The 130,976-nt window shown below is 43.3% G+C and overlaps 1 protein-coding gene and 1 non-coding gene across 2 annotated transcripts; one reads left to right on the forward strand and one right to left on the reverse strand.

Annotated features, from left to right (window-relative positions):
• Positions 1-1,307: 1,307 nt before the first annotated feature.
• RCL1 (RNA terminal phosphate cyclase like 1) lies at positions 1,308-107,365 on the reverse strand. The gene is made up of 9 exons (XM_030193801.1): positions 107,136-107,365; positions 91,699-91,770; positions 62,294-62,469; positions 50,209-50,283; positions 36,294-36,418; positions 26,671-26,796; positions 17,685-17,841; positions 10,659-10,762; positions 1,308-1,608 (listed from the first exon to the last, which is right to left on the reverse strand). The coding sequence occupies exons 1-9, from the start codon at positions 107,269-107,271 to the stop codon at positions 1,458-1,460; spliced, it is 1,122 nt and encodes a 373-aa protein (XP_030049661.1). The 5' UTR covers positions 107,272-107,365; the 3' UTR covers positions 1,308-1,457.
• Positions 107,366-130,611: 23,246 nt separating this feature from the next.
• Positions 130,612-130,683, forward strand: TRNAQ-CUG. Its single transcript has one exon. It is a non-coding gene; the product is annotated as a tRNA-Gln (tRNA).
• Positions 130,684-130,976: the final 293 nt, after the last annotated feature.

Raw genomic sequence — 130,976 nt, forward strand, 5'->3', positions numbered from 1 at the left:
CCTTAACAGAGACTTAAAAGGTTAAACTATTGTCTAAACTAAACGAGTAATTTAACAAAAAAAACCCAAACAAACAGACAACGAAATAACGTATTCAACCCCAAGTTTACCTTTTCCCCAAGTTTGAATGCAATTTCCAGCATGTAAGATATACTAGTGAAGTATTCTTTCTCTCAGCAGGTCCTCTCTCAGCACCCTGCCCCCCCCCCCCCCCCCGCTGCCCTTGCGCCTGTCCGAGTTTCCATGCTCTGCCATGCTGCTGCTACTACCCTTCAGCTCCAATGGCTTTAGAAGTGTTTGTTTCTCTTTTTCTTTTTCCCAAGGAGCCTACAGCAAAAAGGTAGATCTTTCCTTTTTCTTTTTTGAAAGTCTTCCTACAGAGTGACCGGGGAGTGGGGGCAGCCAAGAACAAAAAGGAATTGGATCCCCCCTGCTAACAGGAGCCCCCAGTGGGACCACTGCCAGCCTAAGCACCCAGAGCTAAACCCGTGAGCTAGGCTCTGGAGCATGGCGGGCAGTGAATCTCTAAGATCAACTGGAGGAAGATCAGTGGACCGATCCCTGTGAGCACTGGCCACAGATTGTCTCAGAATTGTAGATTCTGGCTTAGTGAGTCAGGCCTGGCTTCTGTCCTGCTGCACCAGTCCAACCACACCATCTGTTGGAGGTGGAGAATGCCGAGTTCTCCCAAGCTGCACCATTCCTTATGTTAGCGATGTCGCTGGAAAAGTACAGAATCTCTGCTACCATCTGCTGGTAAGGTGACATAACCCACTAGTCTGGACCGGTCTAGCTGGATGGTAAGGAAATAATGTTATTTGTTGTTATACCATGACTGTACTTTTAGTGGTTCTAAGCAGACTGTGCATCCGGTGGACTATAGCTCAAAACAAGCCTCAGAGATCGATAGTAGCTCAACAGTTGTACCATCATTCATCTAGTACTAGACAAAACAAAAAAAAAAAGTTACTGTCAATAGGGCACTATAGAATTAGGCTACTTTAAACTTAGGGTAAAAAGAACATCACTTTCAGACAGGAAGCAAATGTAGGTCTATTGAGTATTGCTGACAGCAAGCATGCACATTACAGTGAAATGGTGTATGAGCATCATCTTTTCCTCCCCTTTTGTTTCTATTAAAAGCACATGTTAGAAAAATACCATGAATCCTTTTTGCAATTGCAGAAATTCCCAGTTTCTTCAGTAAAGACATCCCTGCAGTACATATGTAGAAAATTTGCTGTATAACAAATTCCATCTCAGAAGCAACACAACATTCATGAATAAAATCCTGGCGTACACAAGTCTTGGTTTAAGATTTTTAATTTTTAAATATCCAAAATAAAATAGTACAGTAAAAAATATCCGGTCAGAGAAAACACTTTACAAGCATATACACCACTACTGGTGTAAAATTGAAAATACCAAGCAAATTCAGAAAGTTCATGGATGTATTTTTATTTTATTGTCTTGCCGAGGCTGGAAAACCCAGTGCCAACGCAGGTCATCAGTACCTTCTCTGCACCTCTCAGTTCTTCCTCATGTGATTTGGTTTCGATTTTAAACATGATCTGGAAAAAATTTCTTAAATGCCGAAGAAACTCAATCCTAGGTAGGGTAGGGGAAAAGTAAGGAGAAAATCTGGATTAACCCAAATTATATAAAACGTTGCTACATGATTAACAATCCAATCATCAATTTGTGTTATGAATTTGACCCGCGATGAACACTGGAACAGACTATGAGAGAGCTGCATGTTTCAGATATAGACATATACAGCAAGTGATATAACAGAGCAACACAATGAGACACTTTCAGTGACCGACTTTGATCAGTGTTCTAGAATTCTGTTTCTGTATATGCATAGGGGAAAGGGAAATGGGACTTGATATACCGCCTTTCTGAGGTTTTTTGGAACTACATTCAAAGCGGTTTACATATATTCAGGTACTTATTTTGTACCAGGGGCAATGGAGGGTTAGTGACTTGCCCAGAGTCACAAGGAGCTGCAGTGGGACCTTATACCTGAGCTGAATATGATGCAATTCTATGAAACTCTCACCACTGCAAACTCCAGTGGAAGAGGACAAGCCAGTGGCTTATAAGCTACAGCAGCCAGGGCCTAGATAGACAAAGATAATGTGTATATTTTCTTTATGGCTATAAAAGCACCATGAAACAAAACTACCACACTGTTTTAACCTTGAAAAAGGGCTTGTTTTTACCAGACTTCTGGGTAAAGGTTTATTTCAATGATTCTATTAGAATACAGTGAAAATGTTGTCTCTGATGGTCTACCAAGAGCTTGTGACAACATAGAAGCAACTGACAAGTTTCCAAGTAAAGTAGGGTAGGCCTGGGCATTTGGCGCTGACACGTCTGCCCCTCTTTCCTTTCATTAAAGCCCGTCCCTGGTTGAAAACATAACACCAGCACTGTCCTTCTATTGGAACAACTGATGCCGCCACAAGTCAAAGATGTCTGAAGCTGGCATTACCGATTATTCTTTTCCTAAGACTTGATTCACCACAAAATTCTTTTGGTCTTTAGAAGATGACCACACAGAGAACCCCAAATCGTAACTGCAATAAAAGCAGAATTTTGGAAGATATTCTGCAGACATTCTTCAGTACAGTTCTAAAACAACTATTTGCAGTGTTTAGGAGCTATTGAGACAATTAAATGTCCTTCATCACTAGGGATTGGAGTGGCCTAGTGGTTAGAGTGGTGGACTTTGGTCCTGGGGAACTGGGTTCAATTCCCACTACAGGCACAGGCAGCTCCTTGTGACTCTGGGCAAGTCACTTAACCCTCCATTGCCCCATGTAAGCCGCACTGAGCCTGCCATGAGTGGAAAAGCGCGGGGTACAAATAACAAACTAACAAACTCTGCTCACAAACACAATTCATCCCATTATAGAGGCACTTTTTATTTACCCTCAGGCAAAAATAAGGCTGATGTCTGTGTCAGAACGCTGCTGGTTTCACAGTGCCACAGAATTAAAACTTGCCCAAATATAGGAAATCTAGCTGGAACAAACCTTCATCGGGAGTAAAAATAAAACAGAACACCAAGAATCCAAGGAACCAGAGGTAACGAACAAATGTATTCAACTTGAAAACTGCAAAATTTGTACATTGAATAAACTTTGTTCAAGTTACCTCTGGGTCTTTGAATCCTTGGTGCTGTTCTATTTTGTTTTCCTGCTGGTGTTATAGCACCTGCCTCTCCTTTTGTGTGTGCAAACCTACATAAAGGTATAAGCATTTACCCTCTCCCCCAAATTTACACAAAACACACAAATGATAATCTTTGTTTAAAATCTGGCAAAAGTCTGCATATAAAAGCCACTTTTAAAAGGCTAATGCTATTTATTACACCACAGGTTGCTGAACTCGACTTTGTAAACTGCTTTGACATACTGAATCTTATACAACATTCACATACATTTTCAAAGCACTTAGACTTATAAAGTTCCATAGGTTACTATGGAACTTTGTAAGTCTAAGTGCCCTTGGCCTGGATTGGCCGCTGTCGTGGACAGGAAGCTGGGCTCGATGGACCCTTGGTCTTTTCCCAGTGTGGCATTACTTATGTACTTAAAAATATGCCGTATAATGTTTCCTAAAAACAAAATCTCTTGTTTCTTTCCAAACTTTACAGTCTCTCTCTCACAGACACTTAGGCATATACTTTTTACACGCCATCTCTTTTACATGTACATCTATGTCAAATGCTCAAACACAAATCTCTAGGATTGTGGATCCCATAACTCTACGGAGACTGAGACACGCATACATTATTGTCAAACTGAACAGCTATATTAACAGGTATGACTCAATCAAGAGTAATATTGGTTAGCACTACCCCAGAGCTATTTCTTTAAGCAGTGCATGTATACCATTCACACCTCATCTCAGAGTAGTAAAAGAGAAAAACAAAATAGCAAAGGTCACAGAGGTGTCAGTTCCAAGAAATGAATTCTGAGACCAAGAAAATATAGCAGAATACCGAAACATTTCCCATTGTTGATTGCCATAGGCCCGATTAAAAGGAGTTCTCAAACACACCTGGATAAGTTGCCCATACACGTAACATCTTATGAACGCCAAAAGAAAGCTCTCTTTGGCACACTGCAAGTACTACAGTGAGCATTAGCAGTAAATTTGAGAGACTGAGATCATACTGAGGGGAGATATGATAGAGGTCTATAAAATACTGAGTGGAATCAAGTGGGTAGATGTGAATCCAAAAATAAAAGGACTAGGGAGCACACAATGAAGCTACTAAGTAGTAAATTTAAAACAATCCGGAGAAAATATTTCTTCACTCAATGTATAATTAAACTCTGGAATTCGTTGCCAGAGAATATAGCAAAAACAGCTTAGCCATTATTAAGATGACTTGGGAAAATCATGTGGTAAAGAGCAACTAAACTCTTTCCCACTAGGGTATTACGATCTCTATGGGTCTACCAGGCCCAACTCTTTTAACAACGGAGTACAAAACGCAAGACTTGGTTGGTCTTCCTCTACATTTAGACTGACAATGGAAAAGATAACCTGCATTTTTGTCTCCACCCCCCCCCCCCCCAGACAAGCACCAGCATATACTCTGTTCTGCACTGAAACAACAAATTCCTACAGCATCTTTCCATTGACTGCAACCCCCTTAAGTCCACATTCACCACACATAAACTCACAGCCTGCACGCATTCATACCTCAACCCCATAACCCAAACAGGAACTGATAAACAAGCATTCGAACAATTCAATGTAGACAACAAGTTGATAAGTCCTTGGGGAGTGAGTGCCTCCCACTCAAAAATAAGCAATGGCCATATCTCAAAAAATGATACTTGCCTCCATTATCACATTTCTGTGAGAGTCTTATAAATCATTTCAAAGGTTAACTCGCTTCTAGACATCTGCAGCCACAGCAAAACCACTCTACTCAAATAGTTCACTGGACTGGAACCCCTTGCAGCTCCTGAATGTATTCCTGCAACTTTGTTGGCGCCTCAAAATTTCAGATCGTGTTATGAATAATCCACCTGCATCTGCATGGGGGAAAAAGTCCATATCGGGCCCCCAGCTTAAAGGGGTGTCACAAGGTCAACAACTGTTTGTGTCAGCACACTGCATATACTTTTATTTAAATTTGGCACAAAGAGGAGAGGTGTGGCCTTCAACGTAGCTCGCAGTAGTATTTGTTAAAACTCAGGGATACCTCAGAATTTGTATTACTAAAGGCCACAGATATGTACTGTGAACTCTACAGGAGGGAACGAGGTAAATTCTCTCAATTTCCAGAGGCTGCTCCAACTGAAGATCCAGAAGATATGGCAAATATATCTGCAAAAAAGGAGGTTTCATCTGCATCCTCAGATCCCTCTGGTAAGCCCAAAAGTCTTATGCTATTCCTCTGCAACTTACTGTTTAGATCTTCCAGGTTCTGTTCCAATATTGTGGAAGTTTTAATGGAGTGCATCAGGGAGGCTGAAGCCATATTCCAATTCTGTTGTCTTGGTAAAGAGTGTAGTAAACTGTATTTGTAAAGTGGCAATTTCTTGGCACATATGTTAGTGCATCACACTTTTGCTTCAGTACATTTTTCATCTAGACTAACTTTGCCAATACCATATGCTAGATCATTTCTTGTTCTCTGGGCTCACTGATTTGACTAAGGAGAGCAGATCCTGCTTGGGCCATTTAACTCCTTGTAGGCTTGATGCATTGAAGTCCAGCTTATCAGGCTTAACCGTTGTCATGCTAGCAATACATTAGCCTAAAAACTGCAAGAGAATTCAATGATCTGCTCGAGGAATACAATTTCTAGGAGATTCCATCAGGAGCTCAGACGCTAAGCAGTCATCTTGGGCAAAGCTCTTTAGCATTCCCTGAGGTACGAAGCTTTAACAATTATTAGCCTCCAAATCTTTCCTGCCACAACCATCTAATTAGCACAGGAGTCAGACATTAGAAAAGTTTAATAGTGTATGTTGCAAGAATACAGGGAGACACTGAAAATCCCCGTGATGTGAAGTCACCATGGCACTTGCTGCGTCTGCTCCCATCAAAACTAGACATGAATGTCAGAAGACTGTTTCACAAGGTGTAAAGGAGCAAAATCTCCAATTTTTGTGATGGCACCACCATTCTTCAGTTATCACAGTACTGTACCTTTCATGCACACAGCACCGGTACCATGATAACCGAAAAAGGACAGTTCATAATCTTTGTTCTGCTCAATATGCATGGTATTCTAATCCTCTATAGGACCTTATATACACAGAGTTTGCACATATAAAAAATACACAAACTGCCTCCATGAATATGGGGGCAGAACATATACTATAACCCTCCCCCCCATATACATATGAAGGGGGGTCATTTTATAATAGAACGCCTGTGTCAAAGTTGAAAAAAGTGCTTATTTTATTTAGGCTTATCAAAATAAAGAAATTGCCTCTTGTGAGGTAATTTGCTCTACAATCTACAAAATATCCTCACTACAATTCGGAAAAATTTAAATCAGATAATGGACCATCATGTATTTAGAAACTAATTCAAGATTTATACAAGAGCTTTAAAAACAATTATTTGATAGCAATCTCTACTGAAAAAACCTGGGAGAATATTTAGTTTTTAAACAAATCCAGTCTGACCAGAAAAACCTCTATGGACACAACTGATGTAGACCCTGCAGCTCTGGAAAGAATCCACTGGCATTCACTACCGAATAATTATGTTATTAAAGATAATCATAATACAAATTGTGATTCATTCTATGTTATTTATGCTACTGTAAACCAATGGACATGGACAAATGAAGGCAGAATAAGAACATTCAATCTGTCTGCGACTTAATGAGTTCAAGAGCCGTTTGAGGACAGGATTACTATTTGCTCTTTTGGTGTCTCATTGGACTGGTTGGAGGGCAAATGACCTTCTGGATTTGAAGTGAAAGTCCCTGATTTTGTCCTGCTGAATGAGATGGGAAGAAACTGGGAACATAAGAACATTAAGAGTAGCCATACTGGGTCAGACCAATGGTCCATCTAGCCCAGTATTCTGTTTCCAACAGTGGCCAGGTCACAAGTACCTGGCAGAAACCCAAATCATGACATTCCATGCTACAAATCCCAGGGCAAGCAGTTGCTTCTCCATGTCTGTCTCAATAGCAAAATATTGACTTTTCCTCCAGGAACTTGTCCAAACCTGTTTTAAACCCAGATACGCTAACCACTTTTACCACACCTTCCGGCAAAGAGTTCCGGACCTTAACTATTCATTGAGTGAAAAAATATTTGAATGTAAGAGAACATTGCTGGATCTCTACTTTGACATTCGGTTAACTCTCAGCCACTTAGAGGGTCTATTTCCAACACAGCTCAGGTCCGCCTGCACCTGTCGATTGTACTCTACACTAGCACCCTCCGCCCACCAACTGGGTCACTACTGCCTCTGGGCGAGTCTCTCGCTCTCAAATTATCCCCAGTGATTTCTAGATTACTGGGGCCACACTCCCAGCGGTCCCACAGTTCCCAGAAAGTACTCACAGACCCAACACACAAACCACCAGGATTATCAGTCCTGACAGGCAGAGGCAATAAACTGAAAATTGTTTATTGTCTTAAAAATATTGAACAATGAACAGAAAAAGTACAATCAGCAAACAATAACAGGTAACTGAAATACGGATCAATTATAACTCAAACTAAAGATTTGGTTACTTTCTAAAAAGTAACTGGGGAGATCAGGAAATATCCTGCTCACAGATTATCAAATATAACTGATTACAGGGCCTCAACAAAGAGATTTGTCTCTCTCTTCTCCCTGGCTAAGACTAGGGCAAAAGCCAGTACATTCCAAATGAAAATGAGCTCTCTGGGCCAATTAGAGCCCAGAATAATAATCTTTGAAAGTATATTGCAGACTGCCTTTCCAAAAGGCATAAACAAAGAAAACAGCCTTGGTTCTGCAGCAGCTTCAAAACATAAACATGCACCACTTGCTGGTCAAACTAGAGAAATACACTTCAGGAAATAATGAAGGCAGTGTTACAGCCTTAAAACATACTGTTCTGTCACAGGCATCTATGCAATCTCATGGACTGAATGAAGAGAATGGATCATTTTAATTTGATCAGTTTTTGCTATTGTAATTGACAGCCCAATTTTGTCTGGATGAGTTGGAGTGTTTGAAACTGATTGGAGTATGCTGTTGAGATGTTTATATTTAAACTTCCTTGTCACCATTTCTTTTTCACAATGTTGTTTAGACATGGTAAAGGACTGCAGAACATTGATTTTTGAAGCTCTATTGAGATTAATACATGAAGTGAGTGCCTGAAGCAGAGCATCAGCTCAAAACACAGTATTGTTCCAGGTATCATTTGGATATATTCAGATTTTAAGATAAGCATTATTTTTGATTTTGGGGTTTTCACTTATTGTTTTGATGGTGGAATGCACATGTGATTTATTTTCATATAGAAAAAAACCTAACATAGTAAGTGACGGCAGATAAAGATCTGAACGGTCCATCCAGTCTATCCAACAGTCACACTCACTATCAATTCATGATTAAATCAACAAAATATATGTTTTGAACAAAAGATGAAAAATTTTTTTAAAAGACTTTTCCTGTAGCCCACCTAGAATTTTTAAGGTACAGTGGGTTATATAATTTTTTAAAAAATAAAATGGCTGATGATTACCACCACCAAAGCGCATGTATAATCTTTAATGAATCTTTAGATCAGGGGTGATCAACCCAGTCCTCGGGACACACCTAGCCAGTTAGGCTTTCAGGATACCCACAATGAATATGCATGAGATAAGTTTGCATACCGTGGAGGTAGGACATGCAGATCTATCTCATGCATATTCATTGTGGGTATCCTGAAAGCCTAACTGGCTAGGTGTGTCCCGAGGACTAGGTTGAAAACCCCTGCTCTAGATATATGATGGCATATTATCTGATCTAAATGTTTCTGAATTGTAGTGTGACAAGCTGTAGATATTTTATAAAGACAACAGAGGCACCTATGTGCCTTTATAAATCTGGCACCTGGAATCAGCCCCGGTAGTGCACAAATCCTCATATACAAATTTATACTTGCTCCAAAGGTGTAAATTTCTGTAAGGACTCATCAATTGTATAAAATATATGGCCCCATGGCAGCCCCACCCCCATGAATGCCTATGCACAGTCCACATAAAAACAAGACAAAGGAGTAGCCTAGTGGCTAGTGCAGTGGACTATGAACTAAGGGACCCTGGTTCAAGTCCTACTTCAACTCGCCATTAAGATGGATTTGGGGAAAATGCACTGTTTTATTTCTAGGATAAGCAGCATAAAATGTAATGCACTATTTTGGGATCTTGCCAGGTACTTGTAACCTGGATTGGCCACTTTTGGAAACAGGATACTGGGCTTGATGGAACCTTCGGTCTGTCCCAGTATGACAAAGCTTATATTCCTAAGTTTATCTTCAGGTGCATCTACTTTTACATGTATATACCCAGGTGCACTTTTTTAACAGCCCATTTCCCAGCACGTAACATGTGCTTTACATGCAGAAAATGCTTTATAAAAAAAAAGAAAAAGAAAAATCACCCTACCCTCCCCCAAGAGCCTTCTTTAACTTTGGTGAAAAATTAACTTGCACCAAGATTATTCCAGGATGTAATTTTAACTAGTTACGGCTAAGAGCAACCTTTGGTGAATGGATTAGATCTATGCCCTTTGTCCTGCTGTCAAGGCAGCTTGGAGCAACATTATTCTCATATTAAATGAAAAAATAAAATGTGCATATGTACTGAAGGGTTGACAATGTGATAGTGAATGTGTCTATGTGTATTTATTTTTTAAACTTTGCACCTTTACTAGGTGATATCTATTGTATTGCATATAGTTCAGGGTAAAGTGACTATGACTAGGATATTCTCTCGTCCCGCTCATGATTAACTGCACTATCAGCATACAACAATGCCATTAAGGCTTGCCACACAGCAATGGGCAAAAATTATTGGCTGTGCTTCACGATGAGCTCATTACACTGGTGACAGTTACTATCGTGTTATGCTCATTTTTCTAAATATTTTTCATACAAACAACTGAACATCATTTTCCAATTTAGTAAACAAAAAACCCCAAAACACTAATTTCTCAATTAGGTGGTGGACAGGAGCCACAGCTATTAAGAAAACTGAAGGAAAAAAAGTTACATTTGTTGATCAATTTCTTAAACAAATTTCCGATCTGAGGAAGAAGGGCAACCTTCGAAAGCTAATCAAGAAATGTATTAAGTTATGTTCAATAAAAAAGGTATCATCTTATTTTCTTTTCCATGTTTTATTTTGTTTGATTTCTATTGATAACCTTAAACAAATTTACAATTTGTACCTTTTACTTCACTATAAAATGTAAGTATGTAATGTAATGGGAACATTATTGTGTTGTTAGGTAACACATTTATTGTCCAACAGTCAAATCAAACTTCATCACATTTGGTGAGCGACAACTCATGCCAAATAAACATTCAAGTACAATCTCTCTTACACACTCAATGTCCATTCAACCATTTCTTTTCCAGTTTTTACTTGAACACAAATGCAGGAAGATGTTTATACTTTAAGAAAATCACTTACGTGTATGGAGACAACGGTCCAAGCAGGACTTTAGAAACATCCTGCTGTCCAAGGGTCATGAGGAGCAGAACTAAGCTCTGATTTACTGAATCCACACAACCTCCCTGTAAAACACACATTTTTTTTCAATCATTAATCCTTGTACAAACCAGATGAAAAAGAAAATAAAGGAAAAAAAAAAAAAGAGAGAGGTGGTGCAGGCTACCAACAGCAGAAATCACACAACATGCACATTTCAAGGGTCAAAAGATAATGAAAGATTTTGTAATTGTACAAATGTTGTTGTAAGCTGGACTGTTTGAGAAACCTGAAAAATTCAGCAGGGTGGACGAGGTGATGCCCCTGCACACTACCCCCTGGAAATTAACTCTGTTATTCAATTAATAACAATAGGAAAAAAAATTGCTGATCACTGAACTCAATGCTGGAATCCCTCCCCCCTTCTCCCTAGAAAAGTGGTTTAACCCTCACATAAAAATTAACCTCTGTTGACCAAATAACCCCTATCTTGTGTAGTTTAGGATACATTCTTTCCCCCTTTTGGTGCTCATTAGGAGAGATGGCCATTAGTACAGATTCATTTTAACAGACAGTTAATGCAGCTATCGTGCTATGTACTACCAGCAGTGAATATTGAAAATCTCATTTGGTCTTTCTCTGCCTCCTTCTCCCTTCCCACCCTCATAGGAATGCTGCCTGGACAACAAAACGTCTAAGCTAGTGGGGACTAGACAGTGATCCCCAACCCAGTCCCCATGGCAGTGCCTAGCCAGCCTACCCTTCATGATATCCACAATGAATAACCATGAGCTAGGTCTGTATATGGTGGAAACAGTGGACAGAGATCTATTTAAACAAATTCATTATGGCTATCCTGAAAAATGGTGTGCTGGAGATCACTGGGCCAGAACAGCATGGCTTTTTATACCTGTAATGAATCCAACTACAGCAGCAACCACCAAGTTTTTTCTCACCCCACCTTCCAGCTAAGGGTCCTGAAGAATCTCTTCTTGCCGAACCCCAAACTTCACTTGCATATGGGAACCCTGAACATACTAGTCTGTGCTACAGTTATAGCCATTGTATGAATATATCTAATGTAAGTCAATGGTTCCCCTAGTCCTGGAGGCACCCCATGACAGTCAGGTTTTCAGGATATCCATAATGAATATTCATAAGAGAGATCTGCATGCATTGTGGATAAACTGAAAACCTGACTAGTTGGGTTGCCTCCAGGGCCAGGTTTAGGAACCACTGACATAAGTGCTATTTTATTGTACTACATTGATGTGATCTTATGGAAGGTGGAGTATCAAGTTTATTGAAGATTTTTTTTTTAAATGAAGACTGATATTCACACAATCGAACAACTTCACAAGAGATTACAACATATTGCACAAAAAGAAGCTAAAATACATGTTTAAACAGTGACAACGCTGTATTTTTGTTTAGAAGCATTTAACCCTGCCCTCCCCCCCCCCCCCCCCCAAATCAAGTAACTCTGTTCAATTTTCTTGAACAATATTGCAAACATACTTTACATGACACTTCCATCCCACAGATACTGTCAAGGTTCAGTATGCCTCAGATTAAGAAAATCTGGAACAACTCCAGGAATTATACAAAGTAATGAAAAACCATATACATTATACAAACCAATCACTATGTATTTAAACACTTTCTAAATAAGAATGTTTTCAATATCTTTCAAAAAACCTTATAATCAGATTGTCTTCTAATATTGATTAGTAAATTATTCTAATGGTTAGCTGCCAAATATGCAAATGTACTAAGCGAAAACCTTTTTATACACCATCCTTTTTGGATCCAGATATTGTAAGATTAGAAAACACCTGGAAAGACATTCCTAGAAGATAATCTAATTAAGCCTACCATATATGCAGGCACTTCACCATTATCAAAAATACAAAGCTGAAAAGCTTAAAAACAATTCATGCCTGTACTGGCAACCAAAGTAACTGCACCAAATAAGATAAAACTAGCTAAACTATCCTATATAATAATTCTCACCACCAACGTTCTAAAGAAGCTGCCTGTGTCCGTGGCTCCTGGAGTTGCTGAGCTAGGCTCCGTAGCCAGGCTGACGTCACTTACAGCTGATTCTCAGGCAGGGGGAGGAGTAAGGAAACACGCGGAGCAACTTGCCTGGGAATCAGCTGTGAGTGCGCCGCTCAAACACCCCCTCAGCGCATCATCCAAGCCCCCTCCTGGCACATCAAACCCCCCCCCCCCCCCCCCCCCAAGAACATCAACCCCCTCACCACCCGTAGCTGCCACTGGTAACGCTGTCCGGCTGCTGCTGCTTCTCCTGTTTAGCAGCAGCGGCCGCTACAAAAAGAAAAAAAGCAATAAATGTTTTTAAACCTGAAACGCGGCACCGTAGTCCGCTATCAGGCTTTGGCTGTCGGCTCTGCAGCCGCTCCTCCTCTCGCCTCCACGTCACTGCCCCTGGAGTAAGACCCCGGAGGAGCGCAGCGACGTGAGAGGAGGAGCGGCTGCAGAGCCGACAGCCAATGCCTGATGGCTTTCTACGGTGCCGCGTTTCAGGTTTAAAAACATTTACTGCTTTTTTTCTTTTTGTAGCGGCCACTGCTGCTCAACAGGAGAAGCAGCAGCCAGCCGGACAGCGTTACCAGTGGCAGCTGCGGGTGGCGAGGGGATTTGATGCGTGTGGGGGGGGGGGGGGGGTATTGCTGGACATGGGTGGCTGGAGGGGGGCAGGGGGAGTGGAGGGTTGCTGGACATGAGTGGTTGTAGGGGGGGCAGGGGTAGAGGAGGGTCGCTGGACGTGGATGGCTGGAGGGGGGGCAGGGGAGAGGGAGGGCACACTCACTGTCTCTCATATACACTCTCTCTGACACACTGTCTATCACACTCTATCTCTCTGTCACACACACACAGTCTCACACACACAGACACTCTGTCTCTCACACAAACACACACACACTCCATCTCACACACACACTCTCTCTCTCAAACATACACAATCAGAGGAAAACGTTGCTAGCGCCCATTTCATTTCTGTCAGAAACGGGCCTTTTTTACAAGTTAGTAATATTTAACCCCCCTCCCCCACCCAAACCCACTCCTCAACCTTTCCCATCCCGCTATTACCTGGAGTATCAAGTGGTGATGGTAGATTCTGGTGAGCAACATGGTATCTAACTAGGCCTACCCACTTTACACTCCATCTAACCAATCCCACCAGGTTCAGGGTGAGGCAGGGGATGTGTCACCCCAGCAGTGGCAAACAGAGGCTTCAAATGAGGTCTGGCAAAATTAAAAATGCCAAGGGTAAAGGGTAATGGGATTTCATACAGCGCCTTTCTATGGCACAATCAAAGCTGTTCACATTTATTATATGCAGGTACTTTCTCTGTCCCTAGTGGGCTCACTTTCTGTGTCCCTAGTGGGCTCAAAGTCTAAGTTTATGCACCTGAAGCAACGGAGGGTTAAGTGACTCACCCAGAGTCACAAGGAGCTGCAGTGGGATTCATATCCAGTTCCCCAGGTTCTCAGTCCACTGCACTAACTACTCCATGATCTTAGGCAGCAGAACTAATAATACAGAATATACCAGAATACCAAAGAATGTATACTACTAAACATTTTATCCAAAACCAACAGTCTTCATTCCTTCATTTAAAAGAGCAACACCTCTTGGTGGAATCTTTCCTAGAAGCCAGCAAGACCCAGGAGACACCCTCAGAAAGACCTAAGGAAGCAAATTCTAGGCTCTCAACATCCAGGCTGTGAAAGCCAGAGACTGGAATATAGAAGCGACCCCTCGTTTTGAGTGATGAGGGTCAGGAAACACTCCAATCTCCATAATTCTTCGGAGGACAATTCTAGAAGAAGAGGGAACCATATCTGACGCGGCCAGTAGGGCGCAATCAGAATCATGGTTCTGCGGTCTTGCTTGAGTTTCAACAAAGTCTTTCTCACCAGAGGTATCAGAGGATATGCATGCAGAAGGCCTGTTCCCCAATGTAGGAGAAAGGCATCTGACGCTAGTCTGTCATGGGCCTGAAGCCCTGAACAGAATTGAGGGACCTTGTGATTGATTTGAGTGGCAAATAGATCCACCGAGGGGGTGCCTCACGCTCGGAAGATCTTGCGGGCTACGCCCATATTCAGGGACCACTCGTGAGGTTGCATTATTCTGTTCAGTCTGTCGGCCAGACTGCTGCTTATGCCTGCCAGATAAGTGGCTTGTAGAAACATGACGTGACGGCGTGCCCAGAGCCACATCTGGACAGCTTTCTGACACAGAGGGCGAGATCTGGTGCCCCCCTGCTTGTTGGTGTAATACATCGCAACCTATTTGAATTAAAATAATTTGGTTGTACAGCCTTTAGAGCATTCCAGATTGCTCGGAGCTCCAAGAGGTTGATCTAAAGATCTGTTTCCTGGGGGGACCAGGCTCTCTGAGTGTGAAGCCTATCTACATGAGCCCCCCACCCCAGGAGAGATGCATCCGTTGTCAGCATTTTTGTGGCTGAGGAATTTGAAATGGAAGTCCCAAAGTCAGATTGGATCAAATTGTACACCACTGAAGAGAGCGTATCAGCTCGGGGGACTCTCGGATGACATCTTCTAGGCTCCCCTTGCCTTGATACCACTGAGAAGCCAGGGGTCCATTGAGCAGATCTCATGTGAAGACATGCCATGGGTGTAACATATACTGTGGAAGCCATGTGGCCCAACAACCTCAACATCTGCCGAGCTGTGACTTGCTGCGATGTCTGAACCTTGGACACGAGAGACAGAAGGTTGTCCACACGAGTCTCCGGGAGATAGGCTCGAACAGTCCGTGTATCGAGCAGGGCTCCTATGAACTCCAATTGCTGGATAGGGGAGAGATGACACTTGGGGTAGTTTATTACGAACCCTAGAAGCTCGAGCACCTGAATACTCTTCACCAGCCAATCATCCAGAAAAGGGAATACATGCACTCCCAGTATGCATAGCGATGCTGCAACTACTGCTAGACATTTGGTAAACACCCTGGGAGCTGACGTGAGGCCAAAAGGCAACGTGCGGTACTGAACGTGATGTGTTCCCAGCCGAAAACGAAGATACTTCTTGTGAGCTTCCTTCAAGTCCAGAGAGCATAGCCAATCATTTGTCTGAATCATGGGAAGAAGGATGACCAGGAATACCATCCTGAACTTTTCTCGGACCAGGAATTTGTTCAGGGCCCTCAGGTCTAGGATGGGACACATGCCCCCTGTCTTTTTCTGCACAAGTACCTGGAATAGAATCCCTGCCCTTCTTGCCCTGGTGGAACGGGTTTGACCGCATGGGCCTTTAGAAGGGTGAAGAGTTACTCTGCAAGTACCTGCTTGTGTTGAGAGATGAATATATGAGCCCTCGGTGGACAATTTGGAGGTTTGGACGTCAGATTGAGCATGTATCCTAACCAGACTATCTGAAGAACCCACTGGTCGGAGGTTATGAGAGGCCACCTTTGGTGAAAAAATTGTAACCTCCCCCCAACCGGTAAGTCGTCCGGAATGGACACTCTTATGGTGGCTATGCTCTGTTGGAGCCAGTCAAAAGCTCGTCCCTTGCTTTTGCTGGACAGCAGCAGGGGCCTTAGGTGCACGCTATAGACAAGAACGAGCACCCTGGGGTGTAGCCTGAGCAGGCTGGCGAGCCAACGGAGCATACCTACGCCTAGAATAGATGTAAGTAGTACTCTGGGACCCACCAAAACACCTCCTGGATGAGGAGGTGGTAGCAGAAGGTGCTCGGCAGGAGAAGGACGACATAGTATCGGTATGCTTCTTGATCTGGTCAACTAGTTCTACCTTCTCTCCAAAAAGATTATACCCCCCCCCCCCCACACACTGGGCATTCGCCATCTTCTGCTGAACCGAATGGCCCAGGTCAGAAAAGCACAGCCATGAGAGTCTGTGCATTGCTATACCATGGGCAGAGATTCTGGGTGCCATGTCAAAAGTGTCGTAATTGCCCCTGGCCAAGAACTTGCGACACACCTTCTGCTGCTTGACCAGGTGGCGAAAAGGCTCAGCGTGCTCCGGAGGGAGTGCATCAACCAAGCCAGACAGCTGCCTCACCGAGTTACGCAAGTAGACCCCCATGAACAGCTGGTATGATTGAATATGGGTGATGAGCATCGCAGCCTGATACATTTTCCTCCCAAAAGAGTCCAAGGTTCTAGCTTCTCTGCCTGGGAGAGCCAAAGCATAATCCCTAGTACTCTTGGCTCTCTTGAGAGCGGCATCCACCACCATGGACCTGCTTCCGTTCCTGCGGGAACCCCGCAGAACTGCTTCCATCCCTGCGAGAACCCCGCAGGACCTGCTTCCATCCCTGTAGGAATCCCGTTCCCGTGCAGCTCTCTAGCACACACACACACACAAAGCTGATTCTCTCTTATCCCCTGCCCAGCCAATCCTAACTCTCCAGGCTCCTTAACCAATCCACTTACACCATCACCACTGATTTTCTCATTTACTCTTTCACTCCCCTCCCATGTCTCCTCCTACTGCCTACCACCTGTGTCCTTTGCAATTCCCAGAGCACCTGCCACAAAGCATGCAGTACACTGGCTGCAATCTCACACTGCCCTTGAAATACACAGACAGTACTGTGGCCACCCTACTGCTGCATATGCTATGAGACCGATATACACGTGTGGTTATAGTCTGTTTTGAATCTGCAAATGGATGCGCTGGAAGGTGACAATCCTACTGCCTGACTACAGGGTACCCCCCATGTGATATGAGGAGTTAGAAAATTACCCCTCTCTCTTCTGGATCATACTGAATACTGTACAACAAGAGCCTGACTTTGATTTACATTTTCAAATCATTTCATTTTGTGTCAGGTCCTACAATCCTGCTGGGAAAAAATGGGGGGCACAGGGCACTCTCTCTCTTTCCCTGAAAATCACACATGGGAAGCCGTCAGTAACTATGTCTTGCAGGGCAGAAAAGACAAAAGTGGGAGCCAAACATGAATTCTTACATTGCTCACCCTATAGATTTCTTCAAGGAGAAGCTTTGCACAGTTCTTGCCCAGATCCTCTGGGAGCACAGCGGTGCCTTGGCCTTGTGGATTAGATGCAAGTTCGGCACCGAGGAAACTGCCTTCAGTGGTCTCTGCTACAAGTGACAATCCAAACCCTGGAGATCTAAGCATGAGAGGAGAGGGCAAGGTAAAGAAACACTACTTGATCCAGAAGCAAATGGGAAAAGAAACACACTTGGCTATCTGAATATTTCTTTTTAATAACATTCTACCTCTGTCTTGTATTTCTTAGGCTTTAAAAATGTTAGAGCACTGGGTTTTCTGTTATTTGAGGAGATGAGAAAGCTTCACTTACATAAGTACATAAGTACATAAGTAGTGCCATACTGGGAAAGACCAAAGGTCCATCTAGCCCAGCATCCTGTCACCGACAGTGGCCAATCCAGGTCAAGGGCACCTGGCACGCTCCCTAAACGTAAAAACATTCCAGACAAGTTATACCTAAAAATGCGGAATTTTTCCAAGTCCATTTAATAGCGGTCTATGGACTTGTCCTTTAGGAATCTATCTAACCCCTTTTTAAACTCCGTCAAGCTAACCGCCCGTACCACGTTCTCCGGCAACGAATTCCAGAGTCTAATTACACGTTGGGTGAAGAAAAATTTTCTCCGATTCGTTTTAAATTTACCACACTGTAGCTTCAACTCATGCCCTCTAGTCCTAGTATTTTTGGATAGCGTGAACAGTCGCTTCACATCCACCCGATCCATTCCACTCATTATTTTATACACTTCTATCATATCTCCCCTCAGCCGTCTCTTCTCCAAGCTGAAAAGCCCTAGCCTTCTCAGCCTCTCTTCATAGGAAAGTCGTCCCATCCCCACTATCATTTTCGTCGCCCTTCGCTGTACCTTTTCCAATTCTACTATATCTTTTTTGAGATACGGAGACCAGTACTGAACACAATACTCCAGGTGCGGTCGCACCATGGACCGATACAACGGCATTATAACATCCGCACACCTGGACTCCATACCCTTCCATACACCACAGAGATAAACAAAAGCACACAAGCTGGAATAGTAAACCAATTAATACAAAATATGAACTACAATTTACAGTTCTGCACATGTCCTCAGGACAGTTTTATCATTTCATACCTTTCTCTACATCTCATTTGCTTCCATGATTCTGCAGCATGGGCTCCACCTTAACCGGGATGGGACCGGGCTGCTGACATCAACATTTAAAAAAGAGATAGAGCAGCTTTAAAACTAGGAACGGGGGGAAGGCTGACAGTCACACAGAAGCGTACGGTTCGGAATAAGGTATCTTGCAAGGATATCGCCCAGACAGGGAAGACAGGGTTTACTGATAGTGAGTATGAAAAAGAGACTGTAGTAGATTCAATTTCCATAAATAAAAATAATAAAAACCAGGCAAAAAAATAGCAAATTAGTACCGAGTCCCTCATGAAAGACTACAGAGGAAATTAAAGGGACATGGGATCGGAGGTAGTGTCTTACTGTGGATTAAACACTGGTTGAAAGATAGGAAACAGAGAGTAGGATTAAAAGGTCAATATTCGCAATGGAGAAGGGTAGTTAGTGGGAAGGGAAGGGGAAAGTTGGACAAAAGAATACGGGAACAGGGGCTCAAGCCGGTAGGAGGTTGAAGAAAGAGAAAGTTTCATTATCAAGTTCCCAGTACACTGAGGGTTCGCCCCCTAGTGGCTGAGAGACCAGCCCAAGTATTGAGGAGGGTGAGGAACTACCAGTCCCAAGAATCCTCTCTTCCTAGGCAAGTCACACAGGAGCTGGGAGGCGGGGATTGGGAAATGATTTCTGATGACCGTGATGAGGAACAGGTGGGAGAGCCAGGGGAGGAGGTGACTAGGGATTATGATAAAATGGAGATACCTGAGGAGCTGGAGGAGGAAAGGTATGGAGATTGCAGCCCTGGCGCAAACTGAGGAGAATGTAAAGAGAGGTTTCCTAGTGGCCACGCTGAGTCAGTTGTGGAAGACTGAAGAAAGCAGGTTGAGGCGATGGAGGAAATCCCTGTGGGAAAGATGTGCAGGTAATCTGCCTCAGAGAATAGAAAGGAGTGTTGCAGAGATTAAGCACCAGAGTAGAAGAAATGCAAGAGATTGGCTGGTTTGATGAACTGTGACTATGTGAAGAAATATACTGACATTGTAAAGGTTTAGAAGCACATTAACTGCTGAGAGTTTTGAAACAGTGCCTGAAAAGTAAAGGCACAGTAAAACTTCTGCCAGCTGTGTGTGGGACTGAGGGGAGAAAGAAGTTCCACTGTGAAGTTGTAAGCAGTACTGCTATGAATTGCTCAAATAAACTTTCATTTATAAGAAGTTTTGCCGTTGGTGTGCTTTTGTGGATAGAAAGAGCAGCAATACAGGCAGTAAGGACTGAAGCTGAATAAAGAGTTAAGTGAAGACCAGAGTGTGGCGGACCCGTCCAGTTGGCAGTGCGTCTGAGGAAGCTAAGCAGGGCTGACCAAGGCCAGACCTTGGATGAGGGACCAGCTGACAGGTCCCTCAGGGATCTATGCTGGGACCTCTGCTTTTTAAAATATTTATAAATGACCTAGAGATGGGGGTAACTAATGAGGTAATCAAATTTGCCAATGACACAAAGTTATTCAAAGTCGTCAAATCGCGGGAAGATTGTGAAAAAGTACAAGAGGACCTTACGAGACTGGGAGACTGGGCATCTAAGTGGCAGATGACGTTTAATGTGAACAAGTGCAAAGTGTTGCATGTGGGAAAGAGGAACCCAAACTATAACTACGTCATGCAAGGTTCAGCATTGGGAGTCATGGACCAAGAAAGGGATCTAGGTGTCATCACTGATGATATGTTGAAAACTTCTGTTCAATGTGCTGCTGTGGCTAGGAAAGCAAATAGAATGTTGGGTATCATTAGGAAAGTGATTGAAAACAAAAATAAGGATATTATTCTGCCATTGTATCACTCCATGGTGCGACCGCACCTCGAGTATTGTGTTCAATTCTGGTTGCCGCACCTCAAAAAAGATAGTGGAATTGGAAAAGGTGCAGAGAAGGGCGACAAAGATGATACACGGGATGGAAAGGCTGAAGAGGCTGGGGCTTTTCAGCTTGCAGAAAAGGCGGCTGAGGGGAGATATGATTGAGGTCTATAGGATAATGAGTGGAATGGAACGGGTCGATGTGGAGCGTCTGTTTACGCTTTCCAAAAATACTAGGACAAGGGGGCATTCGATGAAGCTGCAGTGTGGTAAATTTAAAACGAATCGGAGAAAATTTTTCTTTACTCAACGTATAGTTAAACTCTGGAATTCGCTGCCGGAAAAAGTGGTTAAGGCAGTTAACTTAGTGGACGTCAAAAAAGGGTTTGGACGGCTTCCTGGAGGAAAAGGCCATAGAATTTTATTGAATGGACGAGGGAATAATACACTATTTCTAGGATGCGCGGGACAAATTGCTTGTTCTTTTGGCCAATGTCGGTGACAGGGTATTGGGCTCGATGGACCCTTGGTCTGTCCCAGCATGTCGATGCTTATGTACTTAAATATATGTAAACTGAAGCAAGCTGATTGGCCATTTCCCCTTCCGAGCCTCTCTCTGGTGCTTCAGTCTCTATAACCTTTGTTGTTCTGCCCCACAAGGTCATGGATCGCCTCTCTCCCAACTAACTCCTTCCCCTCAGCCCTCTGGCAGGATGAAGGCGCACTATTTAGTTTAACTTAATTTGGAATTTATTTAATTTCTGCTTAAGTGAAATATAAAACAGGCTCCACAAGTGAAAACGTATCAGTAAATTATATTACAAAGCAAGCTTTAAAAAAAGTACATATCCTAAAAACATCCTGAATTTATTGTTAACCCCTCTCCTGTCTCCATGCTTTTCCCTCTCTCACCCATCCACCTCCACCCCACCCTGTCAGATTGTCACTGAAATGCTTTGATGTCTCACTTATATATACTGTCATCTACCAAGATTTGCTTATTTCCGATCTGACGAAGAAGGGCAACCTTCGAAAGCTAATCAAGAAAAGTACTAAGTTATGTCCAATAAAAAAGGTATCTTATTTTCTTTTTCATGTTTTATTTCTATTGATTACCTTGTTAACCCCTGAAATCTGAAATTTTCTTCCAGAATTGTTAAGGCAAGAGAAAGATTTTGTCATTTTGTAGAGCATCCCAATAGAAAGGTTGCAGTAGAGACCACAGTAGCCCAGGTGTCTTTAAATAAAGGGCAGAAAGATTTTCAAGACTACAAATTATCATTGTCAACTGCTGAGCAAGAAGTAAATAGGCGCAGCAAACACTGGAATTATTAGGAAAGGGATTGTGAATAAGACCGAAAATACTATAATGCCTTTGTATCGCTCCATGGTGCGTCCACACCTTGAGTAATGCGTTCAGTTCTGGTTGCCGTATCTCAAAAAAGATATAGCGGAATTAGAAAAGGTTCAAAGAAGAGTGACCAAAATGATAAAAGGGATGAACTCCTCTCATATGAGGAAAGGCTAAAGAGGTTAGGGCTCTTCAGCTTGGAAAAGACACAGATGAGGAGAGATATGATTAAGGTCTACAAAATCCTGAGTGGTGTAGAATGAGTAGAAGTAAATCGATTTTTAACTCGTTCCAAAAGTACAAAGACTAGGGGACACTCGAGGAAGTTACACTGAAATACTTTTAAAACAAATAGAAGGAAATATTTTTTCACTCAACTGATAGTTAAGCTCTGGAACTCTTTGCCGGAGGATGTGGTAACATCAGTTAGTATATCTGGGTTTTAAAAAGGTTTGGACAAATTCCTGGAGAAAATGTCCATAGTCTGCTATTGAGACAGATGTGGGAAGCAACTGCTTGCCTGGGATTTGTAGTACGGAGTGTTGCCACGATTTGGGTTTCTGACAGGTACTTGTGACCTGGCTTGGCCACTGTTTGGAAAACAGGATACTGGGCTAGATGGACCATTGATTGGTCTGACCCAGTATGGCTACTCTTATCCTATATAATAATTTGCACCTCCAACGTTCTACGTCTCGATGCCTGGGTTCGTAACACAATTCCCATTGGAACGTGATGACGTCAGAGGGTGGATCAATGAGAGGAAAGCGAAACCAGCACCAGCCACCAAAAGAAGGTTGGAGGTGAGGATTCAATCAATGGAGAATCGCCCCCTCACCCCTCTCCTCCGAGTTCCAGGCCCCCCTCCCTCCCTCCCCCCATGCCCCCCCTATCTTCGGAGATCCAGATCCCCGCGCCTCCCTCCCTCTCTCTATCAGTGGCAGCCTGACCTGCATTGGCCGCTCTCTTCTCGCAGTCCTGCGCCTGCCCCTCGCCCTCCTGCGTGCCGGCTGTAATTTAAAAGTTCTTACCTCGGTGTACGCCGGCAGCAGGCTCACATTTGAAATCAAATAAAGTGGGAGAGTGGCCTAATCGTTAGTGCAGCGGGCTTTGATCCTGGCAACCTAGGTTCGATTCCCACTGCAGCTCCTTGTGACCCTGGGCAAGTCACTTAACCCTCCATTGCCCCAGGTACAAAACTTAGAGTGTGAAACCTCTAGGGACAGAGAAAGTACCTGCATATAATGTGTACAGCACTGCATACGTCTAGTAGCACTATAGAAATGATTAGTAGTATTCTGAAGAGCACAAAACACATATTGGAATCCCTATGGATAGAAATTCCATGTGTAAAGGGGTAAAAGATAGCGATAGGAGTGTACTACCATCCTCCTGGCTAGGATGAACAGACAGATGCAGAAATGTTATCAGAAATCAGGGAGGCTAAAAAACTGGGGTAAAATTCCTTGATGAATCAAGGACTGCTTTACAGATCAGCTGGTTCAGGAACCAACAAAGAGGGGGAAAAATTCTAGACCTAGTCCGTATTTGGAGAGAATGATCTAGTGCAGGAGGTAATGGTGCTGGGGCCTCTTGACAACAGTGATCATAACAGACCAGTTATATTCCATGTATTAAAAAAGGAGGAAGGAAGGCCTAATGACTGACAGCATGGTTAAAAAATGAAGTGAATGAATCTATTAGAGCTAAAAGAAAATCCTTCCGAAAATGGAAGATGGATCTGACTGAATATAATAGGGAATAGCATAAGGAATGGCAAGTCAAATGCAAAGTGCTGATAAGGCAAGCAATGAGAGACTTTGAAAAGAAGATTGCGTTGGAGGCAAAATTATTTTTTTTTTAGGTATACTAGGAGAAGCCGGTAAAAGAAACAGTTGGACTGCTAGATGACCGAGGGGTAAAAGGAGAACTCAGGGAAGACAAGGCAATAGCGGAGATATTTAATGAATTATTTGCTTTGGCTTTCACTGAGGAGGATGTGGTAAGCAGTATAAAATGTTTTGCACATTTTTAGGATCTTGCCGGGTATTTGTGACCTGGATTGGCCACTGTTGGAAACAGCATGCTGAGTTCGATGGACCTTTGGTCTTTCCCAGTATGGCAATACTTATGTACTTACCGTATTTTTCAGACTATAAGACGCACCGGACCATAAGACACACCTAGGTTTTAGAGGAGGGAAATAGGAAAATTTTTTTTTTCCTTTTTCCCTCCTCTAAAACCTAGGTGCTCCGGTGCGTCTTGTCCGAATCCCTCCCTCCGAGTTAGGGATCGCCCTCCCCCCGGCCCTGTCACCACTTCTCCCTACTCACGTCACGCGATCTTCCCTGGTGGTCTAGTGACGTCGGGGCAGGAAAGAGCCCCCTCTTTCCTGCCCAGCGCGCTGCTCTCCGTCCTCCTGTATGCTGCCTGACGGTCTCGGCGAGATTCAAAATGGCCGCCGAGAAGTGAAGTCTCGGCGGCCATTTTGAATCTCGCCGAGACCGTCAGGTTGCATACAGGAGGACGGAGAGCAGCGCGCTGGGCAGGAAAGAGGGGGCTCTTTCCTGCCCCGACGTCACTAGACCACCAGGGAAGATCGCGTGAGTAGGGAGAAGTGGTGACAGGGCCATCCCGAACTCGGAGGGCGGGCGGGCGATCGATCCCGAACTCGGAGGGAGGGAGGGAAATCTCTACCTTCGGACTATAAGACGCACCCCCCATTTTCCTCCCAAATTTGGGGGGAAAAAAGTGCGTCTTATAGTCCGAAAAATACGGTATAAGATTACATCTAATTTAAGCATCAGTTTAACTTTTATCAGGACCATCCTAGTTCAAGCTGGATCACAATCGTAAGTCATTACACACAGCACATGCATAATGCTTTTGTAAACTTTTCCTTAAGGGATTAACACACAGATGAAATCTTGCATATTCAATACATTTGTAAGTGTACAAAGGTATCACCTGTAACTACTTTTACCAAATGTTATTCTAAAACTAAACATAGTACTTCCTTTCTACTTTTGCACAGAACATCAAAACTATAAGGGACAGATTTATTTTGGGTTTTTCTACAGGCAAGGAGTGGGCTAAGACATGACAGTTCAAGCAGCTGGTTTGCTACGTGGACCAACTTTGAACAAAAGGAACGCAGTGGCTTAGTCATCCTCAAGATTTCTATCTGCATCCAGTCATTGCTGAAAACATTCCACCATTATTTGAATATTTTATTAACCTTAGAAAGCTGTATCCCAAACTTTTATCAAATATTACTACATTTTAAACACTTAAATTCATATGGCTGCCAGATGATGATGAAAAAAAAAAAGCTGAACAGCTACTATCTACCCATCTCCCATCCACATCCTCCTTTCCTCACTTATTCAAAGCAAGAAGTCGACAGAAGGCATCAACACAGGGCTCAGTATGTCAATTTGGATTTGTAAATTTACTTATACAGAAATTCAGTTCATATATTTCCCAACAATTTTTACAACGCAGATCACAACATATAAAATAAAACATCAAATTAGAACAATTTCTCATACATTATAAAACACAAATCAAGACAAAAACCTTAAATAAAGCATATTATAGGGAGAATGTTACATTGTATTTTATTGTGCTCTGTATATTTTTATATGTAAATCTCTGTATGCTTTGTGCTAGCAGCATCTGCTAAATTTACAGGTGCATCTTTATAGAACACCATGTAGTAAGATATGTATGTAAATCCAAATTGTTGCCAATTAACGCCAATGATTGTTAGCGCCCTATTGACGCTGACTAGTTAACTCAATTAAATTATGTGTGCAATTTTGTACACCATTTAGAGAATTTGGGGGAAACTGTGAAAATCTCTATATATAAAAGGCACAACGTTCTATGAAGCCTCCAGCCGGAAGTGTGAAGCGCCAGAGATATCCGGTTTCCCCATGAGTGAAGGAAAACAGCACAGCACGAAATCCCTCTCTCTGTAACAGTGAAGGACTCAGAGGGGGGAGGGGACAGAGACGCCCTCACTCTCTGTAACACAAACACAGCACAGCAGGAAACAACACTGAAGGACTGGACTCTGAGGGGGGAGGGGGAGGGGACAGACAACACAGGGGAAGGGAGAGAGGGCAGAGGCCAGGGACACACACACTCCCACATGCACACTCTGAAGAAAACCTTGCTAGCCCCCGTTTCATTTGCATCAGAAACGGGGCTTTTTTACTAGTCAGCAATAATCCATCTTAAGAACGAGGTCCTGAATACTATACCTAGAAACCTGTCAAATTGTTACATTTTGAAATAATTTAAAGACAGATACAAGTCCATTAGAAATCTGTCAGATTGGAGTAGCAGGTGATGGCAATGTAGTACCATCCGCAAAAGGCAAGGGGACATCAGAAATTGTATGTCTGTAAAACAGCTATGCTAATAAGTTATCTATTTAGATCACTACAGAAAATGACGATTACAAATGTCAAACGAGAGGTGGGTGCTGGGATGAACAAAACAGAGGATCTTGTACACTCTTCTATCCGAGACAGTGAAATATACAGGAAGATGGTAAACACGATCCTGGATAAGGATAGAAATCTTATAGGGTCATCTTAAAGTCAGTTCCCTTTGTCCTACTTACTTTCCTGAATTGACTCCCTTCAAGTGATCAGTATAAATGTATATATCTGGAATGAACTTGTTAAGGATGCTCCTTGCAGAATCCACAATTCTGTTGGTGATCTGCGGTGACACACGGACTGAATATCTGCAACCTTCTAGTCAAGGAGCCTCTCACACTGCTGAACATTTTGAGCATTGCAAAGTTTAAAAACAAGAGAGAAAAAAAAAATCAAACAACAAAGAAACAGTCCTACCTTGCAGTTTCAAAAACATCTTAAAGCTTTTCAGTTTAATATGGCTTTCCAATGATTTTCAATGTGATAATTGCCTATTAATCAGGTTGCTTGCCGGTGTGTGTGTGTGTGTGTCATGTTTTACCGTAATCATTGAGTTTGTTATGCTTTTATTGTTGTTTTACGATATTATGTATTTTTTTTGTTACACGTGTAGAATTACAGAATGGTGTGGGCTATACATTTTTAAATAAAACAGACAGATAGAGAGGAACGTTATACTTAGCATAACAAATTTTGTCCTACGTGATATACTCATAAACCAGAAAAATGTGACCAAGACAAAAATATTGGAACAAAAACTACATCAAGAGAGAGCAGATAGAAATGATCCGATGTCAGATCAAGTGAAGAGGACTCTAATGGGACTGAACCTGAGATGAATACTACTGAATATTTTCATTATGATCAGAGCAGTGGCGTAGCCACGGACTCAGGCCCACCCAAAATTCTAGTGCCCTTGTTATAGCTATGTGGGGATCTTCAAGCCCCACCAGCTGCAGAGATCCTACAATGGCTAGAACAGCTCCCTTTCCTACTTGCTCCAGTCTGTGGCACTGTGTATGTGCTGCTGTCATGTTGACTCCCCCTGCCACACATGCTCAGTTTTTGCACGTGCATGAAACCCGAATACGCATGAGGTGGCAGGGCAGGGCAGCATGTACACAGTGCCACCAGCTGAAGCAAAAAGGAGAGGGAGCCCACCCAGTTTGCCCAGTGGCCCATCCAGAATTTGAGGATTGGCTATGCCTCTGGATCAGAGATCAGTCTGTTGGTGATGTATCTGCATTTACATAAATAACAGGAATAAAATATATACTCACCTATAGATTGCACCCCCCCCCCCCCCCATGTACGGCTACATCCCCATTATCCCTCCTTTAATTTCTATGTCCATGTCCTTGCTCTGTCTATCCACAGGTCCAGCATTTCCCCTCTACCTACTCAAGCCAGTTCCAGCATCTCCCCTTCCCCTCCCTATTCCCCCCAGAGTTTTCTCCAGTCCTGTAGACAGCAACTACAAGCATAGTGCCCCCCACTTTCTTCATGCCTCTTCCTGGCACTCCAAAGTGGTTTCTGTGCTGGCAAGGGCCTTCCTATACAGGCTAAGGTGTGTTGCCGTGTCCCACCCTCTACCCAACAGGAAATGCATCACTGAACTCCCATGATGCATTTCCTCAAAATGCATGCAGTGTGAAATCCCATTCCCAAGGACACCTCCTCCCTATAGTGGTAGGAGGGTCAAAATTAAACTATTTAATATACCAAGAATCAGTAAAAATCTAAGCTGTTTACAAAACTAAATACAAATTATGGGCTAGATTCTATACATTACACCTAAAAAAAAGAAAACTGAAAAAAACACGCCTAGGCATGTTCCATAAACTACACCTAAATTTAGGCGCAGTTTACAGAATACACCTAGCACCCATCTGTGTAACTAAATTTAGCTGCAGGCAGTTACGTAAAGTAAAACTTGGTATAAATGCCTATGACTAAATTAGGCACGGACCTGGTGTATTCAATAACAATTTGAATAGCTTTTACAAATGCCCATGATCCCCACCCATGGCCATGCCCCCCTTTTCAACTATGCACCTTAGAATTTACGTGCATTATAGAATACGAATTCTAATTAATGCCAATTAGTGTCCATAACAGCTTAATTGGCAATTATTGGCACCGATTGGCCTGTTAGTTAAGTTGTGCATGTAAATCCAGAATACGACCGGATTTGCGTGCACAACTTAAGTCGCACTATACAGAATCCAAGGGTATATGTCAGAAAAAGGCATAAACGTAGACATACATAAGGGAACCAAGTTACAAATGTGTGAAATGGCTCTGTCTGCATATTTTTACCTGCCGTATGGAGTCAGCAGCTTCAGCAAAGCCCGTTTCCACAGCTGGTAAAGATATGATTTAAAAAGTGCCCTTCTCGATAATATTTTCGCTTTTTATCTCACCTTTCTCAATGCTCAAGAGTTTTCAAACTTTTCCACCAACAGAAAATAATTCAACAATGGCATAGTCATTACTCAAATTAAGAAATAACAAACAAATTTCCATAAACAGCCATCTAGCCCACATCTAGACAGCAGAAAGCACCAGTATCAAAGGAAAAACAATAATTTAGAAATCAAGGTTATACTCCCTTATATATTGGCATTGTAATATCTAATTAACTCCTGATGTAGCTGTTTTATAGTCTTATTAGAATTCAGGTCCAAGTATCTACCTGAAAGAACTCTGCATCTAAGTGGGTACTTGGGGCAATGGGAAGTAAAATGAACTGTCAGAGGGGGCAAGGGTATCCAAACCCTGGTTTTCCTAGTTCTTACCCCATTGCCCTGTCCAGTAGAATTATTTTTGATTTACTGCCATCTCATTCTTTGGCCCTTTTACCAAATAACCAGTAGAGAACGGCTGTACAGCCCCCCTGAAAGGTATGCAGGACACTCAGGGCCAAATGCAATATACTCTGCTTCCATTATAATGGCTGTCTAAGAAAAGTACATATTTACATACATAAACAAGAAAATGGATAAAGCCAATGAGATGCTGTGGCAAAAGGATCAGGGATTCTCTTTGCCCCATACAAGGCACAGCAAGTACGTCAAACTCACAACTAATGATGGGCTGCTATATGTCAATTGATCAACAGGCTGCACTAAAATATTTGTCCTTCCTAACATAAGAACATAAAATTGCCTTCACGTCTACCTGTTCCACTCCACTATTTTATAGACCTCTATACTGTATCTCCCCTCAGCCATCTCTTCTCCAAGCAGAAGAGCTCTAGCCGCTTTAGCCTTTCCTCATAGGGAAGTCAACCCATCCCCTTTATCATTTTCATCACCCTTCTCTGTACCTTTCCTAATTCTGTAATATCTTTTTGAGATGTGGTGACCAGAATTGCACACATTATTTGAGCAGCGGTCGCACTATGGAGCAATACAAAAAGGCAACATTATTATTTTTGTTTTTCATTCCTATTCTCCCCATTAAAATTTAACTAGATATTAAATGTATAATGTAGATACAACAACGAGGGCCTGCATGTTTGACCTGCCTGAGGTACAGCAAAGACAACAGATCTGATGGGGGCTTCTGGAAGAAATGGAAGGCAGATGTCACTGTAGGGATCTATAAGACATCAGGATATCTTCCACTTCTGAGATGTGAATTACATTATGAATTCTTACTGTTCATATGCTACTACCAGTACATGACTATGGTGTCTCTATTTGTAGGTTTCTCTGCTGCTATTCTGAATTCCTGCAGTACTGCAAGGCAATAGGTACGGATCACATGACCACTAGCATGATACTGATGCAACCTGAAAGTGACTATTTATATTCTATTGCTTGTGGTGGTTGCGCCACGGTGGCCCACACTCCAAACACTGTATTTGTGGGTTGTTTAAAAACGTTAGTGAATAGAATTCAATTGCTGCCAAATATTGTAACATGATTGATTGATATTTTTGGTTTCTTGGTTTGAGTCAGCAGCTCCACTTTTGACGCAGCTACTAAATTCTCTATCTACTTGTATTAGGAGATTTCAACACCCATGTTGATATTTCAACTCACCCTCGGACCAAACATTTTTCTACTTTGTCAGATATAGGGCTTCAACAAAACATCCGCACTCAGACACATAGTTGGTTACATTTTAGACCTTGTTATGCCTCCCACCTTAGCACTGCCAACCTATAATAATTTTCAAACAAAACCACTGTCTTGGACAGACCATTACTTGGTTCTCCTTTCTCTTCTCAACGATTTCAATTCCTCCCTGTCGCCTGACCTGGTAAACAGGTTAGAAAAATTCACACTATTGGTCCATCTAGTTACCGTAATTTTCCTCTTTTTCTCCCTCCGACCTTGTGACTCATCCACTTGATGAGCAACTAAAATTGTGGAATACTCTCCTTCAAAATAAATTCAACAAGACTGCTCCCTTCAGCTATGGTGTGGTAATCAGGGTCGCAGTCAGACCTCGACCGAGGGGGAGGGGGGCAGAATCCAAAGTGGAAGGGAACATTTTGGCCCACCTCACCGCTGCCACCCCCCCTCAGCCGCCAACGCATGATGGTACCTTGTCCCTCTCTGGTCTCACATTGCCTGCCCTGCTCTCAGTCACACCCGTGCACACTCGTTTTAATGAAACTGAGCATGTGCGAAGTGTCGTGCATGCTCAGTTTCACTAAAACGAGCGTGCATGGCACGACTGAGAAGAGCAGGGTAGGCAATGATGCGAGACCAGCACGGGACAAACGCTTGGTGCAGAGGTTGGGGATCCCCGCCAGCCAAACCAGGGGCCCAGGTCACCGTAGCTACACCACCGGTGGTAATACTTGGGAGTGGGAATAGTAGAAAACAGGGAGAGGCAGTTTGAATGGAGAAATTAACTGTTTTTGTGATACAGAAGCTTAAACTCCTTTTCCCACAGAAATGCATTGGGCCATATTTTTTGGAGGGCTTGTATCTCTGGAGCTCCTGGTGTGATCTGGCCAATTTTGGAATTCAATGTGTCTTTTCACCAGCTTTTCCAGCACACTAAGTTTCATCACACTGTCACCATTGCTGGGGTATGCCGCAGATCAGCTTGGAGTTAATTTGCCGCCAGCCAGATAGACAATCGACCCCTTCGTTATAATTCCAACTTCCGTTGTGTTAGAAAGAATAAACACAAAAAAAATGTAAAGACTTCTCAGTCTTATTAGCCTGCGAAACCCAGTTCCAAGATGGTACCCTGTCAGCTTGACTGGGAATGAAGACAGCTTTGCTGCTGAGACACTAAGCTTGTTTGGGAGTTCTTTAGCTGTAAACGATGTATTAAGGGGAAACCATACTCTTTCATATGTCCTTCCATCCAAGCAAGCATTAAGGGGGAGATTCCATATATGATTCCTAAAAAAATAGGCATGGAAATCAATGCCGACTAAGCGTATTCTATAAGTGGCGACTAGATTTAGGCGCGGTATATGGAATACACTTAGTTGATATTTCAACGTCTAAAACTGTGTGTCTCCATTTACACCAACGAAAACATGATGTAAATCCTGGTGCATAGATTTAGGCACACTGGGCCATATTCTAAAACTATACACACAAATTTCAGAACGCCCATGAAACGCCCATTTCCCCGCCCATAACCATGCCCCTTTTTGGCTGTGCATGTTAGAAGTTAGGCACACTGCGTTACAGAATACGCTTAGTGAGTTCTGCATGTAAATTCTAATTATTGCCAATTAGTGCTCATTATTGCTTGTTAAGAGCTGTTATCAGCACTGATTAGCTTAAGACAATTAAGTTACATGTGTTATTATAGAATATGCTTGGATTTCAGCGTGGATCGCTATGTGAGCTATATAGAATCCGGGGGCAAGTGCCTATAATAGCATGAAAAATTCCCAGCACAGTGAAGGAACAGTACCGAGAGGCATAAGTCCATCCTCATGCCTGAACTAAGGTGTCAATATCCGCCTGGGTGAAGAATGCTGCTCTACTTTTGTGTACACCAAATAAAAAGGGGAGTATACTTTTCTAAAAATATTTGTTTTACAGCCTAGAAGCAGATTTGCACAAAAGCTACTGCACGTCAAAATAAACAAAAAAAAAACCCCAAACGAACCAAAAACAGTCATTGCAGGAGACAAGAGAGGACATGTTAATTACAACTTTCAATCAACACTGCTAGTATCAATTACACTCCCCAAAAGTTAGGCAATATTTCTTTTAACGCAAATTTTTTTTCAGCAAAACAGCATCAAAGTTAAAGGAGCCCTATGTGGATATGGTGGCCAGGAAGGTCTTTTATAATATAAAAATGATATTAAGAATTAAGTCATTTTTGGAACATAAAGACTGATTGTCCAGGCTATGTCTTTGTCTCACCCGGATTATTGTTAATATTGTTTTTATTTTTAAGTATACCAGAAAGACATATGTATAGACTACAGATTGCAAAATATTACAGCCAAAGTGGTGCTGCGGGGAGGTTGGGTTGATAGGGCTACACCACTTTACACTGGCACCCAAATAGAGAAAGGGAATTTTAAATTAATGCTTTTTGTTTAAGATTTTGTATGGTCTGGCTCCAGGCTATGTTTAAAAAAAACAACAAAAAAAAAACAAGCGGAAGAAATCCACAAAGACCAGACTGAAATCACAGATGGTAAGAGCACCAGAAAGTTTTATTGGGACCCTACATGGTCTGTGTTTCGGCCAAAAAGGCCTTCCTCAGGGATCTTCAAATTGACATATACGGATGTTCTTCCAAAAGTTCTCACAAAATGAGACGATCTGGACGCTGGTGCTGTCCTTTTAGAGGAACATCCGTATATGTCAATTTGAAGACCCCTGAGGAAGGCCTTTTTGGCCGAAACTCGGACCGTGTAGGGTCCCAATAAAACTTTTTGGTGCTCTTACCATCTGTGGTTTCAGCCTGGTCTTTCTGGATTTCTTCCGCTTGTTTTGTTGTTTTTGTGTTTTTTGCGGGAGATTCGGACTCTTTTTGTTGTTCTTTTCCAGGCTATGTAAATCATTTTGTAGAATGTTCTATTCCTGCCCAATTAAGACCAGAAACTGAAATTCTATTAATGCTGCCTAATGTGTCTCATACTAAATTACAGAATACTAGAAAACAGGATTATTATAGGCAGTGGACCCTTATTGTGAATTTCTTTGCTATGTGTAGTAAGGGAGAAAACTGGAAGGGGAATTTAGGAATGTTTTATTCCTAATGTTGTATTGATGATTACTGATGTACTTCTTAACTGATTTTGTTAACTTCTTTTTTGTAATCTGCCTTGAATCCCTAAGAAAATCAGGTGGAATATAAATCTCAGAACAGAATAGAATGTTTTAGAGACTTGGCTTTTTTGTTTACATTTTATAGAACAACTAGTAAAAAAGGCCCGTTTCTGACACAAATGAAACGGGCGCTAGCAAGGTTTTCCTCGGAGTGTGTATGTTTGGGAGAGTGTATGTGAGAGTGTCTGTTTGTGAGTCAGAGTGAAAGTGTGATTGTGTGAGAGAGAGCGTGAGTCTGGGTGTGAGTGTGTTTGTGAGAGAGTGTGTGTGTGAGAATGAGAGTGTGTGCAAGTGTGTATGTGAGACACAGTGTGAGTGAGAGTGTGTGTGTGTGGGCGAGAGAGAGAGTGTGTGTGAGACACAGATTCTCTGTTTGAGTGAGTGTATGAGACCAAGCGAGTGTGTGAGTGACTGTGTGGCACATAGAGAGTGAATGTGATACAGTGTGAGACAGAGTGTGTGAGAGTGAGAGTCAGAAAGACATTGTATATGAGAGAGAGAGTGTGAGCCGTGCCCTCCCAATCCATGGCCATCTGTCCCCTGCCCCCTCCATTCATCCTTTTCCAGCAATTCCCCTCTGTCCCTGAGCCCTGCCCTCCCAATCCATGGCCATCCATGTTTGTCTGTCACCTGCCCCCTCCATTCATCCCTATCCTGCATTTCCCCTCTCTGCCTGAGGCCTGCTCTGCAATCCATATCCATCCATGCCCATCTGTCCCCTCCATTCATCCCTATCCAGCAATTCCCCTCTCCCTGAGTCCTGCCCTTCCAATCCATGCCCATCCGTGCTCATCTGTCACCTGGCCCCTCCATTTTTCCCTATCCAGCATTTCCCCTCTCTGCCTGAGGCCTGCTCTGCAATCCATATCCATCCATGCCCATCTGTCCCCTCCATTCATCCCTATCCAGCAATTCCCCTCTCCCTGAGTCCTGCCCTTCCAATCCATGCCCATCCATGCTCCTCTGTCACCTGGTCCCTCCATTTTCCCTATCCAGCATTTCCCCTCTCTGCCTGAGGCCTGCTCTGCAATCCATATCCATCCATGCCCATCTGTCCCCTCCATTCATCCCTATCCAGCAATTCCCCTCTCCCTGAGTCCTGCCCTCCCAATCCATGCCCATCCATGCTCATCTGTCACCTGGCCCCTCCATTTTTCCCTATCCAGCATTTCCCCTCTCTGCCTGAGGCCTGCTCTGCAATCCATATCCATCCATGCCCATCTGTCCCCTCCATTCATCCCTATCCAGCAATTCCCCTCTCCCTGAGTCCTGCCCTTCCAATCCATGCCCATCCATGCTCCTCTGTCACCTGGTCCCTCCATTTTTCCCTATCCAGCAATTTCCCTCTCTCCCTGAGCCCTGCCCTCCCAATCCATGCCCATCCATGCTCCTCTGTCCCCTGCCGCCTCCATTCATCCTTTTCCAGCAAGTCCCCTCTCGCCCTTCCATGTTCCCCCCCCCTTCGCATCCATGCTACGCTCTCTCCCATGTCCCAGCCTGGCCCGCCCTCTTCTCCCCCCCCCCCTTCGCATCCATCCCCCCCCTTCGCATCCCTGCCCCCCCCCCCCCTTCGCATCCATGCATCCTGTTTTTTTTTTTATTCTTTTTAACTTTACCTCCGTGGCGGTTCGTGCAGCGAAGCGTCAGGGAAGGAGGCGGCGCTCCCGACGTCTAGCTTTCCCTTCGCTGTGTTCCGCCTTGTTTTGAAGGCGGAACACAGCGAAGGGAAGGCTAGACGTCGGGAGCGCCGCCTCCTTCCCTGACGTTTCGCTTCCGGATTTGTTTGTTTTCTCGCGAGGGCGGGGCAGAGACGGCAGGCTGAACCCTTCAGCCTCAGCCTGGGAGTGACGTCAGATGGCTTCAAGGCTTCAGGCTTCAAGGCTTCAGGCTTCCGGCTTCAAGTTTCCGGCTTCACAGAACTGAGGCTTCCGGCTTCAAGTTTCTGGCTTCACAGAACGTGGTTTCAGAACGTTGAGGGTGCGTTTTATTATATTAGATTTTACTGATTAAACTGTAATTTACATTTATAATTGGACTATGATGTCAAGTGGAAATCATGTGGGATGACTGCAACTTGACCCAAACTGGTAAACCAGAATATAAATGCTTATATTAAATATACTTTTGCATACAGTAGCAGTGTGAACCCCAGTGTCCTGGATTCCTATCACTGGTTCAAACTATTAAATGTTTGCAATCAGGTGGAAACACTGCACCAGCTCTACTGTATCTTCTGCTTATTCCTTCTTGTAATTCCTATATCAGGGAGCCCTATTACTCTCAATTTACTGAAAGCGAGTATGTGCAGTCTCATTAGATGAGAAGTGGCAATGTGAAATCTATGCCAGTATTAAAAATGATTTCATCCTTTCATGCTGTGCTAGCATAGACTGACACACTAATGCAGATCTCAAGCGATTACTTCAACATGCTATGTATTGGCATTCGATTCATTTTTACAGCTTTACAATTTCATTCATGACTCTCTCTCTCTCTCTCCCTCCACACCACAGTACAGAAAAGGATACGCCACCCCTCGAATTCGTTTGATTTTACCAGGGACCGTGAACTGAATGGGTCTCAAACACCTCTTGATAGGGCAGGAGAAGACCACTTCACCTCCTCCTCCGGGAGGCATTCCTCTCCTGATAATCTGACAATACAAAAAAAACAAAACAAAAAGAAAAACAACCCACAAACACAGTTAGTGCAAACCTGGTTAAAAACAAAGAAATCTACAGGAGGTAAAGCAGAACTTCCCAAATTTGTCCTGGGTATCTCCACAATGAATGTGAATTTGTATTAACTGGAAACTCAGCATATAGTACAGATTAGTAATTTATTTATTTATTTGTAACATTTACACCCCGCACTTTCCCCCTCACTAGCAGGTTCAATGCAGCTTACATAGTAAGTCATGTTAACAAAGTGTTATAAAATGGATGCAGCTATAGTATTGTAAGTAGAGAGCAGTGGCGTAGCTACGTGGGGCCTGAGGGGGCCGGGGCCCCCGCAGATTCACCCCAGGACCCCCCTCCCGGCGAACCCGCCCCCGCCGCCGCCTACCTTTACTTTTGCTGGCGGGGGATCCCACTCCCCGCCAGCCGACGTCTTCTCAGTCCTTCCTGCACTTCAATTTGTTTGCTGACGTCCTGCACGTAATTATACGTGCAGGACGTCAGACTCAGAGAACAGTTCTGTTCTCTGAGTCTGACGTCCTGCACGTACAACGTGCAGGACGTCAGCAAACAAATTGAAGAGCGGGAAGCGACTAAGAAGAAGACGTCGGCTGGCGGGGAGTGGGATCCCCCGCCAGTAAAGGTAGGCTGCAGCGGCGGCGGGTTCGCGGCGGGAGGGGGGGCGGCAATGTCGGCGGTGGGGGGGGGGCGGCGCCGGGGGGAGGGCTAAAATGTGCCCCCTCCCCCCGGGCTCGGACCCCTCTCCCACGGAAGGCTGGCTACGCCCCTGGTAGAGAGGTAATCATTTATGTGTGGATAGGTAAGATGGGCATAAAGGAGGAAGGAAGAGTTAGGAATTAACATGTAGTTCAGTAAGTGAAAATGTAGGGAGGGATAGGGAGGTGGAGTATTAAATTGTGTAGGAAGGGGTAAGGAGAGGGATATTATAGAGGAAAAAAATGGGGAGCATATTCTAGATTCTCTTTATAATCTGGTCCGGTAGTAAATAAGATCTTGTAAATTTAAGTTAGGTTATTTGTGTAGGCTTGCTTGAAGAGGTAAGTTTTTAGTAGTTTTCGGAAAGGTAAAAAGTCATTGACTAATCGAATGGATCTAGGTAAGGCATTCCAAAGTTGACTGCCTATGACAGAAAAGTTGGATGCGTAATATGTCTTGTACTTAAGTCCTTTGCAATTAGGAAGATGCACGTTGAGGTACGTTCGGGAAGATTTTGAGCCGTTTCTTGCTGGGAGGTCAATCAGATTGTACATGTAAACCAGGGCTTCTTTGTAGATAATCTTGTGAACTAGTGTATAGACCTTGAAGGATATACGTTCAGTAATAGGAAGCCAATGGAGTTTTTCACGGAGAGGAGTTGCGCTCACAAATCGTGACTTACCAAAAATAAGTCTGGCAGCCATATTTTGGGCGGTCTGGAGTTTTTTCAGGATTTGAACCTTGGATCCAATGAAAATACTGTTACAATAATCAACATGGGTGAGTACAGTGGATTGAACCAAATTACGGAAGGTATTTAAGGGAAGATAGGATTTCACACGTTTCAACATCAACATCATATTGAACATTTTCTTTGTTATGGCACTTGCGTGATTATCCAGAGTTACATGGTTGTCTAATATTATTCCCAAAGTTTTTAGGTTGTCGGATATGGGAATGCTGACGTCTGGGGTGATGAGTGTGGTTGGGATGAATGTAGAGTGCTGGGATGAGAGGATCAGACTTTGTGTTTTTTCCTTATTCAATTTCATCTTAAATGCGTTGGCCCAGGAGGCATTCCATTAGTTATTTTATCGGAAATTTCTGCTAAGTTGGATTTGAAGGGGATAAATATAGTGATGTCATCAGAATAAATGAAGGGATTAAGGCCAGCTTTAGATAGGGACTTGGCTAGAGGGATCACCATAAGGTTAAAGAGGATTGGTGATAGAGGTGAACCTTGGGGTACCCCGCATATTGGTGACCAAGGAGATGAGACTGATGAAGATGATTTAACTCGATAGGATCTAGTAGTGATGAAGCCTTATCCTTTTAATGATGTTCCTGCCAATCCCTAATTTATCCAGTAATCTGGTGAGAATGTCATGGTTTACCATGTCGAATGCGCTAGATAAATCGAACTGTAAGAGGAGAATGTTGTTTCCAAATGAAATTTCGAGCATGAATTTGGATATTAAGGTTAGTAATACAGTTTCTGTGCTGTGACCAGGTCGAAAGCCCGATTGTGACTCGTGTAGAATGGAGAATTTTTGTATGAATTTGTTGAATCGGTAGGTAACTCTGTTTTCCATCAATTTAGTCAACAGCGGGATGGAGGCCACAGGGCGGTAATTGGTGATGTCATCTGCTGGTTTCTTGATGTTCTTTGGTAATGGTGTAAGTAGTATGTCAGCTTGTTCGATGGGGAAGGATCCTTGTTGAAGAAGGAAGTTTAAGTGAATGGTGAGGTCTGTAATAAAACGTGATGGTGCGTTTTCCATTAGGTAATTAGGGCATGGGTCAAGGTGACAATGGGATTTAGAGAGTTTGGATATTGTTGCGGAAATTTCCTCGGTGGTAAGAAGGGTAAAGTTTGTTCAGGAGTGATCAGCTGGAATCTCGTCCTTGACTGGGCCTAGTTCATCAAGAAAGTTGTCGATACTGACATTGTCTCATGGGATTATGTTGCATAGTTTGATGATTTTATCTTTAAAGTATTTGGCTAGTTGTTCAGCTGATGGACAGTTTAAGGATGATGTTGTGACTGGGTCGGTATTGAAAAGATTTCTTATAAGTTGATACTGTTTTCTTATGTCTGTACCAGTGTTAGTAATCTTCTTTGTGTAGTATGTTCTTTTGGCTTGTTTGATGGCCTTCTTGTATATTTTATGTAATTGTTTCCATGCGTTAAAGGTGAGGTTATTTTTTGATTTACTCCAGATTTTTTCAATTGGTATGGATGGGCAGACTGGATAGGCCTTATGGTCTTTATCTGCAAATTTATGCCATGTATATTCCCCATGACAGGTTTGGGAAGCTCTGTAGTAAACGCTGGAAGTAGTACACAATTGAGAGGCAGGAAAGAGGTAAAAACAGAACCATAAATACTGTATATATATTGGGTGGGGGGGGGGGCATTAGTTTTCTAGCTGTCAAAAGAACTAATACACATGGCATTTGGCTCTTGGATGCCAAAAGAATTGAAATATACAGTGTTCATAGTTCTGCTTTTGTCTCTGCATAAACACTGAAAACAAAACTGACCTTGTAAGGGAATTAATTAAATAGAGGAGCATAAAAACATTAGCTACAGGGACCACGACCCAAGGTTCATATTAACAAAACAAGATCTGGTGGTTGTAGTGTTAAGCCATCTAAGCTGGATGACAAAAATCACAATCCTTCCAAACGCATTTTGAAACCAAAGAGAAAAGCTTTCATAAGAAAGGCAAGCTTTGCATAGTCCTGCTTGAAAAATGCAAACGGATATCAATGTCAGATCATCTGGCAGAACCTCAAAGTGCTAAAATCATTAACTCACTGCCACCAGTGCTGAGGTACGCAGCAGATCAACTTGGCCAAACACGTAGCAATATGTACATCTTCTGTGGGAGGAAAAAGCTTTTAAAAGCACAAATTTGGAAAAGGTAGCTTGGCAGTTCATGCTCAGCAGTGCCACGCTGGAGACATCTCAGGCTCAGGTTGCAGATCACAAATACATTTCTTACAGAGTTATATAGGGGTAGTGTTAAAAACTTCACTTGTACTTGCCTTTCTGCAAATTGCCATGGGGAAAAAAGTATCCACAGAATAGGTGCAGTTTGCCTGCTAGTTGGCAGAACTACCACTCATCACTTTGGAGAGGCATCACATCCCTCCACCCCATATCCTTCCAATTACAAAGATTTGCACTTTTTTCTGACACATGCTTTCCCCCTGCCATTTCTCTTCCAGCTTCCATTTATTAAAATGGATCTACCAGAATATGTCACAATTGTATCCTATACCATCTACATAACATATAATAAATCATTAAAACAAGATTAAAATACAATCATTCCCTTTCCATACTAAGTCCATTTATCCTTATACCAAAACAAGTCACAGCCAGCCACTAATCTTCCAAACTAACCAAAAACATTCCTAATAAGATGGCTTTTTAAGGATTTCTGAAATTCTTAAATTGATAAATTCACAAGATAGCCCATTAGGTAAAGCATTCCATGAACCTTGCTAGAAGCTCATGCATGCACATGCTCCACTGAATGAAATCACAGCCATGGTAGGAATGTAATTACCCTGTCCAGGATGAATGTAAAATGAATGATATCAAATACAATTTAAGCCATTACCTCAAATAATCAATGCCGTTATTTATTTATTTACTTACTTGTATACTGCCTGCAAGCCTGAAAGCTATCAAAGCTGTGTACATTCAAGGACTGTAGGTATTTTTCTTTCCTTGGAGGCTCACAATCTGAGTTTGTACCTGAAGCAATGCAGCATTACGTGACTTACCTAAGATCACAAGGAGATGCAATGGGATTTCCCCCTAGTTCTCAGCCCACTGCTACTACTACTACTACTACTACTACTATTTAGCATTTCTATAGCCTTATAAGGCATACGCAGCGCTGCACAAACATAGAAGAAAGACAGTCCCTGCTCAAAGAGCTTACAATCTAATAGACAAAAAATAAATAAAGTAAAGTAAGCAAATCAAATCAATTAATGTGAACGGGAAGGAAGAGAGGAGGGTAGGTGGAGGCGAGTGGTTACAAGTGGTTACGAGTCAAAAGCAATGTTAAAGAGGTGGGCTTTCAGTCTAGATTTAAAGGTGGCCAAGGATGGGGCAAGACGTAGGGGCTCAGGAAGTTTATTCCAGGCGTAGGGTGCAGCGAGACAGAAGGCGCGAAGTCTGGAGTTGGCAGTAGTGGAGAAGGGAACAGATAAGAAGGATTTATCCATGGAGCGGAGTGCACGGGAAGGGGTGTAGGGAAGGACGAGTGTGGAGAGATACTGGGGAGCAGCAGAGTGAATACATTTATAGGTTAGTAGAAGTTTGAACAGGATGCGAAAACGGATAGGGAGCCAGTGAAGGGTCTTGAGGAGAGGGGTAGTATGAGTAAAGCGACCCTGGCGGAAGATGAGACAGGCAGCAGAGTTTTGAACCGACTGGAGAGGGGAGAGGTGACTAAGTGGGAGGCCAGCAAGAAGCAGATTGCAGTAGTCTAAACGAGAGGTGACAAGGGTGTGGACGAGGGTTTTGGTAGAGTGCTCGGAAAGAAAGGGGCGGATTTTACGGATGTTGTAAAGAAAGAAACGACAGGTCTTGGCGGTCTGCTGGATATGAGCAGAGAAGGAGAGAGAAGTGTCAAAGATGACCCCAAGGTTTCGAGCTGAGGAGACAGGGAGAATGAGAGAGCCATCAACAGAAATAGAAAACGGGGGGAGCGGGGAGGTGGAAATGAGAAGCTCGGTTTTGGTCATATTTAATTTCAGGTGGCGTTGAGACATCCAGACAGCAATGTCAGACAAGCACGCTGAAACTTTGGTTTGCATGCAAGGTGAGATATCAGGGGTAGAAAGGTAGATTTGGGAGTCATCAGCATAGAGATGGTAGGAAAAGCCATGGGATGAGATTAATGAACCAAGGGAAGAAGTGTAGATAGAAAAGAGGAGGGGACCAAGAACAGAACCCTGAGGTACGCCGACAGGCAGAGGGATAGAAGTAGAAGAGGATCCACCAGAGTGAACACTAAAGGTGCGGAGGGAGAGGTAGGAAGAGAACCAGGAAAGGACAGAGCCCTGGAATCCAAGTGAGGACAGGGTATCGAGAAGTATGCTGTGATCGACAGTGTCAAAAGCAGCGGAAAGATCAAGAAGAATGAGGATGGAATATTGACCTCTGGATTTAGCCAGTAATAGGTCATTGGAGACTTTAGTAAGCGCAGTTTCGGTTGAGTGGAGAGGGCGAAAACCAGATTGTAATGGGTCAAGAATAGCATGTGAGGAGAGAAAATCAATGCTCTAACCATTGTGCTGCTTATTAATTAAAATTACCAATTTAAACTTGATATTCAGGTAGGGGTTACCATATTTGTGGAGACAAAAAAAAGAGGACACAAAAAATAAAATGCCGCCCCACCCCGGCCACCGCCCCCTGACACACAGTCACCTGCCCCACCCCCAAAGAAAGCCAGATTCTATAGTGAAAATACTGGTAAAAGTAACAGAAATGAATTTTCTTCCATATTCTAAATAGAAAATTAGAAAAGATGTATATTTCCAAAAAAGCAAATATCCATGAGCAGCATGTTCCCCTCTCCTCTCCAGCCCCATCTATCTATGTGCTGTATTTCCCCCTTTTCCCTCCTTCCTCCATGTATGTATCCCTCACCAATCTTTTTCCAGCCCCCCTCCCTTCCTCCCTCTACAGAAGTCTTGCGAGGCTGCCGCTTGAAGTCTTGGCCGCCATTTTGAAGAAGTGGTGGCAGCGAGCAGGAAAGAGGCCCAGAAGAGGCCACTAGACCATTAAATAAAGTAGGTTCAGGGCGGGCACTCTGAAGCTCGGATGAAGGCGAGGTGAGCCAGCCCAGAAACCTGGACGGGCTTGAAAAAACTGCCTGGACTCCCCCAACAGTCCTCTGAAAAGGACATGTCTGAGGAAATCCAGACATATGATAACCCTATGTATGGGGCCACTAATAACCGGTGCAGCTGTGCCAAATAAGTGGTAACATAATCTAAAACAGGGCACTTGATCGTAAGTCTTGCAGCATCTGCAGTTTTGAACATCCCAAACCATGGGTCTTCTATAGCAAAGATTTTCCCCACAGAACATATGAAAACCTTAGTAAACTAGGCCCTATATGTGTTGTTGCATTCCCCAGCCCATCTAACCCCATCTCAACTTAATGCAAGTAAACATGGAAGAACGAATGTAATCGAGAGGCAGGGTGGACAATTTTCAATAAACTCTTCTACGCACAAATTGTATTCACAAGAATCAGATTCACTCCTTGAAAAACCCTGCATCACTTGACTTTAGTAGTTTGGGTTAAAGAATGCCCTGGTTACCATTACCACAGATATATCATGGCAACATTAACCAGAACTACCACGGATGAAGGAACAAAACTTTTTAGCGCCCCGTGGGAAAGGTAAAAAGTCTTGTTCCTGCAGTATACTAAAAACAAAAATCTTTTCCTCCCCCCCCACAGTTGTCACATTTCCCAGAGATGGAAGTGATTCACACAGGCTGGCTCCATGGCCTTCCTCCTGCCACGTTCCGTCCTCTCTACTGCAACTTCCCGTTCCTCCTGCCGGTTCCAGGAAAATGTAGATGACAGGCCCGTGAGGAGGAGGATGGGAGGAGAAGGGGGGCTGTAAGGAAAGGAGAGAGGTGCTGGAATGGAAGGACTCATGGGAGAAGGAGGAGGACTGGAGGGAAAGGAGCGAGGTGCTGGAAAAACCCATGTGCGAAGGAGGGGGGCTGGAGGGAAAGGAGCAAGGTGCTGGTGGCAGGACCCATGGGGTGAGGAGGGGAGCTGAAAGGAAAGGAGCAAGGTGCTGGTGGCAGGACCCATGGGGGGGGGGGGAAGGGGGCTGAAGGGAAAGGAGCAAGCTGCTAGTGGCAGGACCCATGGGGGGGAGGAGGGAGCTGGAGGGAAAGGAGCAAGGTGCTGGTGTCAAGACCGATGAGAGGAGAAGGGGAGCTGCAGGGAAAGGAGCAAGCTGTTGGCAGGACCCATGGGAGGAGGAGGAGGGATCTGGAAGGAGAGAGGTGCTGGCTGGACTCATGGGAGAAGGGGGGCTAGAGATGACAGACCAAGCAGATGAAGGAAGGGGGGGGGGGTGGGGGGATATGCAGGAAGCACCATGCAAGTACCATAACGGGAAGGAGAAACAAAGAGGGCAGGCAGGTGAGCCAGATGCTGGTAAGGATGGGGGAACAGAGGGAGGGAAGTTGGGCTGAGAAGAGAGAGACACATTGGTGTGGAAGAGGAAGAGAGGGGAGAAGCTGAACACAGGAAGGTAACAGAAACAGAGCAGAAATTATGTGCAGGGTGGGGGAGAGGGACAAAAAGGGGAGATGCTGAGTGGGGATGGTATATGGATACAGAAAGGCAATGCCAGACACAGAAGGGAGATGTGGTTCGACACAGGGGGAGAGGATAGGGAAATAGAGAAGTTATAATGGATGCAGGGATATGAACACTGGCGAGATACTGGATAGGAAAGTACAGGGACACAGGGAAGGGAGATTCTGAACGTGGGGAACGACAGGGACACAGAAATGGAAGATGGATGGTGAATATGGAGAGAGAAGGGATGTCAAATGGCAGGAGAACCTGGTGAGTGAGTTAAGAGAAGACTGAGGGAAGCAGAAACAGGAGCCTGAGATCACATGATTTTAAAAATAAAATGACCAGATAACAAAAGGTAGAAAAAATCATTTTATTTTCTATTTTGTGATTAGAGAATGTCAGATTTGAAATGTACATCTTGCCAGAGCTAGTGTTAGATATGCTGGGGCCTAGAACAGAAATTTGGGAGGGGACCCCAAAGCCCACTACCAGGCTGAACTTTCTTCAGCTTCCCAGCAGATTTGGGGCTCTCCCTGGTCAGGGGCCAAGGGCAATTGCCCTAGTCACACTCCCCTAAATACCATCCCTGGCATGTACCATCTTTATATATTGCACAGTACAGGAGTAAATGCATCCCTTTCTATACCTCTTGTGTTGGACTACATAACTGTTTGAGGCTGGTACAGATGGGGTCAGAGCTTGCGGTGATGGGTATAGGGACAGAGGTCAAGGGGACAAACTTTGTTCCTGTGTCATTCTCTAGTTTGGGTGAGCAGGAGGAGTCTAGAGGCAATGTATGAGGAGCAGTCAGCTTAGAATGAGTAAAGAGAACATGACCCTCCATTAGTGGTAATACAGGATTTATTTCTTTATGTCCAGAACTATCAGCAGGGTAGAATTCCTCAGACCTTGGCTACTTTAAAAAATGTGTGTGGCCAATCAAAGGGAAGAAACACAAGTCTGACATGTGCCATATTAACTGTAGTCTACTACAATACAAGGCCTAACAGTGGACAGAATTTTTGGAGGTAATTTTAGAGAGTACTTCCTGTGCATATGTGACCACATACAAATGTAAATAACCTCTTATAAAATACCGACTGGTGTAAAAGTATGAGCTGTGACATGATATGTACTCTGCTAGTGGGCGCTCACAGGGGCAGAGCTTGGGCGTGAACAACTGCGCCTACACTCAAGCCATGTTCTGACATATATGCTAGTATTTTATAAAGTAGGTGCCTACCTGTCTTATAAAATAGCACCTATGTAGGCACTCACTCCCTTTGTATGAGTAAACCTTACCCTATACAGTTACAAAATTTCATCACAAATTTTTAAATGTGCAGCACCAATGCTGGCAAATTAACAACCACCAGACATACATGACCTTTGCACCATGCGGCCTAATCTCTCCATTGTACACAGGGGCCAGCCAGTGCAGCAACTCATTCCACAGAGACGGCCAATTCAGCATTTCCTAGCATCTCTCTCCCACCATACAGGATCAGGGTCGCGGGGGGGGGGGGGGGGGGGGACAAAATTCCCCAGGCCTGGGCCTCCAAGGGGGGCCCGGCGCCGGGGTCTCTCTCCTTCTCCTGCTCCCAGGCCAGCTGCTCCCAGGCCGCTGGCGCTGCAGTCCCTGGTCTCACCTGCCTGCGGCTCTGTCGACAGCCCCCTTCTGTCTGCCACCATGACCAGGTCCCCTGCATTCAAATTGGCAGTGCCTCACCTCCGTGTGAAAGCGGCAGATCGCCTCCAGTCGGGCCCTCCTTCACTGTGCCCCGCCCTCGCGGAAACAGGAAGTTATATCAGACAAGGGCGGGACACAGTGAGGGAAGGCCCGAAGGGAGGCGATCTGCCACTTTCACGAAGTGAGGTGCTGCCGATTTGAATGCAGGGGTCCTGGTCACGGTGGTGGACAGAGGGGGGCTGTCGACAGGGCTGGGGGGGGTGGAGATTGGGGACTGTGGCGCCGGCGGCCTGAGAGCAGGAGAGGGAGGTGACAGTGGTAGGGATTGGGCGGTCCCGGGGGGCCTTGTCCCGGGCCCGGCTCAGTCGCTCGGCGGCCCTGTACAGGATACATTTGTGGAGGAGCTACCTAACGGTTAGCAGAGTGGGCTGAGAACCAGGTTTAATTCTCACTGTGGCTTTTTGTGACCCTTGGCAAGTCACTTAACCCTCCATTGACCTAGGAACAAAAACTTAAGACTGTGAGCCCATATGTCTATCAACCAGCAGGTGGAGATAGAGAACTGAAAACTGAGCTGAGACATCTCTCTCTTGGCATCCAGTCCAGCTCCTCAGTATTTACGTAGACAAGAAGGAAGGATAAACTCAGAATAAATACATCATCATTAAATAACTCACTAACCAGATGAGCAAAAATGTGTGGAACTCTCTCGTCTCTGGACAACTTATACAGAACAAGAGATATGCAGGAAGAACCATGAAAGGTGACAATCGTCATTTAACCCATTAATTTGCACCGAATAATAATTTGTCCGATTTGTGAAACTTGTTTGTGACTTCCAGATAACTAATGAGGACTCTACCCACGCTGAGAAGAATATATTGAGCCTCTTTATCCTCTCTGCTCCACAGATTGGTTGAGATGAAAATCTGATACCACTTTCAGAAGAAAGGAAGGAACCATGCACAGGGAGACCCCAGCCTCTGAAAAGCGGAGAAAGGGATCCAGACAAGAGAGCCACCAAGAATGCGTTTTTTAGCAGAAGATCTTAAAATGAGGCCTTTCAGAGTGGCTCAAAAGGAGGCTCCTGAAAAGCACGAAGGACTTAATTAAGGTTCCACTCTGGACACGGCATATGAAAGGGAGATCGCAAGTGGCCCACTTCCTATAAGAATCGAATAATATCCAGGTGAGCCACATGACTAGAGAGTTGAACGGGGACAGAAATCTCACCCGTCCCTGCTGGAATCTAACCTATCTCCTGTACTAAAATAACCTGACTTGTGGTAAAATAACCCAACCTATGCCATCATTCTGGACATGAAAGATATCAGAAATGCACATTTTCCATACTTGACTGGTCCAGTTGATAAATAAAAATTATATATTTTTGTACCTTTGTAGTTTGAGTGTTTTATTTTTCCATTTGATTTTGTCTGTGTCTTCTGATTTTCTCTGTTTTTTTCCTGCCTTTCCAAGGTCTTCTATTTGCATTTCTTCGTTCTCCATGTCTGCTATCCATCTTCTCTGTGTTCCTGTCAGATTATGTAGTTCCTTTCTTTTTCTAATTTGTTTTGGACCATTGTAAACCGCCGAGAACTGCTAGTTAATCACAGCGGTATAGCAAATCTTAAACTATAAACTACCTGTGTGCACCATCAAAAGGTTTGATAAGAAACATTAAAAAATATACTCCTACCAAAATATTTGGTTCCTGATAAGACTGGCGGCTGTTCAATATTATTGATTGTCCTCTTACAGAAGACAAAAAAAAACCCTTTTCTTAGGGCTTCCAGAATTTCTCAGGGTTTTCCTAGTCTTGCTTAGATACTGAGAGAAGAAAATCTATATTTGATGTTATCTCATAGTAGCTGGGTCAATGATTTCTTAATCTGTATTTTTTCTCTAACATTTGAATTTTATTGCCTGGTACTACAGCTTTCACTTGTTACATTGCCTTCTAACAATAGTACATAGACAGATATACTAACATAACCAAAGTTTAAGTATTTTGCCAAGATAAGAAGCTATTACAGTATTTACAATCATGCTGTTGGAGGTAAACAGTTGAAGAGGCACATCTAAAGGGTCTGTTTGCCTAATTCACCAATTCATTTGTCATTTCTTACGTCACTTGATAGCATGGCTAATATGGAAGTTCAAGCACAATACTGTTTTTGATTGTTAAATCACTGTGATACATTCTAACACACAAATTTATTTTAAATAGATCATGTAAGACAGACAGAAATTAATGTAGTGAGCCTAGGCCTATAACTGTGATTATAGGAAAGATGTCACAGCTGTGACCCGCACCCCGAATCACCAGCCTGGCGGTCAGGCTCAGTGGCTCCTGCGGTCCTCCAGCAGTCTTTCCGCAGAGCCACATGTATGTCCATGTATGCTCTGGGATTTCCTATTGCCCCGTCTTCCTGCTCAAGCTGTGCCGGTGGATGCTGGCTCTGGTAGGCGAACGTGCGCGCCTGTCTGGAACTTAAAGGGCCTTTGGCAGGAGCCTGGACCGATGTCATGAGGTGGGGGGCTTCTTAATGGAACTCAGGACGCTCAATCCTTCTGTTGCCTTCGCAACAGGTCTATTGAGCCTTGTTCTGCCTCTACCGTTGCCTTGTCTGTCCTGTCTCCAGCCCCACCTGACTCCAGTCTTGCGTAGCCTGTCTTTTGCCTTGCTTGCCTCTCTCCAATTCTAGCTGTGTCTGCGTCATCGCCAGCTCCTGCCTTATCTCCACTCTCCAGCTCCTGCCTCATCTCCAGCTTCGGCCTGTTTTCCAGTTCCTGTTGAGCCTGGGCCTTGCCCGGTGACTTGTCTGCTGCCAGTTGGGGCCCGGCTAACTGTTGGGTTGATCAGTCAGCACTAAACCGGCTGTGGCCCAAGGTCTCACCTTCCCTGAGTTGCAACAGATTGCAAAGGCCATGAGCTCAGACGAGTCACCCACCTTGCAGATCCTCCAGCAATTGGCTCTTCTTGTCTAATTCTGTCCAGGTCCTAGCTTCTCGCATGGACCAGTTCCAACAACTTGCAGAGATTATTCAGATTTTGTCCAATTGCTTGGACCACCTGATGACTGTAGCACCCCAGGCCTCAGTCTCTTCTTCTCCAGACCCTGTTCTGGTAGTTGCGTCTAAGACTCCAGGTATTTGCCTCGTAGCTCCTCCTGAGGTATGAAAGGAACCCCAAAGACTGCAGAGGAATAACCAGAGCCGGATAATTTTTGAACTCCATGCTAGATACTTCTCCTCTGACAGGGCCCAGGTGGCGTGCATTATTTCCTTGCTCTCTGGTCAAGCCCTGGCATGGGCATCCCCACTCTGGGGACAGAACAACCTGGTGCTCAATGACCTCCATAGTTTCTTGGGAGAGTTCAAGAGGGTCTTTAAAGAGCCTGGGAAGGTCACGTTGGCAGCTTCTTAGATTGAAGAAGCGGACATGGACATTGGGCAATTATAATATATAGTTCCACACCTTGGCTTTTGAACTAAGTTGGTTTAATGGGCTCAAACGCGTAGTTCACTGCAGTTGGTATACCCATTGTTGGAACTTGAGATAGCAAGATCTTTATGGATGCAAGGCTAAGGACTACTCTACAATTAGCAACAGGATTGATCATGTTTCATAATAGGACCATTAAGGCTGGTGTGTAATGTAAAACGTTTTGGAAAGAAATTAAAATTTGGTTACTTATAAATTATTAAACTGTCCCTTCGAACTGAGTAGATGCATTTGTCATACTCCTGTGCAGCCTAGCCTTCTCCCACTAGAAAATATCCATGACCTTCTTGTTTAGTGTGAACAAGATTATATGAACTGCACCAAGTATACAATGTCATACATCACAGAAAAAGATGCTTACCATCACTATTAATAGCTATCAGGCCATTCAGTCATGATGGAGGAGGCAGAGAAGGGTCTGTTATGTTAAAGATATATTCTTGTAATGGAAACACCTGTCATATCTCTTCACACTCTTACCTTCAAGTCAAAGTGTTCCCCATCTATACCAAATTTCTTCAACAGAGGAATGGCCGTTGCTTTGAGAGTATCCACCTAAGAAGAAACAAACAGAGGAATAACTAAAAGACTCTTTAGCAGCAATACCATGTCATCATACTGAGATAAAACAAAGGGCTAAAGTCCAGGGTGTCAGATGATTCGTCTGTGGAGGATGCATGAATGCTACCAATTTTTGCTGTATCAGGAAACTGGTTAAGACATAACAAATTAGCCTTGAATGTGAGACAGAAATTATGCTTATTAGAGAGGTTTATGGGGAACAAATAATAGATACAATCAAGATGTGTGATAATGAAGTTCGTTTGGCTCAACAGGTCATAAGTTAGGCATCATTTTAGATGTTCATTTAAATTTTGAAATCACATATTAGGAAGGTAGTTCAGAGCTCATTTTTAAAATTAAAAATGCCAAGTAGACTGAAGGGTACTAGCCCGGTAGATTTCAAATAGATGGTTCAGAGTTTGGTTAAGAGTGGCTTGGATTACTGCAACACCTTATATCTGGATCTACCAAAAAACACTATTAGGATGTTACAGATTGTTCAGAGTACAGCAGCACGACTTATCTCCGACAACTCTTGTTTTCAGCATATTACGCCAGTATTTAAGGATTTTCATTGGCTGCCTGTGAAAAAGAGAATTAATTTCAAGATTTTCATTTAATTTATAAGGCCTTGAAACAAGATTCTGACTTTTATTTGGGGACAGTTCTTAAGATCTATCAGCCTAATAGGATCCTGAGAAAAATTCATTTTGAAGACACCTGCCAAAGAACTTTTTCTATAGCGGGCCCAATTTTGTGGAGTAATTTTCCTGTACAAATAAGAGCAATGATACCATGTATGTTTGGGAAGCTTGCCAGGTGCCCTTGGCCTAGACTGGCCGCTGTCGTGGACAGGATGCTGGGCTCGATGGACCCTTGGTCTTTTCCCAGTGTGGCATTACTTATGTACTTAACTCAATTTAAAAAAAACTGTTGAAGGCATTTATTTTGTGAATCATTTTAGAATTGATTTTTGTAAAGTCTTCTCAGTTTCCTGAGCAGATGAGTCAAATGGCAGAAGTTCTTTTAAGAAATGCTTTATTTTATATGTAAAATGAATGTTTTTTATTATTTTTGTTGTAGTTGTATAGGATGTGATTTATGATTAAGTATGATTTTGTTTTCTGCATAGATAATTATGCAGAATATAAACTATGTATAAAGAAAATACAAATTAATTATATAATAGCCTTTATCAATATTATTAAAACCTAAAATTAATAAGAGACCAAGCATGGGGGTAAAGGGTAATGAATTTGATATATCGCTTTTGACATGTTTTGGCAACTTGCCTGCATTAGGAGTCATAAAATCTTTAAAAATTATACCAACCAAAATACCTAGTCTCACTATAAGGGTTTGGGATATCAGATTAAAACACTGTCGCTCCACTCTGAATCAATATACTCTGACAGAAACTATAGTATGGTGCCGAACATGTTGGGCCTTTTATGAATTTTATATTCTAATAATATTAACAAAGGTTATTATTTAGACAAATACATACATAAATTCATTTAAATTCCTAGATCTTGGCCTTTCACTCAAGGTTAATCTCTAATATACCACAAAATCATAATACATTTAAGGGATTTACAAGAAACAAAATCAAAACCAGAATGATAATAATGAAGTGTACACAAAAAGGGGGGGGGGGGGGGGGGGGGGGCAGGTCAAGAAGGTAAGAAGTGGGTAAGAAAGAGAGGAAAAGAACTGAACACTGAACAATGCATAAAGGCCCAAACATTAGACATCCTTCTCCTATTCATAGTAGTGACCTGCAGAGGAGATTCTTTCTTGCTGTGTTGATCATACTGGGACAGCCAAAGTTCAACTTACCCAGAAAATGTAAGGGAGATCCTGTCTATATTGTGGTGGATGAGGGATAGTGAGAAATGGCTAAGGCCAATGAAAACACTTCCAATATTCAAAGTTATTTAACCAAACACCGCCGCTGACCGGTTAAATAGCACATCAGTGTCTTAATGGCTAATATTCAGTAGGAGAAATCCAGTTATCTCCACTGAATATTGCTGGTTAGCACCTAGCACATAACCGGCTGTATTGCTCAACTTATCTGATTAGGCGCTGATATTCAGCACCTTACCAGATAAGTTTAGTGGTCAAATACGAGAGCTATTTATGCGGCCCTATCTTTAATCATTAACAAGTTAACTGGTTAGCACTGAATATCGGGATAGCTGGTTAACTTTTTAGCAGTTAAAAAAACTCGGATATTCAATGCCTGTCGCTAGAAACAGCCCGGCATTGAATATCTGGGTTTAACACTGGCAGTGGACAGCAAAAATGCTGCCCACCGCCAGCTAAATGAGAGGGTATGTGTCTAGAATGTTATCACCAAAGTTGTGCTCTCCCTTCTTTCTCCATCTCTAACATTGTCAAAAGAGTTGCATCCCAGCAGCCATACTACCACTGCATTAGGGCACCGAAAAGATAGGGTGAAAGCAACACCCCCTGTCACATCACCTTGGGATTGTCAATGACGTGGTAGGGGTTATTCAAAGCATAACCATCATTCCATAACAAGATCTTAGCACTGCTTTCTCACTTGCGGGAGAGGGAAGTGAGCATCCATAGTTACAGAACATACAGTGGGGGAAATAAGTATTTGATCCCTTGCTGATTTTGTAAGTTTGCCCACTGACAAAGACATGAGCAGCCCATAATTGAAGGGTAGGTTATTGGTAACAGTGAGAGATAGCACATCACAAATTAAATCCGGAAAATCACATTGTGGAAAGTATATGAATTTATTTGCATTCTGCAGAGGGAAATAAGTATTTGATCCCCCACCAACCAGTAAGAGATCTGGCCCCTACAGACCAGGTAGATGCTCCAAATCAACTCGTTACCTGCATGACAGACAGCTGTCGGCAATGGTCACCTGTATGAAAGACACCTGTCCACAGACTCAGTGAATCAGTCAGACTCTAACCTCTACAAAATGGCCAAGAGCAAGGAGCTGTCTAAGGATGTCAGGGACAAGATCATACACCTGCACAAGGCTGGAATGGGCTACAAAACCATCAGTAAGACGCTGGGCGAGAAGGAGACAACTGTTGGTGCCATAGTAAGAAAATGGAAGAAGTACAAAATGACTGTCAATCGACAAAGATCTGGGGCTCCACGCAAAATCTCACCTCGTGGGGTATCCTTGATCATGAGGAAGGTTAGAAATCAGCCTACAACTACAAGGGGGGAACTTGTCAATGATCTCAAGGCAGCTGGGACCACTGTCACCACGAAAACCATTGGTAACATATTACGACATAACGGATTGCAATCCTGCAGTGCCCGCAAGGTCCCCCTGCTCCGGAAGGCACATGTGACGGCCCGTCTGAAGTTTGCCAGTGAACACCTGGATGATGCCGCGAGTGATTGGGAGAAGGTGCTGTGGTCAGATGAGACAAAAATTGAGCTCTTTGGCATGAACTCAACTCGCCATGTTTGGAGGAAGAGAAATGCTGCCTATGACCCAAAGAACACCGTCCCCACTGTCAAGCATGGAGGTGGAAATGTTATGTTTTGGGGGTGTTTCTCTGCTAAGGGCACAGGACTACTTCATCGCATCAATGGGAGAATGGATGGGGCCATGTACCGTACAATTCTGAGTGACAACCTCCTTCCCTCCGCCAGGGCCTTAAAAATGGGTCGTGGCTGGGTCTTCCAGCACGACAATGACCCAAAACATACAGCCAAGGCAACAAAGGAGTGGCTCAGGAAGAAGCACATTAGGGTCATGGAGTGGCCTAGCCAGTCACCAGACCTTAATCCCATTGAAAACTTATGGAGGGAGCTGAAGCTGCGAGTTGCCAAGCGACAGCCCAGAACTCTTAATGATTTAGAGATGATCTGCAAAGAGGAGTGGACCAAAATTCCTCCTGACATGTGTGCAAACCTCATCATCAACTACAGAAGACGTCTGACCGCTGTGCTTGCCAACAAGGGTTTTGCCACCAAGTATTAGGTCTTGTTTGCCAGAGGGATTAAATACTTATTTCCCTCTGCAGAATGCAAATAAATTCATATACTTTCCACAATGTGATTTTCCGGATTTAATTTGTGATGTGCTATCTCTCACTGTTACCAATAACCTACCCTTCAATTATGGGCTGCTCATGTCTTTGTCAGTGGGCAAACTTACAAAATCAGCAAGGGATCAAATACTTATTTCCCCCACTGTAAGTGTGCTGAACTCTCCATCTAGCTGACCTTGAGTATTTTAACAGTCAGGAAGTGGTCTCTGGACTATCAAGGAGGCTAATTTGCTTTCCTTTAAGTCCCTCCGGACTGGCCCAGAATGTGACAGATGGGTTGTGCACGCCTTCCAGCAGGTGAAGACTGACTCTAGAGAGAGCCAATAAGAGCCCTGGCTAAATAGAACCAGACTCAGTATTATCATAACAAAGCAGAAGAAGAAAAAGAACCATATTCTGTGCAACTGGAAAACTTGAGCAGCCACCAAGGACATACTATCAATGAGCATGTGCCTCTTGCCTAATGTGCTTCATGCTATAGCAAACATTAATTGCTGCACATTTTTTTTTTTAACAACAAAACAGCAAACACACAAAGTAGCTCTATCCGAAATCCACGAACCAAAATCAATCTACATCACTTCAAATACTGGGGTGGGGGGGTGGGGGGGGGAGGGGGGGGGGAGATCTGGGCCGGTCCAAAGGGACTAAAGGAAACAAATTAGCAGGTAAGAACTAATTTCTCCTTCCTTAGTTCCTCCGGACCGGCCCACAATATGACTGATAGGAAGTAACCCTCGTAATCCTACCGTGAGACTGTTCACAAAACGAATGCAAGGAGGACATATTGCTGCCTTACAAATTCCTAAAGGAGGCACCACAAAGCGCTCCGCCCATGACACAGCCTGGCCTCTAGTAGAATGGGCCTGTACTCCTTCTGGAATAGGTTTCCTGGAGAGAAGCGGAAGCAATCATCTCTTTAAGCCACCTAGAAATGGAGAGTTTAGACACTACCAACCCTTTCCGGGACCCTCCAACCAGCAGGAACAGTTGATCTGTTCATCTAAATTCCTCTGTAGTCTTCAAATAGTGCTTCAGAACTCTCCTGACATCTAGGTATCGTAAACGTCGCTGATTCTCTGAACCGAAAAAGAACCATGACAAGACCTTAGGGAGAAAGGAAGGGACGGGGCATAAAACTACCTGCTCCTTAGAGAATTTAAAAAGTGGAGATCGACAAGAAAATGCCTGCAACTCCGATACTCTCCTAGCCAAGGCAATGGCTACCAAAAATACTGTCTTGAGCATCAAATTCATCAGAAGAAAGGATGAGAACCATTGCCTTAGAAGGTACGCTGAACTCCTCCTAACACTTTGGAAACTCACTATAATTTTCTATATTTTCATATTTTTCCTCACAATATTACTAATGACAATATGTGAAACCCCAAAGGCCATAATCCAAGATTATCATGGGACCTTCCAAACCAATGTGAAATACTAAGGAAGTGAGTCAGTCTTGAAAATGTTATTTTCCTTTAATCTTGCACTCACACAAAAAAAAATTTCTGCAGACCATAATCTGAGTGTAGAATTCTGATGTTCCTGAAGAAACTAATAAAAACAAAACGTGCCCCCCCCCCAAAACAAAAAATAATACATTTCAGCTTTACAAATACAGAGTACTCCACCCAATGTGCATTCAGGCTGGAACTTGTGGTCAGGGACATCAAAATGCTAGACACCAGGTTGCTACGGCACTGAAAACATAGCAGGAGACACACGTCTAGGTTTGCCAGAGTCTGGGAAAGAGAAAAGCAAGGCCTAGGTGGGTCCTGTGAGTGGCCAACCAGGACTCATTAGCTGATGTCTGTGATTTGAAGAGCAGCGTCTGACGGTGACTGTAGCTGAGTCAGTGTAGGCAAGGAGCTGCTGCTGGTCAGTATGAGAGGGAAGCTAGAGGAGATGAAAGGGAAGGGAAGGAGGTGAGGAGAAAGGTTGGAAGGAAAATGAATCTGCAACGGAAAAGAGTTTTAAAGAAACGCAAAATGGGAAAAAAAGACAAAATTCATTTTTTAAGTAAAAACTTAAAAAATTTGTATGGCCAATATTTAGCTAAGCAACACCTGTTTAAAAAAAGGTGGATAACTTCCTTGCTTATCTTTAAGTCATAAGTCCCAGCTCTATAGGTGCAGCAAATGCTTGAGCACCACCAATACTGCAAATTCCATCCCAGTAGCGAAGGAGGGGAAATTTTTTGTTATTTGTACCTCCAATTGTTTTGAAATGCTGGCTCCTATGCTTCATGTGATTTTCATCCAACTTATGGTGTTAAGTAGGACCACTGAATATACATTCTAGAGTTAGCTGGCTAAAATATGTGGTTAACTCTTTGACAACTATATATTAGCCCATAAACATTAACAGCACAGTGCTGAATATCAGTGCTTTCTTGCAGTGTTCCCTCTAAGCTGTGCGGGAGTCCTCCACCTATGCTCCTGCCAGTGGAAGGTGCTGTTTCAGGATCACATTTTCAATAGCAAGGCACAGGCAAGCTCTGCAGGACTTCAAGGAACCCTGCCTGTCCTTTGCAATCGATAATGTGATCCTGAAACAGCACCTTCCACTGGCAGAAACATAGGTGGACTCCCACATAGCTTAGAGGAAACAATGCTCTCTTGTTAGCTTTAGGGTCTGGCATGCCCATCATACCTCCCAGATTTAAGCAATTAAATTTTTCACCAGAAAAATTTAGGCACTTACCAGTACCAAAGTTTTAAAAGGAGGAGTTTTGTGGGTAACTGCCACTTAACTGCAAAACTCTTGAATAACAATCTCTGCGTTTCTCTAGCTCCAGGTGCCCAAAAACATTTCTCAAGCCTGTAAGGGTTATTAAAAACCTCTCTCAATATACTGTCCTCAAGGATTAATTTTTTAGGTCAGTGGCTACCTCCAGCAAACCACCACCACACACATACACACAATGAAGTTTCACTTATTTTAGATCTTGTCCTTCAGCATTAACAGAAGTACTTGTCCTGTGTGCCTGCAGTCAGACTCCTGCTGGGAAAAGTAATTACTGCTTATGTATTACTCACCAGAGGAGAGGGATAGCAGCTGAGATGAGATGGAAGCTAGAAATCTGGCAACTGAGATCAAGGCACCAGATGATCTGACTTGTCACCAGAGTTCAAGAAAATAAATTATCACATCATCATTTGTTTTTAGAAAGCTGATTAGGTTTAGTAATTGCTCTGGATTTTGTTTTAGTGTCCACTGAACTGCCCACACTGGCTTTGTAAATGCTCAAAAGTTCAGCAAGAACAAAGTTGGTTTTAAAATTTTCAATTACATTTCCTGGTACATAGACACACATATATGAGAGAAAGAGAACCAACTGAAAAAAAATGAATCCTCTCTCATAATAGGAAGTATAATATAACTGAACACTTTCTACCTTTGTCAACTGCAGTCTTCTGGCAAAAAATCTAGGAGGACTGAGGAGCATGCCAAGGCTTAAAGCTAACAAGAGAGCACCGATATTCAATGTTAATTTTTACGTGGTTAATTGGGCTAACTAAATAGTTGTCCCAGAGTTAACCAAGTATTTTATCTGGTTAACTTTAGAATGTATATTCAGGGGGGGTCACATGATGTCGTGCTAGAAAACAGGCACAAGTGGGAAGCGCTCCCAGGCCCCGGTCTCCCAAACTCACCTTCCAAAAATATGCTTCTGGAGCTGAAGTCGGAAACTTGAGTTTTACAGGATACTGCCGCTTGCAGCAAAGTTCGCAGGAATCATGGAAACCTATGGCTGTGAGGACACCGCACCCAGAGGAGAAACTGCACCAGAGCAAATCCAAAATGGCGGCTGAAGGTGATGCCAGGACATCATCTATAAGCTCCGCTTGAGTGGATGATAGTCACAGAAGTGAAGCAAGCTATTGACGCTTCACTGGATAAGCGATGGCAATCTGTTACTGACAAACCTGATATTGTAGATAGGAGATTGGAATCATTAAAAGGGGAATTTTCAACACAAAGCCAGCTCATGTCTGACTTGGAGGATGGTGTGCAGTAACTCTCCACATCAAATGCAGACCTTCAGGCCAAGATTCAGGCGATGGAGAAGGTGGATGCTATTGAGAATCGCTCATGAAGGGAAAGCTATGTTTTGGTGGCCTTCCTGAAAAAAAGTACTGATGCAGAGCTTCGGAAGTTATTGGAATCCTGGCTGGTCACCGCATTGCAGTTACAGTCTGAGGTGGGTACCCTCCGCACTGAATGGGCTCATCGGCTGGGACCCAGAGAACCGTCAGAGGCTCACCCCCGAGTAGTTATATTCAAAGTTCTCAACTATGCACACAAAGCTGAAATCTTGCAGGCTAGTCAAGCTAAAGAGCCTCTTACCTATGAGAGCAAACAGGTACCGTGTTTTCAGGATTTTTCTTCCAGAGTTTAGAATGAGGAGAGCATATACTCCTATTTGTGCAGAGCTGCACCGGCGCCATATTCAATTCGCTATCCTCTACTCAGCTCGCCTTAAGTGTTCACGGAGGGCAAACAACAATTTTTTTGAGTTGCCTGAAACAGTTCAGACTTTCCTCCAAGGTGCAGCTACATCGAGCACCTCAGCTTAACGTACAGTGGAGAGACTTTCCCAGGTACGGATATCGGTTCGGTGACCCATGGAGTTCTGTGTATTGACTTCGATACACGATGGGCACTGCATAGTGAGATGTATCTCCTTCTGCTGAGTGGCGTGTGCTTGGGAGGATCATCGTGGCTGCTTCTAAACTTTGGGTACATGCCCGCTATGGACCACAGTATAATGTTGAGCTGACAAAGACTATTTCTGGATCTTGATATATTTTTATGTATGTTATTATTTTTATTTTATGTTATTCCTTTTATTGTGAGTGGCAGATTTACTGGATGTGGCCAGAGGCCTCAGCCTGCAGTGATTAGTAAGATATTTTAAAGGGCAGATTACTAAAATGGACCATGATGGACTTCAAGCTCTATTAAATTCTACCGTTTCTATTTACTCATGTCTCTATGTTGATACTTGTTATTTGCAGAACCTTTGTATTGCCACGTTATTACTTATAGTTTAAAACTCTGGTTGAGGGAGGGGAGAGAGAAAGGAGGAGGAAAGTCACATATTCAAGGGCACAGGACAGTTTTGTGAGTTATGCTTATATCAGGATGTTAGGTGTGGTTTTCTTATTGTTATTGTCTTACATCCCTAATTATATGATCTGCATATGTTATAATATGTTATATCTCCCCCTTCCTCTTTGCAGAGGATAGTGGCCCAGTTGATGATGACCACAGTTGATTTTTTTTAAATGATTTATAACAATCTCTTGTAGGTAAGTGCTGCAATAGGCTATGATAGACATCAAAATTTGTTCAGCCACACCTTTCCTAGTTACTGCTGTTACTGAGTACTATGAGATGTTTATAGATCCCTTTATAGTGCTCTGTTATTGCTTTTGATTTGTGACACGGGTCCAGGAGGGAAGAGGGAGAAATGGAAGTCATATATTCATGGATAAAGAAAAGTTCTGTGTTTTTGTTCCTCAGAGTTCAGCTGTTTGGTTGCCAGACATATTAATTTCATCATTTTTCTAGGTCTATGGTGTTTTGGAGGAGGGTGGTACTGGAGTATTTGGGGGGGGGGGGGGGGGGGGGGAATTTCCACACTTACCTTTGTCCTTTTGACGGACATTGTGTGATGAAGGGGATTGGAAAGGAACAGATAATTTGGGGTAAGGGGAGTAAGTTATTTTATAAGAAGGGGTGGAATTTTGTAGCGATTTTTCTTCTTTTTTTTTTTTTAGTTGTTTGTTGTTTTACTGTTTTTTATGTTTATTTTCCTTTTGTTGGATTTTTTGTTGTGACTGTGATGTGTGTGCAGTAGGGGTTTGGGAAACCAGTTTGCTTTTCGTACTATATTTGGTTGGACTTCTGGCTGGGACAGTCCTATGACCTTTAACATATCGGCCTATTAGTTTTTCTAATTTTTTTATACCACGTGATGTTGGTTAAGTTGGTTTCCTGGAATACTAATGGGGTGTCATCTGCCATTAAGAGGCAAAAAAGTTTGCAGACCATGAATCATCAGAAAGCAGACTTAGTATTTCTGCAGGAGACGCATTTGCCAACAATACAACACGAAGTTCCAGTGGTGGTGGGTTGGACAACTTGTAGAAACTCCAGCTGTGCATCGTAAAGCTTGACTCAATCCTTTTTAAGGAGGAGTAGGATGTGGTGATAAACCAGAACAGGAAGGACCCTAAGGGTAGATTCCTTTTTGTTAAAGTCGCTATTAATAAATAACAATTGTTACTTTGTAATGTGTATGGCTCCAATGTGTATGATCATATTCTAGTGAGGACAATAATTCAAAGGGTAACTGGGATGGCAGATATACCCGTTGTTATGGGGGGAAGATTTCAATATGATACATGAGCCAGCTTTAGACAGATCCCAGGTTTCTTTGCGGGATAGCACGGATCCCACTAAGGGTATACTGTTGCTCTGTTTAAGTTTAGATCTTTTGGATGTTTGGAGAACTTTACACCGCATGGTGCGGGATTTTACACATTTGTCTAGAGCAAATAGGTCACAATCTAGAATTGATTATTGACTCCTTTCTACAGTGCTTTTCTCTTCTGTGTTGAATACTGTGATAGGACCATATGGTGTTGTCTGACCATGCCTTCGTGTGATATTCTCTGGATTTCAGAGTGTCAGGAGATAAAACATATCAGTGGCAATTTCCGCCACATCTTTACTGGAACCCCGAATTTTGGGAATACATATTGCACAACTGGGCAGATTATCAGCTCAATAATACTGATCATGTACATTAACCAGTCACTTTTTGGGAGGCTGCGAAAGCAGTGCTCAGAGGGGAGATTCTGGCCTATACTGCCTTTAAGCGGAGGACAAGAGACTGGGAAAATTTGAGGTTAGAGAAACAATTGGTTAAAACTCGTATTCCGTATGGCGACCATCCTGCCCCACAACTGCTAAGCTCTCTATTAGCTTTTCAGACCTTTCTTAACGAACTCCTTCATGAGACAGCAGGTGAAATCTTTTACAAGTATCAACAGCATCTTCAGGGTAATAAATCGGGCTAAGTTGGTTAAACAGTCAGGAGAGTCTCAAACTATTTCTCAAGTAGACAGGGGAAATGGGGTATTGGTCAGAACGGATCAGGGAATAGTAGCTGTCTTCCAGCGATATTACCAACAACTTTATGACTGTCTACCTGAGATGAATCTGGAGGGAGAAATGTATTTAAATAGTTTAGCCCTACCTCACCTTGCTGAGAGCACTAAAACAAACTTAATGCCCCTATATCTGAAGAGGAAGTAGATTTGGTCATTCAGCAAAGTATCTTATATAAGGCACTAGGATCAGACGGATTCCGAGCAGAATTTTACCAACTCCTTTGTGCTTTGGTCATTCTTACACTGAAATCCTTTTTCACACAATTTGTAATGGATGGGGACCTATCACATTCATTTCAGTTGGCACAGATTATCTTGCTTTTGAAGCCAGGTAAAGATCCAGTGTAACCTTTATCTTATAGACCCTACATCTTTTCTAAATATGGAGACTAAATTATTTGCAAAGATTTTGGCCAATTGTTTGGCTCAAGCCTCAGCAACTGTGCTCTGAATATCATCCCAGAAGGATACGCATTAAAAGGGATAGACCTGAGTTTGGGAAAAAAAAACACCATGTTTTCTCAAATTCACAGAGACAATGATACATAACAAAAACAAATTGCTTCCTATCCTGTTCTGTCTGTTGCTCTGTCCTCTTTAGTGCACCAGAAGCTGGAAAAAAAGGATGAGCGAACAGAAAAAAAATTAAAATAAAGGTTTTTGGGAGTGAGACACCCCCGGTTCACCACACTGCACAAGTCTTGCCCCATGGACGTGAAATCTTCAGCGCCTTTTCATAGTTGGGCATTGGGAACTCACCGAAGGGTCTGTTTGATCATTTGTCACTCCTCGAAGGACTATCTTTAGCGGATGCTTCATAAAAGGAGCCAGGCAGAGCAAACTCTCCAAGTAATAGCCAATTGCACGCTGTGGACTGCAGTCATGTTCCAATGAGCCACCAGACAACAGGCCAGGCTGGTAATATAAGGTGGTACCTTAAAAACATTTTTAAAAACACGAATTAAAAAAAAATAAAAAGCAACCATAAACATCACATTATATTAACAGAGAACAATGGGAGAAAAACTGTTTTATACGCAGAAGTGTCTCATGTAGATGTAATGAAAAAATAAAACTAAGCCTACTTCTAACTCTCCCTTGACAACAAGCAGGTACATTTTTTTTTTAAATATTTATTTATAATTTTAACATTTTGAAACACAGTACACAACTGTATATTAATTATGTAGATACATGGCTTCAAAAAACAGCATAAAGATTTCAAACATCATCTAAAAACATCAGCTGAACTATTATACACCTCTGCTTAGATTAACCATGTCCCCCTCCTTTTAAACCCTCCCACCCCCCGTCATATTGGGTGTGCAACAGGTCTTATATTTCAGTAGTTGCTTTCCATTTAATATATGGATCCCATATTTTATGGTAATGTGTGATTCGACCGTTTCTCATGGCTGTAAGTTTTGACATCAGTTGTATTCTATCCAATCTTTCCCGGACTGTGTGTACCCCCGGAATCGTGGGCTTCCTCCAAGCTGAGGCAATGACCAATTTGCCTGCCACAAAAAGCTGAGTGGCAAAGCTGTGCGTAAGTTTTTTGATCCCTGGAGGTTTAAAGTGAAGCAGACAGCTCTCCACCCCCATGGGATATATCTGATTCGTCACTTCACACAGGAAACCCACCACCTCGATCCAAAACTTTTGAGCATGTCTACAGGCCCACCACACGTGAAACATATCCCCTTTTATCTCACATTGCCTCCAACAGTTACCAGAGCCCTTTTTATACATTGTGGCTAGCCGATGAGGGGTGTAGTACCACCAATATAGCATCTTATGCCCGTTTTCTATCAGAGCACTAGAGATTGATACCCTTAATAGTGATCGAAAAGCCTGCGCCCACTGAGAGGGGTCATAGGTGGAACCCATTGCTGTCTCCCATTTTGTAGTGTAATGTTCTATCGGATTATCCCTAGATAGAAGGGCCCCATAAATTCTAGTTATCCCCCCTTTACTACCCCCCTTTGTCAGACTTTGTTCCAGTAGTGTCTCCGTTAGACTAAGCTCTTCTGCCACTCTCTTCTTTATAAAGTCACGAACCTGGTAAAATTGAAAAGCTTGCAGGGGGGAGAGTCCATGCTCTTGGCATAGCTCTGTGTATGAGGCCACTACCCCTTGTTCCCACATTTGTCCCAACTCACACAAGCCTCGCTCTTCCCATTCTAAGTATGCCCCGTCTAGTTGACCCGGCCCAAATTGTGGAGCGAACCTGAGGAACATGTGTGTAAAGTATGTCCTTTCTGGGAAGTGCTGTTTCCGTATCTTTCTCCAGGTCATAAGAGGCCACCGCAGCACGGGGGGGGCTTCTCTTAATTACTTCATCTAATTGATGTGCTGGCAGCCACGGCACCGCTCTCAAGGGTATGGGATCTGCCCATCTCTGTTCCATTTTAATGCCTATCTTTACCGGGTTCTGCTGCCATGCGGCTAATATTTTTAAATGCGCCGCCTGATAATATGTCTTAAAAGAGGGGACCCCCATCCCGCCCCGTTTACGCGATTGATATAACACCTCTCTCCGCACTCTCGGGGGCTTCTTCTTCCAGATGAACGCAAATGCCTTCCTCTGCAAATTTCGCAGAAAGCCCTCTGGGAGAGCAATTGGCAGCGCCATGAAAAGATATAGAAGTTTGGGGAGAACTATCATTTTTATTGCACTGATTCTTCCCATCCATGACAGAGTCAGGCCCTCCCATCATTCCATCTCCAAAAAAAGATCTCGCACCTTATCCGGGAAGTTGTATTTGAAAATTTCTTCTATTCTACGCGGAATATTGACCCCTAGGTAGCGAATGTATTTGGTCGCCCACCTATACTGGAATTGCTGTTGGAGCTGTGTCAGCTGTACTCCAGGGATCCCCACCTCTAATGCTTCAGATTTGTCAAAATTGATTTTAAACCCGGACACCTCCCCATATCTTTGTATAACCTCATTTATTTTTGGGAAGGAGACCAAGGGCTCCACTAGTGTGAGTAATATGTCATCAGCAAACATGAGAACTTTGGTCTCTGTTCCCCCCCATCTCGGGCCCCTGATCTCTCTCTGGGCTCTAATTTGAATAGCCAACGGTTCCATTACTAGGGCGAATAATAGCGGGGATAGCGCGCAGCCCTGCCTGGTGCCCCTGTACAGCTGGAATGTTTGAGAGAGATGGCCATTAACCCGCACAGCCGCCTTTGGGGATTTGTATATCGTATGTAGCCAGGACCCAAACCGCCCTCCAATGCCTACCTGCCTTAATACTTCAAATAAAAAGGGCCAGCTCACCCTGTCAAACGCTTTTGCGGCGTCCAGGGATAAGATACATAAGGTGGTGTTATGAAGTTGTGCGTTCTGAACCATAAAAATGGCTCTCCTGACATTGTCAAAAGTCTGTCGACCTTCTACAAACCCAGCCTGATCTTCATGGACCAATTTCGGGAGATACTTTTGTAATCTGGTTGCCAGTATTTTAGTAAATATTTTGTAGTCCACACCTAGTAGAGAGATGGGCCTGGATGAACCACATTTCTGTGGGTCCTTGCCTGCTTTGGGGATCACAGTTATCGTAGCAAGATCCCAAGTCGGCAGCAACCCCGTGGTCGTATCTATGGAGTTGAAGACCCTCACCAGAATGGGGGCCAACAACCCTCCAAAGATTTTATAAAATCGATTTGTATATCCATCGGGGCCCGGCGCCTTGTGGGGAGCCAGCGCTTTAATGGTGCATTGGACCTCCTCTAACGTGATGGGCTTTGATAGCATTTGCTGAGCATCCTCAGACAGTTGTGGCAGCTCAACTCCCGCTAAAAACTCCGCTATATTTTCTAGGTTTGGGGTCGTCTCTGGAGTGTATAGTTGTTGATAAAAGGATCTAAAAATGGACTTTACTGACTCCAAATCTGAGTGAAGCTCACCCTGTTCATCAATTAAACTTCCTACTCCATTCCTAGCGGCTCTTTGCTTTAATTTATATGCTAATAACCGACTGGGCTTATTACCAAATTCAAAATGCGTTTGACCCACCCTCTGCAGTTGTACCGACAAGTCTGCTAATTCCAGGTCTAGGATCTGGTTTCTTATCTCCTGTGCCTGTTTCAGCAATGTTGAACTGGGCTGTGCACCCCCCTGCTGCACCTCCCCCTCCACCCGCAGAAATTCCTCCCGCAATTTCTGTTCCTCCGCAGATCTCTTTTTCCAGCAGTGTGAGCGTAACGCTATCAGCTGGCCTCGTAGCACTGCCTTAAGCCCCTCCCAGAGTGTAGCCGGGGATACCTCCCCATTGTCATTGTAAGTGACATACTCTTTAATATATTGTTCAATTGAGAGTAGATTATCTGGGCTCACTAATAATGTGTCATCTAGGCACCATATGCGCTCTTTCCGTGGCATCCCCACGTTAGAGAGGCGCAGCAGCACTGGGGAGTGATCCGACCATGTACGCGGCAGTATCTGAGATGTGGCCCCCATACTCAATATCGTTACGTCTCCCAGCCACATGTCTATTCGGGAAAAGCTGTGATGAACTGAGGAGAAAAATGTATAGCTGCGTGCTGAGGGGTTATCCCTACGCCACAAATCTATTAACTGCCACCTTGTGAGTAGCTCTCTAAATTGGCGTCTACCCTGTTGGCCATATGTGACTCCCATTGTGGAATTATCTAAATGTGGATGCAAGGTGATGTTGAAGTCTCCTCCTATTAATAGGGATCCCTCAATATGTTGTGTGATTTGTCGGTCTAATTCTAGAAAAAATTGCTCCTGATTGGCATTGGGCCCATAAATGTTTAAAACCGTGTAAGCCTTTCCAGCTAGCTGCAAGTTCACAATCAGATATCGCCCATCTTTGTCCCGTATTACTTTCCGCACCACCCAGGGCTTGGAATTACTAAGTGCTATCAAAACCCCTTTGCTTTTTGTGTTCGCATTGGAAGAGGCGAAATATATATGAGGGTATTGTCTATGCGTGCAGTCTCTCTCGTATCTGGGCTTAAGGTGGGTTTCCTGGATTAAAGCCACATCCACCTGCAGGCAGCAAAGCTCCCTGAATAACAATTGCCGCTTTCTGGGTATGTTTAGCCTCTTTACATTTAATGATAGCCATGTTATGTCAGCCATAATTACCCCGGGGTGTCATTCCTCGCCTCTTCACTTCATCTTTACCCTGATGCACACCATGCGCCTCTCTTACTGTGTCGTCTTCGTTCCCCTCCCTTCTCCCCTCTCCCTCCCACTTCCCACCCTTCCCCCCACCTCTGCAAGTTGGGTGTCTCTCAATATCGACAGGCACCCAAGCAAAGAGAAAGTGACTCACCAATCATTTACCGCATACCCCTTAAACAGCAATTAACTTAACATGAGCAAACTAACAGTGCTTAAACATGTCTTTCGTCTTGGTCCCGAGCCGCTACTCTAGCATCCAGTGGCTTTTCACCTTCTATTGGTTCTGGATCGTCTCGTCCCATGGTCTCATGTGATTTTAGCAGCAGATTGTTGTCGCTGCAGTCTCCGAGGGCCTTTTCCCACTCTCTTTCATTTTCTTGGTGCAGACTGCGTTCCATTTCTCTTATCCCCGCTGGGAGCAGCCAAGTCCGCTTCCACTTCCATTTCCAGGCAGGTCATTCTGGCCTCCTCTAGCGACCTCACTTGGTGCAGCTTGCCATCCTTGTAAAATGCCAAGGCAAAGGGATATCGCCATCTATACTGTATGTTTAGGTCACGCAGCCTTCTTGTAAAAGGTTTCAGTTCATTTCTTCTCTTTAACGTCGCTGCTGCCACGTCTTGGTAAATTTCGATTCTATATGAGTCCCATTTAAAATCTGAGGCTTGACGTGCTGCTTTTAGGACTTGTTCTTTAAACTTAAAGCTCGTGAAGCAGGCTATTATATCTTTTGATGTGTTATTGCGGCTCGGGCCCAGCGCTCTATGGGCCCTTTCTATCTGGACTGCCTCTGCCTCAATAGCCGTATTGTTCGCTGCCAGCAGCTCGGCCACCATCTTTTGGATCACCGCTATGCTGTCTTGATACATGGGCGTCTCCGGTAGCCCACAAAAACGCAGGTTGTTCCGTCGGCCTCTATTTTCTAAGTCCTCAACTTTGGACCATAGTTGCTGCTGCTCTTTGTGCAGGCCTGCAAATTGTTGTTCCATCTGACCCAGGGCTTCACTGTGGCCTTCCACCTGGTTTTCTGTTTCCTCCAGGCGCGCCCCCAGCTCCCGAATTTCACCTCTAAGGTCAGCTCCAAGCGTGGCCACTTCTGCTCGTAGTGCTTTCAAGTTTGAGCTAATTTCTTGCAGCCAGTTTTTTAGCGCTGGAGCGATCTCTCCGTCTGCCTCCTCCAAAACGGGGCGCTCGGGCGATCCCTCGCCTCGGCGCTGGTGCTTCTCCTCCCATTTCTTTTGCTCTCCGCGGGCCGTCGCCATCTTGGAGCTTGGCGCGCCGTCTCCGCTCGGGTAGGCAAAGCGAGCTAGATCCAACCCCGTCGTTTTCTGACTCATAGTAGCAAGATTGCTAATTGAAGGGGAGGGTATCCAGACCCACTGAGCTTCGTTTGCAGCTGCTCGCTCGGTTTTATTAGCAAAATTCTTGCGGGGTAGCGGGAGCTCCGCTCTCAGACGTCCATATTATCTGGTGACGTCACTTCCCTCAAAGCAGGTACATTTTCTCTCTGACTTGTTCTCAGATTACCATCAAAACTCTGGAGTCTGATAAGCTCACAGAGAGCGTTTAAAAGTATCAATAAGATGAAAATTTCTCTTTGGGTCTAATTCATCAATAGTCAGAAAGCAATAAACATCAGACTGTACATAGTGCTCTAGGCACTGTAGGCACAGTTCAGCTTCGACACTGTTTAAAAAAGAAAAAGTTAAGTGAGAGTAAAGTAGTCCAAAGCAGAGTCTTTTCCTTGCCCAGGCTTCTTTATACCTAGCATCTCACTTCTCATTGTCAACAAAAAAGGTCTGTGGCTTGGGAGATGGGACACTGCACAGCCTTCCAAAGCTGTGTCCTTTGTGACAGATGTTGTCCTGCAAGCATTACATCTTCTATGCTCAATCTCTACCAGTACTCACCATCCTGGGCAGACCACAAGGTTTCAATCAGAAAGTTCCCATATTATAGTGTGCACGACTATCGTAGAGTCTTAAATGGTCCTCCTAAAGCGAGCCCATAGCAGAACCACATTAACGATTATCTCATAAAAGAGGATTGTTTGGGGGGGGGGGGGGGAAGAAGGACACTCAGGTTTAGTAGTAGATGCTAAGAAGCTGAATAGTAATCTATATTAGGTGCACTGATCTAAATTCCACATTTTGGAGGAAATCTCTCCTGTGACATTTATTACTGGTTGACTTGAAAGGTACCAGGAAAAAGAAAAAAAAGCCAGGACCCAGGAGATATGAGAGATGTAAAGTGCACAGTTATTCAGGTCTTCCTGTAGTTACTGCTGTAGATACATTCACACAAAAGGTGGTTCCTTTTATTCTTTCCAACCCAACCAAAGCTGGAAAGAATTCTACAAACTGGATCGAGAATGTCTGTCTTTTCATCTCTGTCCACCTACGGTCAAAATAATTTTCCAAAAATGTAACAAGATGAAACTTGGCAAATGGGGAAAACCAGTAAAAAGACTCAAGATGGGACTGTAGATTCCAGAGAAATAAGTCACCCCCCCCCCCCCCCCCGATGCATTTCTGAGTGAAGAGGAGGAAGAGTTACATCTTCTATAGCATGGAAGATTAACATATGGTGAAAACATAGCAGTTAGGGAACTCCCTCTTTCAAACTCACTTTCCCAACCACCCCCAAAATTGTCCCCACCCTAAAAAACTACCCCCCCTCCCACCCACAAAAACTATCCCCAGCAATTGCCTCACTGTTCTGCAAACTTCCCCCAACTCACCTAGTTATAAATACACACAAAGGGGTTGGAAAGAAATCCATGAGCCATGCTCTGAATGCTTTCCCCACTTGCTCAGGTTTTTTTTCTTTTTAGTGCTACTCCTAACAATTTAGAAGCTGTGTATATTTAGTAGACTAGTATGCTGAAGCAAAAGTCAAAATGCATGTGGTTTTATTTATTTTAGCCTGGGTAATACAAATTATTGGAGAGGACAAGCATGTGACTGGTTTTGCAAACAGACTGAAATAATTTGTTTTGAATGCAGATAGTACTGCATGATGTACACATTTTGATTTAGCAAAGAAAAAAATGTGTTTTTTCATTTTTGAAGCTTTTGTTTTTATAAATTGCTACTTAAGATATTAGCATTTGCAAGTTCATAAACCCTACTATATAAAAGAATTTGATCATGTAGCATCTGTTGATTCCACTGTATATGAATGTGAGCTGACAGAGTGTGGCTTATCAATAGGCTGAGCCACATTGAAGGGTAGGGCTGGACATTACCTGCAATCAATGGTATGGCTGGCAGAGTTCCAAAGTCCAAATCTAGAGAGGAATGCAAACACTGCAATGGGGTGAATTTATTTATTTTTTTATGGGGGTGGGGGGGGGGGGGGAGGAGAGGAACAAGCATGGTGTGAAATGGGGGATAGCCCAGGACCCACCTGCTGAAAGGCACGCTCAGTTGGTGGGATAGAGTGTTATTCAGCTGACAGTGCTAAGTAGAGCTCCCAAGAGCTGAGGAGGGGACCAAGACAGAACAAAAGAAAAATGCATGAAAGGATAGAAGAACAAGAGTGAATGGAGAAAGGGTTTTAAAAAAAATAAAGCTTGGGAATAGGGAAGGAGAAAACATGGAAACACTGCACCTCTCCACTCAGGTCCAACCCTCATGCCCAGACATATAGGGCTAGATTCTACATATGGCACCTAAAAATCCCAAGCTGGAAAAAAAACCTCAGTGTATGTGGTATTGGAGTGCAGGAGTAGCCTAGTGGTTAGTGCAGTGGACTTTGATCCTGGGGAACTGGGTTTGATTTCCACTGCAGCTCTTTGTGACTCTGGGCAAGTCACTTAACCCTCCATTGCCCCAGATACAAATAAGCACCTGTGTATATACTTTTTAAACTGCTTTGAATGCAGTTGCAAAAAAACACAGAAAGGCAGTATATCAAGTCCCATTCTCTTTTCCCTATAAGCCACACCTAAAATTGGCAGGGTTTATAGAATTAACGCTTTAAACGGAGTGGTTGTGTATAAATTTAGGCACGGACATTTGCACCACCAAAAATGTGGTGCAAATCCCCACGCCTAAATTTACGTGCGGAGCACAGTTAGTTATTCTACAATTACGTATGTAACTCAAAATCATGCCCCTAATCTGCCACAAAATGCCCATGACCCTCCTATTTCCGCGCCCCCTTGCCAACAATTGCTTGTTAAAAAGCCACTAATTGGCTCATTCTATTAAATTGCACACGCAAATCAGGAACATGCCTAAATTTGCGTATGCAATTTTTGGCAACCTTTATAGAATCAGGAGATAAGGTCTGGCAGTCTGACCCCTACTTGTAATATCTTAAGACTATTACTATGAGTAGGCAGATGCTATTTTGAACCTGGAGCCAGAAGGGTTAGGAGCAACTGGGGATCGAACCTGCCCCATATCACTAAACATCAGGGATTACCAAGGTAGGCCCAGGAAATTGGTGGGGGAGGGGAGCACTTTGCTTCTATTGCACAGGCCCATTTAAGATGGCACTTGGAAACATCAAGCCATGGAAATCCAACACAAGCTGTATTATTTGATTTACATAATAAGGTGCTTTGCACGCACTTGCATGCTTCATATCTCGAGTCATTCCGTGTCAAGTGGACCAATTTTAAAGGTTGTCCCCACCTCACCATCTCAGATTTTGATGAAATTTGGTACATAGTTTCTTTATGATAAAAAACTAAGCTGTGCAAAATTTTAGTTCAAAAGACTAAAATTGGAGGTTCTAGGGGACCTCAAGTAAAGGGTTGCAAAATGTCGCCTGAGCAAAAATGACATTTTGGGCCAACTTCCAGAAGCTGTAAAACTGGAAGTTTTAGTAGTACAAGGGGGATATTTGGAGAACCTGCACTACTTTTAGGGCTTAATGAACTGGCAAAACCCCATGTTCCTAGTCCTCTTACGTTTTGAATGGTTTAGGCTCAAACTTTGCCAAAAAAACGGCAAAAATCAATTTACAGCGATGTTGAGGTTGCTGTAGTTTCTAAACTAGTTGGCCTTTCAGGTTGATTTTTGGTAGGTGTACTAAATGCATGGCTGTAATGAGGCATTCCAATTTGCAGCACTTTCCTTCAAGTGGCTGAAAAATTATAAGCGTTCAAAGTTGGTATAAAAAGCATTTTTGCCCATTTTGGGCTATCTTTGATGCCCTTGATCTCCAGTGGGACAGCTTCAATATTCTTTCTTTTAGCACCATTAGAAAGAGCAGATTTCCTTCTATCAGAATATGTAGTTTTCATTTTGGAGTCTCTTCATATAAGGATTGCAAAAATGCCCTCAAATGTTTGCGGGCAGCAGCCTGTGATTTCTTCACTACACCCTTGATACAAGTGTAGTAAAAGTGATTCTTCTTTCAAAAAGCACCAATTTTTTAAAATAAAGAACACATTATGTTATAAAACTGTATTAAAGAAAACTAAAAAACAGGAATGTTTTTTAGGATGTGGAAGGATGAGGCCAGGTTTCATAACAGGTTTAAAGAAAACTGCAGTCAGTTAGGATGACCAACTTGGCCAATTATGATTGGTGGACCCTGTTGCAAGGCGTCTGAGTGTCTGTTGCTGGTGTTTCTTCACCCTTGCTACAGTTTGACCTCTTAGAGAACTGTAGGCATCAAAGTAAGCCTAGCAACAGACACTCAGGAGCCAGGAGGTACCAGAAACATACAACTGGGCAATGAAACAAACAATTCTGCCTTGCAACAGGGTTCACCAATCATAATTGGCTACGTCTAACTGGCTAAAGACGTTTTCTTTAAACATTATGTTATAAAACTGTGTTCAAGTAAACTAAAAAACAGGGTGGAAACCATTGTATACATACTTCTTGTTAAAGAAACTCGCACCTGCACCGACAGGCTCATTTGTATTGAATTAAATGCCACAAATGAAGATATTAATCACTTTAGACTGAAGTAAAATTTTACCCATTGAAACCTGATTGCAAGAATAAATGCGTTTGTTGAACTGATGCTAATGGTCATCAATGGATCCAGACAGATCAGATGAATTTCCACTTTGCTCAGTTGGCTGTTCAAGTACATCAGAGTGTCATTTACTGACATTCAATAAAAATAAAGGTTTGAAATTAATTGAAGAGCTTCTGCCTGATCAACAGAAGTCAAAGACGTCCAAATCTATGGACGTTCTTGGTATTTTCGAAACAAAAGATGGATGTCCATCTTTTTTTGAAAATATACTTCTCCCCATCTCCGGATTTGGACGTTTTACAAAGACGTCTCTTTCAAAAATGCCCCTCATTGTTTCAGTAGTCATCATGCCTTAGAGTCATTCCGTGTCAAGTGGACCAGGGGTCCCCACCTCACCATCTCAGATTTTGATGAAATTTGGTACATAGTTTCTTTATGATAAAAAACTAAGCTGTGCAAAATTTTAGTTCAAAAGACTAAACATTGGAGGTTCTAGGGGACCTCAAGGTTGCAAAATGTCGCCTGAGCAAAAATGACATTTTGGGCCAACTTCCAGAAGCTGGTAAAACGTCTAAGTTAGGATTTGGACGTCTTTGTAAAACGTCCAAATCCGGAGATGGGGAGAAGTATATTTTCGAAAAAAGATGGACATCCATCTTTTGTTTCGAAAATACCAAGAACGTCCATAGATTTGGACGTCTTTGACTTTCAGCGATTTTCAAAACCAAAGACGTCCAAGTCAAAAAAGTCCAAATGCAAGCCAGCATTTCTAGTGCACTGGTCCCCCTGACATGCCAGGACATCAACTGGGAGATGCAGTGAACTTCATAAAATGCTCCAAGGTACATAGCTCCCTTACCTTGTGTACTGAGCCCCCCAAAACCCACCACTGTACTCCATTACCATAGCCCTTACGGGTGAAGGCAGGCATATGTGGGTACAGTGGGTTTCTGGTGGGTTTTGGAGGGCTCACTGTTACCGCCACAAATGTAACAGGTAGGGGGAGGGGTATGGGCCTGGGTCCGCCTGTTTGAAGTGCACTGCACCCACTAAAACCGCTCCAGGGACCTGCATGCGCTGTCATGGACCTGAGTATGACATCTGAGGCTGGCATAGAGGCTGGCATGTAATATTTTTAATGCTGTTTTTGAGGGTGGGAGGGGGTTAGTGACCACTGGGGGAGTAACGGGAGGTCATCCCCGATTCCCTCCAGTGGTCATCTAGTCATTTCAGGCACCTTTCTGCACCTTATTTGTAATAAAAACACGTCCAGGTAAAAACGTCCAAGTGTTAGTCATGGACGTCTCTGCTTTTTTCCATTATGGTTCAAAGACGTCCAAGTCTTAGGAACGCCCAAGTCCTGCCTTCACCATGCCTCCAATAAGCCACCTTGAGATTTGGACGTCCTTGCGACGGACTTTTGCCAGAGACGTCCAAAAGCGGGTTTCGATTATACCGATTTGGACATCTCTGAGAGACGGACGTCCAAGTACCGATTTATGTTGGAAGATGGTTGTCCATCTCTTTCGAAAATGAGCCTGAATGTGATTTTGCTGTTTAAGAAGCTTTAACAGAATAATGCACAAATATTTTCCTCCTAAAATATGTTACTAACTACACACCTTAATTGGATATCAAAGTAACACTGTCACATATAAAAAGAAATGTTTTCCCACAAAAGTGTGTAGATCTAATCATGTCAGGAAACATTTGTACTTAAGATACTGCTGGAACTGAATATTAACAAGTGGGGAAAGCATACACAGCACGGCTCATGGAATTCTTTTCAAACTGTATGTGTTTTTTGAATGTTTATCTGTTGTGTGTGTGTGTGTTTTTTTCTAAATGTTTATCTGGTGTTTGTGGTTTATTTGTTTTTTTTTCTTTTTATCTGTATATGTGTGTGTGCATTTATGTTCAAGACTCAGGTTTGGACAATGTTCATGAAGGAAAAGTCCATAATTTGTTATGGACATGGGGGAAGCCACTGCTTGCTCTGGGATTGGAAACATGGATTGGCCACTGTTGGAAGCAGGATACTGAGCTAGACTGAACACTGGTCTGACCAAGTATGGCTATTCTTAATGTTCTTATATTTGTATGCGTGTCTGTGTATGGGCATGTCAGTATGTCTGTACATAAGTATTGCAATACTGGGACAGACCGAAGGTCCATCAAGCCCAGCACCCTGTTTCCAACAGCGACCAATCCATGTCACAAGTACCTTGCAAGATCCAAAAAAAATGCAATACATTTTATGCTGCTTATCCTAGAAATAAGCAGTGGATTTTCCCCAATTCCATTTTAATAACGGTCTATGGACTTTTCCTTTAGGAAGCTAGCCAAACCTTTTTTTAAACCCCACTAAGCTAACTGCTTTTACTACATTCTCTGGCAACAAATTCCAAAGTTTAATTACACATTGAGTGAAGAAACATTTTTTCCAATTAGTTTTAAATTTACTACTTTGTAGCTTTATTGCGTGCCCCCTAGTCCTAATATTTTTGGAAAGAGTAAACAATCGATTTACGTCTACTCATTCCACTCCACTCATTATTTTATAGACGTCTACCATATCTCCCCTCAGCCGTCTTTTCTCCAAGCTGAAGAGCCCTAACCGCTTTAGCCTTTCCTCATAGGGAAGTCGTCCCATTCCCTTTATCCAGCTGCTCCATAAACCAAGAGGAAGAGTGAAAAGTATTTCACAATGTGAAGATTATGGTTTTTCCATAATCAAAGTGTGGGAAATGTGTCTCCCATACCATCTACTTGGTAAGTAAAGTACAGAGCCATTAACATTAAAGAAGCAACTGCATACAGATTCAGACGATCTACACGTGTTCAAACTCTACTGAGTAAGATCATTGTGATAATATTTAAGCTGTACGTTCATCACTTTGCTTCCATTGCCAACTCCAATATCTCAACACTGTCCGAGGAGGGTGCTTCAATCACAGAACTGAGATCTGCTAGAAGTGCCAACAAAAAAGGCTGCATGTAAAGTGAGCATTTATGCATATGCCTTCTCAATAGCAGGTGCTAGGAGCTGGATTGTGCTGCGAGACTGGAGTCAACTTGATTAGCTTTCAGAAAGCTTTCCTACTCAGCAAAGCTTTCTCAGGTTTGAATACTTGACTGAAGATAAACCTAAATGGAAAATGTTTTGAATGCCAATAAAACATTAAAAAACAAACAAAAATGAAGGCAAATAAAGATGATATGGCCTATCTAGTTTGCCCATCCATGCCATCTACTCTCCCTATCATTCCCTTAGAGATCCTATGTACATGTTGCTAGCTTTCTTGAATTCAGATATTATTTTCGTCTCCACCACTTCCCACTGGGAGGTCATTCCACAAATTCACAAAATTCTAACAAAACTAAAATTCTTTGGTTTTGTAGTTCTGAATCTAGTGGGCCTAAAGAGGTTGTTTTAGCACAAGATAAGACATTTTCGGTTGATAAAGCAAGAGTTCTGGGGTAATTCTGGATTCTTCTATAACTCTTGAGCCCCATGTTATCCATCTTCGGAGAAAAACAAACAAACAATCTCTATACTGAGGCAACTGAGACTGATAAGATCATATTTTGACCAATCTGTCCATGTCTTACTGATCCAGAGATGATGGTTCTTCTTCATCTGGATTACCGTAATGCCCTTTATTTAGGCTCATCAGTCAAACTGTTAGGAAATTACAGTTCATTCAAAACACACCTATTAAGTTAATTGTTGGCCTTAGGAAGTTTGAGAATACTTTATCTTATAGATTAGCTTTACACTGGCTTCCAGAGCAGCAGAAAATTCTGTTTAAATCAGTTTGTTTAATATTTCAGGCTATTTATGGCTTTTCCTCATCATTAGTAACCAATTTAGTTTGTTTTCCTTTAGGCAGGTTTTCCATGCAGTTGCATAATTTGCTGATATTACGTGAAGCAAGCTCAGATTTTTTTTTTTTTTAATACCTAAGACATCTTTTCCAATTTTATGATTCCTTACTGGAATTTACTCCTTACTGAACTTAGAACTGACTCAAACTGTCTTTTCGTAAAAGACTTGAAACCTTTTTGTTTGCTTAAATTTTATACTATATGTTCACTCTTAATTAACTGATGAGTTTTTATCTTTTCTATTGTATCTTATTTGGGGTTTACTAAATTTTTTATGTTTTATTTGATGTAAACCAAACTGGACCTTTTGGGGGAGTGTAGTGGTATATAAGAAATATATTGACCTTGACACCCTTTTTGTGAAGAAGTATTTTTTTCAGGTTACTTCCGAGTCTATCCACTTTCACCTTCATCCTATGCCCCCTCGTTCCAGAGCTTCCTTTCAATGAAAAGACTCACCTTCTATGTATTTACGCTGCGCTGCTATTTAAATGTCTCTCTCGCCTTTCTTCCAAAGTATACATATTGAGATCTTTAAGTCTGTCTCCATAAGCTTTATGATGAAGACCACTGACCATTTTAGTAGATGTTCTCTGGACCAACTCCATCCTGTTCGTATCTTTTGAAGGTGTGGTCTCCAGAATTGTAAACAATATTCTAAATGAGGTCTCACCAGAGTCTTATACAGGGGCACCATCATCTCCGTTTTCCTACTGGCCATTCCTCTCCTTATGTACCCAAGCATCCTTCTAGCTTTCGCTATTGCCTTTTCTACCTGTTTGGCCACCTTAAGATCATACATACCATCACACCAAAGTCCCTCTCCTCTTTTGTGGACAAACGTTCTTCACCTCCTAAACTATATCGCTCCCTTGGGTTTTTGCAGCCCAAATACATGAACCTGCATTTTTTAAAAATTAAATCTTAACTGCCAAATTCCAGGCCATTCCTCTAGCTTCGCTAAGTCCTTCCTCAAGTTAACCACACCATCAGGGGTGACTACCCTATTCAGATTTTGGTATCATCTGCAAAGAGGCAAAACCTTACCAGACAGCCCTTCAGCAATATCACTTATTAAAATATTAAAAAGAACCAGCCCAAGAACTGAACCTTGCGGCACATCACTGCTAACCTCCTTTTCCTCAGAATGATCTCCATTTACCACTACCCTCTGTCATCTCACTCAATCAGTTCCTAACCCAGTCGGTCACCTTAGGGCCCAAACTGAGGGCACTCAATTTATTAGTCGTTTATTTGGAACCGTGTCAAAGGCTTTGCTATAATCTAAAATAAATCTAAAAGAGGAAGTACTGTATGTGAATATTAGTAACAGGCTGTCAGTTACTGTTTGTCCTGTGTGTATGTTGAAAATATAAGTTGTCAGTGTGACAATTATGATCCACTAAGAATACTGAGATAAATATCTTGAATTTTAAAAAAAGGCTCTGGCTTTGGTCTTTTTGTGGGAGCAAATTTTTTGTTTTTCACTATTTTTTTTTTTTGTTCTCTCCCTCCAGTTACTTCATCCCTGTGCCTCAATCTGTTTCTTTCATTTTCTCTCTCCTCTTGATCCTTCCCGCTCACCAATCCAGAATGCCTGCTTCTCCTCTGCCTGAACTGCAGTGACCCCTGATGGCTGGATTGTGCCCCAGGTAACAACAGCAGGCATCAACAGTCAAATCTTAGGCACCTAGGAATTTTTCAACCCTACTATACAACACAACACACACGCACTCTAAATGTGTCTTTCTGAAATGTTAATCTATGCGACAGTGACCTCTCTGAAGGAACGCCAGAGGAAACTATGAGTAATCTAGGGAGTTCCAGGGTGAGTCACAGAATTGCTTTGGTTTAATCTTTCATTCTTTCTTTTTTTTTTTTTTTGGAAAGGGTTTGTTTACTGCAGATGGGACCCGAACATCTGGTACAACAGTTCAGAGAGAGGTGATGATAAAGTTATGGGACTGCTTCTATTGAAGTTGCAGAGAAACCAAATTGCTACTTGAGACCTGAGACATAAGGGACTTATACTTTTTGCCTCTTTATAATAAGCTAAGGCCACAGCCTTTTACTGTTTCTTCTGCATTTAATTACATTAGTCTGTCCTGCAGTATTTAAAAAAAAAAAAAAAATCCTTTCTATCCCACTCTGCAGATAGCAGCTTTCAAGGAACTATGAATTTGAATTGTAGCAGAAAAACAGGGACTTCAGTATAGCCCTATTTTATTATTTTTTTGTAATTTTCAAAAAGCACAACATGCAAAATACACACTAAAAATTATCCTAACTGCACGTAGTGTAAGCTCATCTAATAACATAATATCCATTTATAAAGCCATGGTACAAAGTGGCCTGCGGTAGTGTGGGCGCGTCTTTTAGGCACGCGCTGGGCCTTTTTTTTTTTACAACAGCTGGGAAAAAGGCTATTTTTTAATGGGCCTGCACTAATATTAAAACTAACCTGCGCCTATTTACGGCATGAGCCCTTAGCGTGACCCAGGGGCGTAGCTACGGGTGGGCCCAGGCCCACCCAATCTCGGCTCAGGCCCACCCAGATTTAAGTGCCGAAAAGTGCCCAACCGCTGAGCAGCCACAGCCTTAGTTTCTGCTATTGCGGCGGCCCGCTCAGCTGACCTCCCAATCGCAGTCGGCACTCACTCACTGACAGTTCTCCGACTTCTGGTCCTCCTCCTCCTAACCTCGGCCAGCGCTGCCTGCATTTCCACCCCACGCCGTGTGCTCTTGCTGCTGCAAGCACCACGCTGCACTGCCTGCTCCCTCCCCGAGCAGCAGTGCACACAGCATGAGGGCACTGCACGCAGTGCCTCAAGGGAAAAGCTGCTGCTGGCCTGGCTGTATTGTGGGTGCGGCTCCCTTCCACTCCACACTGTGCCTGCCTGTGCCTGGTGCCCTGCCGGACGGATCTAGATGATTTTCACTAGGTGTTGGTTCGGGTTGTCATCTCGAGTCAATCAATCAAAGAACAGCAGCAGCAGTAGCACTCCCCTGTGGCCATACAACACAGTTACAGGAGCCAGACTGCAAGCAGCTGCCCGGCAGGTAAGAAAATTTAAATACGTATATATTTTTTAAACGTGCCATGTAATTTTTATACTCAAAATGCTGGCTGGTGTTGGTGGGCTTCCGGGAGGAGTAAGCACTTCACTGCCTAGGGCAAAAAAAAAAAAAGGTATATTTTAAACATGTACTCTTATAATCAAAACGATGGCTCTGGTGGTGGGAGTTGGACTCTTCACTTCTTAGGGCAAAAAAAAAAAAGAAGGTACATTTAATCATTAAACATATCTCTTTTGCCCAAGGCAATGAGGAGCCCACCCCCACCCAGAAATTCACCATCAATAAATTTTAATAGTGCCCAACTTAATATTTTAAAAAAGTCTTTTTCTCTCATTTTGGTGGGTTTTTGGGTGGGGATGGTCTCTGCAGTGCCTAGGTAAAACTAAAAAAAAAAAAGTGTAGGTGGTTTTCTCTAGGTGGACCAGTGCGAAGGTGGGCGCTGCATCGCCCAGGACATTAAAAAAAATGTCTTTTATATTTAATGCCATGGGGGTGGTAAGATAGGGCTCATGCTTAGCTACGGGATGGATGGTGGGGAAGGGGAAGATTGATAATGGGCTACAGGGATGGATTTTGAGGGGGGGGGGGTAAGATAGAGAAGGGAAGGGCTGATGCCAGGGAAGAGAAAAGCTGATGCCAGGCTGCTGGGATGGATTTTTTTTTTTTGGGGGGGTGGGGGGGGAGAGAAGGGAAGGGCAGACGATGAGCTACGGGAATTGATTGAGAGTATGGAAGGGAAAACCTGATGCCAGGCTGCTGGGATTGATTGAGGGTGGGGGGAGGGAAGGTCTTTATGTTTTTGTAATATGTTTTTAAATTGTATGTGTTGAATTGTGATCTGCTTAGAATTGCATAGGTAGTGTGGCATAGATATTTAGAAATTAAAATCAATACATTTCTAATTTTTGGTTCTTTATTCTGTAATTGATGAGGGTTGGTCTGTGGCCTGCATGTGACCGAGCAGGTGAGAGTTTCTGCTGGCATGTGGTTTGTATGGGGATCTATGAGTCTGACTTGTCTGGCTTTTCCAATGGGATGCGTATTGCTGTTATGTATATTCACTGCTGCCTTTTTAAAGGTACCGTTATTGGAACTGGTGTTACGGTTTGCAATATAGGCTCTAAGAAGCCTCTTTGCAGGATTTAGTGTTACTTCCCAAAGTACCTGGCAGTCATGGGATTTTATTGCTATTATTGAGGTGCTACCAGAATTTGAATACATTATTATATGTCATTGCTGTAATTATAATGCAGGATCCTGTCATGTGCATTGAGATGTTTGCCATTATAGTAGACTTATGTCTGGTCAAGTTTGATATGGCATAATGTAACTATATTTACAAATATCGGTTTCTCCATTAAGTATGCATGTGGCTTATATTGATGCAGGGCAGCTGTTGGACAGCATTCTAAGGCATTATTTTGTAGTATCTGAAGAAACACTACTCACATCTGTATACATAGTGCCCAACCACGTTAGCTCTGGGCCCACCCAAAACGTCAGGTCTCGCTACGCCACTGCCGTGACCCACTGACCTAGTGATAAGGGCTCACACACTACCCACGTGGTAACCATGCAGCACGCGCCAATGCAGGGGGCACAGCCGGTTACCGCCGGAACACCCCCCGCAGTAGAAAATTATTTTCTACTGCAGGATTCAGTGCGCACCAAAATTGGAATTACCACCATATGCACACGCTACCCTAGCAGTAGTGCAGACTGGACACGCACTACTCACGCATTAGCCCTACCGCACCTTTATAAAATGGCCCCATAGTACATTATAGCTAGTAAGATCAAAATATTGTATCCAAGTCTGCCTAACAGTCATTTCTCCACTTTGGGTAGATGCATATACATATTTCCAACAACCAAATCTCCCCAAACCCAAATTGTCCATCATTTTTCCTATTAAAGCAGTACCACTGCCTTTAAGAGTTGCAACTTCCACTCAATGCAGACTGCCCCCCACTGTGCTATATTGTAGTTCTGTGACATAACTGTTGCTCTATACAGATTATTCCAATATTTTATTCTATCCTATTGCCACCAGGGATCCTCCAAGCATAACCCATGCATTTTATTTATTTAAGAATTTCACTACTAGTTTTGTCTCTACCACCTCTTCTGGAAGGAAGTTCCAGACATCCATCACTTTTCCTAAGAAACATTTTCTAACACTCCCCTCTAGTTCTAGAATTTATTTTCCATTGAAAATAATGCTTATGAAAACCCAGTACTTGTTAGAGATTTAAACATCTCTATCATGTTTTCCCATCTCGCCTCTCAGGGCATACATGAAATGAGACTCATAGACCTCAAATTTGACCTCCAATGTCATTTTGGATGACCCACTGGACTACCTCTAACCTCTCTCTGCTCTGTCATTGCCTCCAGAACTGAACACAGTAGTCTTAGTAAGGCCTCATCGATGACCTGTACAGAGGCATGACCGTTTCCTTTTTTCTACTAGTTAAGCCTCTTTCTATGTGTCTCAACATCCCTCTGGCTCTAACTACTAACTGTATAACTATATAATCCTCATAAAAAAGTCACGTCTCTATTTCAGCTTTTAATATTTAACTGAATACTCCATACTCTTATCCAGCATGGAGAAATGAAAACATGGAGGAAAAAGCCTCAAAAAGAGAGCTCCTTCTTAGTTTGGCAACCAGCCTTTCGTATCAAGGAGCATACATTCTCATCATAGGCAAAAAACCTCCAGCTGCCATTAACTGATCAATGGGAAAATTAGGTTCTTACCTTGGTAATTTTCTTTCCTTTAGTCACAGCAGATGAATCCCATTAACTGATGTGTTATGTCCGCCTACCAGCAGGTGGAGATAGAGAACACTAAAAAACCATAGTGCTCTAAGGACGGCTAGCTCCATCTGCCTTCAGTATTCGAAACTTCCAAAGCAGAGTGTATCCTCAAAGTAGAATAACATGAACTTTCCTCACAGCGAACGAATGCCCCACAACAGGAGCAATAATCATACAAAGGAGGGACGATCTCAACCTCCTGTAACAGAACAGAAATCCTGACAACTGTTTTCCAACTTCTCCCAATGAGGGAACATGTCTGCAGGAAACAACTGAACAAATAAACAGACAGGGAGGGATCATGGATTCATCCGCTGTGACTAAAGGAAAGAAAATTACCACGGTAAGAACCTAATTTTCCCTTCCTTGTCATCAGCAGCAGACGAATCCATTAACTGATGGGATGTACAAAAGCACTCCCTAGTTAGGGCGGGAATCTGTCACTCCCCTAGCAAGTACTTGCACTCCAAACTGCGCATCCCACTTGGCTGCAACATCCAGCCTGTAATGCCGGACGAAGGAGAGCTTAGAAGCCCAAGTAGCCGCACTACAGATCTCCTGAAGAGAGAGTGCTCCTGTTTCGGCCCACGAAGAGGAAATCGCTTTCGTGGAATGCACTTTAAATGCGTCAGGCGGAGACTGCCCTGACAGCAGATACGCAGAAAAAATTACTTCCTGAAGAGAGAGTGCTTCTGTTTTGGCCCACGAAGAGGAAATCGCTCTCGTGGAATGCACTTTAAATGCGTCAGGCGGAGACTGCCCTGACAGCAGATACGCAGAAAAAATTACATCCTTGAGCCAATGGGCTATAGTGGCCTTAGACGCCGGAGACCCTCTTCGAGGACCTGACAACAAGACAAAAAGGTGATCAGAGGTCCTGAAGTCATTTGACATTTGTAGATACTGCAATAGAGCCCTGCGAACATCCAGAAGATGTAACTGCCCAAAAGATTCCGGAAACTCCTCCCTAGTAAAGGAGGGCAGATAAATAGGCTGGTTTAGGTGAAACGCTGAAACCACCTTAGGCAGGAAGGAAGGCACTGTATGTACCGTTACTCCGGACTCTAATTGCAGAAAGGGGTTTCGACAGGACAGAGCCTGGAGCTCAGACACACGTTTCGCCGAAGTTATGGTCACCAAAAAGACTGTCTTTAGAGTAACATCCTTCTCTGACGCTCGCCTCAGCGGCTCGAAGGGCGAACACTGGAGCGCCTTCAACACCAGCCCCGGGTTCCAAGCCGGACACGGCAGCCACACTGGAGGGCGAAGCCGGAACGCCCCTCTTAGAAATTGGGCAACATCCGGATGAGTGGCCAGGGAAAGGCCAGAGACCTTCCCTCAAAAGCATGCCAATGCTGCCACTTGCACTCGCAGGGAATTGTAGGCCAAGCCTTTTTGTAGACCATCCTGCAAAAACTCCAGTATTGGCGAGATTGTAGCCCGCGTGGGTGTGATCGCCTTTGAAACACACCACACCTCAAACTGGCGCCAGATCCGAGCATAACCAACGGAAGTGGACCGCTTGCGGGCCTGCAAGAGAGTGGAGATGATTTTGTTAGAATAGCCTTTATCTCTCAATTGCGTCCTCTCAAAAGCCATGCCATAAGACCAAAGCGGCAGGGATCCTCCATGGTCACCGGTCCCTGCATCAACAGGTTCGGTACCAGAGGCAAAGGAAGAGGGGCCTCCACCAGCATCCGCCAGAGGTCCGCATACCACGGCCGCCTGGGCCAATCCGGGGCAATGAGAATCACCACTCCTTGATGTAGCCGAATTCGCAGGAGGACTCGGCGTATCAAGGGCCAAGGAGGGAACACATACAGGAGGCCCGGAGGCCAGGGTTGAGCCAAGGCATCCAACCCAGCCGAGCGAGGATCTCTCCGTCTGCTGAAAAAGCATGGGACTTTGGCATTTGCGCTTGACGCCATTAGATCTGCTACAGGCGTTCCCCATTTGGCACAGATCTGAAGAAACACTTCGTCTGCCAGTTCCCACTCCGCTGGGTCGATTTGATGCCTGCTTAGAAAATCGGCTTGCACGTTGCTCTGACCTGTAATGTGAGCTGCTGACAGAAGCTGCAGGTGGAGCTCGGCCCAGTGGCAAATCTGAGCGGCCTCTACGGCCAGTGCTCTGTCGATTTATGTAGGCCACAGCTGTCATGTTGTCCGACAGAACTCTGACAGCCAGCCCCTCCAGAGTCTTGTGAAAGGCCAGAAGAGCCTGGAATATCGCTCTCAGTTCCAAGCGATTGATGGACCACCCCGATTCCGCGGGTGTCCACAGACCCTGGGCATAGATTCCCTTGCAATGTGCTCCCCAGCCGACCAGGCTGGCATCGGTTATCACCAGGCACCAAGAGGGAAGGGCCAGCAGCATTCCTCGCCGCAGCATGCTGTCGGAGAGCCACCACTCCATACTGAGCCGGGCCGCAGGGACCCAAACGTGCTCATGCGAGTGATTTAAAAACTCATTAGTAGTCCATTCCTACTCTTCATTCTCCCTCCAGAGTAGGAATGGACTACTAATGAGTTTTTAAATCACTCGCACGAGCACGTTTGGGTCCCCAAGGGAAGTGACTATATATATATATAATTTTTATTGTTTAGGTTTCTATATTAGTGACAGTGGTATGTGAGATCACAATAGTCATAGCAACTGCCTCTAATTACTATCAGATATTGTTATGAATGTACTGTGCATGCATTTATAAGCAAATGTGGTGGCATATGAACTGAGCATGGGCTCTACAAGTGTTTATATATATATATATATCGTGGGTTCAATTGTGATCTGTGCCACATGGTATTGATGTATTGCCGTTTGTGTTTTGCATTATAATTAGCAGATGCAGGTGTGTGCGCATACAATTTAAAAGGAAGTGGAACATAGAATGTGCTATGATGGTTCCATCTGTGACACTATCACATGTTCCCCTTGGGGACGCAATGGGTGTAATGGGTACGGACTGAGCACATCTCAAAAATGTATATAACATTGTTACACTGATTAAATATATAGGAGGTATTTAGTGATTGGATTTGTCCTAAGGAATATTATTGGTACTGGTAGTGTTGGTTCGCTTCTACTCTGTGACAAAGAACCAATGCCCCTCCTCCATTCTGCCCAAACAACCCCACAGCCAAGGGACTCACACTGGTGTTCACTACCACCCAGATCAGTAGGTTCAGTGGGTTCTAAGGACAGTCCCACCAGGCCCGGCTAAATTCAGACTTCAGAAGAACAGCAGATAGTTGTTGAAGTTCTGTGAGACGGGTGCCTACCGAGACAAAAGGGCTGCTTAGAGAGAATGCATACGGGCTCAAGTCCAAAGTCCCATTTCCAGGGTTGCCGCCATGGAGCCCAAGAGCTCAAGATATATCTCAGACCCCTAGGGCTTCCAAACTGCACAGGTTGCACTTCTGGGCCTGCAACTTGCCCATGCGCTCCTCTGTGAGACTGTGCCCGATGCAACACCCAGCCTAAGCATTGGAAAAAGTGCTGAAATTTAAAGGAAGTAGAGATGTCTCATGCTGCAGATATGGCCTAGCAAATAAGAGCATCTGCTGGTGAATAGGCCAGGTCTGAGAGCAGAAAAACAACCAGATATCAACTATGTGGATACATTCTCTCTTCTCTACACCTTCTTCCAGTATTGCTAAAAATACAGGCAGATCACTCACTGAAGGAAAGTCTACTGTTATATTTGGCCTAGTTAAATGTTGTGGAGAATGAAACTGCACAACCAATTTGAAATAGCCATGACTGCATAGGAGCTCCTGAGAAGCAAGACCAAAACACTAGGGCTCTGTCTTGAACCAGCCCTGACCAGGCAACATGGAGGATCCAAGGAAAGGAGTGCCTAAAATCATATACTGCCATTATACAAGACTCCCCAGCAGCTAAATTGTCCAGGAGCCGTTAGAGGTAATGGACATCCCTACATACCCCCACCAAGAGATGCTGGACCCTGCCAGGACTCTGTTTGGAGCCACGGCATACAGCTGCCTGGAACAAGAGAGACAGAGAGACTCTTCTACCACGAAGATCCCTGAATGTTATACTTTCTTCTAATTGTGGTTTTAAGAACATAAGAATAACCATACTGGGTCAGACATTGGTCCATCTAGCCCAGTATCCTGTTTCCAACAATGGCCAATTCAGATCAAAAGCACCAAGCAGAAACCAAATAGTAGCAACATTCCATGATACCAGTCCCAGGGTAAGCAGTGGTTTCCCCCATGTCTATCTCAATAGCAGACTATGGGCTTTTCCTCCAGGAACTTGTCCAAACATTTTTTTTAACTCAGATATGCTAACTGCTGTTACCACATCCTCTGGCAAGGAGTTCCAGAGCTTAACTATTCATTGAATGAAAAATATTTCCTCCTATCTAATTTTAAAGTATTTTCATGTAACTTCATTGAGAATCCCTAGTCTCTGTACTTTTGAAAGAGTAAAAAAATAATCGATTCAGTTTTACCTGTTCTACACCACTCAGGATTTTGTAGACCTCAATCATATCTCCCCCTTTGCTGTCTCTTTTCCTAGCTGAAGAGCCCTAACCTCTTTAGCCTTTCCTCATATGAGAGGAAGCTCTATCCCCTTATCATTTTGGTCACTCTTCTTCAACCTTTTCTAATTCCGCTTAACTTTTTTGATATGGTGACCAGAATTGAACATAGTACTCAAGGTGAGGTCGCACCATGGAGCGACACAGAGGCATTATAGTATTCTTGGTTGTTATTTATCATCCGTTTCCTAATAATTCCTAGCATCCCGTTTGCTTTTTTGGCCCTCCTATATACAAAGAAGTTATGAAATGGTCCGAGGACTGTAAGACTATGTGTAGGAGTACAAACTCTTTCTTACCACTAGAATGCTGATTCAGCTGAAACAACCATCCCATAACACTACAGCAACATCAACACAAGCTTATTTATACAACTTTTTAAATATGCTATTAAACATGGATATCAGCACAGCTGTAGCTATGCTGTTATCAGGATCCATAGGAATCTGCCATAGGTTTAATTACAATATTAAACACACAAAATGTTTGAAAATACCAAATAAGTGAGTCTCCCTCTGTGCAAGGAATTTAAAAATGCAATTCCTGTTATTTTTTAAACTTATCAAAGGACCTCAAATCTCCTACTGGGGAAAACATTAATCTGCAAGTACAAATCTTAACCCCATTTTTGTAAGGAGTCCATTACTATCACAGGTCCTAGTGGAAGAGGAACAGGAGAAAAACAGACCAGACGTAAAAAAAACTCACCTTAACGTAAGAAAACCGAATGATCTAAAAACCTCACTGTCTTCTACACCACTATAACTATACAGCACAGTGAGACCACCCACACAGACTAAATCGCGAATTTGTAATAATGAACCCAGACCTGACCCTCGTAGTTGTAAATCAGAAAATCAGTCCAAGGCACCCCCCCCCCCCCCCTAAACTCAAGAGCATTTTCAAAATCCTTCAGCTGTTAAACATCCATAAAGAACATACAAAACACTTTTACTTATCCTAAATGTCCAGCTCCTGACAGGATAATTTAGCACTCCAACTGTAGAAAAATCCCTCGCCGTCCATAGGGTTGTGCTGGAGGGGCCGTTCCCAGTGCCCTTGGCAAAAAACAATCCTTACGGTCTGAAACAGTCTCAGTTCATTCTTAAATCAATCTCAATTTTCCCTTTCTTGTATCTCCCTTCAACAAGTGCGCCTCGTTTCGCCAAATTACTGGCTGCCTCAGGAAGGGGACAATCAAAAGTCCCACACCGGACTAAACTGTCCAAATGTCCAAATCGCTCTCCACAAAGATGGCGTAGTTGAAATGTCACAGCATCTCTGCTTTTAAATTGAGCCACGTACCTGCTCTTTATCTTGGTCACTCCCCCTCTGTCTCGTTCACCCTATAGGAAACCAGCTATTCAATTAAGGGGAGGAACCATTAAAATTTTAATAAAAGGCATTCCATTCGATGTTACGATTCAACCCTTGCGGTTCTACTGTCTGTAGCAAATATATCCAGCGCTGTTCTTTATGCCACAGAATATTTTTAATATCCCCCCCTCTCTTACCCAATACTACTTGGTCAATAATCATACACACCAAATGATCAAATTGGTGTTGTTTTTGGACACAATGTCATACCATAGGTGCCTCTGTTTTGCAATGAGTGATACAGTGGCGATGTTCAATAACCCTCGTTTTGAATTGACGTGTAGTGTGCCCGACATATAGTAAATCACATGGGCACCTAAATATGTAAATTACGTTTTGAGTCACACGTGGTATTGGATCTTAACTCGAACTCTTTGCCTCTAGAGGAAATAAAAGAAGATCCCTCCTGAGATATCGAGCAGATGGAACAATGACCACATCTTTGGTGACGTTCTGTCGTATGCCACTTACTTGACCACACATCCGCATAGCTCAACTGATCTTGCAAGTTACGGTTCCAAGAAAAAGACAACATCAAATGATGGTCTCGAAAGGCTTGCTGAGTAAGCATTACCTGCCAATGCTTTCTCATAATCGCAGCTATTTGAGGAGACCTACTCGAATACTTCAAAACACAAGAAGTCACTTGGGGATCACCTTCACGTTTTTCTTTCTCCTGCTGTAACAAACACTCACGATGATTCTAAAGGGCTCTTTTGTACGATTGTTTAATCAATTTATCCGGATATCCTCTTTCCTTAAACTTGCTTTTCAATTGAGCAACAGATTCCTGGTATTGTTCAGTGGTATCACAAATTCTACGATATCGGAGGAACTGAGAGTACGGCAAACTGCACTTGAGATGATAAGGATGCATGTCAAATTTTAATAAAGAGTTTCTATCAGTACTTTTAGTGAAAACCTTCGTCCTAAACCTACCATGCTCTTTGTATATTAACACATCAAGAAAGTTAATGCATGTCAAATGAAAATTAGCTTCAAATTTAATATTTGCATGACATCGATTCAACCATTGTACAAAATCAGTCAGTTCCTCTTCCGTCCCTTGCCATAACAGGAAAACGTCATCTATGTAACGTCCCCAGTATGTCACTTTGGAATACCCAGATGAAGTGTAAATAAACTGCCTCTCAAACTGCCCCATAAAAATGTTTGCTATAGAAGGGGCAAACGAAGCCCCCATGGCAATACCCGAAATTTGAAGAAAAAAATTGTCATCAAAAATAAAATGATTATTATATAATGCTAATTCCACCAATTTGATCAGAAAATCAGTAGGCACTGTATGGGGGCATGGACGCTTCTCCAACGTTTTTTCTACTGCCTCAACAGCTTTTCTCTGGGGAATAGAGGTGTACAAAGAATGTACGTCTAAAGTGACAAGCAGAGTGTTATCCCTGCTTTGCAATTTAGACAGTATTTTGAGGAAATGCGATGTATCTTTGATATAAGATGGTATTTCCTGTACCAAAGGACGCAAGAAACAGTCAGTGTATTTGCACAATCCTTCCACTAGGACCTGTGATAGTAATGGACTCCTTACAAAAATGGGGTTAAGATTTGTACTTGCAGATTAATGTTTGCAGCAATTTCCCCAGTAGGAGATTTGAGGTCCTTTGATAAGTTTAAAAAATAACAGAAATTGCATTTTTAAACTCCTTGCACAGAGGGAGACTCACTTATTTGGTATTTTCAAACATTTTGTGTGTTTAATATTGTTATAGAAGTTTGAAAAATTCCTAATTTAGTTTAGATAGGTTTACTTACAATAATGAATATGTACAGACAAGTAGATAAATGCTGTACTAGAAAAATCAATGTTTACCTCATACAGTATTTTTAGTGTTGGTTTTACGTAGGCCACACCTTAATTCTCATAGCAGCATGACAGCTCCCTAGGCAATATGAGATTTATCTGTATGTTTTCCACACTCTTTTCTCCACTAATACAGCTTGGGTGGAGATTTGTAAGATTGTAATGCTTGGCAATTCAAACAATGGTTACATAAGCTCCTACATAAAAATTACATCAGCAACATATTTCTACCTCTTTCTAGCAGTTAACTTCCTTACTATCTACAGCAGGGATGAGCAACCTTAATACACAGGGGCTGCATGCTTGTCAGTACTATCCTTAGCAGGCCACAATATTATGTAATGTCAGAACTGGAAACACACAGAGCTCCATAGACCTTCTGTGATAAATACATAAAAATGTAACTAAAAAGATGGCAAACTACTAGAGTGGCTCTTGTGAAAATATTTACAAAATACAGTATTTAAAATCACCAAAACTCTGGTTAATGACATTTTCTGTGTATCCTTCCCATGGTCTCACAGGACATACAAAATTCTAGTGGGCCACATTCAGCCCACAGGTTGCCCACTTTTAATCTATGGCATTAATTGAAAATGCTACTTACCCTTCACATGCTGAATAAATCTTATTTTATTCGACCATGGTGCATTTTATTGACAATTTTCCAATCCAACATTCCAAATTTTTCAGTGAATATTATATTTACTATCAATGCCTGTAAAATGTTTTGAGATTTTCTTTGGCTCAGCACATGAGCTAGCTACCTTGAGTTACTATTATGTCCTCCCCATCCTTTGATCCTTGCTACATCGTGTTCAAATCACTGCAATAACAATTCTTAGCCATTTAAAGAAGGCCATTTGGGCCGCAGCTCACTGGAGACCTCATTGCCCAGGCAGCCTGAGTCTACCCACTCGGTTTTAGCGGTGCACAACAGAGAGGACTTCTATCCACTAATAGGGAGCAGCAGTGAAAGCTGTCAGCTCAACAGCATTCCCAAGTCCCTGCCTGGACCAAGAAAATGAAGCAAAGCTTAGGAACTGAATCCAGATCTACATGGTAGTACACAGCAACAATTAATTTGTGTACAAAGGGAAAAGAAAACAAATGTGAGTAAACGGCCTATTATAAAATTATGACCAATTTAAAACAACGTACGCTAACTTGATGGTGCATACTTGGCCAGTAGGTATGTACAGGACAAAGTACAGGCAAAGCGTGCAAGTACGTGCGCAGATTATAAAAAAAATATATTAATTTACACGTGTACGTAAATAACCTAAGCATGAATAGTTACATCTGCACAAGAGCAGGTTAACTCTCTGCATCGGCAACGCAGGCAAAATTTCTGACCCCTACACTAAGACACACAGGTGCCTATTTGTTTTTATAAAATATGGCAGTATCTAAGTAGATACTCTTAAACTGGGTGCCCCCTTACAAAACTACCCTCAAACTATAGAAAACACAAGACCCTTACCTGTTTCATTTATTTCAATTCGGGAGCCATTTGTTATTTTGTCCATTAGTCTTATAAAACTTGCTTCGAAATCTGAAAAGTATAAAACATGATGTTTGTCAAATTTATGGCACGCTTTTAAGTTGAATAAGTCAGTAAAAGAACATGCAAATCAGGATGTTCAAAACTTGCAGTGTATTTTACAAAAGACTTGCTGAACACAGAGCCTTTGCAAAATGTGTGTAAAGCCATGGGAATGGGGAGAAATCAGGACCAGCCAAAACTTAGAAAAAAAATTACTCTCTCTCAGCACTTTGTATATGTAAATACCAGATTTTACCAAATTTCAAGGGACGCTAATTAAGGAGCCAAGCTCCAAAACCAAATTTTCTTACCTTTTCATGTATTTTAAACACCAGTAAATCAGAATTCCTCCCCTCAATCACTCCCCCAAACTCCAGGACCAAACAGTTGACTGGGTTGATAATCACTGAGCTAAGTTTTCAGGATAACCATAATGATTATGCATGAGATAGATTTGTATACCAAAAAGGCAGTGCATGCGTATCTCTCATACATAGTCATTGTGGATATCCAGAAAACACGACTGGCTTGGGTGTGTCCCGAAGACTGGGGTAAGAAGCACTGAGTTTGCTGATAGTTATGAATGCTCTGGAGGTGTTGTATGCTGACATTTTTTTGAAGTACACATGTATTGCCACTGCAAAATAGGAAATATATGTATGCTTTTAAGGTTCCCTTCAAATTTGTCTCTGCTGCCTGCATTCATGTATAAGTAGCACCTCTTCTAAAACTGCTTATATGTGTATGCTGATTTCCACTTGTAAGGTGAAATTTAGTCATACCTGTTAATTTCCTTTCCTCAAATCCTGCTAGAACAGTCCAGATTAATAGGTCGAGTTCCCCTCCCTCCCCCACCAGCAGATGAAAGTAAAAATACTGAACTATTCCAGTAACATCACTGGTACAGCCTGGTCCACATTACCACACCCCAAATTTGAAACCCCGTAGTAAACGACTGTAGCATACATCATGAAATCACAATTTCTTAAGCAACTATATAAAAAAGGCCAGGGCGAGAGGCGGCTAAATCCAAAAGATGATCCTTACACTGCAGTCCTCCAGGGCAAGCCCTGGTCTAACTGTGCTCTAAACTGATGTTATATTAAACTCTAAACAGGACTTATTTTAATTGCTAGCTGTGCTCTAAACTGAGTATCCAATGTATGCAAATATATTCACTGTGGACACCCTGAAAAGCCTAGTTGTAGGGTCACCAGGATAGGTCTGAGGAGCTCTGCACTAAGAAATGCTTCATGATAGGTAAAGGCCATTTCTTCTACCAGAGCAGAAAGAATGTTTATCTATTAATGCATCAACTCCTGATGGGCCAAGGGCGACAACAGTTCAAGGGCCACAACCCAGTTGGTTTACTAAGATTTTCACAATAAATATGCCCGAGATTGATTTTCATGTACTGCTTCCCTTGTATGCATATAGATCTCATGCGTATTCATAGTGGAAATCTTGGAAACCAGACTGGGTTGTGGCAATCAAGGACCATGGTTGCCCACCCCTGTGACAGTATGACAGTTCACTGGACTCACCCTGAATAGCCTACACTACATACCAAAATCTCAGTCCAACCAAGTCATACAGAACAAGTGTTAAGTACAAGACAGAAATATGCAAACTGACTGACTAGATATAGCATACTTTATACACCAATGAAAAATAAAACATGAAATAAACAGCTGTATCATATGACATCATAAGATGAATACAGCACACAAGCTTTAAGGAGAAGGAATATATATTTTATTTTCTATTTCCACTGGAGAAGGAATATATATTTTATTTTCTATTTCCACTGTTCACATAACTTAAGCTTGAGGAGTCAGAAGTAGCCCTGGAACTAAGCCCATCTGAACCCACAGTACGAGTGGCCTGGTATTTGGAAGCAATATAAAATCATACCATCTTACATGGCAATCTGTGGCATTTGGCCGACCCCAACCGTATTATCGAAACAAGGTTCCGGCGCCGCCAAAATAGATCGCCGGCGCCGTTTGATTACGCCCCTCTATGTATGTTATGTTTTCAAGGGGAGAGGCATTCTTTAGCATACATGGTCACCACCTTCATGTCTCTATAAACAAAAAAAAGTTACTTAAGGGAAATTGATAACACTTGTGAATATTTTTTTAGATAGGCAGGGTAAAATGTCTGACAGCAAGTTCCAGCATTCTGTGTACTGCCAGTTAATCCTGAACTGAATAGGCCTGGGCTTCTTCCCTTGGACTAATTCTTCATCCAGATCTTCCACCTTCCGAGACTAAGTAACAGAAAAAGGCTTTTGGTCCTGAACTTTGAGAAGTCCGATGAAAATGCAGCAAAAATAGAACAAACAAGTAGAGTACATCCAGCACATGGCCTTGATCCAATTCTCTGGTGACTCAGTCAAAGAAATCAGATTCCTCTGGCACAGCCTTCACATCTACTCTCTCTCTCTCTACTCTGTAATCTGGGATGGGCAGAAAGAGCATGGATTGCAAGATCTGACATGTGACCGCCTGAATTTGATTGGATTATTGGATAATTCAAGAGATGCTGTGCCTAAGCAGACTACACGTTTTGTTTCATTTGGGTTTGCCCGGGACAAAACTCTGTGATGTGCTTCTGTTTCATGAACGGCAAACACAGAAGAAAGCGGACCTCCGCGATGGAGAAACCAAGAAAAGAACACAGCGAAGGTGACAAGATGGATGGCGCCAAACAAGCTTCTACTGGACTCAGAAAAAAGTTCACAGCAAGAGTTTGTTCTTAAAAAACTGGACTCGGCACGAGTCGTGTTTCGGCCGTTCAGGCCTGCCTCAGGAGTCCCTGTATGGCAAAGTGCTATTGGTTCTCATAAGGAGAGTCTTGTGCAAACACTGGACTTCTTTAACACCTTAGGAAAATGGAGAAAGAAAACTTCTGAGCTTCTTGATGAGAGTGTGAGCGTCACTGTTTTCTGAGTCCAGTAGAAGTTTGTTTGGCGTCATCAATTTTGTCACCTTCGCTGTGTTCTTTTCTTGTTTTATTCTTCTTCTTCTGTTTCATGATCCATATTCAGTGGGCCTGATATTCAGCAATAGCAGCCACCAGCACTTTACTTAATTTGAATATTCAGTGGTGTTGTGCTATGCTTTTATGTGTTCAAGTGGCACTGCTGAAAGATGGGTCAACATAAAGCGACTCAATTCCTCCATGGATAACTTTGTTGCCAGGCCCTGGCCCCACCCCCTGGTTAACACAATGTTATGAGTTTAAGCTTCAGCTATGGTTTAACACATATAAACCCCCAACTCCCAAGTCAGAAAAAAAAACACGTACGTAATGTAGTTGGCATTGGTGTCACTGCATAAAAGTCTCCTTAAATATCAGGTTCAGTATTTTCAAGGGATCGTGCTATAATTTTTATTGATGTCTTTAAAACAACCCAAGAGAGTGGCCAAGTGGCAAGTGGTGTTCTCTCTGGGCATGATGTGTTGTATGATATCCTTTCAAATGTGTCAGTAGGATTGAAAATAAGGCCTACATTTCCCTTTAACCCTAAATAATATAAGCACTGCCGTACTGGGACAGACCCAAGGTCCATCAGGTCCAGTATCCTGTTTCCAACAGTGGCCAATCCATGTCACAATTACCTGGCAAGATCCCAAAAGAGTAAAACAGATTTTATGCTGCTTATCCTAGAAATAAGCAGTGGATTTTCCCAAGTCAATCCTAATAATGGTTTAAGGACTTTTCTTTTAGGAAATTACTCAAACCTTTTTAAACCCTGCTATGCTAATTGCTTTTACTACATTCTCTATCAACAAATTCCAGAGCTGAACAACACATTGAGTGAAGAAATATTTTCTCCAATTTGTTTTAAATTTACTACTTAGTAGCTTCACTGCGTGTCCCCTAGTCGTTTTTGAAAAGAGTAAACAAGTTCCGCTCCACTCAGTATTTTTTTTAGACCTCTTATCATATCTCCCCTCAGCTGAAGAGCCTTAGCCGCTTTAGCCTGTTCTCACAGGGAAGTCATCCTATCCCCTTCATCATTTTTGTCAACCTTCTCTGTACCTTTTGTAATTCCGTTATATCTTTTTTTTTTAGATACAGTGACTAGAAACTGCACATAGTATTCAAAGTGCAGTTGCACCATGGAGCGATACAAAGGCATTAAAATAGTCTCAGTTTTGTTTTTCATTCCTTTCCTATTGATTCCTAACATTTTATTTGTTTTCTTAGCCACCACTGCACACTGAGCAGAGAGTTTCAATGTATCAATGAGGACACCTAGATCCTGTTTCTAGGCAGCGACTCCTAATGTGGAACCTTACATCATGTAGCTATAGTTTGAGTTCCTCTTTCCCACATGCATCATTTTGCATTTGCTCACATTAAATACTATCTGCCATTTGGACACCCAGTCTCATAAGGTCCTCTTGCAATTTTTCACAATCTTCCATTTAATTACCTCATTAGTTATTCCCATCTCTAGATCATTTATAAATGTTAAAAAGCAGCGATCCCAGCACAGACCCTTGGAGAACCCCACTATCTACCCTTCTCCTTTGCAAATACTGTCCATTTAACCCTACTCTGTTTTCTATGTTTTAACCAGTTCTTAATATAGAGGACACTACCCCCCCCCCCCCCCCATCTCATGACTTTCTAACTTCCTCAGGAATTGTTCATAAAGTACTTTGTCAAATGCCTTTTGAAAATGCAGATATATAATATTGACCAGTTCACCTTTATCCACGTTTACTCACTCCTTCAAAGAAATGTAGTAGATTGGCAAGATAAGATTTCCTTTGACTAAATTCATGTTGGCTTTCTCTCATTAATCCATGCCTATGTATATGCTCTGTAATTTTGTTCTTTATGTCTCTATCATTTTGCTCAGCACCAACATCGGGCTCACCAGTCTATAATTTCCCAGATTACCTCTGGAACCCTTTTAAAAAACTGTTGTTACATTGGCCTCCCTTCACTGTTCCAGTACCATGCTTGATTTTAAAGATAAATTGCATATTTCAAACTATAGCTCTGCCAGTTCATTTTTCTGTTCTAGCAGTACTTTGAGATGTATATCATCCAGTTCAGGTGACTGCTGCTCTTTCATTTATCAAATTGCCCCATTTCATCTTCCAGCTTTACAGAGATTTGTTTCGGTTTCTCTGACTTGTCAACATTAAATACACTGGCACTGGTATCTCTCATACATCTTCCTCAGTGAAGACCGAAGCAAAGAATTAATTTAGTCTCTGCGCTATGGTCTTGTCTTTCCAGAGTGCCCCTTTTACCCGTCACCTAGCGATCCAGCTGATTCTTTTGCTTCCTGTTTCTAATATTAATTTAAAATGTTTTATTATGTGTTTTTGTCTCCATAGCTTTTTTCAAAGTCTTTCTTTGCCTTCCTTATCAGCGCTTTGCAGTTGACTTGCCATTTCTTAGCATTTAACTTGTCCACTCAGTTGAGCTTTTTTATAAACGAGATGGTGAATGCTAGGGCTCTCCAATGTAATCCAGTAGTTTAGAGGCTAGCTCTTTGTTTTGTCTGTTTCTTGTTATTCCACCTTGCTTTTGATTTCATTTCTTGTGTTCTTTATTGTAATTTACCTGGCTGTACCTATTAGCATGGGTACAGCTGGGATTTTTCACATATTAAATTATATCAAGAAGAATATGAATATGTAGAAAAAAAGTATGTGCCTTCCACCATTGTTACAGAACTATGAGGAATAAACTGACCTTCAAACACCCTCCTTCATGTCTATTTATTAACATATCACTGCATTGACTATGGATGGACTTATGTCATTTAGATTTTGATTGTATTTTTGGTTTTTTGTTTGTTTTATTGATACCCACTTTGGGTTGAGGTGGGATATAAATGTAAAAATAGATAGGCAACTAGTGGAGGAGTGGCCTAGTGGTTAGGGTGGTGGACTTTGGTCCTGAGGAACTGAGTTCAATTCCCACTTCAGGCACAGGCAGCTCCTTGTGACTATGGGCAAGTCACTTAACCCTCCATTGCCCCAGGTACAAATAAGTACCTGTATATAGTATGTAAGCTGCATTGAGCCTGCCATGAGTGGGAAAGCGCGGGGTACAAATGTAACAAAAAAACACAACTGAGCTACACCGAGATAAGATGGATACTAGAGTGAATAAGGAGAGAGGTCTAAACCAGCTTTTTTTTTTTTTTTTAAAAAGGAGAAAATAATGCCTTTCTACAGGTAGTTGTCTAATTCTGAAGGCCACTCCTATGAATCTCTACAAAAAAAGATGGAGGCCATTCAGAGAAAAACTACCACAACGGTTCTGGGTCTGCACCAAAAGCCCTATGAAATGAGAACTAAGAACCTAAACTGCATAATCTTGAAGAGAACAAAATGTGAGAGAATCAAATACCTCAAAGTACAAATAATGGACAAGAAACAGTTTTCAAAAGAAAGAATGTCCGGGAATGATGAGCGTATAGAATAGCTTCTCTGCGACATTGGACACAAACAGTAATTGAACTAATGAAAACCTGGAATAAGATCATGTTTCAGCAAAAAGGTGAAAACTGTGGGATTGATAGCAGAAAATACTCACCTAATAAATATTGAGTGCTGGAGCTTAACTCTGTCTATGTTCATCCACATAAGTTAGGCCTGCTTTGTTGCTGGCCTAATGCTGACTTATAATACACAAAAGAGCTGAATTTTATACACTTGTGCAAGACTCCCAGCCTGCCCGACCTTTCCCCCTGGTATACACAAGCTTTACGCAAATAGCGTATAACAGCACACTCTATCCACAAAATTATGTAAATAATCAGGACAAATATTTTTGAAAAGAGTTGTGTGGTTAGTACTGGTACAAACTGCTGCATTTTTAAAGGAAGTCTTCATGTAAAGAGATGAACTTCTCAAAATGGTAGACACAAAGAACAAAATTACAAGTGAACTTGTAATATTAGGGACTGCATGTTTTTAATATATTGTAAGTGGTTTGCATTGTGCTTTTCCTGTGAGCCACTATGAAATTACTGATAGACTGGCAACTTTATAAATTTTGTAGAACAAACAGGAGGATTGGAAAACAGCGACATTGGATCGACATTGGACAGAGGAGCGAGGAGATGGTCACAAATCAACTGAAATCTACTGGGCAAAATCTACACATTTTACAGTACATATTCTGTGATTTTTGCATCTTCCAAAGACCCAGTGTGGTCTCTGTCAACAACAGAACACAGCGCTGGCTAGGCCAGTCACATGCAGCACTAGCTCTAGGGTCTCATCTCAAACAGTATGCTTATTGGAGCAGAGATGCGCGAGAGTATCTCCCATAGAGCAGCATACCAGTCTCAGAGGCTGTCTACACAGGTGGCATACGACTTTGAAGGCAATATTAAGGCTCTCATCCTATAACAATTTAAATCACTCTTGGCTATTACTAGGAGCTTAATGAACCAGATTTAGACAGCTAAAAAAAGCCTTAAGCTATAACTCTGAAAGCAAAAAAATACAATAAAATAAAATACACACATCCCCTACCCCCCTTCCCTTTGGATAATGTTACAACAGAATTATCCAACAGACTTTGTCTTTGTGAAAGCTGCTGAGTTACCCTAACAGTTATAAAGCTACCTGACAATAATACCACCTGCAAGAGGCATATTTGCAGTACATGTTGTGCCAAGATGTTTGTATAGAGCACTGAGTACATAGTACATAAAAACATAAGCACTGTCATACTCCACATGCCCTGATTTAGAAATGAGGCTCATTACTGTCATGGACGAAGTAAAAAATCCAGAATTCAAGAGTGCATGATAAACATAAAGGAATACTATATAGACAAAGGATGGAAGTAAAGTAAAACTTAAATGACCTCTTAACTGGAGTGAGCTTTGACAGTAGCTTCAGAGGTTATAAGTTAAGATCAATACCAGGCAGACTTCTACAGTCTGTGTCCCATAAATGGCAAAAACAGATCAGCATCAAGTCTGGAGTGGGCTTAGATGGCAATTCCAGTAGTTGGAAAGTAGGACCGGTGTAGGCCAGACTACTATGGTCTGTGCCCAAAACTGGCTGGGAGAGACAGAGATTAAATATACCAGTGTTAAATCATGAAAAAAAAAAATGGACCTGAGCAGAGTGCCAGATTCTAATTTGGTCAACTCGCTGTGAAGACTGGATGGACCGTGGCAGGTCTTTATCTAACGACCTTTATTATGCTATGTAAAAATAACCCATTTGGAAAAACTGCCCCCAGGACAGACCGAAGGCCCATCAAACCCAATATTCTGTATCCAACTGTGGCCAATTCAGGTCCAAGTACTTGGTAAGATCCCAAAAGAGTAAAACAGATTTTATGATGCTTATCCTAGAAATAAGTGCTCTTCAACCTTCCGTGACTACTTCACCTTTACAAGAATTTGCGTAATCTTTCATAACCCTGCAGGGTCCAAGAATTCATAATTCCACCCAATTCACATTACTCACATCGGGGAGATGGAGAAGGGGTATTAAAGTGGATATTGCCCTGCCTACCTCATTATCGCAACCTCAAAACCACCAAAACAGTATATGGTATATTTTATTTTTTTGGGGGGGTGGGGAGCAGAAAACAAAAAGGACACAATCCACAACACAATGTCAAGCAAGCCAATAAAAGAATGAGGTAGGCCCAAAGGTGGACCAAGGAAGCGTTTTTGGGTCTTTTGAGATGTCATGTTATATTTTAGACATACATACAGTGATTTGAAAAACTATGACCCCCTCCTGATTTCCCCTATTATTGAATATACACCATAATTACCCTGAATGGTTTCTGATCTTTAAACAAAATGTTAGACAGAGGGAACCCGAGTAAACTCATAACACAGTTTTTAAATTATTACTTCATCCAGCACCCTTACCAGCTGCATAGACCCTTTTTACACAGAGCAAGGCATGAGACAGGGGTGTCCATTGTCGCCCCTATTGTTTGTCTTGTCCATTGAGCCTTTTGAGGAGTATATTAGAGCTAATCCAGATGTGTAGGGTATACAGGTGAGGCATGTGGGACACAAAATAGCACTGTTTGCCAATGATGCATTGTTATATGTCCGGCACCTGGGGTTGACACTTACTATAATTCTCAATGAAGTGGAGGGGTACAGGAGGGTGGCTGGCTTTAAAGGTCAACATGGACAAGTCTGAATTTTTAGGCTTAAATATTTCAGATAAAAATGGAGATGCTGAGGAATTATTTTCCTTTTAAAATAGCTTCCAATGCAGTTCAATACTTGGGTATTATGCTTCCACGGGACCCATCTGCTCTATTCCATCTTAATTATGCCCATATTGTTCATCAGAGTCAAAGAGATCTCTCTAGCTGGAGGGAGTTATGGCTCTCTTGGTGGGGACGTACATCAGTGTTGATGAATGTGTTGCCAGTTATTTTTTCTATTTCAGGTGCTACCTATTAGGTGTTGCAGAAACTACAGAAGGCTTTTTTCTTTATTTGGGAGCAACTCTGGAGTAGGCATATCCAGAGAAAGAGTTTGGGCATGCTAAGTGTCAGCACTTTCAATTTAGATGCTATTTATGTAAGATTTATGTCTTTGCAATTACTCTCTCAGTGTCTTGATGCGCGATTGTCATGCCTCTCACCTGTTTTCCGTGGTCTCCAGCAACATTCTGTGCCAAGAAAAACCCTGCGTTTCCTTTATAGCCCTGCAAAAGGGCACTGGGTGATGTCATCATTTCCTGTCTGGTAGTATATAAAGAAGTTCCTGACTCCTAGCCAGTGCCTTTACAATGGGTCGTTTAGCCTACAGTGGGGGAAATAAGTATTTGATCCCTTGCTGATTTTGTAAGTTTGCCCACTGACAAAGACATGAGCAGCCCATAATTGAAGGGTAGGTTATTGGTAACAGTGAGAGATAGCACATCACAAATTAAATCCGGAAAATCACATTGTGGAAAGTATATGAATTTATTTGCATTCTGCAGAGGGAAATAAGTATTTAATCCCTCTGGCAAACAAGACCTAATACTTGGTGGCAAAACCCTTGTTGGCAAGCACAGCGGTCAGACGTCTTCTGTAGTTGATGATGAGGTTTGCACACATGTCAGGAGGAATTTTGGTCCACTCCTCTTTGCAGATCATCTCTAAATCATTAAGAGTTCTGGGCTGTCGCTTGGCAACTCGCAGCTTCAGCTCCCTCCATAAGTTTTCAATGGGATTAAGGTCTGGTGACTGGCTAGGCCACTCCATGACCCTAATGTGCTTCTTCCTGAGCCACTCCTTTGTTGCCTTGGCTGTATGTTTTGGGTCATTGTCGTGCTGGAAGACCCAGCCACGACCCATTTTTAAGGCCCTGGCAGAGGGAAGGAGGTTGTCACTCAGAATTGTACGGTACATGGCCCCATCCATTCTCCCATTGATGCGGTGAAGTAGTCCTGTGCCCTTAGCAGAGAAACACCCCCAAAACATAACATTTCCACCTCCATGCTTGACAGTGGGGACGGTGTTCTTTGGGTCATAGGCAGCATTTCTCTTCCTCCAAACACGGCGAGTTGAGTTCATGCCAAAGAGCTCAATTTTTGTCTCATCTGACCACAGCACCTTCTCCCAATCACTCTCGGCATCATCCAGGTGTTCACTGGCAAACTTCAGACGGGCCGTCACATGTGCCTTCCGGAGCAGGGGGACCTTGCGGGCACTGCAGGATTGCAATCCGTTATGTCGTAATGTGTTACCAATGGTTTCGTGGTGACAGTGGTCCCAGCTGCCTTGAGATCATTGACAAGTTCCCCCCTTGTAGTTGTAGGCTGATTTCTAACCTTCCTCATGATCAAGGATACCCCACGAGGTGAGATTTTGCGTGGAGCCCCAGATCTTTGTCGATTGACAGTCATTTTGTACTTCTTCCATTTTCTTACTATGGCACCAACAGTTGTCTCCTTCTCGCCCAGCGTCTTACTGATGGTTTTGTAGCCCATTCCAGCCTTGTGCAGGTGTATGATCTTGTCCCTGACATCCTTAGACAGCTCCTTGCTCTTGGCCATTTTGTAGAGGTTAGAGTCTGACTGATTCACTGAGTCTGTGGACAGGTGTCTTTCATACAGGTGACCATTGCCGACAGCTGTCTGTCATGCAGGTAACGAGTTGATTTGGAGCATCTACCTGGTCTGTAGGGGCCAGATCTCTTACTGGTTGGTGGGGGATCAAATACTTATTTCCCTCTGCAGAATGCAAATAAATTCATATACTTTCCACAATGTGATTTTCCGGATTTAATTTGTGATGTGCTATCTCTCACTGTTACCAATAACCTACCCTTCAATTATGGGCTGCTCATGTCTTTGTCAGTGGGCAAACTTACAAAATCAGCAAGGGATCAAATACTTATTTCCCCCACTGTATATAGGTGTGTGTTGCAGCCTTCCTTTAGTCTTTGGATCCAGTCCTGTTCCAATTGCCCCCAGCCGTGTCCCTGTGGTCCATCTCCAGTCCTGTTCCTGTCCACTTCAGCTTGTGTCTCCCACTTTACCTTTTGCCTTGTTCGAGCCCCAGTCCAGTCTGTGTCCATCATCTTGTTCTTGAGTCTTCTGCTGTCCCTGGTCTCCAGGCCTTCTGGTTCCTGCTTCTCCCTGGCTCTGTCGGGTCAGCCTCCAAAGACCTTCTTAAGGGCCAACACCTGGTACTGACTGTCAGAAGAGCCCTTCAGGGCTGGCCTAAGAGCCACCCTCTGGTCTCGTCTCCGCCAGGGCAAGACCCGCCTACCACCATTTGGGGCCTGCCTAGCCTTCAGGCCAGGTGGGTAGAGTAAACTCGACTGTGGCCTAAAGGTTCAACTACCTCAAGCATGACAGTGATAGGGCCTAAAAACAAAAATCACCGGATCCAAGAAAAAGAAGGGAGGTAACTTGTACAGAGCAGTAAAATGCTCCAATTGCAAACATTTTAAAAATTCTAAACTTCTATTTGCGAGGAGCACCTTGTCTTCATTTGAAACTCACCTGAAGGCTCAGGGCATGCAGCTAGCATAGTAATTCTCAACTAAGTCCTCAGGACACACCTAGCTAGTCCAATTTTCAGGATATCCACAATATGCTTAAAATATATTTGCACAGAATGAAGATCTGCATGAAACTCTCTCATATAATTTCACCCATAGGTATCCTGAAAACCCAACTGGCTGGGTGTATCCTGAGGACTATGGTGAGAACGCCTGACCTAGGTGTAAAACATGTAAGGACTAAGACCTACTGTATAGATGTGCCTGCTCAGAATACAGTATTACTGGATTCTGGTTACTGAACTAGCAGTACATTAAATAGTAATATTTGAAAACTATAGATACATAGATTGACAATTTCTTGAATATATTAACCTTTTTATAATCTAAATACATACGTAGAATAAGAAGGGCTGGGTGAGACCTTGAGAGGCAGTATAAGCAAATCTCTCCCATGCATATTCATTGTAGATATCCTGAAAACTGATTGGCCATGCAGTTCCCCAGGATAGGTTTGGGAATCAGCGATTAATCCATCCCTCTGTTTCCAAATAAGAACTACTGTTAGAACTGTCCTCAAGGCGGAGCAATGTATAAGCAGGAGATTTTCAGCACATACCCCTGCCTGCCCCAACCCCTTCTTCAGCAACTTATTCCCCAACCCCTTCAGGTGTTCACCTACTTGAAACTTATTACTCTTATTACTCCAATTTGACATGTCCAGCGCGTTCGACATGGTGGATCACGAGCTTTTATTGTATCTGCTGGACACATTCGGAATAAGTGGGAACGTGCTAAACAGGATCAAGGGTTTCCTATCCTCCCGTACCTACCAAGTCAAAGATAATTCCAACATTTCTGCGCCATGGAAAGCCAATTGTGGGGTACCTCAGGGCTCACCCCTTTCACCAATCCTTTTCAATGTCATACTGATTCCGCTAGCAAAGGCACTATCTAAACTAGGCCTTAACCCATTCATTTATGTAGATGATGTGACCATCTACATCCCTTTCCGGTGAACACCAGCCGAAATCTCTGATCAAATAGGCGCCAGTTTTTCCATCATGGATTCCTGGGCTAAGGCGTTTCTGTTTAAGCTTAATCAAGACCCTTTCATCCCAGTACAATAAAGTTGCCCACAGTACACTCACCGTTAAGGACTGCCAACTTCCAATCTCCACTAGCCTGAGAATCCTTGGAGTTGTGTTGGATAACCACTTACGTCTGGACAATCAAGTGCACATCATCACAAAACGAATGTTCTATGCAATGTGGAGTCTGAAGCGTATCAGGCATTTCTTAACACAGGAGCTATTCCGTACCCTTGTTCACTGGCTGGTCCTGTCCCACATAGACTACTGCAGCGGGATCTATGCCGATTGCCGGGACTATATTCTGAAACGGCTTGAGACTGCTCAAAACATGGCTGCAAGACTTATCCTGGGAAAATCTCGCTTTGTTCCTGCTCAGCCACTCCGTATTCAACTACACTGGCTCCCCGTCAAAGACCATATTACATTTAAAATCAGTTCACTTACACACAAGATAATTTATTGTGAAGCCCCTGAATACATGCTTACTCTAATCGATCTGCCCTCTACTACTACTACTATTTAGCATTTCTATAGCGCTACAAGGCGTACGCAGCGCTGCACAATGCCCTGAGATCTGCAAGGACCTATCTCAATCTTCATTACCCTACCTGCAGGCATGTAAAATATAAGACTCTTTATGCTTCGTCTTTCCCCTACTTCAGTCCACAATCCTGGAATGTTCTGCCGCGACAGCTTAAGGAGCTCGTCGACCATCATCAGTTCAAGAAGACCTTAAAAACCTTCTTATTCGCCAAGGCTTATCCCCCTGGCTACTCCTCTGTTTAACCTCTCTTGTTGGCTCTTCACCCCTGTCATTTACCCGTGTCCTCCCATGTACCTTCCCCTCCTGTCACATTCTGTTTCTGTGCCATCTCTGTATTGAACTGTATCCTCTTGACTTAATGTAAGCCACATTGCGCCTGCTTATGTGGGAAAATGTGGGGTAAAAATGCACCAAATATAAATAAAATAAAGCCACCTCCCTGCAGTAGCTAAGCCTATCCCAGCACAGTCTATGCTCCATTTTCTCTCTGGCAATATCTCTACTAACTTTAGATCTTGCAGGTCAATGCCTCCTACTACAGATCTTAGATCTTTTGGTTGTGCCTGCAAAAAGGAAATGCTCCAGCATTCTTTTGCTCTGCCTCCCAAATTCCCTATATTAATGGCAGTATCCAGCTCGTGCTTGAGGGGTGGACTCCAGAAGCAGAAGACTCTTTATCCAATACAGAAGAGTTGGCAGGTCTGCAATGTATTAAACTATCTCAGACAGATGTTCACCTATTAAACAAAATTATTTTATCCTTAATGCTACATTTACAAAATAAGGTACAATTCAGAATATAACTGACAAGTCATAAGCACAATCTAATGAACTGCAATAGTCTAAACCAGTTAATCTACAGCAAATATACAGCTGAGTTATACACAAGCGTTTGATGCCAAATACTGTCACATGCTGCATGAGGGTCCTGTGACAGAACACTTAGTCTGGTCCCCATGTACTTCTACAGTACTAGAGAGAAACAAAACATCACGGGATTGGCTCAAATCAAGAAAAATATAAATGCTAACACACTACAGTAGAAGAAGCTGGCAAAATGGAAGTGTTCAGTCCGTGGCTGAAATTTTACTTCCAAGGTTTATATATGGTGGTAAAAAGAGTATTATTTATGATTTAGGAAACAGGCCAAATTGGCTGCTGATTCATCAAGTTACATAAATCCCACACATTTTTTATTAAATTGTAATGTCTGCATATTTGGACTGCAAAGCAGCCTTTTTTACCTGACAGCAATTATACCAACTACTTGCTGAACAAGCTCATTGTATAAGCTCTGAACACTTACAGGTTTGTTAAAAATCGTAAACACATTGCACTGTGATGAGGCAGCATCAGTTGGTGCCAAAGGCGCCTGCTGATGAACTGTAAACAGATTCCAAACATGGCTGGTCTGGGGAACAGTCGCAGCAAGTTTGAAATGGGCCCGCCGATTACCGAACCCTAGTGACTCACTGTCGTGACAATGATCACATCACGGCGTTTGAAAACCCACAACCCTTATCAAACACCAACAATACCTCTACACAATTTCCATGCCTGGGCGGCGGGCGCCTTAAAACTATGCAAACGGCAACAACGTTAAGAGCAAAAAGAGAATGCAACCCTCAACGTGGTAAAAATATTGACAGGCGTTAGTCCACCTCTATATACGCTAGCTTAGCACATTTCCCAATACATCCACTCTCCGGCCCAGACCCGACCAGCCACCATCACCACCTGCCAAATGGAGACTCACCTCTGATCCCGGGGTTCTCATCGCGGGCCCGGATCCTACGGATCTTCACCGACCGACCACTCAGTGTGGCGAGAACGAGCCGCTGGCGTAGGAAGTTACAGCCCTCATAGGAAAGGCAATGCCCTGGACTCGCCATGCAGAGTCCAGCGCAGGAACAACAGCGCAGCAGCAAGGAAGGAACGCACGTGGTTCGGAAGCGAGAGAAGGAACCTGGAGAGTAGAGACGTGACGGAAGGATAGAACGTCAGAAAAATGGGGGAAGAATGCATCCCTACTGCCTCGGCTGTAAAACTTTATTGACAAATTTGGTCACGATGCGTATACAGAGGGAACTTCATTCATAGTATGAACAAAACTAACCCATTTGGACACATTGTCACAGAGAGAACAAACAAAAAAGGGGAAGAAGGAAGCGAGTGCCTCCCCTTTTCTTTCAGATTCTAATTCAAGAAACTTTATTGAAATATAACCTCTACATGTGCTAGGCTCTCTTTTTCCTGCAAATGTGTCTGTTTCTTGGGGGTGGGAGTTGATCAAAAGCAAACACGGGCGCTAGAGGCCATTAGCTCTGGACTAGCGCCTGCAGAGCCAACCAGCGCGTGTAACAATGCGCTCGCTGGCTCTGAATGCTAATAGCATGCAAATGCATGCAAAACAGGGACATCTGTATTTCTCCCCAATGCTCAACGGGCAGCACACCAAACTAGGGCACTGCAACTTCTGTAAACAGACCTGCCATCTCCCATATTGGCGGGTCATCTCCCGCCAAAGCGGGAAAATCTCCCGCTGAGATCATAGGCGCCTCCGAGTACCAGGGTCCCCCCCCCCCTCTGAGTACCAGGGTCGTTGTCCCTCCCTTCGAGTTCTAGGCCCCGGCCTCCAAATTTTAAGTCATCTTGACTTACCTCATCGGTAAAAAGTGTGCAGGCTCGGCCCTTCGTTTGTTTTTCCCATCTCTCTCAGCTCTGGTCCCGCCCTCATTTCCTGTTTCCACAAGGGCGGGACCAGAGCTAAGAGAGAGAGAAGGGAAAAACGAACGAAGGGCCGAGCCTGCATGCTTTTTACCGCTGCTGCCGGCCGCCGTAACCCCGACGAGGTAAATCAAGATGGCTTTTAAAATTCGGAGGGAGGGGGCCTGGAACTCGAAGGGAGGGAGGGAGTGAGGGAGGGGGGACCCCCTGTGGAACTCGGAGGGGGATCCTGTGGAACTCGGAGGGAGGGAGGGGACCCTGGGACTCAGAGGGAGGGAGGGGCACTGTGGAACTCAGAAGGAGGGAGGGAACCCTGAACTCGGAGGTAGGCAGGGAGGGAGGGGGACCCTGGAACTTGGAGGGAGGGGGAGGGAAAGGAGAGAGAGAGGGGAGGGAGGGGGGCCTTGAACTCGAAGGAAGGGAGGGAGGGAGGGGGTGAGGGGAGAGGGAGGGGGGATGGTGGAGGGGGGATGAGGAGAGGGAGGGGGACGGAGAGAGGGAGGGGGGACTGCACCACCTGTAAAAAAAAAAAATTCAGCACCCCCAATCATTTTGAAAAGTTGGCTCCTATGGCTGAGATGATCCTCCGCTGCATCTCTGTGAGCAGCCTCAGCAAAAGAAGAAAATGAAGCATGGGGCCGCAGCAGCCTTCAGGCATGCGCTGTCGGCTCTGCCGTCCTTTGCCCCCACTGATGTCAATTTCCTGTTCCGGGGGCAGAGGACCGGCAGACCGACAGCGCATGCCTGAAGGCTGCTGCAGCCCCGCACTTCATTTTCTTCTTTTGCTGAGGCTGCTCACAGTGGCAGCGTGTAGAAGGGATGCAGCTGAGCTCCCTGGCTGATCCCAGGACATAGCAGCCATTTGGGTGCCTGGGGAACTAAGGTACGGGGAAACAAAAAGTGCTGGGGTGGAGGAGAATAGAAAAAAAGATTTTGTTTAGAAAGGAAGGAGCAAGAAAGAGTGTGTCGGTGTGTATGTTGCATGGAGGGGGGGGGGAGAGATCAAAGATATTGGATGGGGACAGAAAAAGGGGAGACACTGGATGAAAGGAGGAAGGGAGAGGAGATGGATGAAAGGAGGGAGACACTGGACAGAATGTGGAGAGCGAGGGGAGATGTTGGATGGGAGAGAGAAAGAGAAAGGGGACATGCTGGATGGAGGTGAAAGGGGAGAAGCTGGATGGAAAGAAAGAAATAAGAGTGGGGATTCTGGATAGAAGAGGGGTACAAAGAAAGAGAGATCAATGGACAGATAGTGGGAGAAAGGGGACATGGAAAAGGGCAGGGGAGAGACAAGCTGTTGAGGAGCAGGAAGGGGAGCAAGGGGGAGACCCTGGCTGGTCAGATGGAGAGAGAAAGAGGAGAAATGCTGGATGAAAGGAGGGAGAGAAAGAGAAAAAATGCTAGAAGTAGGGGACAGAAAGAGGGAAAACGCTGGATGGAAGAGTAGGAGAGAATGAGGGAAGGTGCTGGATGGAAGGATAGGGAGAGAAAGAGGTGGGGAGACACTGGAAGAATGGGAAGAGAAAGAGGAGAGATGCTGGATGGAAAGGGGAAGAGGATAGAGTTAGTGAAAGACTGGAGAATAATTGTAAGGGGCATGGGGAGAACAAAAGTGAAGAAAAGATGAAAAGCCATAAAGTAAAAAAAGGGAAATTAAAGAATGGATAGTACAAATGAATGAAATCTTGACAGAGAGTGGGGCAGAAAAATAAATTGAAGAAAACATAGAAAAAGGAGAGAAAAATGACAAATGGACAGGAAACACTGGCAAGACAGTTAAGAGAAGACGAAGGAAAGCAGAATCAAGAGACTGGGACCAACACAATTAGAAAAAATAAATGCCCAGACAGCAAAGGTACAGAAAATAATTTTATTTTTAATTTAGGATAAAGTAACGTGGTAGTTGTGTTAGTTAAGGTTAATAAATGCAAATAAAACACAAAATAGAAAATAAGGTGATACCGTCATTGATTTTAAAACATTTTTGATTAGCCTTCAGAGACCAGCACTTCCTTCCTCAGGTCAGGAGAGGATACGATAACAGCATTCTACTGTCCTGACCTGAGGCAGGAGGTTCTGGCCTCTTAAAGCTAATTGAAAAGGGTATTAGGTTATTAAATAAAATATTTTCTGAAATGACTGTGGGATTGAGATGTGTCAGGGGGGGGCGGAGCCATGTATAGTGGGTGGAGCCAATGCACAGCGGGGCTGGGGGCGTGTACTAAAATCTCTCTCTCAAAAATTGGGACCCCTTGGCAGCTCTGTGTAAACCCTATACCAGTTCGGAGCTGGCTTTAGGATTTACAGAGCATTGGGGAGGAATGGGAAGCACTGTCCAGCATGCATGTGCCTGCTATCAAGCCCCCCATCCCCCCCGTAAGAAGATAACCCGATTCCCCTGCCCAAAGACCCCCCGCCAATAAATGACCCACCCCCTGCCAGAAGAGCCCAGCCGCCCACCCCCCTGACAGAATAGAGGGCTGGATCTCCAGCCCTCCCCTGGTGGTCTATTGCCCCCTCCTTGTGGTCTAGGGACTCCTGAACCCCTCCTATACCTTCAAATGAGGGAGGAGGGAAGCCCCGCTCAGCGCATCCTAGTATGCACTGGTCAGGACGCTGCTACTTTGGAGGCAGCGCTGGAAGGAGGAGAGTGTTACTCCCTCATTTCAAGGTAAGGGGGGTCGCTAGACCACAAGGGGAGGGCTGGAGGTCCAGCCCTCTATTCTGTCGGGGGGGGGGGGGGTTAGGCTCTTGGGGCAGGGGGGTTGGGTCATCTTCGTCTGGGGTGGGGACAGAGCCTGTGGGGATGGGGAGAAAGTCCTCGGGGACTGGCTGGTATGGGAAAAAATTTTGTCCCTACGTCATTCTCTAGTTTTTACTAGTGTTACTTGAAGGCTTGTAAGGATTATATGATAGGTCATGCAAGCACTAAAATTTACTCCATGCACATTAATTAAAAATTTGCTTATAGACAAGCAAGTTCTAAACAAGTATGAGTAATAATGGATTGAAAACTCTGCTAAAGATCAAACTGAGCTTTCAGATTGTCTTCTGTAGATACAATGAAACAAATTATTTGGTCTTCAAAACCAAACTAAACATTTTTAGCATTCACATTCTTATGTTTAACCACAGTATGGTAAAAAAAAAAATAAAGCACCAATATTCAGCCCATGGCACTATAAAGTTTCTAAGACACTCATAGTCATGGGATGAATTAACTCTAGATATTCAATGCCAGGGCATGGCTGGCCTCTGGCATTAAATATCAGGGTTAGTACAGCAAACTGAAAGTTAAGCGAGCACTGGCTGATATTCAGGTCAGTACCTGGTTAACTCGGTGGATAAAGTTAGGGCAGCGTTTTGTTGAACATTCCTGCTAACTGGTTTATGTTATGGCTTGTCCCACACTCTGCTCCCGGAATCAGCCAGTTAGGGAATGGCTATTAGAGCCGATATTCTGTGGTACTACCTGGTTAACTACCGCTGAATACTGGCAGCTAGACAGTTCAACTGGATGTAACTGGGGAGGAGCCCTTTGAATATTGACCCTAATAATAATAATAACAACTATAAAACAATTTACTTGTGAGCTTATAAACCTTCTCTGATTTAGCTCAAAATCTTGGATGTTAAAATGAAGCTAATTGCAATCAAATTCTTGAAGGGCATTTACAAATGTTGAGCCCTCTGCTTTAGAAGAACGCACTTTTCAAAGCTTGAGATGTTTAACACAGAAAGTGAGTCTTCTGTTCTCTGGACAATAAACCATGTAGTTTAAATAACATAAAACTTTCTCTCTAGAAAGTTGAAAATATTTTTTTAAAAAACTAAGGCGCTTTTAAAAATTAAATAACACTCACATGTTATTGTTTTTATAGGACTGATTACAGTGTTAGGCTGAGTTAAAATTGTCTGGTTCTTGATTCATTTAGCCCACATACCGGTAAACAACCTTTGTCACTAAAAGAAAAAGCACAGTGTAATACAGCTTGCCAAATATGCAGAATATTTAACCAAGCAGTCAATAATCATAGAGTGAAATACTTAAACAAAATCAAGGGGAAAGTGGAGATTTACATCACAAAAAAGGGAGAATTTGGGGAAAATACTACTACTACTTAACATTTCTAGAGCGCTACTAGGGTTATGCAGCGCTGTACAGTTTAACAAAGAAGGACAGACCCTGCTCAAAAGAGCTTACAATCTAAAGGACGAAATGTCAAGTTGGGGCAGTCTAGATTTCCTGCGTAGAGGTATAGTGGTTAGGTGCCGCAGGCGACATTGAAGAGGTGGGCTTTGAGTAAGGATTTGAAGATGGGCAGGGAGTGGGCCTGGCGTATGGGCTCAGGGAGTTTATTCCAAGCATGGGGTGAGGCGAGGCAGAAAGGGCGGAGCCTGGAGTTGGCGGTGGTGGAGAAGGGTACTGAAAGGAGGGATTTGTCTTGAGAGCGAAGGTTACGGGTAGGAACATAAGGGGAGATGAGGGTAGAGAGATAAGGAGGGGCTGCAGAACGAGTGCATTTGTAGGTTAGTAGGAGAAGCTTGAAATGATAGATTATTAATTCAGATATCTGTAGGGAAAATTCTGCTTGAATTTTTTTATGTTTTCTACAAAAATTATCTACTGAAGCAAATGCTGTTCAAGCTTTTGTAGCTATAAGTGGAATAGAAATGAAAAAGGATCTGGGGGGGGGGGGGGGCAGAAAAGGCTGATATGATTGGATGAATATAAAAGAGGGAGACTTTCTAAGAACCAGGCAGAGAGAAAGGGAGGTTGAGGGAACAGTTAGGAGCTGGTATTCAAATTTGAATATTTTCAGTAATTCAGATTAGAGAGCAGTACATTTACAGATCAAGGTCAGAACAGAAGTGGTATTGCAAGAGTGACACCCCCCCCCCCCTTCAGAAGAATGTCTCTGTTGCCAAGCAGGAGATGGGAGGATCTCCTGGGGATCACTGTGGTATTGGGGACTAGTAAAGTTGGCCCGGTGGGTGGAGATGGGGGGAGTCCAGCCTTTAGAGGCAGGAGGCGATAGATCAATAAAAGAGACTGTGATAAGTGGATATGGGTCTCCTTCTCTGCGCATATCCAGCAGACAGCCAAGACCTGTTGCTTCTTCCTTTTTAACATCAGCAAAATTCGCCCCTTCCTCTCTGAGCACACCACCCGAACTCTCATCCACGCTCTCATTACCTCTCGCCTTGACTACTGCAACCTACTCCTCACTGGCCTCCCACTTAACCATCTATCCCCCCTTCAATCCGTTCAGAACTCTGCTGCACGTCTTATATTCCGCCTGAACCGATATACTCATATCACCCCTCTCCTCAGGTCACTTCACTGGCTTCCGATCAAATACCGCATACAGTTCAAGCTTCTCCTTCTTACCTACAAATGCACTCAGTCTACAGCCCCTCATTACCTCTCTACCCTCATTTCCCCTTACATTCCCGCCCGAAACCTCCGCTCACAGGACAAATCCCTCCTCTCAGTACCCTTCTCCACCACCGCCAACTCCAGGCTCCACCCATTCCGCCTCGCCTCACCCTATGCTTGGAATAAACTTCCTGAGCCTTTACGCCAAGCCCCCTCCCTACCCATCTTCAAATACTTGCTCAAAGCCCACCTCTTCAATGTTGCTTTGGGCACCTAACCTTTATACCTTTCAGGAAATCTAGACTGCCCCAATTTGACTGCCCCTACTTGACTGACTGTACATTTGTCCTTTAGATTGTAAGCTTTTTGAGCAGGGACTGTCCTTCTATGTTAAACTGTACAGCGCTGCGTAACCCTAGTAGCGCTTTAGAAATGTTAAATAGTAGTAGTAGTAGTAGTTGTCCGACCCCCAACGAGACCCGAAGAACTGAGGGGGAGTCCCAGAGCTGAAAAGGGAAATCCCAGGAGGACTGGCTGTTAAAACCTCTGCAGGGGGCAGAGGGGAGTCACTTTGCATTCCTAAGCACAAGGGATCTAAGAGCAAAGAGAAGTGCCTGGTGGAAAAAGACATCCCAGGAGGGAGGGAAGAGGTGTGAAGAAACCTCCCTTCCCGACAGGACTGTTTGCCAGTTGCCCGGGAAGGATCCTTGATCTGGGATGGGCCAAACTTGCAGTGGAATTTGACTGGATGAGACTTATATAGTAACATAGTAGATGACGGCAGAAAAAGACCTGCACGGTCCATCTAGTCTGCCCAACAAGATAAAATCATGTGTGTTACTTTTTGTGTATACCTTACCTTGATTTGTATCTGTCATTTTCAGGGCACAGACCATAGAAGTCTGCTCAGCACTAGCCCCGCCTCCCACCACCAACCCTTCCTCCCCCCACCGGCTCCGCCACCCAATTTCGGCTAAGCTTCTGAGGATCCATTCCTTCTGTACAGGATTCCTTTATGTATATCCCACGCATGTTTGAATTCCATTACCGTTTTCATCTCCACCATCTCCCTCGGGAGGGCATGCCAAGTATCCACCACTCTCTCCGTGAAAAAATACTTCCTGACATTTTTCTTGAGTTTGCCCCCCTTCAATCTCCTCTTATGTACCTAAATACAATGGATGTTCTATGAACTGTTGGTTTGGCTGAAGTTGCTACAGTAAAAGAAGAGTTTGAAGTTTATATACTATGACTACTGTTTCATTGTTTCTGATCAAACATTTACACACCTCAGAGCGGGATACCCCTTTGGCCTACCAGAGATTTTCTTTGACCCTAGCCTGCGCCCAGCTCATGTGAAGGAAAATCTGTTTTGTGAATCGTGGTCCCAGGTACCGGACCCAGGAAGCTTAGGCGGTTACCTTGATTGGGGGGGGGGGGGGTAAACCAGGGTTAAATAAGGATGCTGAAATTGGTATTGTGTCAAATATTTGTGCATTGTGTTGTTGCTGGTTGAATTCCCAACAGAGCTGAGTACTGCTGAGAACTGTGAAGAAGAGGAAGCTTTTACTGAGTTGATGGCAAGTGTCTGTAATTATGAGCCCCACATTTCCTGTGGTGAAAACAGCAAAAGAAGCGGTAAGTGCAAACTCCATGTTGAAAGGTACCAAGATAGCAAAATGTGTCTTTTTAAAAATTATTTATTATTCGGTGGCAAAGGGACTGTGGTATTAGGAGGTTCATGAGATTCATCCTAAAGAAGGATTCAGGAGTAGGGTTCTGCTGTTTACTTTAGGTATAGGATATGGGGGGCTTCTTCGGTGAGGAGGGGAGGGGATAATATAGATAACAGATAGATAAAATGTGTTTGATATACTTGTCATTATGTAGTGTGTACTGGTTTGACAGTTATGTAGCTATGGTACATGGTTAGCTAAAGTTGGAGTACCTCAATGTAAATGGTATAGGGTTATCCCTAATGTTAGAGGGGTGGGGTGGGGATAAAATGTGAAAAGTTTGATGAAGAACTGTAGTAAGTTAATTTTCCTGAGAACATTTTCATCTTTGAGTTTTTGTATAATTAGACAGTGGAATGTCTTTAATTGAATTGTCATCAATAAAAACATTGAATTATAAAAATTATTTATTATTCAAAATTGCAAAAGTAGAAAAATAAGTAACAAACAGCAAATAAATAATCAGAAAGAATGCAATAAATACAATATACATGTGAGCAATCATTGATAGAGAAAAAAAATCATAATTACAAATTGAGTCTTAACCAACTATTTTAGGAAAAATCTCAGCCTCAACTAAACCAGGTAGATATAATTGTATTAAGATGTTTTAATGTGCATTGGGCTGACATTGTAAGTAGGATAACTCTAATTACTTATTAATGTTTTATAATGCTATAATGTGATCTGTTTGAATAGTTTACTATTGTAATTGTACATTGCCTATGTCCATGTTATACTTGCTGTAAACAGCCTTGAGTGAATTTCTTCAAAAAGATGGTAAATACAGCCTAATAAATAAATAAAACAAAATAATCCAGCTATAGGTGAACCTAGACTTCACTAAAGAAAAAAGAATGGTGAAAAAGAAACTTAGAGGAGCAGCTGGAAGCTGAGGCCAGTTATATTCCATGTATTAAAGAAGGAGGAAGGAAGGCTAAACAACAGCTGACATGGTTAAAAAGTGAGGTGAAGGAAGCTATTAGACCTAAAAGAAAATTCTTTACAAAATGGAAGAAGGATCTGACAGAAAATAATAAGAAACAGCAAGTCTAATGCAAAGTGCTGATATGGAAGACAAAGAGGGACTTTGAAAAAAGATTGAGTTGGAGGCAGAAGCACGTAGTAAAAATGTTTTAAAGTATATTAAAAGCAAGAAGCTGGCAAAAGAATCAGTTGGACCACTAGATAACTGAGGGAGGAGTGGCCTAGTGGTTAGGGTGGTGGACTTTTGTCTTAGGGAACTGAGGAACTGAGTTTGATTCCCACTTCAGGCATAGGCAGCTCCTCGTGACCCTGGGCAAGTCACTTAACTCTCCATTGCCACATTGAGCCTGCCATTAATGGGAAAGCGTGGGTTACAAATGTAACAAAAATAAATAAAAGGGGCAGGGGGAAGACAAATCCATAGTGGAAAGATTAAATGAATTCTTTGCCTCTGTCTTCACTGAGGAAGGTTTGGGAGAGATACCTGTCCCAGAAATAGTATTCAAAGCTGAAGAGTCATAGAAACTAAGCAGTCCTTTTACTAAGGTGCACTGAAAAATGACCTGTGCTGGTATTGTCACACCCCTGAGAGTGGTCCAGAGTAGTGAGCCCTTGGGCTGCTACCAGAGACCGGCAACAGCAGGAAAACCACCCAAACTGCTGGAACAGACTTGGCTTGGCTGGAGTGGAGCCAAATGCTGGAACGGACTTGACTTGGTTGAACTGGAACCAGATGCTGGAACAAACTTGGTTTGGCTGGACTGGAACCAAAACCTAGAACAAACTTGGCTTGGCTGAGCTGGAACCAGATGCTGGAACAGACTTGGCTTGGCTTGACTGGAACCAAAAGCTGGAACGGACTTGGCTGGACTGGACTGGAACCAAAAGCTGGAACGGACTTGGCTTGGCTGTGCTGGAACCAGATGCTGGAACAGACTTGGCTTGGCCAGACTGGAACCAAACACTGGAACAAACTTGGCTGGACTGGACTGGAACCAAAAGCTGGAACAGACTTGGCTTGGCTGAGCTGAACCAGATGCTGGAACAGACTTTGCTTGGCCAGACTGGAACCAAACACTGGAACAAACTTGGCTTGGCTGGACTGGATTCAGGCCTTTCAAGCAAGGCAGACACAAGAAGGGTAGGGCAGAAGCTAAGGACAAGTAGGATGCACAAGCAGGAAGGGAGCTAAAGCTAGAGACAGACAGGGCAGAGACACGCAGTAAGGAATAGAAGTTAAAGATGCACAGGGATGATACAACAGTAAGGAGCAAAAGCTAAAGACACACAGAGTAATTACAACCAGTAAGGAAACAGAGCTGAAAACAAACAAGGCAAATACAACCAGTAAGGAACAGAAGCTAAAGGCACACAGAGTAACTACAACTGGGAAGAAAACAGAGCTGAAAACAAACAAGGCAAATTCAAACAGTAAGGAACAGAAGCTAACGACACACAGAGTAACTACAACCAGGAAGGAAACAGAGCTGAAAACAAACAAGGCAAATACAAACAGTAAGGAACAGAAGCTAAAGACAAACAAGAAAGGGACTAGCAGAGCTAGAACTGCAACAAGAACTTACAGATGAAAGCATATCTGAAGACCTCTGTTGCAAAGGCAAGTCTGACAATTCCCAGGAGCTTAATAAAGGCAATTACAGATGAGGTCACAGGGCAGCAGAAACATCGGGGCAAGTCTGGAGTGCTGGAACATCAGGACCGGAATGGTAACTGGAAGATGTCTGAGAGACAGGGAAAAAACAGTCCACAGCAACCACAGAGTGCCCGATCACCCGGGGGCAAGGTGACTGTAGGGAAGGAATACAGTCACAATCGTGACAGGTGTAGACGCATGTATTTCACGCGTGCAGGTCCATTTATCAGTGCACCTGCAAAAAGGGCCTTTTTTGCTGAAAATGGATATACGGCAAAATAAAAATCAGCGTGTGTTCATTTTGGGCCTGAAACCTTACCGCTACCCATTGACTTAGCAGTAAGGCTTCACGTGGTAACTGGGCAATAGTCGTCAGCATGCGTACACTGCCGATTATTGCCCGGTTAGCACCACAAGGTAGAAAATAGAAATTATTTTCTGCTACACGTATTAGACACGCATAGAAATGAGAATTATCGCCAAGGGCATGCGGTAGCCAGGTGATAGTTCTAAGTTGATGCACGTTGTATACGCGTAGGCACCTACGCGTCTTAGTAAAAGGGCCCCTTCATGAAATCGCTATAAACCTGGAAAATGTAATGGCGCAATCTGACAAATTGAAGAGTAGCAGATCACCTGGACTGGATTGTATTCATCCCAGAGTACTGATAGAATTGAATAATGAACTTGCAGAACTATTGTTAGTAATATTTAATTTATCTTTAAAATCAAGCATGCTGAGGCAAGATTTCCCTTCACTAAATCCATGTTGGCTTTGTCTCAATAATCCATGCTTTTTAATATGCTCTGTAATTTTGTTCTTTATAATAGCCTCTACCATTTTGCCCTGCACCGATGTCAGGCTCACTGGTCTATAATTTCCCAGATCTCCTCTGGAACTTTTTTAAAAAATTGGCGTTACATTGGCCATCCTCCAATCTTCTGGTACCATGCTCAATTTTATCTAGTAACTAGTGAGGTAATTAAATTTGCTGACGACACAAAGTTATTCAAGGTTGTTAAATCGCGAGAGGTTCCACATTAGGAGTCACTGACCAGGAAAGGAATCTAGGCGTCATCGTTGATGATACATTGAAACCCTCTGCTCAGTGTGTGGCGGCTGCTAAGAAAGCAAATAGAATGTTAGGTATTATTAGGAAAGGAATGGAAAGCAAAAATGAGGATGTTATGGTGCCTTTGTATCGCTCCATGGTGCGACTGCACCTTGAATATTGTGTTCAATTCTGGTCACCGCATCTCAAAAAAGATATAGTGGATATAGGTACAGGAAAGGGCGACGAAAATGATAAAGGGGATGAGACGACTTCCCTATGAGGAAAGGCTAAAGTGGCTAGGACTCTTCCTTGGAGAAAAGGTGTCTGAAGGGAGATATGATATAGGTCTATAAAATAATGAGTGGAGTGGAACGGGTAAACGTAAAGCATCTGTATACTCTTTCCAAAAATACTAGGACTAGGGGGCACGTAATGAAGCTAGAAAATAGTAAATTTAAAACAAATTGGAGAAAGTATTCTTCACTCAACGTGTAATTAAACTCTGGAATTCGTTACTAGAGAATGTGGTGAAAAAGGTTAGCTTAGCAGGGTTTAAAAAAGGTTTGGACGGCTTCCTAAAGGAAAAGTCCATAGACCATTATTAAAATGGACTTGGGGAAAATCCACTGCTTATTTCTAGGATAAGCAGCATAAAATATATTGTACTTTTTTTGGGATCTTGTCAGGTACTTGTGACCTGGATTGACCACTGTTGGAAACAGGATGCTGGGCTTGATGGACCTTTGGTCTGTCCCGGTATTGCAATACTTATGCACTTATGGGAAAGACGCCCACCTATGTCTATGTATAAGGAGTGAACCTTGCCCCCGTCATTGTGAGGACTGTGAAGAGGGAGAAGCTCTTGAGGAAGCAGAAAACAGCTTCTTGCCTCCTCAAAAGGAAAAGTGAGTCTGAGGAAAGCGAGGTTTTTGAGCGGAAGCACTAGCCTTCCCCAGTCTATACCTCCATGCTTCTCAAAAATTAGACTTAGCCACCTGCAGATGAGGCTTAGGCTTGTCCTCAAGTAAGCACTGGACCTTGAAATCTCCCACGTCTTTAACAATCTTCTTCAAATCCGCACCAAAGAGTAGTTTCCCCCGAAAGGGCAACTTCACCAGATGAGATTTGGATGTCACATCAATGGCCCAATGCCTCAACCATAGATACCGTCGTGCCAAAACAGCCAAGGCCATACCCTTAGCTGTCACTCGGAGAATATCATAAAGAGCATCTGACAAATAGGACAACCCCACCTCTAGGGTAGGAAGAAAGTCTGGAGGTGAGTCCAACATGGACAATTGTGAATCCATTATAAAGAAGCCTTGGCTACAAAAGAAGAAGAAATTGCTGCCTGAGAATTTAATGCACCTAGTTAAAAGGCAAATTTCAAGGAAGCCTCAAGGTTGCAGTCATTCATGTCCTTTAATGCAGTGCTGCCTTCAACAGGGATAGTGGTACATTTAGTAAAAGCCTTAATAAGAGCATTCATCTTAGGCAGAGGAAACTGCTCTAAATCAGAAGGCAGAAGAGCATATAATTTGGAGGTTAGAATCAGGGGTCTCCCACTGAGCTGCAATAGGCTCCTGCATAGCGTCATGAATATGGAAAGTTACAGGAGGTGTCTTAGTACCTGACATAATAGGTGGAGCCAGACCAGAGGACTAAGAACCAGGGGAAGAAATATTTAAAGCCTCCATAGATTCTGTGATCAAGAGAGGCAAATCTGCTCTGAAAAACAGCATAGCTACAGTAGGATCATCACCCCCGTCTGCCTCTGAAATGTCCAAGTCAGGACCATCAGCAGAACTAAGACAGTCAGAATAGACAGATAAAACTTCCTCTGAGTCCTGAGGAGGAACATTCTCCAAATCCTGGGAAATGGAAAGTTTTCGTTTCTTAGGAAACTGCTCTTCAAAAGCAACGTGAGGGGAAGAAGAAGAGGCAGCTTGAGCTGACTTTAATAAAAAAAGGCCTGATATAATAAAAGAACAAATTCAGGCGAAAATGACAGGGCAGAGACTTCTACCCCCGCAAGACCAACATCCCGGGACACAGAAACAGGCGAGGAACCCGCTGACAAAATGGCCGCTGAAACCTCTCAGAGCACAGGAGCTGTTGGTGCTGAGCCCGCCAAAACTGCCATTGGAGTGGAACTGGACTGAACTCCTGGAGATGGAGTACTGAATGCCAAAGTAAGCAAAAGCGGCATGTTCACAGAAGAAAAGCAGCTGGTAGCTGAGAGCTTATCCCCACAATGTGCACAATATTCAATAGGCTCAGATAAATGTACTCACAGAAAACAGCCAGTCTCATGAGCTCCAAGGCACTGAAGCCCCACAATCTTCCCACAGCACAAGCAGTCTCAAAAAGAACCGTAGTGGCTGCTTGGTTTTTTTTTTTTTTTTTTTTTAGATAGAGGCAGGAGAAAAAGAGAAGGGGAGATAAAGAAGTAGAAAGTAGTAATGGGGAACCAGGGAGGGACCTAGATCACTAGGTTTACACCTGAGGCACAGGATACTGTCAACCAAACTCAACTGAAACTGCAAGCAGGACAGGAGGCCACACAGAAGTCACCACAGCACACAGGAGCTGCTATCCTGCCTGCTGGAGATAGAGAATACTGACTTGGTTGCTAAGCGCAGGAGCTTATGAGGCACAACTCATTAGAGTTCTCTATCTCCGCCTGCTGGTGGATGATCAGGGACATAATGGAAATTAGGTGTTTTATTTTTCCATAAAAATGTAGATATTATAATATCTACATTTTTGTATAAAGAAGATGAGAAAGGTATGGGATTCATAGTAAATATGTAGTTGAGTTTTGGGGTAAGAACCATCTCAACAGAACCCCACCAAGAAAGGTAAAGTAGGGACCATTTCATTAAGAAATCTCTGACCAATTGTAATATAAAGTTTTGATTTACGAGTTGGATCAATGGTCTTGCCATACCAAATTCCCAAATATTTTAATTTTTGGGGTTCCCAGACAGCTATTGTGCTAAATGATATTTAAAAACATAGGGGGGTGAGAGGAATTACAGCCAATTTGTTCCAGTTGATATGATGACCAGAAAGCAAGGAAAAAGATTCTATACATTAAAGTAGTTGTTTAGCAGAGTGAATATTCAAGTACAACAGAATATAATCAGCCTATATAGAAAGGTTATAGGATTCATTTTGACATGAGATATCTTGTATATCTAGGTTTCTCAGATTGCTAGAGCAAGGACCCCTCCCCCCCTGACCACCAATGATTTTTACAGGTAGCCCCTTTAGAGGGTGGGCAGACCTTGTGCCCCTTGAGGGCTTAAGTAGGGTGGGGGCTCTGAAGTCTGGAGAGACCCAAATATGCAGGTATTGGAGCATCAGGCCATGGCTTTGTGGCCAGATGTTCCTGGATGATAAAATAACCCCAGCAAATAGCTGGAGTCAAAGTTTTGGATTTTTCTCCTATTCTGAGGATGTGGCCTGAATCCTGCCTTTATCTGCAACAGTTTCCACAGGAACAAAAGTAAAAACAACAAAGAGAACAAAACCATTTCACTCTCATTGTGTTGGTTGTTTTTGATGATAAACAACATCAGAGACAATGAGAAGTGAAAAACCTCTTTCAAAACAGGAGATTTTATTTTCGCATCAGTTCAGCAGAGTGGAAAAAACAAAACTGAGGGTCTAAGGAAACCCCTGCACAAGAGAATGGACATGCATATTCAAAATTTTATTCTACAAATGCACTCGATCTGCAGCCCCTCCTTACCTCTCTACCCTCATCTCCCCTTACGTCCCTGCCCGTAACCTCCGCTCTCAAGACAAATCCCTCCTTTCAGTACCGTTCTCCACCACCGCCAACTCTAGGCTCCGCCCTTTCTGCCTCGCCTCACCCCATGCTTGGAACAAACTCCCTGAGCCCATACGCCAGGCCCCCTCCCTACCCATCTTCAAATCACTGCTCAAAGCCCACCTCTTCAATGTCGCTTTTGGCACCTAATTACAACACCTCTACTCAGGAAATCTAGACTACCCCAACTTGACATTTCGTCCTTTAGATTGTAAGCTCTTCTGAGCAGGGACCGTCCTTAGTTATTAATTTGTACAGCGCTGCGTAACCCTAGTAGCTCTCTTGAAATGTTAAGTAGTAGTAGTACTTCTACAGGAACATAACAAGCACTATGAAGCACTATATACAGCACTGTATGTTCCTATATAACAAAAATATGCGGGCTGGGCCGATGCTCCCGGTCATTTTCGGCGGCTGTAGTGGCACCAATGTGCCACTATGGGGTCCTGGAACGCTGGCCATGTTGGCAGCGCCGGCGTTCCAAGGGGGATCATCTTCTGGGCGCGGAGCCTGGGGAACCTTGGCCCCGCCTTGCTTTCCCTGGATTGGCCCGTCACGGCTAGACACCGCCTCCTTCCGTCAGTTGGCTAATCTGGGGTTTCCTGTTGGCTACGACACCTCCTGACCTACCTGCCCCCTGCCAGCTGTTCCCTGTCTCCCTGATGGTGGGGGCTATTTAAGGAGCAGCTCTCCCTACACACTTTTCTTCGGCTTCTACTTTGGTAGACTAACTTGAGCTACTGCATGGTTTTCTACTGTTCATCCTCTGACCTGACCTGATCTTGACCACTGCCTGACCTCGGACCCTTCTCTGCTTGCCGCCTGCCTCGACCACTGCCTGACCTCAGACCCTTCTTTGCTTGCCGCCTGCCTCGACCACTGCCTGACCTCGGACCCTTCTCTGCTTGCTGCCTGCCTCGACCACTGCCTGACTTTGGACCCTTCTCTGCTTGCTGCTAGCCTCGACCACCGCCAGTCTCCTGCCCACTCCTTGCTCGCTGCCCGACTCCGATTCCTGCCACATCTGCAAGTCCTGACGGCCGCCTGCACCTGGGGCTCAACCCTCAGGGAACGGTGGTTGCCACAGGTGAAGTTTTGGGAATTGTTCGGCTGCCAGCTGAGCATGGGTTTCCACGCCGGTGTGTAGCACGGCACAATAACTCACTGACCGTAACATCCTGCATTAACAACCTGACTTTAAAAATGCAGACTCAAACTTATTTCATCTTTCACCTCTAAAGCCTGCTGTTTAATGAGCCTCGACCTTCCATATAGACAAAAGAATGCTGCCAAGGGTACCAATGTACCAGAATAACAGCATTGTTAACAGCACTGACATCATTGCCAGACCAACCAAGGACTCTTGGAATCTCCCTTGTAGTTGGAGAGGTGCTGTGGCTAACAAAACTGTACATTGTTTATGAAACCCCAGCTCATTGTCAAGGTGATCCCCTTCAATATGGTGCCAGAGAGACAATCTAGTGGCCCTTGATGCCACAACATCAGGGATAAACAAAGTTATGTCACTGACAAGGCAAGAATTCATGTCATTAGCCCAGCTGTAGCTCATGATTACTATATAAAAAGGGGCTCATATCTGATGAATAAGGCTGCTGTGTTGACATTCCATCTGAAGAGCAGCCCTGTGTCGCGTTTGACTGTCCATCTGAGGAACACTCTGCCATCTGCTGGACATCTACATCAGGCTCTGTATAGTTGTCATGTATAGATGTTTGTAAGTGCTGTGGGTGTAGAGTAGCAGACTAAATTATAAGTCTGTCTAGGGTAATGTATGTTTATTCTGAGCTGTTTCTATGATAAGACTTTCATTGTCTTTATTCTTGCCTTCTTTTCATATCATTTTTCCAGCTATTGTAAATAAATAAGCACTCTGTTTTCATAATACTTGGTTTGGAGTTAGTTCTGTTATTTGGGCATTGGGAATTCAGATCTAAAGATAAAAGGGAACACATTTGCTTCTGGCACTACATTGTTTAATGCTGGAACTTGACATCCTGTTCTTTTTGTAATCTATACTATCAGGTTCCCCAATAACACCCCAAAAGATAGTTATCTGAGTATGCTCCACACTTCTAAGTTCCAGGACAGCTATTCTGACCTGGTACTGTTGGCTGGCATCACCCACTTATCTGCCACTTGTCTGCCTGACTTAGTCCTGCTTGCTGACAGAAAATTGGCCGATCTATATGTACAGACTTCTAATGGTAAATGAGTTTGCATTGTCTAAAACAAGAACTTTCCAAGGCTGGAAAGGTTATGTAGTAACATAGAGTTAAAGAAGTCCTTGCCAACAAAAAAAAGAAGCAAATTATAATGTTCTAAATAATACAGCCTAGGATAAGATCTTCACTCTTTGCTAACTATGCCACTGTACTACAGAGTTTTTGTGTCTTTGCCTGACTTAGCTACCTCCCTATGCGTGAGGAGTTTGGAGTAGTAGAAGGACTCATGAGAAAAATGGCAAAAGAGGGACTTCTTGATCCACCGAAAAGAGTGTATGAGGACTCATAAGCAACACCCAAGAGCTGAATCCCAGGGAACAGGGATTCCAGAGTCCAAGAAAAATCATCCTGGTCATAAGTACATAAGTACATAAGTAATGCCATACTGGGAAAAGACCAAGGGTCCATCGAGCCCAGCATCTTGTCCACGACAGCGGCCAATCCAGGCCAAGGGCACCTGGCAAGCTTTCCAAACGTACAAACATTCTATACATGTTATTCCTGGGATTTTGGATTTTTCCAAGTCCGTTTAGTAGCGGTTTATGGACTTCTCCTTTAGGAAACCGTACAACTCCTTTTTAAACTCTGCTAAGCTAACCACCTTCACCACATTTTCCGGCAATGAATTCCAGAGTTTAATTACACGTTGGGTGAAGAAAGATTTTCTCCGATTTGTTTTAAATTTACTACACTGTAGTTTAATCGCATGCCCCCTAGTCCTAGTATTTTTGGAAAGCGTGAACAGACGCTTCACATCCACCTGTTCCACTCCACTCATTATTTTATATATCTCTATCATGTCTCTCCTCAGCCGTCTCTTCTCCAAGCTGAATAGCCCTAGCCTCCTTAGTCTTTCTTCATAGGGAAGTCGTCCCATTCCCGCTATCATTTTAGTCGCCCTTCGCTGCACCTTTTCCAATTCTACTATATCTTTCTTGAGATGCGGCGACCGGAATTGAACACAATACTCAAGGTGCGGTCGCACCATGGAGCGATACAACGGCATTATAACATCCTCACACCTGTTTTCCATACCTTTCCTAATAATACCGAACATTCTATTCGCTTTCCTAGCCGCAGCAGCACACTGAGCAGAAGGTTTCAGCGTGTTATCGACGACGACACCCAGATCCCTTTCTTGGTCCGTAACTCCTAACGTGGAACCTTGCATGACGTAGCTATAATTCGGGTTCTTTTTTCCCACATGCATCACCTTGCACTTGCTCACATTAAACGTCATCTGCCATTTAGCCGCCCAGTCTCCCAGTCTCGTAAGGTCCTCTTGTAATTTTTCACAATCCTGTCGCGAGTTAACGACTTTGAATAACTTTGTGTCATCAGCAAATTTAATTACTTCGCTAGTTACTCCCATCTCTAAATCATTTATAAATATATTAAAAAGCAGCGGTCCTAGCACAGACCCCTGAGGAACCCCACTAACTACCCTTCTCCATTGTGAATATTGCCCATTTAACCCCACTCTCTGTTTCCTATCCTTCAACCAGTTTTTAATCCAGAATAGGACATTTCCTCCTATCCCATGACCCTCCAATTTCCTATGTAGCCTTTCATGAGGTACCTTGTCAAACGCCTTTTGAAAATCCAGATACACAATATCAACCGGCTCCCCTTTGTCCACATGTTTGTTTACTCCTTCAAAGAATTGAAGTAAATTGGTCAGGCAAGATTTCCCCACACAAAAGCCGTGCTGACTCGGTCTCAGTAATCCATGTCCTCGGATGTGCTCTGTAATTTTGTTTTTAATAATAGCCTCTACCATTTTCCCCGGCACCGACGTCAGACTCACCGGTCTATAATTTCCCGGATCTCCCCTGGAGCCTTTTTTAAAAATGGGCGTTACATTGGCCACCCTCCAGTCTTCTGGTACCACGCTCGATTTTAAGGATAAGTTGCATATCACTAGCAGTAGCTCCGCAAGCTCATATTTCAGTTCTATCAGTACTCTAGGATGAATACCATCCGGTCCAGGAGATTTGCTACTCTTCAGTTTGCCGAACTGCCCCATTACGTTCTCCAGGTTTACCGTGAAGTCAGTAAGTTTCTCCGACTCGTCCGCTTGAAATACCATTTCCGACACCGGTATTCCACCCAAATCTTCCTCGGTGAAGACCGAAGCAAAGAATTCATTCAGTCTCTCCGCTACGTCTTTGTCTTCCTTGATCGCCCCTTTTACCCCTCGGTCATCCAGCGGCCCAACCGATTCTTTTGCCGGCTTCCTGTTTTTAATATACCGAAAAAAATTTGTACTATGTTTTTTTGCCTCTAATGCTATCTTTTTTTCGTAATCCCTCTTGGCCTTCTTTATCTGCACCTTGCATTTGCTTTGACACTCCTTATGCTGCTTCTTGTTATTTTCAGACGGTTCCTTCTTCCATTTTCTGAAGGCGTTTCTTTTAGCCCTAATAGCTTCCTTCACCTCACTTTTCAACCAGGCCGGCTGTCTTTTGGAGTTCCGTCTTTCTTTTCTAATTCGCGGAATATGTATGGCCTGGGCCTCCAGGATGGTATTTTTGAACAGCGTCCACACCTGTTGTACAGTTTTTACTCTCTCAGTTGCCCCCCTAAGTTTTTTTTTAACCGTTCTTCTCATTTTATCATAGTCTCCTTTTTTAAAGTTAAACGCTAACGTATTTGACTTTCTGTGTACAGTTACTTCAAGGTCGATATCAAAACGGATCATATTATGGTCACTGTTATCAAGCGGCCCCAGTACCATAACGTCCCTCACCAGATCATGCGCTCCACTAAGGACCAAGTCTAGAATTTTTCCTTCTCTTGTCGGCTCCTGCACCAGTTGCTCCATAAAGCTGTCCTTGATTTCATCAAGGAATTGTATCTCTGTAGCGTGTCCCGATGTTACATTTACCCAGTCTATATTTGGATAATTGAAGTCACCCATTATTATCACATTGCCCATTTTGTTCGCGTCTCTGATTTCTTTTATCATTTCTGTGTCTACCTGCTCATCCTGGCGAGGCGGACGGTAGTACACTCCTATCACCGTTTTTTTCCCTTTTATACAAGGAATTTCAACCCACAATTATTCAAAGGTGTGATTTGTGTCCTGCTGAATTTGTAATCTATCTGAGTCAAGGCTCTCGTTAATATACAATGCTACCCCTCCACCAGTCCGGTCCACCCTATCACTACGATATACTTTGTACCTCGGTATGACAGTGTCCCACTGGTTATCCTCCTTCCACCAGGTTTCAGTAATGCCTATTATATCCAATTTTTCATTTAGTGCAATATATTCCAACTCTCCCATATTATTTCTTAGACTCCTAGCATTTGCATATAGACATTTCAGAGTATGTTTGTTGTTCTTATTTGCATGATGCTTAGTACCTGACACTATTGATTTGACATCTTTTGTCTGATCTTTAGTTGTATTTAAGGGCACCTGGTCTACCACGGTCTGTTGTCCAACCTCACTATCCAGAAACCCTATCTTCCCTGTTTGTGAGGTATCTTTGCAAGATACCTTTTCCCGAACCATGCGCTTTTGAGCGACTGTCGGCCTTCCCCCCATTTCTAGTTTAAAAGCTGCTCTATCTCCTTTTTAAATGCCGACGCCAGTAGCCTGGTCCCACCCTGGTTAAGGTGGAGCCCATCCTTTCGGAATAGGCTCCCCCTTCCCCAGAATGTTGCCCAGTTCCTAACAAATCTAAAACCCTCCTCCCTGCACCATCGTCTCATCCACGCATTGAGACTCTGGAGCTCTGCCTGTCTCTTGGGCCCTGCACGTGGAACAGGTAGCATTTCAGAAAATGCTACCCTAGAGGATCTGGATTTGAGCTTTCTACCTAAGAGCCTAAATTTGGCTTCCAGAACCTCTCTCCCACATTTTCCTATGTCATTGGTACCCACATGTACCAAGACAGCGGACTCCTCCCCAGCACTATCTAAAATCCTATCTAGGTGATGAGTGAGGTCCGCCACCTTCGCACCAGGCAGGCTAGTCACCAGGCGATCCTCACGTCCACCAGCCACCCAGCTATTTATATGCCTAATGATCGAATCACCAACTACAACAGCTGTCCTAACCTTTCCCTCCCGGGCAGCACTTGGAGACATATCCTCGGTGCGAGAGGATAGTACATCCCCTGATGGGCAGGTCCTGGCTATAGGAGTACTTCCTACTTCACCAGGGTGATGCTCTCCTTCTAGGAGACCTCCCTCCTCCAAGGTAGCACAAGGGCTACTAGACTGGAGGTGGGACTTCTCTACAACATCCCTGTAGGTCTCCTCTATGTACCTCTCTGTCTCCCTCAGCTCCACCAAGTCTGCTACTCTAGCCTCAAGAGAACGGACACGTTCTCTAAGAGCTAGGAGCTCTTTGCATTGGGCGCAAACATATGACATCTCACCAACTGGGAGATAATCATACATGTGACACTTAATGCAAAAGACTGGATAGCACCCCTCTCGCTGCTGGACTGCTGACTCCATCTTAGTGTTTTTGAGTTTTTCAATAATTTAAAACTTGCTACAGTATTAAGGATATTAGCCTAATATAAAAGTGTCTTTTACTTTTTATAGTATATTGTATGATTTATTTAGTATTTCCTTCTTAGATGGTGATGAAATGTATTTAAAACTCCTCTATAAGAGCACTCCTTGCTTGTTACCCTAATTACAATAACTGACTATAAATGAGGAGTTGTCCTAGGGGTGGGGGGGAATGCTAAATTAGATCCTGCAGTGGCTGTTAGATTCTATCTGTTAATGCTGTGGTACAAAGCTTTTAAAACTAAGTGGAAAAGACTATGGAGATTAGCTGTTTTCTGTTAGCTGTTGAAATTTGCTTTTTAATTTTGCCTAACACTAACCTACAATTCCTCCTTTAAATCCCAATCTTTAAGTTCCCAAAGCACAAAGCAAAGTAGTGTTCACTTACCAAAGAAATGTCCTCTACTCTCAGAACTTCTCAGAAAGAAAGTTCAGTGGGACCTTTCCTCTGGTCCTGAAATTTGTCTTTCATAAAAGTAGTTGAAATTTTCCATTTGGAAAAGAAAGGTGATAACTGTTGGGAAAGCTCTTGGGAAGCACAATGAGTATTTTGATTAAGGCAAGGTACTGTAAGTAGCTGAGAGGTTCTTGCAGTTGAGGCAAAGGCAAGTGGGGAGGGCACATATTTACTTACAAAAGCTGAAATAGCTCATTTGGGAGAGCATTAAACTGAAGATCTAAAGATCCCAGGTTTCAGCATCCCATTTTCCACCTAGTGGACGAGGGTAGAAAAAGGCCATTTGTCCCCTGCAGTCTGCCCTGTTCTCCCCATCTGCCCAGAGCAGGGGTCCATGTCAGCTGTAAAAGCTTTATCCCCTTGCAGGAAGTGCCTGCCTTTGCAGGCATCTTTCATTTGTTTGTTTGCTTGCTTCTTCATTAGTTCCTCACCATAGTTGACTCAGAAGAATGGAGCCATCAGGGTTCACTCTTAATAACAAAATCATTTTTGAAGTGGGTATTTCTTAAGCAAAGGCTTACGAATTAAAAGGAGGTTGTAAAATCGCTAGCATGCTAGAAGTTGAGGTAATAGCTACAAGTGGATCTGCTACAGCAATGAGCAAAGACTACAGCCTCCTGGTTCCATGGTGTAATGGTGAGCACTCTGGACTCTGAATCCAGCAATCTGAGTTCAAATCTCAGTGGAACCTGTTACTAGTAGATATTTTAAGAGTCTTTCCTCTTAAAACATTCCGTATTGGAGGACTTGCAGAAAGCCAAGAAGAGTTCACAGTATGCTTTAGATCTTACCAAAGCCGCATGTATTTGAGGTTGCGCTTGAGTTTTTCCTTTGGGATTCATGACTATGTCGGAAAAGGCTCCCTTGGATTTCTTTATCGCTATCATTTGGAAAATTCAAAGTAGCTTAGGACTGATGTCCCTCGTGCCCTTGAAGGTAATGGTGTTAGGATGTAGGGGGAGTTCTGCTGTGGATAGGCCACCA

Source organism: Microcaecilia unicolor, chromosome 2 (assembly GCF_901765095.1).
Source record: "Microcaecilia unicolor chromosome 2, aMicUni1.1, whole genome shotgun sequence".
In the NCBI taxonomy this organism is placed as follows: domain Eukaryota; kingdom Metazoa; phylum Chordata; class Amphibia; order Gymnophiona; family Siphonopidae; genus Microcaecilia; species Microcaecilia unicolor.

Bases quoted from the DNA above. Each gene is read 5' to 3' on its own strand.
- RCL1 (XM_030193801.1), bottom strand. From the start codon at position 107,271: ATGGCGAGTCCAGGGCATTGCCTTTCCTATGAGGGCTGTAACTTCCTA. The intron at 62,470-91,698 runs GTAAGGGTCTTG...AATGTTTTTAAG, and splicing joins AATTGAAATAAATGAAACAG to GTACCACCTTATATTACCAG. The intron at 50,284-62,293 runs GTGAGTTCCCAA...GTTTCTTCTTAG, and splicing joins ATGATCAAACAGACCCTTCG to GTGGATACTCTCAAAGCAAC.